This window comes from Delphinus delphis, chromosome 20, assembly GCF_949987515.2.
Source record: "Delphinus delphis chromosome 20, mDelDel1.2, whole genome shotgun sequence".
NCBI classification, from domain to species: Eukaryota; Metazoa; Chordata; class Mammalia; order Artiodactyla; family Delphinidae; genus Delphinus; species Delphinus delphis.
Window position 1 is genome coordinate 54,708,773 of NC_082702.1, and position 131,109 is coordinate 54,839,881.

Below are 131,109 nucleotides of genomic sequence, written 5' to 3' on the forward strand. Positions count from 1 at the left end.
CCACACAGCCCCACCCTCACCCCCAAAGTGTCCTGCATGAATGGATAAACAAAATGTGTTATATCCATACACTGGGATATTCCTGGGCCATAAGAAGGAATGAAGTATTGGGGGAAGGCATAAACTAGGAGTTTAGGATTATCAGATACACTCTACTATATATAAAATAGATAAACAAGGACCCATTGTATAGCACAGGGAACTATATTCAATATCTTGGAATCACCTGTAGTGGAAAAGAATCTGAAAAAGAATATATATATGTATAAATGAATCACTCTGCTGTGCACCTGAAACTAATACAACATTGTAAATCAACTCTACTTCAGTTTAAAACAAAGGAATGACTTCCTGATACAGGGTACAATGTACATGAACTCTGAAAAGAGTACGCGAAACAAAAGAAGCCAGACACGATGGCCACATACGATCTCACCTGAATACACGAAATATTCAGAAAAGACAAATCTCAGGAGACAGGAAATAGATTAGTGGTTGCCTGGAGCTGGCGTAAGAAATAGGCAGTGACTGCAGATGGGCACCAGCCATCTTTGGGGGATGTCACCTTAAACTGGGTTATGGTGGTTGCAGAACTCTGCAAATTTACTAAAACAACAACTACCAACAAATACTGAATAAGTACACTTAAAGCAGCTGAATTTTATGGTATGTAACTTTACCTTAACAAAGCTCTCACGTTAAAAAATACATAAATAAAATGGGTGCTGCAGATTAAGGGTTGGGAAGAGTCACTGTTCTCCAAACCCCTCATTTTTATACTCAGGCAAACTGAGACCTCGAAGTGAGAGCGCTACTTACCAGCACAATAGAGACTAAAGGGCCATAGGAAACGAAATTCTCCAGTTCAACTCAAATCTTAAGCCACTCGCAAAGGACACTTGGAAGTGTCCTTCAGAATCTAAAGTAACTGTAAATATTTAACTTAATCTGCATAGGCAAACAGGCCATAAGTCTCAGGGGCTCTAACCCAAACAAGGGGTAAACATCTTAATGAACACATGTAGACGGTGTATAACCGTCTCACGCAGCACATTCAGGACAGGGCAAGGCAAGATTTTAAGATTCTACAGGTCTGAAAGGCATTCTTGTTCTGAGAGTCAACCAGAGCCTCCCGAACCCAACTTGCCGACGAGCTTCTTACCCCGCATTTTTGAAAAATCAGTGGAGCAATGCGTACAGACCGAGACGGGGAAGAGAACCGAGGTCCCTTAAGATCTGATACCAGCTCCCTCTGGGAACAGACCCGAAAACTGCGGTCTGTTCGGAGGCGGAGGGCCAGGGCCAGGCATATGGTTTGACTCCGTTAAAGTGTATTTCAGATAAAGAAAACGGTGAAATGGAGCAAGCTACCGAAGAGTGTCAACACGCAGAGAGGGCCAGGCGGGGACACCAGCCGGGAGCCGGGCCGGTCTGAGGCGAGTGGAGGGGACCGCGAGGCTCCCACGGGCAGGCATGCAGTGCACCGGCGCGTCAAGCCGCCCGTCCTCCCCGCTCCCCGCACCGTCGCCCCCGCACCGCCCAGTCGGCGCCCAGAGGTTCCCGGGGCGCAACGAGGCCCCGCCGCCGCCCGCCGCCCCCGCCAGCGCAGACCCCCGCCCTCGGGGCCTCGAGCACGCCGGAGAGCGCGGGCGGCCGCGCGGGTCCGGAGAGGCGGCGGCTCCGGGGAGCGGGCCGCCTGACGTACCTGCGGCGGCCTCAAGCTCGGGTCCGCCCGGCCCGGGATAACGGCGCCTCCGCGGCGAACACGCCTCGGATCCCCATGCGGGGTGTTTACTCCCAACGCTCGCGATACTGCGCGATCCGGGCGGAGAAACCGACGGCCTGGAGCGCCGGCCCCGGCGGCCGTGCGTGCCCTGCGTGCGCGCTCTGGACGCCGGGGGCCGCGGGGCCGGGCCGGGAGGACAGACGAAGGTCTCGCGAAGTTTGCGGCCCTGGGGCGGGACCGGGTCGGAGTCCGGGTAAAGGACTGTTAGAATGGGCCGGCGAGGGATGCGTAGGGATTTAAGGCAGGAGCTCATGGAACCTGCACTGGCCCGGGCCGGGCTCGGTCCTGCAGAGGACAGCCATGGCGAAACGGCCCCTGAAAGCTTCTTCTCCAGCGCTCTCCTCCTGGGGCCTTTTGGTGTCCGGAGCAAGAGCCGGGTTCAGCGCGCGCCCCCTGCAAACCGCTACCCGTTTTACCCGCGCGGCACCTGGGACGCGGGCGGGTGAAGTGCTTGCTCAGGGCGTGAGGATGCGAGTCCTCCCCTGACTCCCACCCTGACCGGCGAGACCCCTGCCCCAAGTCGGTCCGCTCCACTCCTAACCCCTCGCGGCCTCGCCTGGAGCACGGACGCCAAGCGGCTACCCCTTTTGAAGAAACAAGGATTAATGTGTTGAACTCTAGAAGTGCGCCCCCCCCCCCAAAATGTCCGGGTGATTGAGATCACGGGCTGTTTTGTGTCTAAATGTTGAGCCGGTCCACACTTGACGTTGGACACAACTGGGGGACTGAAAGCCTGTTTTACGTAATGCTGATGACAAATGATGTGCTATATAGTGAGACAAAACTGCTTGCATCTTGTTTGAACTTTCCACGGCACCATGAAGATACTGCATGGCCCCAATATTAGAAACCACAGCACTGCATCTTCCCTTTAAGAATATTTAACCAAACTCATTTGACATAAGTGGCTAAATACAGAATCCCCGACTGGCTTTGTGATCTTCGGCAAGTTGTACCTCAGCTCTTCTGTACCTCACCTTCCTCATCCAAAAAAGAGATATGAATACCTACCTAATAGGATGAGGGTTAAATGAAACATACACATACAGAGCTTGACACACATTCAATAAATGCGGTCGTTACACTAGATCAACCCACACCTGATTAAGTTCTCCCCCCACCCCCGCCCCGCCCCAGGTCGCATCAATGTTAGGAACTTTCAGAGAATTCTTGACCCTCGCACTTGCAGATCCTCAAAATTAAGCACTCCCTGCTGCCACCACATAAGGTACCTGATCTTAAACTTAACTGTGTTTGTTCTACTCAGGGTTCTTTTAACAGCCCTTTAGGTCACTATGCCATTGAATACAAAGCCCAACTGTTAGGAACAGAGGTAGGCTGATGAATTGCAAACATCCTTGTCACGTGATAGTGAAGTCGGAAGCGGGGGAAGAGAGACAGCTGCCAGCTCCTGAAAACCCTAGAAACTGCAGGGGGCCTGGGGCATGACAGGAGGCGGCCTGGAAATTGACCAAGGAAGGCTGAGAGCCCCAGAATCCTGGTCTACCGGTTTTCCACCACTCCAGGTTCTAACAACTTCCTAAACTAACCCTTCACGTATATAATAAAGAATTCACAATTCCATGGGAAGGTAAATCTTTATTAACACTGAGTGCTATTTTAAAGAGTAACAGCCTGAGCCGATACTGAGACAGAGACACACAGAGAGACTAGTTTCCCAGGGCAAACAATGTCAACACTGAGGACACCACTTAACCCTCTGGTTCCCAAATGTGCCAAGATTTTAAGTAACTGAGGGTAAAACAAAACAGACTCCTCCAAAGAGCTGTCTCTACTCACTGACTCCCTTTTTCTTCCCACTCTTTCTTGAACCCACTACTTTTCATCCCCACCACGACTTTCATCCCCACCACTCGATGAAAATGGATCATGACAAAAGCACCAGTGACCTCCACATCGCCAATGTCAGTGAGCAAAATCAGCCTTCATCTTATTCAACCTATCAGGAGAATGAGAGCAAGAAATCAACTCTGTAGTTTCACAAGATTTATGAGACACGTGGTTACACGCGCAATTTTCTTACTGAGTTACCAGCTTTTAATGAGTTACTATCACAGGTGTTTAGAGATTAATTTTTTGTAACTTTTAAATTAACTGTTCCTACGGGGAAAAAATGTGCCTCTCTTTCCAAACAACCAATTTACAAACATATGGAGCAAAACCTCTTCCAAAGGAAGCAGAAGCAACTGCTTTTATTGTTGTTTTCAGGTCACAGACTCTTTCAAAGGTTCTTACTTCCCACATTCTTAATAAGAAATCCCATCTACAGTGGTCCGATTATGACTCTCAAATGAGCTCTGGGAAAGGTAAAACCTAAGAAGAGTCTTGGTTTTGATCTTTCATGAACTTTGCACCAATCAGCATATTTACATATGTCCTGCCAAGGAGAGAATTTTAAAACATCACTGACATGGTTTACTTAGTCTCATCATATAACAATGATCAACACCTAATCTATAAATATAAGACACTGCTGTACCACATAACACCTTAGATATAAATACGGTATTTTTACATCAAGTTGCTGCTTCTTATTATATGTCAATTAAAGTTCAAGTCACTGTGGCATGAAGTCAAATTTTCGCTAGTCTTAATGACCATAAATGGTCGGGTAGGGAAATGCCAAATATGACAAAATAAAGGTTTCCAAGCCAACTTGGAAGCAAAACAGTTCTACGTAGTAGTATCGTAGAAAGGTCAGTTCTACGTAGTATCACTAGTGTGTAAATTTTCACACCTGAAGTTCCTCCCCTTATGTGATGAAGGCCTGATCTGTAAGTTGAAGAGCTCTGAACTGAACTTCTGATCTTGAGTCCAAGTCAGATCTGGAAATACTAAGGCAATGTCACTGGCAAAATTGTGGGCATAACATCAAAGCATGCTTTAGGCCTACTCGTAATGGAATATTATCTCAGGAGAAAGCAATTTCATAAAAGTCCTGATTTCAATTTACCGGTTTCTGCATCAATGTTGCAATATTAAACTGTGAATTTCAAATTTGCACATACGATCATATTCGTATAGTGATTTACAACTGTCAAAGCACTACGTATGTGATTCTCAAAAATGTTTGGCTTTACAGGACCTGAACCAAAAAGACTTCACAGTAGGTTTCAGTGCAAACCCGTATTGTGGTGGGTTGTGCGTAATTATCTTCATACCAATAGAAGTATTCACTGTAACGCATAAATCCATTACACGAACCAAGAATGAGCTTCTAACTTATTTCAACAGACACAATATGTCATATCACACACACATAATCTGTCCATATTTTAACTACTATTCTATAAATCTTTGATGTTTACACCAATAATGCCACTGGAATGGACTAATATTACATAGCAAAGTGTTTGACAAGGTAAAACAAGCTCTAAAGGGTTAAATTTGTTATAAAATGGGTCATAGGCTGAGAAGTCATTACTCATCCACAGTAATTATAAATCAGAGGATGACTGAGGGTCAATTACTACATGTCCAAATCTAGGAATGAATTAACTCCTTAGTAGATTAAAAAAAACAGAATGTCGTAAGTAATATTATACTTGGCAAATCTATAGCACAAAATTGGGTAGCCTTGTTTAGTATGAAAAGGAAAAATCTAGAATTTTAATACCCTTAAGATTCCACATTAAGCCATCTTGACGAGAAATCTTTCTTAAAGTAACTTACCCATACATAAAGTTGCCTAGATGCACACAACATACACACGTGTATGGTTCTCTAACGAAGCATCAGCTGAAGAGTAGCATTTCATACACAGAGAGCCGAGCAACTAGAGTTACACAATATAATACAGAGTTCCACTAATTATACCAGCAATCTGACCTAGAAAACAACACTTTTAAATAGTTTTTCCTGATGAACATTTGAAAACCAATACTATAATTCATCTACTGAAATAATTTCCCTTAAGAAACAACACGCGAAACTGTAAGAGCTGACAAGTCACATCATATTTCAATATCAGACTGCGAGTAGCTCTTAGAACAACATAAATCACACAGCTTTCGAACAGCTTAAAAAAAAAAAAAAAAAGCATCAAAATTTAGGTTGCCTCATGGTTCTTGTGTGGTGGTCGTTGTTTACCCTGTGCCTTCCAAGCGGCCCTTGAGGCTTTTCCACAGCATTCTTAAAAGTGTTATGTTTATTTTGCAAACGATGAGTCAACAGTATGCTAAATGATCGGTAGAAAGAAAATGCAGAAGATAAATTACATGTGTTCTTCCAAATGTAGAATGCTGCAGGTTCCCCGAGTTGGCAACACTTCCCAACCATCAGCCAGCTTCACGCTTTGCAGGATAAGGCCTCCTTACGTAGGGAACGATTGAGAATATTTGCTCCCCACACCCAGAGCCATTCAGGCATATACTGTGCAAAAAGAAACTAAAAATGAAAGAGAAAAAGACTGTAAGGTTAGAACCCGAAGTCATCGACAACGCACAGATCAGCAATCGTTTAAACCAACAGACATCACCAATCCCATTAAATACAAAAAAGGGAAAAACCTTAGCTGCTACTGCACTGAGCACCTACTTTTGTATAAGACCCTATGCTAGACTCTCTGGGGAACAGAAATGTGATCACCGCCCACCCGCCCCCTTTCTCTAATGAGGCGGGACAGACCTACACGCAGTGATACGATTTCATCTTTACTTAACGTGACATGAATAGTATGGAATGTGGATAAGAATTACAAATCAGCCCAGGAATAAAAGGCAGGTGAAAGAGAAAACTGCATACGTGCTTAGTACTGTGTGAGAAAACTGGGGACTGAGGGGCAGAGTGGTGCTAAGTTAAACAAACGCACTGAGTCAAAAACACCAGGACCCTGAGAGAGTGTCTTGAGGTGTGATGTGGAAGCCTCGGGGATACAGGGAGGATGTCCGCTGATGCTGCTCTGCTCCAGGGGGTCTCCAGGGCCACGTCCCCACAGGGGACATTCGGCAAGGTTCAGAAACAGTATTAGCTGTCACAAGTGGGGTGGTGGTGCTACCGGCATCTCGTGGGCAGAGGTCCAGGACGCTGTGAGCATCGTACAGCGCACAGGAAGGTCCCATAACAAGGAACGAACCAACCTCTACGCCACTAGTGCTCAGGTGGAGAAGCCCTGCGCAACACTGACGGATCTGTCCGAGACCGAGCAAAAGTTTAACACCTTGTGTGTGAAGGAGGGGAGATGATGGGCCCCTGGCAGGTGCTGATGTTCTAGCCTTGACCAGAGGTGTAATAATACAGGTCACTCCTTAAGAAACAGACCCAGGTCACTCTGCTATTCCAGGAACCACAGTGAACAAGGAGGGGGTCCCAGCACGATGAACTGTGGGGTGAGGGTCCCAGAGGTGCAGGTGTTCCCAGCAGGTTCCACAGAAGCTTCAGCTTAGCCACCTTGGAGACAAGGGTCCCGTGTTTGGCCTGGAGCCGTAAGTAACTACCTGTGAAAATGACCAAGGTCTCTTTGGACCTCTTTAAAGAGTCAGGATTTCATGGAAAAAAATACCCAAATACTCCTCCTTGGGGCCACTGTCCTAAAGCAAAAGGCTCTAAAATCCAAGGAGATGAAAGAAGGCAATATATGGTCCCTTAAGAGGACTCTGTAAGGAGGGTCACATTGAAACATGGGGGCGCCTGACACAGGCTAGGTAATCGGATGCCCCTCCAAAGGGCATTTTATTTTCAGTGTTTATTGAGTGGAGATTGAAGCAGCATCTAGAAATCTGTTTGTTTTAAATCTCCTCTCATGACCACTTGTCCACTATAGGGGGGACCAGCATCAAGATGGATTCTGCCCGTTTCCTAAGGACGGGCAGGCGGAGACTCATTGGCTTGTCCCAGGGAGGTTTCAGCACACTGGGCAGTGGGAGGGAAAGAGCTAATGGAAGAGGAGAGAATTTCATCCTCTGGGTACTGACGGATCAACTCCGGAGGCTGACTCATCGGCCTGTTGAGATAACAGCAGTAACAGGAAAGGGATGCCAAGTGTCCAGGCACCGGGAACTGCGGAAAAGCCGGGGTGGGGGGGGTCGGGTTCTGCAAGGCTCTGGGCGCCTTCGGGGATCCTGACCCGTGTGTCCAGGCCTGCTCCTGACCAATGTGATACAGAGTAGCCTCCCCGGGGACCCGGCTCAGTAGGACTTGGGAACAACGAGCTGAGGGGAGGACGTCCACAGCGAGGGTACACATCCAGCTCATCGGAAAAGTGCACAGTGCTGAAAACACAAATGCCATGCGCTCCCCAGAGACTGAGACAGGCGGGACTTAAAAAGGTAAGAAACAAACGGGAATGGAGAAGATGGAAAGGAACTCAAAGAACGTGAGCTGGATCCTTAAACCGGAGCACTCTAAGGTTGAGAATCAGAATTCACAATCCTCATCTTTCAGCATCATGCTCCAATCAGATTCCCAAGTGTCATTTTAAAAAGGTTTAGGATGCATTAACCTAATTACGAGAGCTGAGCGCACACTGTTACCTGGATGGAATGGGACCAGTATCCTGTGGTCCTTTTTGAAATGCCAAGGGTAGAAACAGCGTGATGTGCGTACACTTGTGGCGAAGGCACCAACCACGGGCACTTGTGCAGAAAGCTGCCAGGGGTGGACACGTTGGTAGCTACGTAGAACGGGATTAGACTCTGTACGAAAATTCCTTTGGAAGCATATTCATACTGCAATGCTCTGCTGAAGTGGTCTAAGTAAGCCTGTTGAAACAGGAGGGGAAAAGACCTCATTTTTCAGGAACTCGGAAGAAATTCAGGAGAAAAAAAAGACTTAATGGTCATTTCAGGGAAAAAAATACAGCACAAGCAAACACGAGCTGCTGACAAAGAGCTCAACAAACTGGCCCAAAGCATCGTGATAAACACTGTCCTGCATGGTGATTTCACTTTCCAACTGGGGACGCGTTACCTTAGACGCAGAAAACGCCGCCAGCTGCGGGGTTGGCTTGCAGCAGGAGCCGGAGGAGATGGTGACGATGGCCCCTTTCTTCCTCTCCACCATCCCGGGTAACACTATGTGCACCATCAGACTGGCGGCGGCAACGTTCACGTTGACGATGTCCCAGAGCGTGTCCTCCGAGACCTGTGTGAAGTACTGCGGGTAGGGGTAGAACACGCCCACGTTGTTCACCAGGATGCCAACGTCTCTGTCCTTCAGGGCTTCCCGAATCAGGCCGTAGATCTCGCGGCCATTGCTGAAGTCCGCGACAATGACGTCAGTCTCCACTTTGTAGGCGTCAGCTATGTCTTTAGCGACCGTCTGCAGCTTCTCTTGGTTCCGACTGATCAGGACGATGTTGAGCCCACGGCTGGCCAACTCCTCTGCGTAGGCCCTTCCGATCCCATCTGTTGCGCCTACAGTACAAGCGGGGACAAGAGAGCAAACTCGTTTCTCAGTGTGACCTTTAAAATGGACTTTAAATACACTGTGTCCGGGTTTAATCAGAGAAGGATTCACACTAGAAATAAACCGAGTTCTGTAAGTGATCAGTCAAGCACAAGGTCAAATCCATGACACAAGCTAGTCAAATACTCGCCCAGACACTCTGACAGGCAGAGGAAGAGCTGTTTTACATTCACCAAGTTGACTGTGAGACACAGTGGGAAACTGTTTTCAAACTCTCATCTGGCTTGAATGAGTGCCAGGGGGTACTTTCCTGGGAAACAATGGTAAATTAAGATGAAATTTAAAATAAGGGAAGTGTTTCTGAAAGTGGTACCAGTTTGTAAGGACACTTTGAAAACAGAGAGCAAAAAGGAAAAGCAAAGGCTAGGAAGGTGGGGCTGGAGCTGGACTGGGAACAGGAGGGGCAGAATGAGAAGCACAGAAATCACAGGGAAATTCTTCCAGGACGAGGGCGGTAAGAAATGCGCCCATAATCGTAACAGAGTAGTTTTATTTTTTTATCCCATGAAAACATTACATCAAATTCAGTAACTCCAGGAATGATGCATCCAACTTAAAACACAGATTAAACAGGAAAGATGATTTCATTTTTAGATTGGGCAAGAACTGAAAACTCATCTCTTACCACTCACGACTGCCCATCTTCCATACTGCTTGATCAGGTCTGCTCTGCTCACCAGGCGCGGGATGAAATGCAGCCTGATGAGGCTGTAGAAGTCACAGACGACGGTGATGCTCTTTCTGGCCGTGTACCAGGCTCCAACCAAGGCGAGGGCTTCCATGTAGCAGTTGCAGGACCTGGCGATTTCCCTGTACAAGAGGTAGAAGCTGTCGACGGCAGCCATGGCAGCCTGCAAGGGAGGGCAGCGAGAGAGAGGTGGCCTCTGCTTAGTAAGTTAAAGGAACATGCACAGTGCGCGGGAAGAAAGGAATCCGAGGACATCAGAGCTTAACAATTTTGCATTCAATAACAGTAACCGTTCAGATGCACATAGCCCATGGATCCAGACAATTTATGATCTCATTATTTAACATCTGTAGCTTATAAAGTTCTTTCCTTCCAAGAAGATTAGTCAACATAGTTATCAAGAGTTACCAAATTCCTACTAAAATCCAGGCACTGCGGCGCTAAATGTTGTGGCTACGGAGATAAACACAACATGCCCTATGCCAGAAAAAGCTTCTGGTCCAGCACAGCGACAGAAACAGAGCTTTTAATTCACGTAACAGCTGAGAGGTATGTTTCTTTCTTTTACTGAATTTGTATGTATTCAAAACCGGCAAGCGCAGAGGGCCTACTATCCCTGGAGAGACAGAGGAGAAGAAACAGAGGAAATATTAAGACAGGGCCTTGGCCTCAAAGACCTTACAACCCATTTGTGACAAAACTAAGCTCTAATAAACTTTAACATCAAATAAACATAAATTAGATTATGTATAAATAATATTCATAAATGTATATTTAAAAAGAGATACTCCCCAAACTTGAAGAATTGTTTTCTCAAACGATACTGCATAAGCACGCTCCACTGTGCTGATGTCACTGGCACACCACTACCCTTCCCTGGCCCCTTAACGTTTGGGGAAAGAAAAGCCCAATTCAATTCTTGTGAGTATTCACACAGCAAGCATCGCGACGCACCTATTATGTGCCATGTACCGTGACAGATGCTAAGGACTCAAAGATGAAGTAAATAACTACCTAGAAGAAGAGACGAACATTTAACAAAACAACTTTAAATGTCGTACGAACTGGTGTATGTACGCCTGTGCTCAGAAAGGAAGAGAAAGCCCGGGCACGACCAAGGCTGATGAACTTCATCCTGGACTAGACCCAGGAAGCCACTGAGGCCTGAGCCAACTGTGTGCTATCAAGTGAGGGTCAAACATCAAGAAGATCAGAACAGACCACAATTAAATTTCAGGGAGCTCTGATATGCACAAACACAAGGATACAGCATTTACTGTATATTAATAAAAGAAAATAGATTTAAGCCAAACAAACATTTATATAAAACTTCTGGAAGTGGCCCCTTTCATAGAAACTGCATTAGAATAGGAAAAAAATAAATCCTGAAACTAAGAAAAATCCCTGACAATAGCAGCAAAAGTTGGCATAAGCTTAAGGAGGAATAAGTGAATTCCTTCCCACTCGACCGCAATGCAATTTGAGCTCAACCAAGGTTTGCAGAGTGGAGAAAACAAATTAACCTCTGGAATGGAACACAATGTAAGAATGATATCACACTGTGGTAACAGGCACATAAAATAACGAAAAAACTACTGAATATAAATATGTATATATCGATATCTATCTGTGTGCTGAGTGTGCACCTGAGTGTGCAGTCCAAATTACAAACCAACAAAACACACAAAAGAAATATGACAGAAAACTGAAAGAAACAGGCAGCAGGATTCCTAAATGCCTCACAATGAGGATATAACCCCTCAAACGTTAAAATTTCCACTCCTACTGTAACTCTAAATGGGTGTGGCATTAAGTAAGTTAAAGAAACGTCCTTCTCAAATAGCAATACAGGAAATGACTGAAGGGGCCACCTTATTTCCAGTAAGTAAAGTGCTGTACACTTTGGGGTTCTGTTCAGAGAAACTTACCTCCTACGACAAGGATGCCAAGATTGGTCAAGAAAAGAAAACATTATAAACTTTATTAAGCACACAAACCAATTACTTAATAAGATAAAAACAATTACATGCTCCTCTGGGGTAATGCTTCTCCATGGACCACACTGGCTGAGATCCCCTAAAACATGAACTATCAAGATCAATGCAGTCTGGGCTGACGATGCTTTTCTTTTTCTGGTCCGTCCGCCCCACTAAGGCCGTACGCTCCGGGCACTGCTCCAAATCCTCTGAAAGACACTCACAGTCACGGTCATCCACCTTAAACGTGTTCACCCCTTTTCTGCTGTGCATGAGCGCCTCTCAAAGCTTCCGGATGCTAGCGATGAGGTAGTGACGTGTCACCCCCTCCAAGGGTCCCCGCTGCTGCACCATCTCAACACACAGCCCCCTCCTGAGGAGGCAGGCGCCGGCTGCAGAGGCCCCTGCCGGGCACTGAGCACACTCACACTGGCTGCCGTCCCCGAATGGCGCTAATTCGATTCCCAGAGCAACAGCCAAAACATTAGCTTCTTACCAGGAAGAACTTTATAAAAACTGAGAATCCAAACCCAACCACCCTAAGTTAGGAGTTCCTGAGATAACTTTTTAAAGTGGACACGTGCCTTTTGTCATAATTAATCAAATACTAGGCCATGAAGAAAGCAAATGTGACACATAATACTTGTATGCACCAGTACTTTTCAAACAAAATGTGATACAATTCGAAATAACAAAACTATGACCAAGAAACTAGATACTTGGAACATTAAATCTATTCTTCAAAATAACAGGTGGGCATACAACTAAAATGTTAAAACAGTGTTTTCAATGAAAAATTGAAAACCACATATCAAGGACTAATGGATCGTAGCCAAAGAAATACTTGTGAGAAAATGAATTGCAGGAGTGTCTGTAATAGGGTTCCAGCTAAAAAGGTCAGGTATGCCTCAGAGAATGACTCACCCCAAGGGGAAGCTGTGTAAAGGGAACTTCGACCCTCTCAAACACCATTTTTTTCAAGAATTGAACATCTCAGAAGGAAAAACTTCAGCAAAAGAAGCCTGACTGCGACCGAGTTCCCCGATTTTTCTGCTCAAGTCATTAAGTACCCGTGGTTTCCTCTTACCTCCTCTGCCAGCCCTGGGCCTTCAGGAATACACTGCTCTGTCTTCTCTTCAGGACAAGCTGTGAACAAAAACCAACAGGAAACAAATGCCTCTCCTTCACAGCTCAGCTGGGATAAGTTTATATAAAACTACGACCAAAGCGTTTTAAAAGTTAAGGAAACGGAACAACTCTCATGCCGTGATTCCCTGCACAGGCAGCGACGCATCCCCTGGTCTGGGAAAAAGGCAGGCGCCGCCAGTGCCCGTCTGGTGGAAGGCTGGGCGGGGAGGCATCCCGGCTCCTGCACCTTGTTCCTTAAGGAACATTTCGTCACACAGGACAAAATCTGTCCGGACCGCTTGGAGGGAGACCCAGGACGGCGAGCAGACACCCTGCCCCCGACCTGTCCCGGGCATCTGCTGGGCTTCCCCGGGCCTCATCCTCCTCTCTGCAAACACTGTGCTCGCTCCAGCCACAGAGCACTAGACCCTCCGCTCGGCCGCAGCACCTGTTCCACACTCCCGGCAGATCCCGGCTGCCCACCTGAGCACGTGGGTCCTGGGCTGGCGGCAACGGCAGGGAGGAATGGCCCCTTCCAGCCTGCCTGGGGCCGGGGGCTTACGGATAAGGAGACGGAAGGAAACGCCAGTGCCACCTCTCCCTTCTCCCTCCGCCCTAGACACCGCCTGGTGCCTGTTTCGGTTTTGAAACCCCCCACCCAAGGCTGCGTTCCCTGGGGGGCCGCATCTCCCCACACACCCCTCCAGCACCTCACACAACCCCTGGCGCGGACGGACAGGAGGGCCCAGACCAGCTGCTGCGTGAAATCACACCACCCAGCCTAGCTCAGCTCAGTCCCGTCCCGCGGGGAGGGGACCACCAACACCTGCGATCCTTTACAAAGAGAAACCCCTCGTGGGCAAGGCCCCCAGGGCCGTCCTGCGCAGGCCCAGCAGGAGCTGTACAGGCATCGGAGGGGAGCAGAGACCAGTGGTGCCAGGGCCTCCAACCCCGCTTCTCAACTCCACCCACTGGATACCCTGCACCACCAGTCAGGGGGGACCGTCACGGTATTTTAAATTGCAATTCCGTCACAGACAGCTACCTTACATGTTGATTATCATTGCTGGATTTTTTTTTTTAATCGCGGATCATCAGAGGGCTGACGGCATTCTAGGTCTGAGATGCATCTCATCGTTCCCCAGAGGCAGCTCAACGTGGACAGACCTGACTCACGCCAACCAAACTCACAAAAGACTGATAAATTCAAAAGCCAATTTAGTTATGAATAATAAACGATGCAGCCAAGAAGCCTAAACACGCACGGTCACTAGGCTGTAGGAAAGTCTACAAACTACTAGAACAGCAATGAAGAAAGCAGTAAGTGTCGGACGCCGAGGACCCGTGCTCGGTCTCTCAACAGAGCGATTCCCCAGGGAGGAGGGCAGGGGCGAGACGTGCCCAGGAACAGCCCAGCCTGCCGGGAAATGGTGACAACAGCAACGAGCTCACAGCACGGGATGCGCACCCAGGGGTGGAAACAGGGCCGGGAGGGGAGCCCAGGCTGTGCGATGCCTTTATGCCACACAGAAACGTTGGGCCAAAGGCAGGAGCTCATCAAGTTTAGCGCAAAAGGCAGCTGGTGGCGGTGCAGGGGCAGTGGCCTTGCAGGCAGGAAGTCAGGCGGCCTGGGCCCTGGTCCATCCAGACGGGGACGAAGCAAAGCTAGACGGAGAGCACGCAGCTTTGTGACCGACTCCCTGCCGCTCCTCAGACACGCCAGACATTTTCACCCATTTGCTCACACCTCGATGGACCATAAATGGCAAAGGATTGGAAATTCTACATGCCCGACATCCTCTTAATCCTCTCCCCATCGGTAAGTAGCTGATGGAAAATAATGTCTTTCTAATGGAGGAAGAAATCAGGACTCCCCCCCAAAGCCATTCAGTTCTAGGAAAGCTCGTGGAAGCAGTTTTAAAGGGGTTTCCTACACACTTAGGTCGAGAAGCCTACCAAGGTACGCACAGATAGCAGGCTGCTCTTCACTTGCTTTGGGGCTTTGACTAGTTCATTGTTCTGTGGATAGGTACTAGTCTAAAACCTAGAGAAATCCATTACTTAGAAAGCAACACTGCAACACAGTAAAATCCTGGTCCCTGTACACCCTACCTGGACAAGTTATTATAAAGCTTTGTTTTCTTGCCTCTACGAAAACTAAGACATCAGTGAACAACAGAGGCAAACAGTCAGAACTGTCCCCGAAATAGGAAACGCAGTGCAATTCCCTACTGTCTTCTAGGCATTTTCTACTTCTCCAGGGCAATACTCATCAGGGCTAAAGGACCCTTAGGTAAGCTACGGAGTCTGAGTGATTATGACGTGTCAGGGTAGACGCATGCTCGGCAGAAATGGCACCACTGGCCAGTGACGCTGATACAGGGGAGGCTCTGCACGTGCCGGAGTAGGGGGCACATGGGGTCTCCGTACCTTCCTATCGATTTTATTATAAATCCAAAACTGCTCCAAAAGAGCCTAAAAAACCCCTTTGAGGTAACATCACGACTATGAAGGCATCATGGGAAAACTATGGTCGAGACTCCAGGAGCAAAGTCACGTCTTCAAAGCGCGGCTGCTGTGCCTGTAACATTATCCTGACCTACAGTTTAGCTGACTCGACATCACCGTGAAAAAGGCGATCAGACCTAATACAAAACCCTTCGGGAATCAAAGAGCTCTGGGAGCAGTGTCTTGGCTGAAACACAGGCATCCCCAGGCTATCCAAATGAATGCTACCTGGGGGTGATGCTACAAGAACATAAGACAGATTGTCCAAAATGTTTTCAAAGAAAATAAAGCAAGTATGATGGAAAAAAGACAATTAAAACACCACCAAACAAAAGGTAGTGGGGTGGGTAGATAATAGCCCTCCCATATGCCCACACCCTAATCCTCAAAACTCGTAAACATGTCACCTCGTGTAGCAAGGGGACTTTGAAGATTAAGGATCTTGAGATGGGGAGAAGCTCCTGCATTATCCAGGTGGGTCCAACGTGATCACACGTGTCCTTATTAGATGGAGGCAGAAGGGTCAGAATCAGAGAAGGAGTTGTGACCAAGAAGCAGAGGTCAGAGAGCGCCAGGGAGATCTGAAGACCAGAGGCTGCTGGACTGAAGATGCAGAGAGGGGTCACAGGTGAAGGAAGGCAGGCACCTCCAGATTCTGACAAAGGCCAGGATACGGACTCTCCCCAGAGCCTCCCCGAGCGACACAACCGTGCTGACACCCTGGCTTTAGTCCAGTGGGACTGACTTGAGACTTCTGACCTCCAGAACTGTAAGAGAGTAACTATGCCTTGTTTTAAGGCACTGAGCTTGTAGCGCTTTGTTACAGCAGTCATAGGAAATTACGATGGAGGGACGGACAGACTGCCAGTCTAGTTTTTAAGACAGTATAGAGACAAGTTGCAAATCCTGAAACATCCCTCAAACCAAAACCTTCCAGTGTATTCAGGAAGCAGAAAGTATCTTCAGAGGCTCCTCAGATCTTCGACTGGCTGAGGCCGTCCTCACCACCCCCGTCAACAGCCGGCACTTTCCAGTAAGGCTGCAGGGTTAGGACTTTAAACCTTTTTTTAATAGAAATCTCACTTCACTCAGACCCTTGCTCTCAGCACTCCCATCCTGTCTCTCCTCGCAAGCCCAGCTCAAGTCCCATCCCTTCTCCCCAGCTCAGTCCCAGGACCCGCAGACAAGCACCACGACACGCCAGCCCTGGGGATGGACCCATGGACGGGAGGCCCACGCCCCTCTTCCTTTCCCTTCCCAGGTCTCCACACCCACCAGCATGAGTTCCCCTCCGTCTCTCTCCCCCACGTGACACTTAAACACTTAAACAGAATGCGGAGCAGTGCAGTAACTGGACTCTATCTTGGTTCCTCAACTAGAACACAGGCCTCTCGAGGGCAGGAAATATATCTAAAACTAATTTTTCTGTAATTTAAGAAAACTGGAAAATGTACACAAAAGTTGTAAAACCTATTATGCACAGTTCAAAGAGTAATGAAGAAAACACCCGCACAGACACCCTACTTCACAAATCAAAGCAGTCTTGGAAGCCCCGATGCTTCCTCCCTGGTCACATCCCCTTCTGCCACCTGGGGTCGGGGGGGGGTAATCAATCTCCTAAATTCTGATGTAATATTCCCTTTTTTTTTTTTTTTAATAGTTGTACTATTACTGCAGCGTGGATTCTGAAATATTCCGTTTTCCCTGGTTCTGACCTTTACATAAAGGAATCAAACCCCTTCGGTATGCTTTGGTGCCTTCTTTCACTCAGCGCTGTCTTTGAGACTCACCCACGCCTCCGTAGCTGTAGGCCATATACGCTCACTGCCGCGCTACCTCACAGTACAGACGCACAATGCATATAACCATTCTACTGCTGATGGGTTGTTCTCGTTGGTTTCCACTTTACAATTATGAACCGCACTGCCATGAACCTTCTCGTGCATGTCTCCTAGGCACGTGTACAAGAGTTCCTCAAAGGGATAGGCCTATGAGTCGAACTGCTGGGCCACAGGGCATCCAGGCATCCAGCGAGATGTTGCCAAAGCGGCTGCACCGATTTACACGCCCACCAGCAGCAAGTGTGAGCGCATGCTGTCTCCTCTCGATGGCTGGCAACGTCCACCAGTTCACTTCCTGCCAAAGGCTGGCTGTGAAATGGGATCTCACCATGGTTTTCACTGGCATTTCCTGACTACTAATAAGGCTGACTGGCACTCCTTTGATGTTTATGAGCTGTTTGTGTTTTCTCATCTATGAAATGCCTGTTCCTAGCTTTTGACGTGTTGTCTTCTTTTTCTTTCAGAGTTATAAGAATTCTTTCCATATTGTAGATACTAGTTCTCTGTATGCTTTGTCTCTTTATAGTGCCTTTGATGAACTGAATGTCTTAATATTAATGTAGTCAAATTTATCTATCTTTTCCCTGCATCGTTTGTGCTTGTCATGTTTTATTTCAGAAATCCCATCCTAGTCCCAAGTCATAAAGATATTTTCCCATATTATTTTCCAAAATTTTTTTTACAGTTTTGTTTTTCAGATTTAACTCTTTAGTCCTCCCACGGCCTTGCGATGGTGTGAGGCTGGGATCGCATCCATCTTTACTATTCCGCCTCAGCACCTGGCATGCTGCCAGGTAGATGACATTTATTTAACAAACAGAAGCAAATAATGCTTTGTGTTCAAAGTTCAAACCTCCCTCTCGGGGACAGAAAACTGGAGAAGCTTCTCAAACTTTGCATCAGCACTTTGACGAAGTTATTATTGGTGTATCATGACTTTCTGGAATTTCCTTACCTTCCTTTGCCAAGTTTCAGTATACCACTACCATGAATTGCATGGAAAGAGCAGAACACGGGAGTTCTCATCCAAGATCCGATAACCCTCAGGTTCAGGTCTCCCTTTGTGCAGTGGGAATTAAAATAATAATAGCATCTTCTCCTAGATATAGACCCAAGATAACCGAAGACTTAGGCTCACACAAAAACTTGTACAGCTGTGTTCATGGCAGCATTATTCACGAGCTAAAAAGTGGAAACAACCCAAATGTCCAACAACAGAGGAATGGATAAACAAATGTGGTCTATCCACATAATGGAATACTATTCAGCAATAAAAAGAATGAAGTATGGATACATGCTATGCCATGGACAAACCTTGAGAACAGTATGCTGAGCAAAAGAAGCCAGACAAAAGGAGACACATCATGGGATTCTACGTATATGAAATGTCCAGAAAAGGCAAATCCAGAGACAGAAAGTAGATTAGGGCTGCCACAGGGGGAGTGGGAAATGGGGAGCGACTGCTAATGGGGTGGGATTTCTTTGGGGGATGATAAGAATGTTCTGGAATTAAATAGTGGTGAGGACTGTACACCATGAATATGCTGCTATGAGCAGTACATGTTTAAATGGCTAAAATGGTGAATTTTATGTTATGTGAATTTTATCTCAAAAAGAAAAAATCTGCTAAAAAAAATACCAATTTGTTGAACTCTATGCCCCTGGAACATTACTGTAGTGATTACAACCACAGACTTTGAATATAGACATCCTGGATTCGAATCCACGCTCCCCATATAAGAGCTGTGTGTCTTGGGTGAAGGTGACATTACTTCACCTGAGCTTTCCTTACATCACCTGTAAACACGGGGCTAATAGTTCCTGCCTAAGATTATAATGAGAATTAAAGTAGATCATATGTAAAAAGCACTCAGAACAGAGCCCAGAACATAACTGCTCCATAAACCTTGGCTATTAGCCACTATAATTCAGTGTTCAACGTCAGCTCTTGTCTATTTGTAGTGCTCAGGGTTAAAACTGAGAGCTGGCTTTATGCAAAAGACTCCACTAAGTGCTTTATTCCCACCATCGTACTTGCCCTCTCATCAACCTTACGAGGCAGAGTTTTAATCGTTCCCAGTTTACAGACGGGGAAACTGAGGCTTGCCGAGGTAAAGAGAAGAATTGGGCTGTGGGAATTCAGATCAAGGTCTACCAAAGTCCTGAGCCCTGGCTGGCGACGCCCACTGTAAGACCCCCAGGCAGGCATCTTGCTAGCATCACCGAGAGGGCCGCTGAGTTTGGCTTCAAGCGCCGGTCTGTGTCTGGGCTGCACGTTCATTTGGAACAGCGACAGCCTCACTGGTCTCCAGAACCCTTCCCCTCCAGCACCGGGCAGGGCCGAACAAATGACCGCCGCTGGGGAACTGGTGGGGCCCTTTCTCCAAGAGCTCCCTTATTCTGAATTACTTCTACTTCAGAACAAAGACGACGACAACGAATCCCACTCAGACCAAGTCCTTTGGAAACGACAATAAAGAAGCACAAAGGGGTGATCTTCAGAGCCTCGTGCGGAGCACCTGGGTCAGGTCTGGGAAAGAGTGGGACCCGCGCTCGGGGTGGCTGGGGCCCCAGGTCGGCCGGGTCCTGGGGGAGGGGCGGGCCCAGAAAAGGGAGTCCTGTGTGGGTGCAACGCCGGGATGGAGCTGTGGAAGGGGCGCTCTTGGGGGACACTCTGGAAGGAGGGAAGCTGGGGGCGGGGTCCGAGGGAAGGGAGGGACGAAAGGGTCCGAGAGGCCTGGGTGTCTCGGCGCTGAGGGCACTAGTCCAGGGGGGCGTGGTGGGGCGCAGAAGGAGGCGCCGGGCCGAAGTCCCAGTGGGCGCCGAGGGAAACCAGGAGGGTCTGGGGCCCAGGGCCTGGCGTGGGGGGCGCGGTACCTGCAGAGGCGACGCAGTCTCGGAGCCGGTCCCACCAAAGACGCTCGGCCACCACCCCGTCGCCGCCGCCGCAGCTACAACGAGCCGCGCCCCCACGTGACCCGCGCACGCGCTGTGGGCGGGACCGTTGCGGGACCCGCCCCCCGGCGTCCCGAGTGCGCGTGCGCAGTGGTTGCCGTGGGGACCAGGGAAGCGTATGCCTGCCAACGACGCACACGCAGACGCAGAGTGCCCTGGCGGGCTGGGTCACGTAGTGATCCCACACAACCGGGCTTCCCCACTGCTACGGGGTGTTCAGTGTTTCAGGAATAAACATGAACCGCGACGCCTCGGAGCCCGTGGCGGACGGGGGAGCGGAACAGGACTGCGCGCGGGAGCCGGGCTTGGAGCCAGCCGTGGAGGAGTCGGCGGGTGACCACGGGAACGCAGGCCAAGGGGGCCGCAAGGAAGGTGCAGACAGCCGCCCCAGGGAGGCGAGGGGGGCGACGGCCTGCGCCCAGCACCACACCCCTAGTCTTCACAGCCAGCAGTAATAGTAATAATAATAATGGCGGCCGACACTTACTAAACGATGCGTGCCGTGCGCTCACTGCATTCGAACCATACACCCTCCCTCTGCGGTAGGCACTCCTCTCCCCGTTTCATACAGATGAGGAACCTGGAACTTAAAGAGGTTATAGAACTTTCTCCAAACAGATTACCCTCAGCCAGTCAATGACAGAACAGACTCACGCCTGGACAGTCTGACTCCAGAGCCCAAGCTCTCACTGAACACACCATTCTCCCCACCGCCCAACTTTTTAATGTTTTGAATGTTTCCCTTTATTGCCGTCACCATGCAAGATCAAAGGCTCTCTCCCCCTCTAGATGGCAAGCTATGTCAGGGCAGGACATCCTGATTGAACTGGCAGTGTCCGGTCCAGTGTCTGATCTGTGGTAGACAGAGTGAATGACGAGCTGGTTCTTCTGAGGTGACTCCTCACCAAAGTTTTCCGGAATGGGCTTAGAAAACAGCCTCCCCTCCTGCTTGGCTTGGACTGTAAGGGAAACTTTTTAGGAGCTGGTAAAGAAACTACTTGATTTGTGTCTCATGTTTTGAACCCAGCCAACAAATATATCGTGAGCATTGACTGTCCAGGCAAGCCCTGTAAGAGTTGCTGTAGGGAAGCCATGTTGCTCTGTGCACAGACACAGGTTTGAAGCCACTCCTGCTGGGTTCACGCTACCGTTCTGCAACTTGCCGGTTTTATGGCTGTTTGCCCAGAGCTTAAGCTCTCTATAGGGCAGTCTCCTCTTTTGCAAGCGAGATAGTTATAATTAGAGTGTCTGGCATACATTGGGCCAGTAATAAATAGCAGTTCTTGTTATTAATAAAACCAATCAATTATTATGTATATTGAGCACCTAGTCTTTATTCCGCAAACCTTTATCTGGTGCCTGTTGTGGCTAGGCAGTATATGCAGTGGGAAATAGGAAATTATAAGATACAGTCCCATACACGGAGTGTTTAATCTCATTCGGTAGTCCACAGGGACACCCAGAGAACAGCAGCAAACAGCCCTTAAGATGAAGTGCATTTGAATCAGCCAATTTTAATTGACCTTTAAAAAAAAATAAGTGCATTTGAGCGTGTTCATTTTCTTTCTACCAAAGATATTCCCATAATTTTTGTTTCTTCTTGTGTGTTTTTTGAGAGCTTTTTTTAAATTGAAGTATAGTTGACTTATAATATTAGTTTAGGTGTACAACGTAATGAGTCAAAATTTTTATAGATTATATTCCATTTACAGTTACTATAAAATATTGGCTGTATTCCCTTTGCTGTACAATACACCCTTGTAGCTTATTTATTTTATAGATGGTAGTTTATATTTCTTAATCCCCTACCTCTATCTTGCTCCTCCCTCCTGTTTGGAGAACTTTTTTAAAAGAACAGAGAACATTATAACAAACACCCATGTATCACCACCAAGAATTGAAAATGATTAGCATGTTAATCATATGTACTTCAAGTCTTTTTTTTTTTTTTTTTTTTTTGCGGTACGCGGGCCTCTCACTGCTGCGGCCTCTCCCGTTGCGGAGCACAGGCTCCGGATGCGCAGGCTCAGCGGCCATGGCTCACGGGCCCAGCCGCTCCGTGGCATGTGGGATCTTCCCGGACCGGGGCACGAACCCGTGTCCCCTGCATCGGCAGGCGGACTCTCAACCACTGCGCCACCAGGGAAGCCCCCTCAAGTCTTTTTTTAAAGAAATAAAGCATTTCAGATAAATTTGATGTTTTTTGCCTTACCCCACCTCTACTCCTAGCCCCATTCCCTTCTCCCCACCTCCAGAATTTTGTGTGGGTTCTTTCAATCTCATCTGCCTCTCTCTCTTCCTATCCTATCTATCTACCTATCTACCTGTCTATCTAAAATGTGTCCTTAAACAATGCACTGCATAGGTTTGTGTGGGTTTGATTTATGTAAATGATATCCTGTGCTCATTACGAAACTTGCTTTTTTCACTCCGTATGTGTTTCTGAGAATTATCCATATTGATTGACATAGCTCCAGTGCATTCTATTCCAAGGCAGAATAATAATCTGTTGCTTTATTGAACCAGTCCCTATGGATGGACATTTGCATTAATAGGTTTTGGCTGTTACAAGTAATGCAGAAGTGAATATCTTCGCACACGTCTCCGTGTCCAGCTGTACAAGAGGTTTCATCAAAGATATGCCTAGAAGTGAAATTTTCATAGTCCTTATCAGTGCTTTAAAAATCACCGTGATACATTTAAAGAGTACCAGTTCCATGCTAAAAGCAGACAGTTATTCATCAAGTTGAAATTGGGGGACATTTTTTATACATTTCTCGATCTCTATAGAACCAATCTCTTTATTTTACAGAAATTAATGACCCTAAGGAAACATGCGTAGGTCCTTCGGACACTTCCTACCTCAGCGAGCAGAAACACAGTGGTGATAGCTGGTCAGAGGGTCACTTAGCACAGCAAAGAGATGACAAAGAGGATCGTGGCCCCAGGTACGTGGGTGTGCTCTTGCCACTCAGCACGACGCGTTTACCCACTAAGGTGGATGTTACAATCACCCCTTTGTCCAGATAAGGAAGTTGAGGCTCACAGAGATTAAATAGTCGGCCCCACGTCTGAGGATTAATGGCAGAGGCAGGAGGGCGTCGCTCTGTGGCTTCACTAACCACAATCTATACAACTTGAATGCTGGACCTGGAGAGAGAGAAACATTAGTAGTTCTTGATGACACAAAGGTATTTCTATTAGCACACACTTTGCAGTTTTTGAGAAGGCCGAAAGTCACAATACTGGACGAGGCCCTGAAAGCTATAAACAAAGTCATCGGGCATATAGAATATTCTGGAATTTGTGGACGGAATGGGTGTGGCAAAGAATTTATGGGATATATTTTACAGCTGACAAATTGAAATAACTGTCTTGTTCATGTTTTTCATTCCACAGAATGACTAAAAATTTTCTGCGAAAACTATGCAAGCAGCATAAGCTTTATATCACCCCAGCGCTGAACGATACGCTGTACCTACACTATAAAGGTAAGCGCCACCCCAGCGCTGAACGATGCGCTGTACCTACACTATAAAGGTAAGCGCCACCCCAGCGCTGAACGATGCGCTGTACCTACACTATAAAGGTAAGCGCCACCCCAGCGCTGAACGATGCGCTGTACCTACACTATAAAGGTAAGCGTCTGGTGGAGGCGCGACCTCATGTCAGGTGGAAAGACTCCAGTGGTGTTAAGAATTACTTGCAGGGATCATCTGGTGTTCTTAACTTATATTTAAGTAGAAATTTCAGAGTTTAGTGGAGATGCATGGAAAAGCAATAATATTTCTTTGAAGAAAAAGTCTTACGTGACTGGAGTTAATACGGGTTCAAGGGAAACACATTGGTATCTTTTATTTATATTTGCTAAAGGACTCATACTTTTTCGAGCCAGTAGCTACTTGTAAATACTTTGGGCCTGGGAGGGTTACGCTGTGAAGGACTGTGTCGGTGTCCCGTATCACACATAAACTTAAGTTCAGGTTCATAGACAGGGCTATTCTAGCAATGAGGAACCAGAGTGAGAACTCCCAACCTCGTGCTGAACTTGGGATGGCCACCCTGCTTCATCAGACCATCTTTATGTTCATTTGTTCAGTAAATGTTTACTGAGAGCCTTCTGTGTGCCGGGCAAGTGCTGAAGATACAGAGACGGATACGGTAAAGATGCTTTGGTGTCTTGGGGGACAGGGCGGCCACTGTGAGAAGGTTCACGCTGTGCCTGGGAGATTCACGGAGGGCTCCAGCAGCACAACTACTCTAAAGGTGTGGAACGACCCCTAACTGGTCTCCTCACCTCCACATTGCCCCCCCAAAATCCTCCACCCAATATCTTGGTGTAACAGTGATGAGATGACTTACGGGGGCAGACCCCAGAGGACCAATATTTAAGAGGTGGGAAGAAGAAGAAGACCCAGTGGGTTAGACCAAGTAGAAAGAATCAGAGAGGTAGAAGAATTAGGAGAGAGATATGCCTATATTATCTACTGCTGCCTAACAAATTACCCCCAAACTTACCAACTTAAAAAATTATCATTATTTGATACTGTTTCTGAGGGTCAGGAATCTGGGAATGACTTAGCTGGGTGATTCTGCCTCATCGTTGCTATTACCCTTTTTTAATAAAAACTTTTGGTTAAAACTTTTCAGGCAACAAAACAAATGACTTTGAAAAAGTTTTGGTAATAGCAGGTGCACTGTGAATTACAAATCTATAATGAGTCACTCAAGGAAACAAAAATGTTTGTTCTCCTCACCTTACATGTGGCTCATAAAACTGAAAAATACCGTCAAACCAGACCCGAAGTTTGGACTGGCTTCAGGCACAGCTGGATCCATCCTGGTGCTCACCGCATCTCTTCACGAGGCTGTTTCTCCCCTTTCCTTGGCCCTGCTTTCCCTTGTGCTCATTCATTTCAGGCAGGTCGCCCCTCACTTCTCCCCACTCCCAGGCGAGAAGGGAAGGTGGCTCCTTCAGTGTTAGGCTCCACCCTTCCAGGCTGGCAATTCTAGCAGAAAGTTACCTCTTTCCAATGGAGCCAGCAAAGTTCCCCGGGATTCATGAAGGTTGGCTCCACTCGGCTAAGCGTGACCAGCTCCCTGCAGAGAGCCATGGGGTAGTATCAGGACAGGGATGTCCCTCCAAAGAGGCAGTGGTGTAACTGAGGAAGGACATGTGGATGCTGGGCAGATAGGCAGAAAAGAGGGTGACCCCTGTGCCTCTGAGTGTGTAGAAGCTTAACCGACTCCCCCTTCCTCCCCACTAGGCTTTGACCGCATCGAGAACTTGGAAGAGTACACAGGGCTGCGTTGTCTCTGGCTGGAGTGCAACGGAATACAGAAAATCGAGAACCTAGAGGCCCAAACGGAACTGCGATGCCTCTTCTTGCAAGTGAACTTGCTCCATAAGATCGAGAACCTAGAACCTCTGCAGAAACTGGATGCTCTCAACATCAGCAACAATTACATCAAGACCATTGAAAACCTCTGTAAGAAGGCCCTGACGTGGCGGGGCGGGATGGGGTGGGGCGTCCACTAGGCACCCACATCCACCACCGTTTCCTAGCGGAGGTTCTTAACATTCTTTTCCACCTGTGTCGCTTACTTCTGCCCACCTCCCCTTCCAGCCTGCCTGCCGGTCCTCAACACACTCCAGATGGCCCACAACCACTTAGAGACCGTGGAAGACGTTCAGCATCTCAAGGAATGTTTGAAACTCTGTGTCCTTGACCTTTCCCACAACCAGCTGAGTGACCCAGAGATCCTGAGCATTCTCGAGAGCATGCCCAACCTGGTAAAACACACACACGCACACAACTTGCGTTATCTTGTGTTCTGTAGACAGCAGATCTCTTTTCTCTTTCCCCTCCCTCCCTTCCCCCTTCCTTTCTCCCTGCTTTCTTCACACCCATCACACTTTTTTTTCTTCTCTGTATTTTTAGCTGGAGTGTTTTCAATGCCAGATGCTGTATCGTTTCACCCACAAATATTTCAGTGCGTATTCTTGACAGATAAGGACTTTTTAAAAGCATCATGACAATACTATTATTATATCTAAAATATTATCAGAAGGACGGTTAATAACCAGTCCATATTCAGTGTTCCCCATTTGTCTCAAAAATGTGCTTTGACTGTTGGGTTTTGCAAATCCAAACCAGATCCACACATCACGTTTGGATTACGCATCTCTCAAATCTCTTGATCTATCACAGTCTCCCCTTGGCTGTTCACACACACACACACACACACACACACACACACGCACACACACACCATAAATCTGTCGAAGAAACCGGGTCCCTCCTCTGGTTGTCAGCCACATCCTGGATTCAGCTGACTGCATCCTCATGGTGTGGTTTAACGTGTTCTGCTGTCCCCAGTATCTCTTGTAAAATGATGGTGGAGCCAGAGACCTGATCAGATATGGGCTCAGAATCTAACTTTGAGGTTTGCTGTTGCATCAGTCAGGGCACCTGTAAGTCTGGTCGCCTCTCGTTTTGTAACTTTCAGCTTGATTCGTGGGTTTGGCTGCTGGCAACCAGATCCAGCCTTCATGAAGTCCCTCACCCCCTTCCCCTGATCGTTTCTGCAGCTCCCGAAGCATGTTGCCTCCATGTGTGATTTCATTAGGAGTCACACAGTGACCGTATTCTAAGTCTCTTATTCCTTCTGCACCTATTAGCTGGAATGCTTCCACAAAGAGCAGTTTTGCTCATCCATTCATGCCTCCCTAATATAAAGTCCATATAGAAAAGGCTGGGATAGGGACTTCCCTGGTGGCGCAGTGGGTAAGACTCCGTGCTCCCAATGCAGGGGGCCTGGGTTCGATCCCTGGTCAGGGAACTGGATCCCACATGCATGCCGCAACTAAGAGTTCACATGCCACAGCCAGTGAGCTGCAACTAAGGAGCCCGTGAGCCACAGCCACCTGCCACAACTAAGACCCAGTGCAACCGAATAAATAAATATTTTTAAAAAAAGAAAGAAAAAGCTAGGATAAATGCTTGTTTTTTTTTTTCTTTTTATGTATTCCTTTTCAGAGAAATGTGTCAAGAACGTAGGAACCTGTAAAGGTGACAATGAGGTTGAACCTCTAAAGGTTCACGTTATCATCGTGAACACAAAGATTTATAGATACAGTATTTGATATGACTTAACCCTTGCTGTCATTTTAATTTGGGGTGATTGAATGGTCCCATCTTCTGGCCTGTGGCAACCCCTCCAGGCAGCTCCTGTGTCCATTGGACTCCACTCCAGCAGCCTTTGATGACTTCCTTGCTTTTTAGTGTATATGTGTTGTCATGTGAACTAGGAAAAAATATTCCAAATAGCACACAACAAACTTGAGTTCACTGTTTACTGCTTAGGGTATGGATAAGAAGGAAAAAATAAGTCCATTTAAAGAAAAACAGTGAGCAAACCATAGTTCAGGAACAATCTGTAGGGCTTCCCTGGTGGCGCAATGGTTGGGAGTCCGCCTGCCGATGCAGGGGACACGGGTTCGCGCCCCAGTCCGGGAAGATCCCACATGCCGCGGAGCGGCTGGGCCCGTGAGCCATGGCCGCTGAGCCTGCGCGTCCGGAGCCTGTGCTCCGCAACGGGAGAGGCCACAGCAGTGAGAGGCCCACGTACCGCAAAAAAAAAACAACAAAAAAACCCCAAAAAACCAATCTGTAGAGCAGACTGTCACCAAAGACGACTTTAGAATCTATGTCGTCACCAGTACATGGTGATGATATAAAGCTGTATTATGATACCATTGTTTGGCCTGGCTGCCGTAACAAAGTACCAGACTGAGTGACTTAAACAACAGAAATTTATTTTCTCATGATTCTGGAGGCTAGAAGTCCGAGATCAAGGTGTCAGCAGGGTTGGTTTCTCCTGAGGCCTCTCTCCTTGGCATGTAGGTGGCCATATTCTCCCTGGGTCCTCATATGGCCTTCTCGGTGTGTGTGTCTGTGTCCTAATCTCCTCTTCTTACAAGGACCTATTGGATCATGCCCCACCCTAATGACATCATTTAATCTTAATCACCTCTTCAAAGACTCTGTCTCCAAATACAGTCACATTCTGAGGCGCTGGGGGTTAGGACTTTAGCATATAAGTTTGCTGGGGGGAAGCAATTCAACCCATAACAAGAACAGTCAGCCTCGTGGTGGTTTTGTGATGGCTTTTACATTCTCCATACACACGCAGCCCTTTAGTCCCTGCCCCTGGGGCACATTGCTCCCCCCACTCAGCCCCACAGAACAGGTCACTTGAACCAGTATATTTATTTTCCTGAACAAGAAAAATCACTTTGGATATGAAAAACATTTCACCAGTTCAGGCAAACTGATGTTAAATGTTTCACCCACATGTCACCTTGACCATTCACCTTCTTGAGTTTCATCGGCAGGAGGGGAGGTGACAGTATTTAAAGAGGGGTGGGGACGGCGCACTGGCACTGCTGTGTCGCTTTCCCTTTCCTGGTCCCGACTTGACATCCAGAAGACCTATAAGCTTGGCAGTAGATAAGCAGGCACTTTGCATCCTATGCCCTCAGTCACCACTTCTTATCTGTCTAGCTGCTGTGTACATTTTCTTAAAATGGGTCCTGGCTGGGAAGGACAGAAAATGATCAATTGGAGATTAATTTCAGTAAAAGAGATTGGGCCAGCAAAACTAATGCAATCACTGCCCTCGGGTAAAGGCCTCAGGAAGTGTTTTCCAGTATTGTTCTGGAAGGACAATGAGATTTAGGATCTGAAGTTCAAGTGTAATAGAGGAAAGGGCTGCCCAGTTCTCGGGACAGTTCTGATGGCACAGAAACAACGAAAGCCTCTGCCTTCTCTGATATCGTCTTCGTGATTTGATGTAAACACTCCCTGTTTATTTATTTTCAGAGCACTGCACATATTAAATGTTTTAATCGCATCCATTTTTCAGTGATTAATGTGGTTCTGCCTGTGTGCTTCCAGCGTGTACTGAATTTGATGGGAAACCCAGTGATTAGGAACATCCCGAATTATCGACGGACACTCACTGTACGACTAAAACATTTAACATACCTGGATGACAGACCAGTTTTTCCAAAGGACAGGTAAGGAGACAAAAAGCCTTTTGATCATACTTAATAGTTGAGCATACTCAATATTAAACTTTTAAAATTTTCTGATTTTTGAGCATTTCCACACATCATTAAATATTTCAGTTAAATAGGTTTAATGGCTTACATGATTGTTTTTAATAGGAAATTCCCTGTTTTTGAGCACTTATTCATAGATTTTTCATAATCCTTTGATAATTATCCTTCTATATAAGCCTCTGATCTCATGGCCGGTTATTTCCTTAGGATGGAACCCTGAGTTGTATTATTGGATTAAAGATAAAGACTGTGGTTTGAGACTTTTAAAAGGTGTTTTTAAATATTTTCTAATTGTTTTCTAGAATGTTTGTATCAACTTATAACTTCCCTAGACACAGCCATGTAAAAAAACAAAACAAAACCTTTGCCAGGCCAATTGATGAGTGAAGGTGGTACCTCGCTTTATTTATTTATTTAATTTTTATTCATTTATTTATTTATTTTTTGGCTGCATTGGGTCTTTGTTGCTGCGTGCGGGCTTTCTCTAGTTGCGGTGAGCAGGGGCTACTCTTCATTGCGGTGTGTGGGCTTCTCATTGCAGTGTCTTCTCTTGTTGCAGAGCACAGGTAGTGCTCTTTGGGTATACTTTGGGTAGTATAGTCATTTTCACAATATTGATCCTTCCAATCCAAGAACATGGTATATGTCTCCATCTGTTGGTATCATCTTTAATGTCTTCCATCAGTGTCTTACGGTTTTCTGCATACAGGGCTTTTGTCTCCCTAGGTAGGTTTATTCCTAGTCATTTTATTCTTTTTGTTGCAATGGTAAATGGGACTGTTTCCTTAATTTCTCTTTCAGATTTTTCATCATTAATATATAGGAATTCAAGAGATTTCTGTGCATTAATTTTGTATCCTGCTACTTTACCAAATTCATCGATTAGCTCCAGTAGTTTTCTGGTGGCATCTTTAGGATTTTCTATGTATAGTAACATGTCATCTGCAAAGAGTGACAGTTTTACTTCTTCTTTTCCAATTTGTATTCCTTTTATTTCTTTTTCTTCTCTGATTGCCGTGGCTAGGACTTCCAAAACTATGTTGAATAATAGTGGTGAGAGTGGACATCCTTGTCTTGTTCCTGATCTTAGAGGAAATGGTTTCAGTTTTTCACCATCGAGAATGTTTGCTGTGGGTTTGTCGTATATGGCCTTTATTATGTTGAGGTATGTTCCCTCTATGCCCACTTTCTGGAGAGTTTTTATCATAAATGGGTGTTGAATTTTGTCAAAAGCTTTTTCTGCATCTATTGAGATGATCATAGTTTTTCTTCTTCAATTTGTTAATATGGTGTATCACATTGATTGATTTGCATATATTGAAGAATCCTTGCATCCCTGGGATAAATCCCACTTGATCATGGTGTATGATCCTTTTAATGTGCTGTTGGATTCTGTTTGCTAGTATTTTGTTGAGGACTTTTGCCTCTATATTCATCAGTGATACTGGTCTGCAATTTTCTTTTTTTGTAGTATCTTTGTCTGGTTTTGGTATCAGGGTGATGGTGGCCTCATAGAATGAGTTTGGGAGTGTTCCTTCCTCTGCAATTTTTTGGAAGAGTTTCAGAAGGATGGGTGTTAGCTCTTCTCTAAATATTTGATAGAATTCACCAGTGAAACGATGTGGTCCTGGAGTTTTGTTTGTTGGAAGATTTTGAATCACAGTTTCAATTTCATTACTTGTGACTGGTCTGTTCATATTTTCTATTTCTTCCTGGTTCAGTCTTGGAAGGTTATAGCTTTCTAAGAGTTTGTCCATTTCTTCCAGGTTGTGCATTTTATTGGCATACAGTTGCTTGCTGTAGTCTCTTAGGATGCTTTGTGTTTCTGCGGTGTCTGTTGTAACTTCTCCTTTTTCATTTCTAATTTTATTGATTTGAGTCCTCTCCCTCTTTTTCTTGATGAGTCTTGGCTAATGGTTTATCAATTTTGTTTATCTTCTCAAAGAGCCAGCTTTTAGTTTTATTGATCTTTGCTATTGTTTTCTTTGTTTCTATTTCATTTGTTTCTGTTCTGATCTTTATGATTTCTTTCCTTCTAGTAACTTTGGGTTTTGTTTGTTCTTCCTTCTCTAGTTCCTTTAGGTGTAAGGTTAGATTGTTTATTTGAGATTTTTCTTGTTTCTTGAGGTAGGCATGTATTGGTATAAACTTCCCTCTTAGAACTGCTTTTGCTGCATCCCATAGGTTTCGGATCACGTATTTTCATTGTCATTTGTCTCTCGGTATTTTTTTTTTTTTTTTTGTGCGGTACGCGGGCCTCTCACTGTTGTGGCCTCCCCCATTGCGGAGCACAGGCTCCGGACGCGCAGGCTCAGCGGGCATGGCTCACGGGCCCAGCCGCTCCGCGGCATGTGGGATCTTCCCAGAACGGGGGCACGAACCCGCGTCCCCTGCATCGGCAGGCTGACTCCCAACCACTGCGCCACCAGGGAAGCCCCCGTCTCTCGGTATTTTTTGATTTCCTCTTTGATTTCTTCAGTGATCTCTTGGGTATTTAGTAACGTATAGTTTAGCCTCCATGTGTTTGTATTTTTTACATTTTTCCCCTGTGATTCATTTCTAATCTCATAGCATTGTGGTCAGAAAAGATCCTTGACATGATTTCAATTTTCTTAATTCTACTGAGGCTTGATTTGTGACCCAAGATGTGATCTATCCTGGAGAATGTCCTGCGTGCACTTGAGAAGAAAGTGTAATCTGCTGTTTTCCGATGGAATGTCCTGTAAATGTCAATTAAACCTATCTGGTCTATTGTGTCTTTTAAAGCTTGTGTTTCCTTATTAATTTTCTGTCAGGATGATCTGTCCATTGGTGTAAGTGAGGTGTTAAAGTCCCCCACTATTAGTGTGTTACTGTCGATTTCCTCTCTAAAGCTGTTAGCAGTTGCCTTATGTATTGAGGTGCTCCTATGTTGGGTGCATATATATTTATAATTGTTATATCTTCTTCTTGGGCTGATCCCTTGATCATTATATAGTGTCCTTCCTTGTCTCCTGTAACATTCTTTATTTTAAAGTCTATCTTATCTGAAATGAGTATTGCTACTCCAGCCTTCTTTTGATTTCCATTTGCATGGAATATCTTTTTCCATCCCCTCATTTTCAGTCTGTATGTGTCCCTAGGTCTGAAAGTGGGTTTCTTGTAAACAGCATATATATGGGTCTTGTTTTTGTATCATTCAGCAAGCCTGTGTCTTTTGGTTGAAGTATTTAATCCATTCACATTTAAGGTAATTTTTGATATGTAGGTTCCTATTACCATTTTCTTAATTGTTTTGGGGTTGTTTTTGTAGGTTCTTCTGTTGTGTTTCCCACTTAGAGAAGTTCCTGTAGCATTTGTTGTAGAGCTGGTTTGGTGGGGCTGAATTCTCTTAGCTTTTTCTTGTCTGTAGAGTTTTTGATTTCTCCATCAAATCTGAATGAGATGCTTGCCGGGTAGAGTAATCTTGATTGTAGGTTCTTCCCTTTCATCACTTTAAATATATCATGCCACTCCCTTCTGGCTCGTAGAGTTTCTGCTGAGAAATCAGCTGTTAACCTTGTGGGAGTTCCCTTGTATGTTAAATGTCATTTTTCCCTTGTTGCTTTTAATAATTTTTCTTTGTTTTTAATTTTTGTCAGTTTGATTACTGTGTGTCTCAGTATGTTTCTCCTTGGGTTTATCCTGCCTGGGACTCTCTGCACTTCCTGGACTTGGGTGGCTATTTCCTTTCCCATGTTAGGGCCGTTTTCGACTATAATCTCTTCAGGTATTTTCTTGGGTCCTTTCTCTCTCTCTCGTCTCCTTCTGGGACCCCTATAATGTGAATGTTGGCGCGTTTAATGTTGTCCCAGAGGTCTCTTAGGCTGTCTTCATTTATTTCCATTCTTTTTTCTTTATTGTGTTCTGTGACAGTGAATTCCACCATTCTGTCTTCCAGGTCACTTAACCATTCTCCTGCCTCAGTTATTCTGCTCTTCATTCCTTCTACTGTATTTTTCATTTCAGTTATTGTATTGTTCATCTCTGTTTGTTCTTTAATTATTCTAGGTATTTGTTCTTTAATTCTTCTAGGTCTTTGTTAAACATTTCTCGCATCTTCTCGATCTTTGCCTCCATTCTTTTTCTGAGGTCCTGGATCATCTTCACTATCATTTTTCTGAATTCTTTTTCTGGAAGGTTGCCTATCTCCACTTCATTTAGTTGTTTTTCTGGGGTTTTATCTTGTTCCTTCATCTGGTACATAGCCCTCTGCCTTTTCATCTTGTCTTTCTGTGAATGTGGTTTGCATTCCACAGTCTGCAGAATTGTAGTTCTTGATTCTGCTGTCCGCCCTCTGGTGGATGAGGCTATCTCAGCCCACATTTTCTTTATCTATCAGTTGATGGACATTTGGGTTGCTTCCACTTTTTGGCTGTTGTGAACAGTGCTGCTATCAATGTTCGTGTGCAGGGTTTTGTGTGTGGACATTTGTTTTCAACTCATTTGGGTAAATACTTAGGAGCACGATTGCTGGATTATATGTAAGATTGTTTGCTTTGTAATTGCCAAGCTGTCTTCCATGGGGCTGCGCCATTTTGCATTCCCACCAGCAATGAAGGAGCATTCCTGTCGCTGCACATCCTTCCCGGCAGTTGGTGTTGTCAGTGTTCTGGATTTTAGCCGTTCTGTTGAGTGCCAAGTGGCATCTCATTGGTTTAATTTGCACTTTCCTGATGTCCTATGATGATGAGCTTACTTGCCACCTGCCTATCTTCTTTGGTGAGGTGTCCAGTTCTTTTGCCCACTTTTTAAAATGTGTGTTTTTTCATTTTTGAGTTTTAATAGTTCTTTGTATGTTTTGGATACAAGCCACGTTTCAGTTATCTTTCTTGCAGATATCTTCTCCCACTACGTTTGCCTTCTCATTCTTTTAACCTCTTCCCGTTTTTAAGTCATCTTTGTATTAATGAGTTGCAATAGGTCTTTATATATTCGAGATACAACCCCCTGATCAGGTATATGATTTGCATACCCATTCTGTGGGTTGCCTTTCATTTATGGTATTCTTTGCATGACACACATTTTTAACTTTGGTGGAGTCCAATTTCTCTATTTTTTTCTTTGTCACTTGTGCTCTTGGCCTCGTATCTAGCTGGCTTTGCAAACCATTAGACTTTACAGATTAAAAATGTGCACATGTTAATACGTATCCTTGCAGTCGTATGTCCTGTGCCTTTAGTTTGATTTTGGGGAAGATGCGCAAGTTTGGTCAGATAGTGTATGTTTTGGATTTACTTCGAACCTGTGACAATTCAAACCTCCCCGATTTCTGGGGTGTTCTTGTTTCTTTGTTTTTTGTTTTTAATACTCCTAAACAGAGCTTGTGCAGAGGCCTGGGCACAAGGAGGGTACAAAGCTGAGCAGGAGGAGAGACAGCAGTGGGAGAGCAGAGAGCGGAAGAAGATCACAGACAGCATTGAGGCCTTAGCCGCAATCAAGCGCCAGGCCGAGGAGAGGAAACAGCAGAAAGCAAGCCAGGAGCAAGGTGCGTGCTTGAGACGCAAGGAGGACCCCGAGCTCTGTTCAGATTAAAGAGCTGGGCTGTGGAACTCAGCCTTTCATCTCAGGGATTGGGGGTGGGGGGTGGGGACCATTCGTTCACGTACCTGCAGATCCATCTGCCCTTGACCTCAAGGACGGTGCTCAGGGCACCTTATTAAGTGGGAACCCCCTTCCTCCTCTTACACCCAGTAGAAGAGCCAGAGTCTCTATGTGTGCTTTTAAATGACATTTAGTGTTTTTCACCTAATTACAAAATGTAAATACGCTACACATAGAAAACATAGAAAGGCAAGAGTAATAACAGTATCATAGCAAGAACCACTCAGTATTCAGTGTGGGTATTTCCTGGCTTTTCCCCACGCATGTAAAACATATGTATTTTTTTAATAGAAAAAAATGGCATAGCTCTATGGCTTTCTTTTTTATATATATAAATTTATTTATTTAACGTATTTATTTTGGCCACATTGGGTCTTCGTTGCTGCACGCAGGCTTTCTCTAGTTGTTGGTGAGCGGGGGCTACTCTTCTTTGCAGTGCACTGACTTCTCATTGCGGTGGCTTCTCTTGTTGCAGAGCACGAGCTCTAGGCGCGCGGGCTCAATAGTTGTGGTGCATGGGCTCAGTAGTTGTGGCTCACAGGCTCTAGAGTGCAGTAGCTGTGGCACATGGGCTTTGTTGCTCTGCGGCATGTGGGATCTTCCCGGACCAGGGCTTGAACCCATGTCCCCTGCATTGGCAGGTGGATTGTTAACCACTGCGCCACCAGGGAAGCCCCTGGCATAGCTATATTGCTTTTTGCCTACTCTTTTGAATCAGCATAATAGTACAGTCCCATAAAATCGATGTTCCCCTGTAGCATGGTTTTATTTCCCTTTTCCCAACTTTTAATTCTGATATTTTTCAAGTTTTAAGAAAAGCTTAAAGAATAGTTAAAATGAACAGCTGAATTGTCTGTCTAGATCGGATGGTTGTTAATATTTTGGCACACACACACACAGTCTTTCCTGTTCCGCTGACCCATTTGAAAGCAAAGGCAGACATCGTGGCCCTTAACCCCAAATACCTCAGCCTGCGTCTCCTAAGAGCCCCCTGCACAGTTTTCTAGTGGCTGTGTCCTGTGCCGGCAGTGCACGCGCTAGGCATCCCCCTGGTGGACTTTCAGCCCGTGTATTTAGCACCTAAACAGCACTCTGATGACCATCCTGGCAGTTCACTGCAGGTCCCCCTTGTCCTCCCAGGACGTTCCCAGCTCACTGTGGACTTCTGCTCAGGGGAGATGCTCGCGCCAGACAGTGCCAGGGACTTGGGTGCCACTGTGGAAGGGGAGGAAGCGCCTGAAGAGGACAGAGAAAGGTGGCAGAAGACGGAGCTGTTTGTCAAGGAGAGCTTCGAGGCCAAGGACGAGCTATTCCCAGAAAAGTCAGAAGAGTCGAGTCTCCCAGAGGAGCTGCCTGTGGATGCTGACGGGGAGCCAGGGGCGGCGCTCCCTGCCAAGGCCCCGCCACCGAGCCCCGGAGCTGCCTGGGAAGGTAGGTGGTTGAGAACAACAGGGGTGTAGATGGGCCAGCACCCGTCTGCGGGCCTCGGGTTTCCACTTCTGACTGCTGAGTCTGCGAGTTATCTAGAACCACAAGGGGAGCCCGGACTGCATTTCTAGTATCAGCTTCAACAAGGTGCAAAGAAATGGGTGAGACGCTAACTGTATTTTATCTAACCCAGTACATCTAAAATATAACTGATATAATAACTGACATCATCATAAAATTATTCATGAGACACTTGCCCTCTCTTGACACCAAGTCTTCAAAATCCAGCCTGTATATGCCACTTACAGCACTTCTCAGTTCACACGCTCACTTTTGAATGGTTAAGGTGAAATGCAGCTCTATGAAAAGAAGCAAGTTGTTTTGGGCTGCTTCATTTTTTCAATTGAAATGAATTAAAAGTAGATACAATTAAATAAAATGTAAAATCCAGCCCTTCAGGAGTACTGGCCACACTGCCGGCACATGGCCACAGCTACCACAGTGAATGATGGTGATCTAGAACGGAAGCCCACTAGCAGGTTCTCGCCAAGTTCCTGGGGTTCTGCTGACTAACAGATAAACCGAGGACTCGGCCCTGGACACTGCCCATTACTGCTGTGTCTGTGCAGCCCTGGGGGACCCGAACCTTCTGTTCCCAGCCTGAGCAGGATTTGAGGTCCATCTGGGGAGGTCAGCTGGTCTGGCCCCCACTGTCTGGGAGAGACCTCGAAGTAAGCCTAGCCTCTAGACTGCCGAGGGGGCAAAGGCCACACCCCAGGGCACCAGAGATGGGTGAATTATCTTTCCAGCTGAAGATAATGGCAGGGCAGACTGTCCTCAAAGCTTAACTCAACTGAGCTCTATTTTAATTATTCTTTTCAAAACCTTACTGGCCACTCCATAGCCCCAAACAATCAGTGCTCCATTATTCACTGGGATTTACTACTCACCCCGCTTTTGTTCAGTAACATCTGAAAAATGTATCGTGTAGCCTACAGTCTTTAACAAGACGTCTGTGGGAAATAGAAACGCACCTTAGGAAGGAGGGGTGGTGTAGGGAGTGAGGTGACCTGTGACTGTGCTGACATCCATGGCCCTGGCCCCCATCTGGGATGCTGGAGCTCATGAAGTCCCCAGGGGTTCCAGCAGGTGAGGCAGGAGCAGTGGGCGGAGAGCAGGGAAGGAGCAGGAAAGTGCGTGGGATCTAAACAGCCACCGCTGCGGGGAGAATAGGCTCCCGCCCCACCCCGCCCGTCCCTCTGACGCCCTCCTCACACTTGTCGGGTGGCTGTGCCACTCCTCTTCTGACTTTGCCATGAGACTGCGGCTGGAAGGCATCTGTGAGAAGCGTGACTTGTCTTGATTTAACTTCCCCTGGGAGGCACTGAAGCCCTGCTTTCTGTGGCTCCTGGCTCCACTTTGCTGGATGGGATTGTAGACCCTCCAAGACCTGGTCACTCCTTGGTTTCTGGGAGAGAATTTCTACTAGACAAGGGTCACGTTTTCCCTCAAGCTTCCCACAGACGGCGATGTTATAGGTTTTGTTATTTAAAAGGGGCACTAATCATGTATTAAACACACGGGGAAAAGAGCATCCTCTGAACTACTGATGTAGGTGTTGGCACGTGTATTCTGAGACCCAGATACAAGGTTTTGCCTGCATCCTCACTCCCCCTCCTGTAAGTTTTTTGCCTTGAAACTGCACCTAGCCTAGAAGCAGAGTTTTCTATGAGTGAAACCATCAATTGCCTTCCTGAACGAAGGGCACATTTAACGAGGAGCTGGCAACCTGCGGCAGGTCGGAAGAGGGAGGCGCAGCCAGATGTTTATCTAACGTGTCAGCCAAGGCCATGACTTCCAGCTTAGCCTCCCCAAAATCCCACGATCAGGTGCTCTCACTAGTAACCCATGTTACTGAGTTGGCAACTGGGGCTCAGAGAGGTGAAGTAACCTGCTTCACGTCACAGAGTGAGTGATAGTGGGGCAGAACTGAAGCCAGATCTGCCCGCACAGACCAAGCTGGTCTCCACCTCGATTCACTGCCATCCTCCCTGCTTTTAAGCCCCCACGGCCTTTGCAGCCCACCCCTCCCCCATAGTCCCCTCCCTACTGAGCTAAACCCTCTGGGTGTCCTGAGTCCCAAGAGGGGAGCTGGGCTGTCAGAACAAGGAGGTCCCTCTTCCACGAAGTTACTCAACCCCAAGAAAAGCAAATCTAAATATAAAAGCCATCTGTTTTTAAAAAATCACTTTTCCATTTACCTTTCTTGCATGGCACACAGTCTTCCCTTACAAGTCACGAGGCCTAGTGAAGGAGCAGGAAATTAGGAGATAAACGGTACGAGCAGCTTTGCTGCGTTCCCTGGGCTCATCCTCTCTCATCATGGAGTCAGGAGCCAGGGAAGGCGGCCTGGGGACCGAGTCAGGGCTCGGAGGCTTGAATAGCTCCCCATCCCGACGTTGAGTCTAAACAGGACCAGGGGAGACGTGATGTGAGCGCATACCGTCACGGAGACACACGTTTCCCACCTCTAACTGATGACACTCGGTCTAGGGGAGCCTTAGCTTCCTTCCAGTGGTCACCAAAACGGCACAGAGGATGACTCACGCATTTCACTAAAACACTCTGTGAACAGGCGAGGCAGCGAATTTTCTAGACAGACACCCTGAGGTCAAACCCAAGTCCAGCCCCTTGACCAGCTGGGACACCTCAGGCAAGCCACAAAACCTCTCGGAGCCCGTTCTAGCCCCTGCGAAGTGGGAACAGTCTCTGCCGTGGATCGCATGAGGCAACGTGAGGAACACACCCAACAACTACTCTTCCCTGCCTCGCCTTTTCCCGGCACACAAAGCCTAGGCAGGTAGGTTTTAGGAAACAAAGGGTCCCGGCAGCTGCCTGGACTAGAAGCTTCTGCTGGCTGGGAAGCTGGATGCCACGGCGCCACGAGCAGGACACAGGGGTCCGGGGGAAGGGCTGGTTGGAGGGGAAGCAGACTACTGTCATAATTAGAAGCTGCAAAGCCACGGGCACAGCCAAGTGGAAGAGACCACGACAAACCGGGCCTGGGAGGTGGGCCTGGGATCGTCCACAGCAGCCCCGAAAGCCCCTGCCCACTTCCTTATATCATTCTTTTTTTAAACGTCTATTTATCTACTTTGCCTATTTTATTTTATTTATTTTCGGCTGCTTTGGGTCTTCATTGCTGCACGCGGGCTTTCTCCAGTTGTGGCGAGCGGGGGCTACTCTTCGTTGCAGTGCGCGGGCTTCTCATTGCGGTGGCTTCTCTTGTCACGGAGCACGGGCTCTAGGTGCACGGGCTTCAGTAGTTGTGGCATGCGGGTTCAGTAGCTGAGGCTTGCGGGCTCTAGAGAGCAGGGTCAGTAGTTGTGGTGCATGGGCTTAGATGCTCTGCAACACGTGGGATCTTCCTGGACCAGGGACAGAACCTGTGTCCCCTGCACTGGCAGGTGGATTCTTAACCAATGCACCACCAGGGAAGTCCCCCTTGTTTCATTCTAAACGGGTGCCCCAATGCAGCTCTCGAGTCAAACTAGGCATGGCCAGTCCTCAGGGTGGACAGCGGACCAGCATGTTGTGAGCAGAGCGGGGCCATTCATCTTTAATCACGGAGACTGGAGAGGAAGCAGAGGGCAGGATAGGAGGGCCCTGGGGGAGGAAGACAAGCCCTGTCTGGACTCCACGTTCCACAGGCAACCCTGCGGTGACTTCACAGGTCTCCCTGACGCTCGTGCGGCAGGAGGGGCTGTGAAAGTTGGCCTTTGGCACCACGGCCTTTCTTTCTTCATCTCCTGGCCCATCAATCATGCCTTTTCCAAGGTTCCTGCGTATTCTTCACAGATTCCTGGCTGGTGCTTCCATCTCCAGGCTCCAGAAAGGGGGCGGCTGTCTCCCTTTCCTTTCAGACATAATCTTGTCCTAGCCTGGGATTCTTGCAGCTTCTGTCACAGGGGCTGGAGGCTTTCGGACCTGAGGGCTTTGTCCTTCCTCTTGGAATCGCCTTAACCTCAGGTTTACCCGTCTGTCCACCGTGTATGAAACTAACTCCAAGATTAATATAACTCTTTGTTGTTCCTTAGAATCAGCTCCCCAGACAGTGGCCACTGAAAGTGCATCAGGTACAGAGCTCTGTGGAGCTGAAGATTTGGAAGCCATCAGACTGGAGACGAAGGAGAAGCTCTTCATCGATGTACGTAATTGGTGCATCTGCAGAGAAGTATCTGTGGTACAGCCGGTATCAGATCAGGCACAAAACTTCCAAATCCTTGCTGCCCAGAGTGTGGCCCTTGGGCCAGCAGGCATGGTCTCCCCTGAGGGCTGCTCAGAAGGCAGAACCCCGGGCCCCACCCCAGACCCACTGCTCAGGACCTGCAGTTAATAAGCCCTCCCCCAGAGGCGTCCGTGCCTGTGCCCCTTCAAGACTGAGAAGTGATGGCCCAGGCTGAGTCCCCTTGAACTACATCTACAAAGCTCTTGCCGTGTTTTCCCCGAGGAAGCTACACTGAGCGCAGCTCCGTCTGGCGAGCCTCTCCCTCTGTGGACAGCTGCCCGTCTTCCTGGCCTGACTGTCCAGCGGCCCGCCCCCTGGGGCTTGTTCAGTGAGGGGCCGCCTGACCTTGGGACTGATCACGGCCCGGAGCACGGCCCTCCTCCCTGAAGCCCTTCCGCTCTGATAACAGTCTGACATGCTGTGCCCACAGGAATGGGTCTCTGGGGACGTACACACTTTGCCATGACCCCCGGGAACGGTGCTTTGGTGGGGCGAGGGGTGGGGGCCGGCGCCCCACCCTGTAGCCTCACACCCTGCCCGCCCGGAGGACGGCCCGCCTCTCCGCCCACGAGTGAGCTCCTTCTGTTCAAGACTGTGCGCAGCTTCGCCTGCCCCGCCCGCTTCTTCTATAAACTCCTACACGGGTGTTTCATTCCCAACCTCACAATTTCACGTGGCTCAACAAGTGTTCAACTGAGTACAGCCAATATTCAGAGTGGGTTTCTGGTTTTCTGGGCCTGCATATACAAATGACAAAAACAAAAGTGGGCAATTCGTCCCTAACATTTGATAACTGACTGTATACAGGACCCCAACACTAAGCTGGCACTGACCTTCCTCTTTGTCCGGCACTATTTTAAACACATCTTGTTATCGATTCATTTAACCCTTCCAATAACTCTAAGACATAGGTACCATTGTCATCCCCATTTTACAGATGAGGAAACTGAGAAACACAGAGGTTAAGCAACTTGCCCGAGGCTCCACAGCCAGGCAGCGTGGCTCCAGAGCCCACACAGCTAACACAGCCCGCGCCTGCCTCACACGGTGGACGGGGTGCTCTAGATGAAGACACCCCGATACACAACACAAAACAGAAGACCCCCCCTAGTTTGGGGGAGGTCCAAAATAGACTCGTTTTATGCCACAGAGTCCTAAGACAAATTTGTGTGTAGGAGGTACGTCTCCCCACAGATGAACGGGGTGAGTAACACCAAAGTGAAGTGGAGAAAGAGGTGGAAATTTCTGACACGTCACACCTTGCAAATCTCTTTCACTGATCAGATCCAGGTACCTGATGTTGCCTCGTGCGTGTGTTTCGAGCGTGCATGTGGCCTGAGTGGTCTGGGTCACTCCGCGGGCCCCTCCACACTCCGAGCACGTAGTGCAGGCTTGGTTGGCTGTGCGGCCACGTCTGTCCCGTGGACTGGGCGTTGGGAGCGTGCCCTCCTGCTGACAGGGATGGTTTTCTCTTCCAGGACCTGCCTGACTTGGAAGACGTGGATGCAGGCGGATCTCCGGGAGACCAGCACAAGGTGACCTCTCACACATCCCCCCAGTCCCACCTTCCCTTCCAGCCCTGTCACTGACCAGGTGTCTGGGAAAGCTGCATGCCCTTTGTGCCTGAAGCCTCCTCACCTCACCTAAGGAAAGGCGGCTGTTTACTGCTGCTCCCCTCTCTGAGGTTTCACAACTACCCACTTCGGGTTTTTTGAACGGATCTTTTATCACTGATTTTTAATAATCATGTTCTGTATGTAATTATCTGAACATTTTTTCTATCCTTTTGATGTATCCGTATGTTCATCTAGTGAATGTCTGTACCACAGCGACACATGGGCAGGGGGGAAGAGAGGGAGGAGAGCATAGAAGGCCCTATGGGGACCTCTCCCAAGGTGACCCGACCCTCCTCCCTCTGGCCGTACTGAGAGCCAGTGTGGGCCAGCCCCGGGAGCCCCAAGGAGAGGGAAGCCTAAGGTGTAATCTCAGGGCAGGAGCTCGTCATCGAAGGAGGGACACAGACAGGGCACCACAGTTCCATGGGGGCCTGACCTCCAAAGCATGACTAGGTGGCCGGGTGAAGGTGGAGCCCGTCAGAAGCCAAGGCTCACAGATGAACCATTCAGGGACCCAGGAGGGTGCTGGTGCAGCAGGAACAGAGTGGGCGAGGGCCGTGCCACACGGAGACCTGACGAGGACCGGAGGGAGTGGAGACCTGGCTGCAGAGCTCACCATGGCCTCCAGGGCTCACAGACGGCTGCCAAGGAGTGTCCATCCTGAGGCCCGACTTTCAAGCAGCGAGTGCTGTGCTCCGTCGGGCCCACAGTGTGATAGATTAAAAAAGCCGAGTTAGCATTGCGCATTTTAGAGACTATTGTGGAAACAGAAATGTTCAAATACATTTTTTCTTTTAACAGAAGATGTGCTTTCCAAAGATTACAGCCATCTCGAGCCTCGGTGACGACAGTGACCCTGAACTAGACTACACCTCACTCCCAGTGCTGGAAAATGCATCCACAGACCCCCTTTCCAGTATATTTGCAGTCTCCAAGGACACCTCCAGGAAGGCCGAGACGGAGACGCCCTTTACAGGCATATTCAAAGCAGCAGCAGAGAGGGACTTGGCAACCCACAGGAGAGACACCAAGGCCCCTCGCCCACTGATTCAGGAGCTGGACGATGACGAGCCTTCAGGGCAACCACCCTGGCCCCCAGCCTGCAAAAGGGAAGCCGCGCCAGCCCCATGCAGTGAGGACAGGCATGGGGACCTGCTTCTGGCCTCCCCTCCAGGTACTGTCACCCAACTTTCAAGGCTACAGGGGCCAAAAGCTTCTCAGGGGGAAATGGACTGTGGACCACCCAAACCCAGAGCAGGTGGCCACCTGGGCCTTTGCCCTAGGAATCCCGTGTTCTCAGAGCGGGTCACTCACGACCTCTCCAGAGACCACGGAGATCGCTAGAGCATGTTCGTAAGTCGCCGGCCGGGGCCAAGGAGCTGCCAGACTGACCCCCTCCCCAACCTTCCCCATCCTTGGCCCTTCCAGACCAAGGCTGCTGAGGGAAGGAGGGGACTGGTGATACCGCAGCTGGGAATATGGGACAAAATGAGGGTGACAGCTGGCCGGAGGGTGTGGGTCGTCCACATGCAGGCCCAGGACCGGGATGAATGACTGTGAGATGCTGCTGGCCGGGAAGCAGGCGGGGACGGCGCCCACAGTGCCCGGCTGGGGGGGACCGGTAAAGCCACACCCTGACGTGCCCGCCGGCCTGGCGCTGGGGCCTGTGCCCATGACCAGGGAGAGGCACTTTGGGGGAAGCTGGCTAGTGCTTGCTGGTCACAAGCGCAAGTGCACCGGGGGTAGCTCTGTGTTCAGCTTTGTGCCTCCGGGTATCCAACTCGGGGAGCCTGTTGAACACAGACGACTCCCGCTGAAGTCCACGCTGGGTGGCAGCCAGGCTTCTTGCTGAACACCAGCTCGCGTGGCCGCCCCGAGGCCTGCACGCGGGAAGGGGTGAGGGCTGGCCGCACTTCCCGAGGACACCGACTTACCCATTTCCTGGCTCTTTAGGAAACAGCCCCGAAAAGGGTGAAGCCCAGTCTGAGGTGGAGGCTGAGGAGCGCCCGGAGCCCAGGGCCAGAGAAGACTGGGACTCAGCCACAAAGGCAGCCCCTCTGCTCTTGGACTAACAGGGACAGGCCCTGGCCTGACCCCCCAGCAGGGGCACGTCACCCCCTTGGCTGGGCTCCCCTTCCCTTCAAAGAGCTGCAGTTACTGCGGGCGTGCAGGGCCCTGGACATGGATGGCACTGTGCTCCCTGCTCTCAAAGCCTAACACAACCCCCGGTTATTTGCAGTATAAACCATGTAACTGTAAATGTCTCCCCTGAGCACTGTAAACATTTTAGCACCCACGCAAGTCCCTATGTTATTGGATTATTCGATGTCCAGTGAGTCACACGTGATTCACTTCATCAGGTACCCGAGACAAGGACCATTCCTCTCTTCACGTGTGATCCGAAACCTAGGTCCCGCCCCAGGGCCCTGTGTCATTCCCAGGGGGTGTGTTCCCCACAAGACTCTTCACTGGAGCCACAGAGCTGCGAAGAAAGCGAACCTGACGCACTATGTCAAAAGCCAAGTAAGGGGACGCAGCCCGGCCTGAGAAACTTGATCGTTCAAAACCAGGCTCAGCTGACAGTTTATTCAACCCCTAAACGTGGGTCCAAAGTGCCTCCCTCTATAAAACATTAGATGGTGCTAGAAACCGCTTCACACACACACACCTAACCACCAGCAGCGAGCTGCCGACACCCAGCAGCGGAGCACCGGCAGGCTGGGCAGCTCACTTCACCATCACCTGCCACGTCCCCAGGGGCCCGTGCGTGGCGGAGCCCTCGGCCGCCTGGAGCCCCTGCTTTCCGGCACAACACTGTCGGCTGGAGGGGATCCCGGCGACACTGACCTTCAGGACGGGGCTCCCAGGACTTCTCAACGTGCCCCTGGGAGCACGAGCTGCAGGAGAAATGACTACCTTGTCCTTCTTCCTCCAACGTGGATTCAAATCGCTTCTGAATGTCTCCCGCAGTCACGAAGGCCTTCGGAAAGCAGGAAGGTCTGCACCCTGGCGACTGTTCTGTTTCCCGTTTCAACCACAAAAAGCACAGCTTATCCAGGACAAAGGGCTCCCCGGAGGTGGGGGGCAGCTTCCCCGGGTCTCAGAAGCCCATGCGGGGCTTCTTGCAGTGTGGCTGCGAGCCGGAGCGGACGGCTGCCCGCTGCCGGGAGGGGGTGGCCCGGACACTGGAGGTCTGGGAGGAAGGCACAGAGGCACCCCCCGGGGCATCCCCCCGGAGCGGCAGCTCAGCCATGTAGTCCCGGAGGGTCTGCTGCCGCTCCGAGGGGACGGCCCGGGCCCACAGCTCCTGGGTGGACTCCTGGGAGGGCGGGGTCACTGGAGGCTGAGGCCTGGCCGCAGGGAGTGTCCGCTCTGGGCTGGGAGGGGGGCTGGCGGCGTCTGAGAGGTCTAAGCGGCCGCTGAGCGAGGAGAAGGTGTTGGACAGCTGAGTCCGGCGCTTGTGCCGCTTGGGCTGTTTGCCGGGCCCCAGGCTGCTGCCCCGCCGCCTCTCCCACCAGGCCGCCGCCTGGCCCTCCCAGGCTGCCTCCAAACGCTCGCTGAGCTCGTCCTCGGGGCCTGGCTCGGGGGCTGGGGCCCGCTCTTCCGTGGGGAGCAAGCCCAGGTCCCTCAGCTGCAGGAGACGCCCTTTGGCCATGGCCGTGCGGAGACCCTCTGGCGCTTTGCCCTCTGCCTTCTGGGGCTCAAAGCAGCCCAGCAGGCGGCGGTGGGAGAAGGTGGGTGCAGCCCACACGGGGGGAGCCGGGGGCACCTCCAGCAGGGCCTTCAGCCACCGGCTGCAGGAGGCAGTGGCCTGGGGGGTCCAGGAAGCCGTGGGGGCAGAAGAGTCAGGCCCGGGGTCTGCCTGGAGGTGGAGGCCCTGGTGGAAGACGTCTCCAGCCGCCGAAAGTTGGAAGAGCGACAGCACCGGTGTGTTAGCGGAGGGTGGGATGGCGGCGGCCAGACCTGGAGGTGGAAGGACCATGACCCTACGGCCTGGTGCGGGTGCGGCTCCTCAAACCCACTCCCCTGCCCCAGCGCACCTATGGCTGGTGCTGTCAGACGTTCCTGCAGCCGCCACTGACTCTTGGGCTCCAGTGGGGGGAAGGCAGAGAGGGAGTCGCTCCTGGAAGGGAGAGACTGGGGGGGCCCTGCCAGCCGGGGTGTGGAGGCCCCCTCTCCTGGAGGAGGGACAGACAGCTGAGGCCCTGCCCAGGCCCGGCCCCGCCCGCCCTCCTGCCCGCCCCCCGCCTGCGCCGCCCCTCACCTGCGATGTGCAGCAGCTGCAGCTCCCCACCCTGGCCTGCCAGGAGCAGCGGCCGCGGGAGGCCTGTGCGGGGCGGGGGCAGCAGCCGGGCCAACAGGGGCGCGGAGGGGAGGCCGTGGTTCCACTTCAGCAGGGGCACCAAGGGGAGGCGCTCATCCACCAGGTAGAGCGAGAACTGGAGGCCCAGGAAGAAGACAGAGGGGCCGTGACTGAGGAGTGGGAGAGAGGGACGGGACAGGTCCCCCTGGGTGGCCCCCTCTGGGGCCCCATGTGGCTCTCAGGCTAAGTCTCAGCACTCCAGGACCGGCCCTGACCACCTCTGCAGCGTCAGCTGCCCAGCCCCGCACAGGAGGCACCCCCGAGCAGGTGGCACTGTCCCCTGTCCTGATGGCCTTGCTGGGAGAAGGGTTCTCAAGAGAGGCTTTCACCCAGCCTCCCCCAACCTCACCTGACCCTGGCACATACGCCTGAGACACACCCACTAACACCCAGGGTCCTGAGGGGGCGGGGTGGAGCCAGACCTCCTCTCCCCTTCCGGACACGGGGGGACTGTCCAGCTCTGGCCATTGCCCCCATGCCCACGCCCTTCCCCCTTCCCCAGCAGCTGTCCAGGACCGTCTCCAGTGACCGCCTGCGATGGTGCAGGACGGAGAGAAGGGGAAGGTGTCGCTCACCTGGGTGCAGATGAGGTGGAGCGTGGGGTGCAGACACTCGGGGCCGCACTCCCCCAGGTACTGGGTGAGCAGGACCCGTTCCCCTTTCTGGCATGACGCTTCTGCCCCTCCACGAAAAAGCAGCAGACCACAGCCTTGCGGGCCCTGGGGGACACGGCCAGGTCAGCCAGCCCACAGTCCACCATCTCTGGTGCCACCTGCTGCAGCTGGCCCGGGGCTCGCTGGCCCTGCAGCTCATCACGACCTCAAGGGGGAAGCCCCCCCACCCCCACCAAGGACCTGCTTTGTCCCCTCACCTGAGTGTCCACCATCTTCACTCCGGTGCGATCACCCACAGTCAGCACTCGAGGGTGGGCGGTGAAGTCTGCCCAACGCCAGGGAGAGGGGTCCCGGAACACAAGGGTCTCGGGGTCCTTGTAGATTTGCTGCAGCCTTGGGGAGACAGGCCAGCCATGGTGGGGAGACCGGCTGATGGGGGGAGGCTGGGGTGACCTGGCCTGGTGTCCAGGACATGGGCCGGGTTCTGCGGGAGCCGTTGGTTGGGGTGGAGGGTTTTTATGGGGAAGGGGCGTTACCCGTCCTGGGGAGTCCACAGACAGATGGCTCCGGAACGGCTGCAGATGGCCAGCTCTCCAGGCAGGTGAGGGCTACAGGGCACACACGTGATGAATGCCGGGCCACGCCCTTCTCCCACGCCCATCTCCACAGAGACCAGCCTCAGTGAGCCCCTCACCTGAGGCTGATCCCTGTGGCCCCCTTCTCGACCTGCAACACCTGGAGAGGGGCCGGCTGCCCCTGCTTACTGACCTTCCACAGGGCACAGTGGTAGTCAGAGCGGACAGCCAGCAGAGCTGAGGGATGGAGAGGGTCAGGGTCAGGGTAGAGTCAGGCAACAGGTCAGTGAGTGGACGGGGGAGGTGTCTATGGGCCTTACCTTCTCCCTGCACGGTGCGGGTCACCACCTGCCGGACAGGTCCCCGGAGCCGGATATGGCCAGGGTCTCCGAGAACCCGGGGCTCACTGCCTGGGGTCAGGTTGACCTTCTGGAAGTCTGGGCATCTCGCTAAGGATATGTTCATGCGTTATGGCCACTCAAGGCTCCCAACTTCCCACCTGTCCCTAGAGCATGCCCAGCGAGGGAGGATACACAGCCTGTCCAGGGCGCCTCCTGCAGGATAGACCAGCTGCCCAGCCCCGGGCGTCCTGCCGGGCACCCAGGCCAGCGCGCCCCCAGTGCAGGCGTCGTCCAGGAGCAGCTGCTCCCACCGCAGGGCCAGCTCCTCATGCAGCAGCTCCCCCAGGAGGCTCGCCACCGACGTGCTGAGGATCGGGCCCCCAAGGATGGAGAACCGGCGCTGGCGGTGGCTGAGGTAAGCCCAGGGACAGCTGGGGGCGAGAGGAGGAGGGTCAGGCTGTGGGTGATGGGGAAGAGGGCGGGTACCATCCCGAGGGAGGCCAGGTGTAGCAGACGCATTCTCGGTCACCCTAGAACTTCTTCCTCTGGGAAACCAGCCCGCCCGATTCCTGTGCTGCAGTCACACGATCCAGGCCCGGCCACAGGGATCGGCTCACGGCGGGCATGACACCCAAGCCGAGGCAAGCCGACCGCACCGTTCCCGGGACTTCTGCTGGTGCCTCAGGAAGGACACTAGCCCTTTCCCTGGAATCGTAAACCATCCTGCTGCCGCTTGCAAACAGTCTGTCTAGGAATTGAGCCAAGCAGAGGCAGGAGGATGAGGAAATAAAGAGGCAGAGCCCTGTTAGCATCTGAGCACCTGGATGCAGCCGTGCCTGCAGCGCGTGAACTTCCATTCTTTTTCCCTTACGTGGCTGCTGCAGCTGGGAGTTCTGTATGGGGCGGCGTGGCTCATGACTGCACGGGGGGTGTGGAAGCAGTTTGATGGAAACCAGCATCCAGGCCCTGGTTCCCTCCATAGCCCCACCACCAGCTAGGCACACCCATCCCATCCTTTCTCACTAGCCACTTGCCCCCAGGGCTGGTGTCCACCGAGGTCCTGGAGTAGCCTCTTCACGCTGACCACTGTCTTCTTCTTAGAGCGGCTCTGTGTGGAAAGGCCTCGTCAAGCTCACATGCCCTAGGGCTTACCCCGACGGGAAGTGGGGAGCCCCCTCTCCTGGCTGGCCAGGGGTTACTCACCCGTGCTCCCTCCAGTTTGAAATTCTCCAGCATCAGCTTCCCCAGGGGTGCAAAGGCTATGTCCCCATGGTCCCACAAGAACCGGCTGAGCTGCAGGAGGAAAGGAGGCCAGGTCACTAGGCACAGCCCTGGCCGCGTGGCACTGTCCGCCGTGGGGCCGCTTACCTGCTCAGTAACGTCCAGCACGGCTTGGGGCTGTCTACGGAACTGGTAACCTCCCCGGAAAAGCAGATCCTGGGCAGTCACACCGGGGTCCCAGGGATCTGAGGGGAGAGTGAGGCTGCGGAAGGGCCCGGAAATGGAACCAGGTGCCCTAGGTGCCTAGAGGTGCCAAGGGCCCTGTAGGGCAGAATTAGCAGGGAGAGGAAAGGCCTCGCGCGGGAGTTGGGGGAGAGGGGCAGCGGGGAGCAGCTTGGGAGGGGGCCCCAAGGCCGAGATTCTTACCGGCACCAGGAGGCAGCAAGGGCAGCGGCCCAGGGGTGTCCGGCTCCCAGAGCAGGCCCTTGGCCACGTGCGGCGCCGTGTTCTGAGGAAACACAACCGTGGCCACGAGAGAACAGTGAGTGTGTGCCGGGCCAGGCGCCGTCACCCACTCTTGTCTTTTATTAACTCATTTAATCCCCCCAAGGCACCGGCCAAACTGGTACTCCCCTGCATCGGCAGGCGGACTCTCAACCACTGCGCCACAGGGAAGCCCCATCGTCACTTTAATGGTGAAGACAATGGAGGCACAGCGAGGCCGTCCCTTGTCCCAGGCAGCAGCCACTAAAGAGAAGGCCTGGGATTTGAACCCAGGCAGTCTGACTTCAGTCTGTGCTCTCGACCTCCAGGCTGCACAGGCTCTCGCAGGCGCCCCTGGCCTTTGAGTCTCACTTACACTCAGGAGACCTTGTGGTCACTTACTTGGGACGCCCACAGGCTGCTCCATCCCACTGCGGGGCTGGCCTGAGACAGCTCAGCTCCACACCTGGGGACGGAAGAGCAGCAGGCAGGCGAGCAAGGCTCCCGCAGGGGCGGATCTGACGTAAGCCCTTCCTTGTCAAGGGAGCCCCTCCCGCCCAATGCCAGCGTCTCTTTTAAATTTCTCGCCCACTTGCCTCTGCCGGGCGTAATCCTTAACCAGCCTGTCTCCAAGTGGCAGCCGGATGGCTTAGGCTTCCGGGGAAAGAGCTGGCGTCCTTCGTGTCCCAGATCTCCCCTCCCCTCCCCACCTCACCCCTACCGTACGGTTTCGGCACCCTTCTGGTTTCGCTCAGAGCTGTTCTCACTTTGTAATGATTTTATCCATTTGTCTATTCTCACTCAACCTAACTCTGTTCCATGGGGCTGGGAGCGCATCTGACTTACTCATTCTGGATTCCCAGGGCCTGGTAAGGCACCTGGCACATAGTAAGGGCTGTTCAGTGAGTATCTGTTGGACAAATAGAGGAAAAAAAGATGGGGGCCAACAGCTCCCGCTCAGTAAACCCTCTGCGGATGGCAGGGCATCCCAGGTCCCCAAAGGACGGGATTCTGGCTCAGCCTGTGTCTTAGCAGATTTGTGCCAATGCCACCCCACTCTGCACTCCTGCCAACTGGTGTGAATGCTAGGATGGGGGGCCAAGGGACGGCACCCACCCTGCAGCCACCAAGGCTCTCCCCGCCAACCTCACCTCAGAACCTTGGGGCAGGGACTCCGGCAGGGTCAGCGCGTCTCTCCAGCTGCACATGAAGGACACGTCAGGGACATCGCTCAGACCAAGGGGGCCAGTCGTAAACAACGAGGGCGGGAGGGAGCTGGGGAAGTCCATCCTGGAAAACAGGAACCACCCTGGCCTTCCTCGGAGACCTGAACCTGACAGCCACTTCCGGGGTTCCTGGAGGGCGAAGAGCACCCTAAGAGGAGTACAATTTCTCTGGGGAAGCAGATAACAAAGAACAAATGACTATGTCGCCTAACGCCTGATAGTAATAAGCGCTACGTTAAAACCAACCAACCAGCCAGGAGGGAGGGGATGGCGGTGGCCGAGGGGTGTGGTCTTAGCATCGTAAGAAGGTGGCGCTCGGCATACCCTGAGCTAATGACAAGGCCGCTGGGAAGAGGGTACAGCAAGTGCAGAAGTTCTGGGGCAGGAAGCGTGTGAGAAACAACTGGGCAGCCATGGACCGAACTAGGAGGTGAGTGACAGGCCGAAGTCAGACAGGTGGCGAGGGGTCCGCTTCCAGCATGCTCGTATGTATTAATTATAATTACACGTTCATAGACTACACACCCCACACTCTACGCTACGCTCCCAAGACAAACTCAAGTTCCCCAAAGCCAGAGACGAGTCTTATCTGTCTGCCTTCCCACTGTCAAGTACAGTACCTTCCAGAAAAAGGAACTGACTGTGTGTTGAATAATAATAAACTTATGTCAAAGGGCTTTGGTCAGTACAAAGTGCTCCAGAAGGATAAACAGCCATCATCCCTCTTTTTTATTACCTGCAAAAATAAGAGCAGAGCTCACTCACTGAGCGCCAGCACCTGCCAGACACGGCACTACGGGTTGTACTCTTCTGCCCCGATTATGGAGTTCAGGAAACTGAGGCTCGGGAAAGAGCAACTTGCCCGAGGCCAGCAGCCTGATCCCCGCCCTGATTCCAAATCCAAGTTCTGCACCACCACTCTCCCACGCACCAGAAGCAAACACCAGTCTTAGACTCTCAGAAGCAAAAACTGTTCCCCTCGGAACTGCAGCTGCATCGTACTGTAACCTCCGGACATCCATGTACCCTCAGCACCTGGCAAAGTGCCCACCACACAGTACATGCCAGGAAATACTTGCCAACTGAATGAATGTGTGTTTCTTAGGGCATGTGTCAGCCTCATTCTAATTGTGGTTTATAGGTACAGCCTTATTTCTTCTTCGAGACTGCTCTCCAGGGGCAGGAACTGTATCTGATTCATTTCTGAGTTCCTGGCATCTGGCTGTTGCGGCCATTCTCCTCCGCAGCAGGAGAGGACAGTGGCGGGAATGCGTCTTTTCACTGCAGGACCCTTTCACGCTATCTCTCCGCTTAAAAGGAACACCATTGCCCTTCCTACCCACCTACAAAATCCTCCTCATCCTTCAGATTTTCAGTCAGGAAGCCTCTCCCAGTTCTCCCAATACTATCCCACAACACCCTGCATCCCTTCTCCAGAGCACACATCGCAATGTGGGATTAGATATTTAAAGGTAAAGCCGTTTAATTCCAAACTGCTCTGAGTCCCCATGGGGAAGAGCCTTTATCCCCAGTGCCTTGGTACTTACTACATGGTAACAATCAGTACATAAAAACTGAAGGAACAGGGCTTCCCTGGTGGTGCAGTGGTTAAGGGTCTGCCTGCCAATGCAGGCGACACACATTCGAGCCCTGGTCCGGGAAGATCCCACATGCCATGGAGCAGCTAAGCCCGTGGGCCGCAACTACTGAGCCCGTGCTCTAGAGCCCGTGAGCCACAACTACTGAAGCCCGTGCACCACAAGTACTGAAACCCGCGCGCCTAGAGCCCGTGCTCCGCAACAGAGAAGCCACCGCAATGAGCAGCCCCCGCTCGCCACAACTAGAGAAAAACCCGTGCGCAGCAACGAAGACCCAACGCAGCCAAAAATTAAATAAATTAAAAATGAAAAAATTTAAATTAAATTAAAATTTAAATAAATAAATTAAAAAAAATTTTAAACAAATGTTACTCATTGTTCTTTTTTTAAAATTTTATTTATTTTATTTATTTATTTTTGGCTGCATTGGGTCTTCGTTGCTGCGCGCGGGCTTTCTCTAGTTGTGGCGAGCGGGGGCTACTCTTCGTGGCGATGCGCGGGCTTCTCATTGCAGTGGCTTCTCTTGTTGCAGAGCACGGGCTCTAGGCACGCGGGCTTCAGTAGTTGTGGCTCGCGGGCTCTAGAGCGCAGGCTCAGTAGTTGTGGAGCACTGACTTACTTGTTCCACGGCATGTGGGATCTTCCCGGACCAGGACTTGAACCTGTGTCCCGTGCATTGGCAGGTGGATTCTTAACCACTGCGCCACCAGGTAAGCCCTAAAATTTTTTTTAAAAAACAAAAAAAACCAAAAACCGAAGGAACAAATCCAGGAATGAATGAAGGAGAGGAAAAAGGAGCCAAACAAACGCAGGCAGGCTGAAGGCGCTGGTGGAGCCCACGACCTCAGAGAAGCCCCGAGACAAGACAGCCTCGACTTCCCGCCCTCGCCCTGGGCTCTCTCGGCCCGTTTAGACCGCCAAGGCTGCAAAGTCAGTCGGGTCTGCATTCATGCCAGGCCGGGCACGACAAAAAGTGCGCCTGCAATGGGATGGGAGAGGGGATCCGGGCGGCTCTTCCCCTCAGACATCTACTCGCCCACTCCCTCCCTATCCACCTCTTCCCACTCCACCTCCAGGCCCCAGAATTTCAACGCAACAACAATAACAGAGGTCTTGCATCAAGCGCCGTGCGCCAGACAGCTGTTGCTACCACGCTTTACATCGGTGGGATGTTCCCCACCCCATGAGCCAGCGGCTGCTAATACCCCACTTTGTAAACCCTGGGCGACTTGTCCCAAAGCCACAAAGCTTGGCGCCCGTGGACTTGAGCAGAGCGACCTGCCTCTCCGTCCCGTCCGGGCGGCGCGCGTACTTACGTGGCCCCGGCCGTTCCGTGCTCGTCTGGGAAACGAACCTCCGCGTGACGCTCGCCTGACCCTCGAGCCACGAGGGAGCCCGAGAGTACCAACCTCGCTCCGGCGCCCTCGACAGGACCGCCCGACAACGGCGTTTACCCGTCGCTTGGGCTGGGCCGGAAGTGCTCCCTGAAAGGCAGGAAGTCCCGCCTCCCAGCCTGGCCTCACGGGCGCTCCAGAGCGCCACCTCCCGGGCGGAGGGGGAATGCGAGTGCAGGCGACGCTGTGGGCCGTAGAAATCAAATGCCTTCAAATCCCAATAGTGAAGTCCAGGTTGACGGGCGTGCGAAACTCACCTCTGCTTAACTAACTTCCTACTTTACAGAATTGTTGCATTAATTCACTCAACAAACACTGAGCACCTACTATAAGCCAGGCACTTTATTGGTCAGTAGGAATCCTACTGACTGTCTTTATATCCTGTGAAGCAGGCTTTCCAAATAGGAGTACAGGTACTGCTGGGAATGCATGAGGCTTTCCCAGTAGTCAGGCAAATACAGCTTTAGGCACTGGTTCCCAGATTCTAGCATGCATCAGCATCAACTGGAGGGTGTGTTAAAACAGAGTTTCTGGGCTTCCCTGGTGGCGCAGTGGTTGAGAGTCCACCTGCCGATGCAGGGGACACGGGTTCGTGCCCCGGTCCGCGAAGATCTCCCTATGCCGCGGAGCGGCTGGGCCCGTGAGCCATGGCCGCTGAGCCGGCGCGTCCGGAGCACAGGCTCCGCAACGGGAGAGGCCACAACAGTGAGAGGCCTGCTTACCGCAAAAAAACAAACAAACAACAACAACAGAGTTTCTGATTCACTGAGCCCGGGGTGGGGCCTGATAATTTGTATTCCTGAGTTCCCAGGTGACGCTGATACTGGTTGTCTGGGGGCCAAGCTTTAAGAGCTACTGTGCGATCATAAATATTACCCTTATCCAGCCCAGTAGTTTTCAGACCTGAGCATGCATCAGAATCCCCTGGAGGGCTTGTTATAACCTTTTGCTGGGCCACACCCCCAGCGTTTTCTGGTTCAGTAGGTCTGGGATGTGATCCAGGAATTTGCATTTCTTTTTTTTTTTATTCAACTTTTTTTTCATTTAAATGAATTCCTCTTAGAATTTAGTCCCAGAAAAAAACTTTCTTCTTACAAACTTTTTGCTACTTCTTTTTTTTTAAGAATTCCACATATTACTTATTTTAAATTTAATTCCATTTTTTTTTAATTGGAGTAAAATTGCTTTACAATGTTGTGTTAGTTTCTTCTGTACAATGAAGTGAATCAGCTGTCTGTGTACCTATATCCTCTCCCTCTTGGACCTCCCTCCCACCCCCACCCCCAACCCACCCATCTAAGTCGTCACAGAGCACCGACCTGCACTCCCTGTGCTATACAGCAGGTTCCCACTAGCTATCTATTTTACACATGGTAGTGTATTTATGTCAAACCTAATCTCCCAATTCGTCCCACCCTCCCCTTCCCCCCCAAAATTTGCATTTCTAATGAGTTTCCAGTGATGCTGATGCTGCTGGTCTGGGCACTACACTTTGAGAACCATTACTTTCAAGAGTCAATTTCCAAATTCTTGGCTTCCATCTATATAGATTTTATCTGGGAGGTGCTTGGCTTCGGAAGCTTCGAGCTTTTTTCTCCTCCGTGGAGTGTTGCCTGAGATGAGCGCAGAACAAGGGGGCTATTCCAAAAAGCAGAGTCCCTGCAGGAGAAAGTTCACATAAGACTAAGAAAAGCAGGCTCAGTAAGAAGTAGTGATGGAAGGGTTCAGGAGAGGGTCTGTTTATATATTATATTTTTTCAATTCTTTATTATTTTTATTATTGTTATTATTATTTTTGGCTGCAGCATGCGGGATCTCAGTTCCCCAACCAGGGATCGAACCCATGACCCCTGTAGTGGAAGCAGAGTCTTCACAACTGGACCGCCGGGGAAGTCCCAGGGGCTCACAGTGTTATGTTCGTTCATCTGAGTCCTGGTTACATGGCTCTGTGCCGTGTGTGAAAATTCATTGAATGATCCGTGCACTTTTCTGCGTGTATGTTATACTTCAGTAAAGAATCTTTTTTAAAAAGAAAAGGAAAAAGGAAGAAAACTGCTGGCTGTGACACTTGATATTACTGAGACTTCAACCTCTAGGTCAGCCTTCTCAGCTACCTTAGAAATAGAGTCCAGAAGTCCCTCTACGAGGGCAGGGATTCTTCTGTCTGTGTTGGTCCCTGACATATCCCAAACAGCTAGAAGATGCTTCATGCATGTTTGAATCAACGGAAGAGGGCATGAATGAGATGGCTCTTCTGAGAAAGTATCAACACATTTACTTCAATTGAAAAAGCTAAGTCAGACTATTTCTGATGAGAAGTAATTCCATTTTAGCTGAGTGCTTTGTCTATGAGAGTAAGCTTTGATGATTAAATCATTTGGAGGGTGTTTTTCCTAAATGGAATAAGCTAAGTCTGCATCTCCGTGGTTTTGGTGAAAACATATTGGAAAGATGATTACAATATACAATAAACTAGAAATTGCACCTTTCATAACTCCGTGTGACTAAATAATTGGGGGATACATAGTCTTTCAAAATTATTTTAGGGGTATATATGCCAAAAATATTGAAGGCCTTTTATACTAGTTTCCTATTGCTGTTGTAACAAATTACCACAAACTTAGTGGCTTTAGACAACAAAACATCATACAGTTCTGGAGGTCAGAAGCCTGAAATGGGTCTCACTGGGTTAAAATCAGGATGTCAGTAGGGCTGTGTTCCTTTCCGAAGGCTGTGGGGAGACTTATCTTTTTTTTTTTTTTTTTCGCCTTTTTCAGCTCTGAAAGCTGCCTACACACCTGGGCTCATGGTCCCCTTCCGTCTTCAAAGGCAGCAATGACCAGTTGAATCTTTCTCACAGGCCATCTCTGATTTTGACTCTTCGGTCTCTTTCTGGTTTAAGGACCCTTGTGATTACATTGGGCCCACCCAGCTAATCTCCCTCTCTTAAACTCAGCTGATTAGAAGCCTTAATTCCATGTGCAATCGTAATTTCCCCTTGCCATATGATGTAACAGAGTCATAGGCTGAGGCGATCATGATGTGGACATCTTGGGGGTACCATTATTTTGCCTACCACATCATTATTCACATCACCCATCCAGCTTCTGCTCGGGGAGGCCAATTCCATTTCCTCCTTCCTTCTTCCCTTTCTATAAACAAGCTGTTAGATTTCCTCCTGTTACTGATATATACTTAACATGCAGTAAAGTGTACAAGTCTTAAGTGTACACTCATCAAGTTCTTACATACATATAAACCCACATAACTACCACCCAGATCAAGACAGAGAACATTTCCATCACTGCAGAAAATTCCCTGGTGCCTCTTGCCAGTCAATACCTCCTTGAAGAAGTTACCACGATTCTGACTCATCACCACAGATGAATTTTGGCAGCTCCAGAACTTTATATAAATAGCATCATGTGGAAGATAGTCTTTTTAGTCTGGCTTCTTTCACTCAACACGCATATGTGATTGTTAGCACAAAGTTAGCTTGTTTATTTTTTTAAAAAATTATTACTGAGTAATAGTCCATTGTCTGAATATATCACCATTTGTTTGTGTAGTTTCCTGCTGGTGACGTTTCTGGGTTTGGTGACTCTGGTGAAGTCTTTGTGGATTTGTGTAGTCCTCATTCCACTACTGAACACCTGCTATGCTGCTCCTCTACTAGGTATAATTCTGCTCTCTGGGCTACACACGAAAGAAAAACCATAATTCCTGATGCCAATCCTTGAAACGTTTGGGAGTTTGCATCTATGCCGCTCCCCGCAGCTGCTCTTCCCGAGTCAAATGTTACTGGTTCTACCAACTGCTCCTCCTATGCCTCTGTATCCACACTGCCCCAATCCTGGCTAGTGTTCTCAGACCCGAAGGTAGCAATCAGCAGCCGCGGCAACAGTGACAAAGCTTACAGACGGTAAACTGAATCATTGGTCACGTTTTCCCATTCACTGCCTCGAAGACTGTTAAAATTTCCAACCCCTTCGAGTAACTGCGTTGCATCGTAGCAGGCCATATGTAAATTGTCTTCATCCCTAACTTCATTTTATTTTTGTTTTATCTCCTTCATCCCTAGTCCCTCATCTTAAAGCACTGCTGTCTTGCGATATTTTTAGGAACCAACCCAAAATCCCTTCTGGAAAAAAAAAAAAAAAATCGGGGGGTGGATGGGTGGACAGGGTACCAGATGAGTAATTTTAGCTAGAGCACACATCGAGCATTTACAGTTGGTTTCAGGAAGGCCTACGGTGAACAGTTTTTAAATGTAGGTCCTAAAGATTCTGTGGGGCTGCTGCAATTGAAAACACCTTCATTTATCAAAAGAGGCCTGACTTTCCACCTCCCCCCGCCCCTCCGCCCCCGCCAGGTTCAATCAAGCAGCTGGGGGCAGGCTGGCATGATATGGCGTGATTTGGGAGGCATCCTAGGATGGGAGCAGGGGTGAGGTGCTGGACTTGTGTCCCCAGACCCTTCCCCTGGTCTTTGCCTCCCCAATACCAGGCAACGGCAGAGAAGAAGCTAATGGGAGTGCCCAGTGCCCCATCCCCACCTCACACCTGAAGCCCCGCCCCCCGGATGTAGGATGTTGGTCAGGTGGCCGCTCAGTCCACATCCAACGGTTTGGGAGACTGGCCTTTCCATTGGCTGGGCACACTGTCGGCCACAGCTTTATGGGCTCTCATTGGCTAGGAGAGAGGTAGGAGGCGGAGCTCTCCATGCGCTGTCTGTCGTGTCACGTGCTCCCCATGCGCGAGCTCGCTTTCGCGTGTAAAAGGGCCCGGGTGGCGTGAGAACGTGCGCACTGTCGTCTCGGGTCCTCGCGTCCGGCCATGGCTTCACAGGCCAGCGCAGCCCTGGGCGCGAACGCCGGTGCCCGCAGGAAGACCCGCCTGGCGGCGTCATTGCAGATCAGCCCTGGTCCCAGCCCCAGGAGGCCTTCAGCCAACCTGGGCCAAGACCCCTGGGAGATCGTGCCCACTCCGAACTCAGACGACGCCGAGCAGGGCGGGCAGCTCCAGGCCTCGGCGACGGGGCATGGTGGGCCCGGGGTGGGGGCCCGTGTCTGGGAACTGGGGGCAGCCAGGGCACAGGAAGACTCGAGGGGAAGGATGCGGAGGTCCCACAGGGTCTCCTTTCCGTCCGCCGGGCCCGCCGGAGAGTTCCCGACGGCGGCCAGACAGCTGGGCCTACAGATCAAAGACCCGCCACCGGGCCAGGCCGTGGCCTTGCTTACTCAGTGCGCGGCCACTCTGGGAGTCTCCCTGATCTTCCGAGAGAACCAAACAGCAGGTGAGGCCCAGGGGGCTGGGACGGCCGCGTGCCCTGGGCCGACCCCAGATGAAGGGAGGAGGACTGTGAGTTGGGCCTGAGCCTGGGGCCCGAGGGTAGGCCCTGCTGTGAGCAGCGTGGCGCCAGGAGCACCAGGTACGTCAGGTTTCTAACTGGCAGGTCATGGCCACATCTGAAGCTTGGGTTGCTTAAAGGACCTGCCTCAAGCTACCCCAGCCTTTCAGCAGGCTTTTCTGAGGGCCAGTTACATACAGTTAGAGTTGCCATGCCAGCACTGGAGAGGAGATACCTGAGCGAGGGCCAGCCCCAAAGTCAAAGACATTATCAAGCACAGCGTGATGATGGCAACACCGCAAAGAGATGTAATCATTACAGTCCTCCCCCTGCCCTCCCCAAGAGCAATACACCAGGTCCTAAATTCAGGTTCCCAACTTTAAGCCAGGACATTCCCTGCTTCTCATGAGGCAGCAAGAGAATCATCGCTTAAGCTTTTGGGAGCATTTGTAAAACCTCCTAGGAGAACCCCAACGGAACAGCTCAAAACGAGATAATGTGTTCAAAATCTATCCGGGATTTGTTTTAATCAGGTATGGCAAGAACAGCAGACGTGAGAATGATTGCCATGAAGGAAAAAGGAAATACAGATCCCTAGAAACAGGAAGCACAGCTTGCCATGCCAGACCATGTGGGAAAGGATGGGGGTGGTCCGGAGGTAGAGGAGAGGGCAGAGCCCAACCCACAGCCTTTATGGGGTTTTCTTGGGACAGAACGGTTGAGGCAGCGTAGGGACGCTGAGTAAGTTTAGGATTGAGGAAGGCAAGACAGTAAGTTTAGGGGTTAGGGGTTGGTTCCTAGTTGTCTAGTGCCTGGCCTGGGGGGGGGTGATTTAGGGTGTGGGGAGTGTTGGCTTGTGTGAGAGTTTGATGGTTGGGGCACGAGCTCTGGATTGGTTGGTTTCTATATGAAAGGGCGTGCTTGCAGGGGACTCATCTGCTATGTCCAGGAATTAGCTAGCCCTGGGAGGGTCGATCTCTCCAGGATCAAATCCCCAAATGCCAGAGCATCGGGAACACAGAAGTAAGGACCTCGATTCAACAGCAGTGATGCTAGCTAGCGTTCACGAGTTCTGGAGATGGGCCCGGTGTTGTTTGAAGGCCTTCAGACAGTAACTCCTGGAGTCCTCACAAGTATTCCTCGAGGGAGCACAATACCGTTACCACCACTTTACAGACTGAGGCCAGAGGGGCTGTAGCCCCAGAGGGGGCACTCTGCATTCAGAGCCTGTGCTGAACCACTGGGTAATATCGGCCCCTCCCTTCTGCCTAAGGTCCCCCTTTCCACTGTTCACATGCATGGGCATATTTTCAGTCATTTTTATTTTTTATTTTGGTAAAATTTCAAAGAAGAGTATAAAAGAGCTCCCACAAAGTCTTCATCCAGTGTCTGCAGTTCACATTTGCCACACTTACTTTGTGTATGTCTCTCTCCCTCCCTCCCTTCTATATAGTTATATATGAATATCCACATTAATTTGTCGTGCTCAATCTGAACACTGATTGACTGCTCCTTAAACACTTCAGGATGTATTTCCTAAGAACAAGGACATCGTCTTATAGAATGGCAGTCCAGTGATCGAATTCTGGAAGTTGGACATTGATATGATCCTATTAGCTAATTACCATTCACATTCAATTTTTCCCACTGGTCACAATAAGGGCCATTTTTTCCCAACCCAGCAGGACCTATCACATTAGCTCTTACACCTCTTTAATGTCCTTTCATCTGAAACAATTCCTCGGAGTGTCTCTGGCTTCAGGACGTTGATGTTTTTGCAAAGTAAGGGCCGGTTGTCCTGCAGAAATTCCGTTCACTTGGGTCTGTTTCCGCAGGATTGGGTTCAGGTGATGCATACCTGGCAGGAGCGCCTGTAGGAACCTCGTGGCCCTGGCTGTGCATCCCACCAGCAGACCCGAGACCTGTTTGTCCTACCCCTGGGATGTCAGCTGGGAGGGCCTCACTAGGGTGGCGTCTGCCAGGTGTCTTCACTTCCCCCTGGGTGCGTCATCAGTCATCCGAGGGGGGCATCTCCAGATGGCGTGACTATCCTGTTCCCCAGAACACCATCACCTCGTGGCTGTAGCAGCCTTTGATAATTGTTGCCAGATTTAATTGTCACCCCGCTGGCTGCCGTGGATTCCTGATGCTAGCCTTCCTTCTGCATCTACTAGTTGGCATTTTTTCTTTTTTTTTTTTTTTTTGCGGTACGCGGGCTTCTCACTGTTGTGGCCTCTCCCGCTGCAGAGCACAGGCTCCAGGCGCGCAGGCCCAGCGGCCATGGCTCACGGGCCCAGCCGCTCCGCAGCATGTGGGATCCTCCCGGACTGGGGCACGAACCCATGTCCTCCGCATCGGCAGGCGGACTCTCAGCCACTGCGCCACCAGGGAAGCCCCTAGTTGGCATTTTTGATGCCCTTTTAAAGTAGGTGAATCTCTGTGCTAGGGTGGGGTACTGAAATGTGGGTTCTCTTCTAAAAGGGAGACCTTTGGGCAAGCAGTTTAGCAGCAGGTACCAGCAAATACCACGAACGGAACTAAATTTATGCCCTTTGACCAAGTGATCCCAGTTCTAGGATTTTTCATCTGTCTCTGTTGTGTCATAAGTAACACCTGAAGTGGTAGGGTTTGGAAGGTGACCCTTTCAAATGTAGAAAAGAAATAGAGCTGTGTGTTTGGGGGAAGACAGGGGACCTTCATCCTGGGAACAGTGCAGCCCTGGATGTGGGTCCTGGCACCACCTGGGCACGCTACCTGCCCCTTGTGTGCCCCCTCTGTAAAGTGGGGTCATAGGGTGCTGTTTCAGAAGGCCTAGTGAGGATTCTGAGTGGGCATGGCCTGGGTGGAGGTCCGCAGGCCTGTCACCTTGTCATTCTTGTCCTGCTCACTGGCAGGTGTCATGGCCCTCCTAGAAGGGGCCCATGATGCGGACAAGGTGCGTGGTGCTACTTCTCAGCTCCTCCTTCCCCAGACCCCTGCTTGCCCTTCTCCATGTCCGTGGAGCTGGATGGGGTGGTCTGCCCTGCGGGCACCGCCTACAGTAGGGCAGAGGCCGAGCAGCAGGCAGCGCTGGCTGCCCTCCACTACATCCAGCATCGGCTGGAGAGCCCAGGTACCGGGGGAGGGGACCCAGGGCCCTGAGCCCCGGCGGGGGGCAGATGCACGTGTGTGGGGAGGGGGGAGTCGCTGCGGAGACCATCTGGGCATCAGGACCCGGCCCGCAGGGAGCTGACCTGGCCCTAACGTCCTTTGAAGGATGTTAGCAGTTCCTGAGGACAGGGACTGCTGGGGGCAGCCCAGGAACTTTGGGCTTCTGGAGGATGAGCCCCCCACACACACACACACTGCTTGCCAGTGGGACTTCTGGGATTCCTGAAGGACACAGGACAGGAGGGCAGACCCCAGCACCTACGGCAGCCCGCCCCTTGTCTGTCTTCCAGAGACCCCAAAGACCCCCAGCTGGCCTCCACTCGCCCCCCTGAGCATTGGTAGGTGGGCCCCCATTGACCTGACCCCTGGCACGGGAGGGGCGTGGCCTGTGGGCCCCCCACCGCCGCCCTCTCCCTCACCCACAGAGAACATCCTGACCCACGAGCAGCGCTGCGCGGCCGTGGTCAGCGCCGGCTTTGACCGCCTGGTGGACGCGAGCTCGCAGTACTGGGCCTGCAAGGGGACTGTGGCCGCAGTCATCCTGGAGAGAGGTAGGGCTGGCCCTGCCCCTCACCTCGGAAGGCCTCTGGGCCTCTTGCCTCAGTCTAGTCATCTCGGCCCCCTTCCCCGCAGAGGTCCCGGGCGCCCAGGGCCACGCCAAGGAGATCTACCAGCTGGTGGCGCTGGGCACCGGCAGTGGCAGCTGTGCCGGGTGGCTGGACTTCTCGGGCCGACAGCTCCACGACGGCCACGGGCTGGTGGTGGCCCGCCGGGCCCTGCTGAGGTGAGGGGTCGGGGGACCCTCTGCGGCCGCTCCGGGTGGGCCGGGCCGCCCCAGCTGCTGCTCCCTCCGCCCCCAGGTTCCTGTTCCGGCAGCTCTTGCTGGCCACGCAGGGGGGCCCCAAGGGCAAGGAGCAGTCTGTGGTGGTCCCCCAGCCGGGGTCCGGGCCCCCCTTCGCCCTCAAGCCCCGGATCTTCCTGCACCTGTACGTCAGCAACACCCCCAAGGGAGCTGCCCACGACATCTAGTATGTGGCGCGCCCGGGGAGGGCCGTGTGGGCGGGGGTGGGGAGAGCGGCCCTGAGCCCCGCGTCCTCCTCCCGCACAGCTGCCACCTCCGCCTGCAGGCCCACATCCAGGGGCGGCTGATGCCCGTGTGCTACGTGGCCCCTGCGCTCCGCGACACCCACGTGGGCTGCCTCTCAGCCAGCGACAAGTTGGCACGCTGGGCCGTGCTGGGGCTGGGCGGTGCACTGCTGGCCCACTTCCTGCCCCCCGTCTATGCCAGCAGCCTGGTCCTGGGTGAGGCCCGAGGGCGGGAGGGCTGAGGCGGGCTGGGGCGGGCTGGGGGGTGGGGTGGGGGGATGCGGGTGCGGGGGAGCGTGGCGGAGACTCAGGTCTCGTCCTGGGCCTTCTGTCCCCCCAGCCGACCCCTGCCAGAACACCCCGGCCCTGGGCAGGGCCATCCACGCCCGGCCTGACCTCGACGGCGCCTTGGGGCCATGCCTGCCGCCCCCCTACACCCGGACCATGCTGCACCTGTTTGCGGGGCCCTCGGTGGCCCCCTCCGACCTCCCCTCCAACACCTGCCAGGGCCTGAGCCTCAACTGGAGCCTGGGGGACCCTGACGTCGAGGTGGTGGATGTGGCCACCGGGCGTGTGAAGGCCGAGTGAGCGGGGCCCGGGCTGGGTGGCAGCGGGAAGGGCGCCTGGTGGTGGGGGTCCCCGGCCCCCTGCCCATGGGGAAAGAGATCGCATCTAGCTGCCAGCCTCTTACCGGTAATGTGACCCACCCCGTGACCCACCCCCCGGATTGTCACGGCGTGGGTGGTGTGCGGGGCATGGAGTGGGCCTGTTAGTTTTGTCCTCCCTTGCCCTCCCCCGACGTTCGGTCCCTTTCTCTCCATCCCCAGCGCTGCCCTGGGGCCTCCATCCCGCCTCTGCAAGGCTGCCTTTCTCTGGGCCTTCCGCCAGGCTGCCCGTGCTCTGGGGAAGTCCCACCTCCTGGCCTTGAAGACCTACGAGGCAGCCAAGGTCAGCTGCTTCCCTGCCCGCAGCCCCCTTCCTCCTGCACCCCCAGCAGGCACCCTCTCTCCACCGTCTCATCTCCTGCCCTAGGCTGGGCCCTACCAGGAGGCTCGCCAGCAGCTGTCTCTCCTCCTGGACCAGCAGGGCCTGGGGGCCTGGCCCTCGAAACCACTGGTGGGCAAGTTCAGAAACTGAAACAGACGTCCGGCCCGAGGTCCCTGAGCCCAGGCGGAGCTTGCTGGAGGAGGGCCGTTTCTGGGCGGGGGCACGGGGCGGGGGAGGGTGGCGCACGGGGACACAGGGTGAAGCTGGGGGTGGAGGGAGGGCCTGGAGTGCTGGAGAGGTGGGGCGGCTGCATATTCGGGGTTTGCATAAAGAAGCTGTTTCTGGTAGTTCTGTGTGTTGTTGGCTTTCTGGCGGGGAAGAGGGGAGTCGTAGCCCCTCGGTTTGTGAAGGGAGAAGCCCCCGTGGTGGCCGGGGCTTGGCTGGAGCCTCCTCACAGAATCACTGCGTCGTCGCCCAGCCTTCGCGCCTGGGGGTGGCAGTGTGGTGTCTCGGGCGGCGGGTGTGGGAGCCTGTCCTCCCTGGTCTCCTTCCTTTCCCAGGACTCGCCCGGCAGGGTGGGGGGAGAAGGGTGGCACCTGGCCAGAGGAGGCAGCCACGAGGCCCGTAGAGCCAGCTGGGTCCGGCCAGCCGCTGCCGGGAAGGGTGGCTTTGGGAGAAGAGGCGGCCCCGGGCGGGCGGCAGCCCCAGTTCCTGCCCTCTGCGTCCTCTGGGTTCCCGCGAGTGGGTGGGGCAGCGCTGGGCGCCAGCAGGAGGCTCACGCAGAGCTGAGCCCAGGCTTTCTCCGGCCGCCCCAGCTGTCACAGCGGCTGAGGCTGTGACCGGCCCGAGCCCCTGTGCCCGCTGGATGGGGGCTGCCTAGCCGGCCTCTCAGGCCAGGTGGGCGGGTCTCCTTCCTTCTCCTCGGGGGCTGCAGTGAGTCTGTGGGGACTACCGGGCTCTCCAAGGACCTTGGGTGTGGAGGGAAATGCTGTACACTTCACATGTGCACACACGCACACGTGCACACACACCCACGCACAGGTCTGCAGGCCTGGGCGCCACCCCAGCCTGGGCAGGGCCTGTTGAGCGGGAGTAGAGGCAGCTTTGAGGTCTGGGGACCTGGGGCCAGGGGGGCTTGAGGACCACACCAGCCCGCAGCTCCACACCCTGTGGCCGGACGCTCCCTGCTCCCTCAGCAGTTCTAGGGTTTAGAACTACAGACTGCTCTCCCTGGTGGGCTGGGAAGCTGGGCCAGGCCGGAGCAGACGATGGAGCCCTGGAATCGCCTCCCCTCCCTCCAAGCCACCTCCCGGCCCCGGGTGTGTGTGGCCTCAGCTGCCGCTTAACCTCGGTGCACTTGGGTCGACTCATCTGGAGAAATAACTGGAAGGCCGGCCCAGGTGGCCTGTTCTCCTCCAGCCCATCCGGCCTCAGGCTGGGCTTTCCCTCTGCCTGTCCGCTGGGTCCGTGCTCCCTCCCTTTCAACCAGTGCCGCTGTCAACGAGGGGACCTGGGAGGGACGTGGGGGCAGAGGAAATAGCTGAGAGGCTAGAGGCTCTGGAGGCCCTGCACCCGAGGCTTTACAGATGCTGTCATATGGAAGAGGTAGATGCTATCGCTGCCCCATTTACTGGTGAGAAAACTCTCAAGGTGAAGTTGGGTAACCTCCACAAGAGCACGCGGGGTCAGGATGGAGCTGCGGTTCCTGTCCAGGCACCTGACTTCCAAGCCCCTCAATCCCACTCACCGCCTGGGCCGCCACTGGAGTTGCTTCTGTGACCTTGGACAGAACCCCCGACCTCTTTTATAACGTGACTGGACCGTATGGCTCCAGGAGCTTCCTCCTGGCTCCGACCATCGCTCCTCGGCTCTCCTAACGGCCACGAGGGTGGGAGACGCAGCCTTTGCCATTGAGAGAAAGAGCTGCGGGCTGTCAGGCTTGGGAGAGGGCGGGAAAGGGGCTGGGGGAGGTGGGAGTAGCCGCCAAAGGCAGGACAGGTGTCCAGGAACGCGCATGTGCAAAAGAAGGGCGGAGGGAAGTTTGGACCCGGTTGGAGGGTCTCCAAAGCCAGGTAAGCGCTGATTTTTTTTTCTTCTTCTTCTTTAACTGAGAAAACAGCGAGGTTATTTACCCGTGTTGTTATTTAAAAGAAAGCAAACTTAGGCCAGCTTTGAAATAATGATCTCTCATGGTTATTTTTTTCAGGGATGGAGAGGATTTTTAAAACAGCCAAGCCTATTAATTAGCACATTTACTACACATGTTTTTCCCCCGGAGAGCATTTAAATTGATTTCCTTTTTGTCCTGCGATGGTGACTACAACCAGATCCAGAAATATACCAGCCATTCCAAATGGCAGTTCTGTGCAGCGAGCCTTTTGATATTCATTAATCACATAATCAGTGGGTAAACAAGTTGTTCAGAATGACATTAACTCTGCAGCGTTCTGCCCAGTTAGTAATATTTGTCCCCATGTTGCATAAACCTGCCTGGCCAATCCTCCCCTCCCAAGACAGTCCTCATTACACAATATTCGCTCAGTTCCTTTGACTCAGCTTATGATTGCAGGGTGACGATGAAGGCTGCTTCTGAAACGGAGAGCCTGTTAATGTCTTCTTGGCCCGATCCCCTCTGAGTGAGGTTTTGCCAACAACAGCATATTTGAGCAGGGAGGTGACGTAACCCAGCCGGGCACAGCTCAAACACCGCTTCCTCCACGACGCCTTTGCCATCATGCCCACCTTCCCTTCCCTGCAGCTCCACGCTCCGGGGGTCTGCCCTGGACCCCAGCACTGCGCTGCCCCTCCCCGTGTGTGGTCTTCACCACTGAGCACAGGTGTGGACCCAGCGGCTGAGGGGCTGCTCCACCTTTCCAAGCCTCAGTTTCCCCACCTGGGAAATCGGTCACAAACGCGTGGCCTGCAGGGTCATGGTGGGATGAACTGAGAAGTGTGCCGAGCACTGTTCCCGATGTTAGCAGTCATCGTTGGTGGCTGTCATAGGGCCTGGCTGCTCCCAGCTCCCGGAGGTCAGCCTGTTGTCTGTTTCTCTCCATCCCTTCCTTGAGGTCTCCCACAAAGAACATGCCCAGCAAACAAGCGTTGAATGTAAAATGAATGAATGATAGTATCTTCTCTTTACAGGAGTGGGTTAGAGGGAAGGAACAAAATCCCTGTTCTAAAATACGGCTCTAGAAGACATTTTGAAAATTTCCATTTTATTGTGAGCTCTTTTTTGCTGAGCTGTAGAAGCATTCAGAAAGACCTAAAGAATGTGATTACACCACACCTGAACTCCTTGTGTCTTGTCAGTTATAAGAACCAATAAGTCTCCTTTAGTTTGTCTGCTTGTTAAATGAAGTCTGATTAGAGTTTCCTGTCCTTGGAAACAAAATATTTCTCACTGATATTTGTGGGTGTGTCCTAAAGATGTAAAGTGTTGGTTCAGTTCATCTCCCAAACTGCCTGCATGTAAATCCTGGCCGCGGGGTCGGCTTCCGGGGGGACCCAAACATCTGGGAGAACCAGGGCAGACCTCCTCAGGGCCCGTGCCACGTATGTAACGTTAGTCCCGTCACCACTCTGCCCTCTTCCCTTCTAGGGCTTATCACAGGCTCTGCTTGTCCTGTTTATTTCCTTCTTGACTTATCCTGGGTCTCCCTCTCTACCCCACTCTTCCCCTCTACCCAGGTCTACAGGAGCATCTGTCTTGCCGACAGAACAACGCCTGGCACGTGGCAGGCATTTAAGAAACACTGCCCCAGAAACTAACCATTGCCCTTCCAACTTCTGACTTGGCCACAGCCCAGGGGTTGGTGAGCCCTGACCCCTGCCACCCATCACCTGGGGGACCCTCCCACCTCCTCCGACATCCCTAGGTCAGCCCCAGCAGTCCCCGAGGCTAGACCTGCCCCAATACACCAGAGCAGCCACTTATCGCTTCTTAGTACAGTTTAATGTTTCTCTAGGAGTTGCAAGCAGGGGTGGGGTGGGGCGAGCCCCGGAAAGCTTAGTTAGGAAGGCGCCAGGTGAAATTGCTGAGTTTCCCAGGGGATCATATTTCCAGCCAGTCATTGACTGAGTACAATGGAAGCCTTTGGAACAGCAAGATTGGCTCATTTTAGCTCAGGGCGCCCAATTTCATGCTTTTTTCCCTTTGTTCCTCTCGCAGGAAAGGTGATTTATGAAAGTCATGTGCCTTCTCTGCGCGTCACCTGGAGCTGGCGGCCAGGGAGGCTGGGCTCCTGCGGCCTCAGCCGGGCTGCTCTGGACGGCCCCAGAGCCACAGGACTGGTGGGGACAGCAGCGTCCCTTTGTTTTAACTGACATTGTGTTCCCGGAGGTGCCCCTTGGTTAGATGTCAAATGGTGGATGAGCCCAGCGCTGGGCGAGGGTCCGGAGGCTCAGAGCTGCGGGCGCTGCCTGCTAGTCCTGGCTTTGCCGCCTCTGACCGTGTGACCTGCCCCATCACGTCCCCTTCCTGGGCCTCCGGGTCCACACCCATAAAAGGGCCGGGTTGGGCCCAGTGACCGTAAGGGACCGTTTAGCTCTGAGAATCTGTGAGGCAGGCGGTTGGTTCCCGGGCTGGCGGGGTCAGAAGGGCAAGGGACAGTCCCCTTCTCGTGGCAGCTGGAGAGTGAGGACCTACTCTGAGCCTCGGGGATGGGGTCACCTGCCAGGCGGACCCTCTCTCCTCCTCACCAAGGCGCCAATGGTCCATGCACTGCCGGCCATCTGGCATGTTCTATCCGGCCTGCATGGGAGCAGGGGTTAATTTTGTTTCTTATTTGAATGCCTTGGGCCCGACCACCACTCCCCTGCTCTCTTTCTCTTTCTCACTCTCCACTCCCTTGCCAGCATTTCCTGGGGTCACCTCGCAAATAAAGGGCTTTTACGTCACCGGTGATGGCACCCCCAGATGTGATACCCTGAGAGGGACACAACCTCACGGATATAGTGTGTGGCCAGGAAGGCACAGCCTCCATCTCAGCACAAGGAGATGGGATGGGCACAAAATGAGGCGTGTTTTACTAAATAAGGAGAGGTCCATACTCACCCCAAATTTCCATGTCATCTATGTCGAAGAAAGGCTGTGGAAAGATCCAGATCACGGGAGGCTAAAGAGATAGGACAAGGAAATGCAACACCCAAGCCTGTGCTGGACCCTGTCCCAGACGGAAAAGCCTATAAAGGATATTATTAGGGCAGCTGACAGAAGTGGACCAGGCAGTAGATTAGATTAAAATAGTGCATCCAAGTTGAATGTGCTGACGTTGGTAACTGCATTATGGCTTTGTGCGAGAATATCCTTATTCTTACGATCTACGTACCAAAGCGTTTCGGGTCTCCTTGGGCTCTCCATCTTAAAATGAAGGAGTTGGTTTACCTTAGAGCTTCTATCCTTTCACTTGGGGGAGGAGTCATAGGTTCCTTTGAGAACCTGATGAAATCATCGAACACTGCACTCTGAAATGCACATAACGTACACGTGCTTTGTTTCACGTCATCTCCAGAGATTCCCAAACCCCTTGTGGAAGCTCTTGGCTGGGAATCCTTGGACCCATGGTCTTCTGATACACTTTCCAGTTACTACCTTCTAAAGTTCTGAAAGCAGAGTGCCGTGATATAGTCATCTATTCTCAAATGGTCCAGAAAAGCATACTATATAGGGAATAAAAAAATAGAGCAAACGATAAAACAAATGGGGCCAAGTGTTTCTTAAAAGGTGTATTGGAGTTGTCTATGTACTGTTTTTGCTCTTTGCAACTTTTGGTCAGTTTGACGTGTTTCCCAAATAAAATGTTAAAAAATCAATTGCAGGGTGCCTAGTAATCATTCAACAAGTGATGCCCGTTATGAGCATTTCGACAAGAAGGAGAGGAGGGAGGGAGTTTAACGCCGCTGGAGGGAGGTGGGCAGGGGGCATGTAGAGCCGTGCAGCCAGGCACCGGGGCGAGGCACCCAGGTGGGTGGGTAGGCATGTGGCGGGCAGCTGGTGGACAGAGATCTTCATGAACTCCTATTCAAACTTGAACTACTTGCTGATTGTTGCTATGGGAGAAATTCTGCAGATAGTCAGGGACTGTGGTCAGCTTTTCTTTCTCACCTCTCTCCCTGTTTCTTACCTGCCCCTCTCTCTCCATCGTATAAGTTGTAGCAATGAACTTCCAGAATCCCAGACTGTCCACGCTGGAGAGAATTTAACAACTACCTCATCCACCTTCTCCACGGGATCAATGAGAAAAGGAAGGCCCAGTGAAATCAATTTCCATGCCTGTGTTATACAAAGGGTTAAGTGTTGGTACCCAGGGACCCCAAGACCACCCTCCTTACTCTGTTCAGGGTGGCATGGCGAAGTGTTAGAATCTTGTCTTGAATATTTTGTTTGAGGTCTTGGGCAGTGTTTCAGATGAACCTAAGAGCTGATATACTAGAAAGAGTGTCCTGCTGGGAATCAGGCTGCTCGGATCTAACTAAACGAACATGCTGTGTGGCCTTGGGTAGGTGGCTTTCCCTCTCTGAGCCTTGGTCTCTCCATCTTAAAATGCAGAAGTTGATTTACTTAACTTCTTGTCCTTTTTCAGGGATCATGGGTTCCCTGAGGGTTGATAAAATCATTGAACCCTTTCTCAAAGCTGTGTATTTTGAGACACACTTAATCACCAGACGTTCAGGGATACCTCATGGAAACCATCTGCTTAGGTTGTCTTCTGATGGGCCTTCCAGGTGTCAATTTCTCCAGTCCTAAAAGCTATGAAAATAGAGTCAGTGGGTCGAGCCCCACTTGCATTGCGTTGAAGAATTAACCCATCCATCCTCAATTCACTTGGGCTCAACTCTGGCTAGAGAGGTGTTGAACCAACACTTTAAAGTTGCCTCTGGGAGCCGCGTGAAAATAAGCTTGAAGTAAAGGGGCCTTTGCTCTTTTGCCTTCAGCTGGAAAATTTTGACTTTTGGCTGCAGTCATGCCCATTGGCCTCCGAGAAAAACAAGCCCTTCTGGGAATCGCAAGACTCCTTTCAGCCAATGGGGATGAAGAGACCGCCTAGCAACTCGCCGGTCATCCCCATCCCACTCAATCAGCATGAAGGAAAGGCTGCTCTGCCAGGCTAGACTAAACACAAGGAGACCAATCCCCCGGGACATTGCAGGGAAGGGAAAAAAATAGAGCCTTTAATTAAGCCCCACATGTAAGCGATCAATTCCAATTTTCCACTTCTAATTTAGTAAAGAATTTCCACCGGGCGTGTACTGAGACGTTATAGAGCCTTATAATGTTGGGGATGGGCTCCCCTAGTTTTCTTTTAGTCCTGGCACATTTTGTTCAGATGACTGGCATGGGAAACAGAGGAAAACGGAGAGGCCTGGGTGGGAGCCAGTCACAGGATGGGCTGAGCCAGAGTGGGGAGTGATTGCCTCAGGCAGGCAGCACAGAAAAGTCTCCAATGAGAAGAAGAAGGACCGATATGGGGCCTGATCTGGGGTGAGCTTGCCCCCAGTGGGGGCCATGACTGAAATGGGGGAAGGTATCTAGAAATGTGCACATTCTTTTAAAAATCATGATTTGCAAGTGCTGCACCTCCGGATTCAGTGCTCTCCACCCACACAGCCGCCCTGAGGGTCTTCGTGAGACCCCAGCTGGAAAACCACAGACCTAGCCCCATGCGTGAAACTGACAGAAAGGGGCTAAAGTCACAGGAGGCTTTTCCAGGGGGTAGGGCTTTTCCTTGTGAGACTGGCCACCTCGCCACTATGCAAAGCGCCTATTTGGTGGAATAGCATGGGAAGGACTGGGGGGTGCCCCGCTGACTTTGGGGGAGTTAGAGGGACGGGGACATGTGTGTCTGTCAGCTGGGAGTGCACCCGGAGAAGTCAAAGGGAACAAGGGCTCCCCGCGAGATCAAGGCCAGCTTGAAGCTAGATGTTGATGTGGGTGCCCCCTGTGCCAGAGGCCGAGGCCACACTGACCCTGGCGTTGAGGTCTGGGGAAGGCGTGTGCCCAGCACATAGTAGGCCTGCACTAAACACTAGTGGAACGAATAAACAGCACGTTAAGTTGTCCCCGCTGATGAAATGCTAACACGCTTACACATGAACTACATCAGATCCACAGGTCCACGATCTTCTCTCCACCATCCATTTGCAACCCCGTGCTCTTAGCGGATTTACAGCCGACGGTGCGCAGCTGTGCACGGCCGAATCACTGGTGGGAGGTGCTATCGAGGCCCCTCCCAGGTGTGCTCAGCTGGGGAACAAAAGATGAGACTCCAGGGGTGCCACCACCTTGTACGATTAATGACGTGGAGGAGGCAGGCCCTCATAGCTTGCCTGACCTGCTCGACTGTTCCCTGTTCCCAGCTGGTCCTCCTGCAACCCATCCCATCATCATCATCATTCACACCTGCAGTCCGTTCACATCACCCCTTTCTCCAGCATCTGCAATATCTCCTCTCCATCTACCGAAATGTCCAAGTCCGCTACACAGCATCTCATCCCAGCCCACCTTTCCAGCTCCATCTCCCCAAACAGCCCAAACAGCCCTCCGCATTCAACCCCTTCCTGTGTCTCTGTGAAGCCCTCCGGGAGCCAACTGCCCAGAATGCACTGCTCTTTCCCCTCTGCTCAGGGCGCACTGCTTTTATCTCTAAGGACCTGGTCCTACCTCTGCCTCCTACTCTGGATGCAAAGGGCCGGGTCTCTTAATGAATGAATGGATGAGCAAATGAATTCATTGAAATATCAGCCAAGGACGTCTATTCTCTGGCATCAAGGGGTCGGGGGAGCGGGGGAGCAGGCAAGGGGCAGATCCTAGGTCTGCCCTCGTTTCTGCGCTGCATCTGTGGTGGCTTAGCTGAGAGTGGAAGGCCGAGGTCCCCGCAGTGCTGGGGGAACCAGCAGCAGGAATGGTTCTCTCAAGCGACAATGCAGTGCCCTGTGAGAGTTAGCCTCTGTCAAGGCCAAGGACCGGATAATTGGACGATGTCTCACTAAGAGCCCAGGTGGCCAAGAAGGACCCGCTGTGCTGACAAGTGCCGCTCCTGTCCAGGTCCCAAGTGCGTCAGGAGGGGTGGCAGGCCACCATCCCCCACTGTGGGACTTAACGTGGAGGCCAGTTCTGCCTTCTCGGCTAAGAGCTTCCAGAGCTGGGGGAAGGCAGCTGCATTAGAAAAATGCCATTGGTGGTGTGAACAATAGCAAAACTGACCCCGGCTAGAACCCCCAGTAGAGCTGGGTGGAGAGATCTGATCAGAAGGGTTTGCAGTGACTGAACCCTCCAGGTCCTGGTGGTGGGTTGGCCCAGGAAAGAGGGTCTTCGGGGAGGAATAGAATTCTGTAGGCTTGGTTCTCTAGGTGTCTGGAAGCTAGCCTGGGTTGTTGAAGACTCTGCAGGAAAGGAAACGAGATTAAAGGGAGACAGACCTAACCCAGCAAGCGAACCTGCTTGTGCTCAGCGAGGAGCAGGGAGAGAGGAGACGGCAAGTGATGTAAACGTCGTGGCCAGGAGGGTCAAGAATCACCCAACCAAACATCTCTGGCCTCGAGCCCCTCCTAGCCCTGGGAGTGACCCCCAAGCTCTAGGAACACACCACTGGATGACGTAGGTGCTGGTGCTCTGCAGTTCATGTGAGCCGAGGGCGATGGGCTGAAGATCTGGAATATTCAGGGGGGATTTGGAGTTAAATGTATGCCATGGGCAAGGCAGGGCCCTCCAGGATCAGGTCTTTGACGTCGTTTAAGAGTTCACGTTCACTGGCCGGGGCCGCGCTCCGCAGGCGGCGGAAGCGAGCCTCCAGCTGCTCCTGCTGTTTCTTGAGCTCCAGGTACGAGAGCGAGAAAATGTGAAAGATGGACGTGGCCGGGAAGGCCATGATGAGGATCCCGCTCAGGATGCCGCTGAGGGCCACCATCTGGCCCGGCACGCTGCTCGGGACCATGTCTCCGTAGCCCACGGTCGTCATGGAGATGACGGCCCACCAATAGGAGGCCGGGATGCTGGTGAACTCCAGAACTCGCCCGGACTCGTTCTCGGCCACGTAGACCAGAGGAGAGAAGAGGGTGATGGCTACGCAGAGGAAGAGGAGGAGCAGGGCGAACTCGCGCGTGCAGCGGCGCACCGTGAGGCCCAGCGTCTGCAGCCCTAGCGAGTGGCGGGCGAGGCGCATCACGTAGAGGATGCGCAGTGCCCGCAGCACGCGCAGCGCCAGCCCCACCTTCTCCACGTACGAGCTCCGGCTCGGCCTCTCGCCGTCCCCCTGGGGCTCGTCGGACACCGCGAGGGACACGTAGTAGGGGGAGATGGCCAGGATGTCGATGATGTTGAGGGGCCCTTGGAAGAACTGGCACTTGTTCTGGGCCTGGACAAACCTCAAGCAGAACTCCAGGGAGAACCAGGCCACGCAGACGGTCTCCACGATGAAAATATAGTAGCACTTCTGCGAGCACTCGCCCTGGAGAGGCGACAAAACGCGGGGTAGAGAGGGGACGGAAATGGCGAACTAACCACGCTGAAAAGCAATTCCATAGATCTGTAATGACACCGATATCGATTCCGTATGCAGAGTCTCTATACTAAAGGTATATTCTCTCTATATTTTATATATTAATAATATATTAACACATACTAATATATTCTATAATATATTAATATTTATAATATACATAATATGTTACTGTAATATATATTATATAATACATATCACAATATACTGATATATTAAGTATAGCATATAGTAAACATTCTATATATATTCTTTGTATAGTATATGGTCTCTATATGCTATATATTATCTATCTATCTATCATTTAGCTGTACATCGATGGAGCCCTGTTGTAGACTCTTAGTCATCTACCAAAACCCCCTTTTTACATAGTTCTCAAGTTGTGGCTGTGCGCATGGCCAGTCAGCTAGATCAGAGACCACTTTTCCAGCCTCCCTTGCAGCTAAGCATGGCCACATAACTAAGCCCCCACCCACAGAATATAAACAGAGGGGATGCATGCCACCTCCAGTTCCAGGAGTTTAGTGTTGGCGCGAGTTCCTGCACACTCTTTCTCCCCTTCCTGTGAGCCAGGGCTCCCCAGCTTAGAACCAGCAGATTGGACCAACGCCCTGGGAAGGATGAGCATCATGGTGGGAAAAATCCAGGTGTCAGAATGAGAGCTGCCCACTCACCTCGGTCCCTGTGTATGAGAGAAACCAACTTCTACCGTGTTGAAAGCTGTTCTATCGTGAGGCCTCTTGGTTAGAGCAGCCAAGTTTCTCCTTTATGACATAAGCACCTCTTGTGTACCAGGCACTGCTCTGGTGCTGTCACTTAAGCCCCACAGTGATGCCGTGAGCAGGCAGCTGGCTTCAGTTATGGCCCAGGAAATGGTCCCAAGCGCAGAGATAAATTGTCTGAGCTCACGTTCATAGTAGATGGCCTCCCAGAGATTATGCGCTGTTTTGTAACTACTTAGCCCGCCATCCCTCATTCATTCATCCAACAAAATTGCACGGAGGACTCACCTTGCGCCAGGTCCCATGCTAGACTCCGGAGGTAAAGGACTAGAGAAGCAGACATGGTTTCTGGGGGCTTGGAGCCTGGGGCAGGCAGAGAGGACACCGGCAACCCTGTGAGGCGGATTGCAGCTATGTCCCTCCTGAGATCCCAGTCAGGTGGGGCTGCAGTGGGTTCCTCACTGTGTCATTCACACCCCTACCCCTGCCCCCAACAACGACTTCCGCTAGCCCCTCTGCTACTCCAAGTGTGCCCTGGAACCTAAAGCATCAGCCTCCCCTGGGAGCTTGTTAGAAACATGGAATCTTGGGCTCCACGGCATCCCTGCGGAGCTAGAATCTGCATTTCAACAATGATTTGTGTGCTCAATAAGGTTGGAGAAGCTCTGCTCTAGTGCAGTGGTTCTCAGCCTTGACTGCACGTGTTAGAATCACCTGGGGGGGCTTTGAAACAATCCTGATGTCCAGGTCGGGATGCCAGAGATTCTAATTTACTTGATCTAGGTTTTAGCCTGAGCGGTAGAATTTTCCAGAAGCCCCATCAATAATTCTCATGTGGAGCTAGAGTTGAGAACCTGACTCTAAATATTACATCTACATCTTCGTCTCTATCTGCATCTATCTCTATATTGTCTCCATCTGTATCTTATGATAGATGAGTGAACCAATGACCAAAGCCAGTTGATTGAGTGAAAAGCAAGATGTTGACAAGCACAGTTTTCTTTGGATTAAAAACCTCTGATGTGGAAAAAGAAATTATTTCCAGTGCCTGGGCTCACAGGAATACGAAACTGAAATAATCTTTTTGTCTGGCCTTTGAAGAAAAAAACAGGCTGGACCGTCCTGATCTCTATTCGCCGGTCCAGTGCTGGGTAGCTCTCTCTCCCGGTTCACTGCCTCGGGAGGGTTGAGACAAATGGAAATGACGCAGGTAAAGAAGTTAGCAGGCTGCTGCCTCCGAAGGTACATGAAACATTGTAGCTACCCGGATGAGATGATTCACTGGTTGCAGACATAGCCTGCCTGGTCTGTTTAAGGGGAACTATCCTTCTCCTATCCTGGATTTTACAGGAGGCTGAGGAAATTCTCCAACACACTAGAGGTCTTTGCCATGACTGCCTGGGGTTTGCTTCAGGACTCTGGAAGGCTCAGGAGTTTTGGGTCCTGATTCCCCAGTCCTGCTACAAACTTGCTGTGTGACTTTTCTGGGGTCACTGCCACTCTCTGTGCTTTAGTTTCTGATGGAGAGGGTGGAACAGAATCAGGATTTCTCAAAGCTGATTCATAAGCCCTGCATCAGAGTGCCCTAGAGTGCTTGTTACCAATGTGGATTCTGGGGGCCCCATCACAAAATCAAAGCCCTGGAGTGGGGCCCAGGAATCTGCATTTTGGTGAGGCCTCCTGTTGACTCAGAGGCACCTGGAAGTTTTTCAGCCTCTGGGCCAGATCCTCTCCATAAGGCCTCTTTCATCACTGACATTCTGGGAGTTTTTTTCTTTTGCGTAAGAGCCTTCTGTGGCCTGGGAATAGTCTTCCCAGACCAGCGACCCAATAGCTCAGGAAGGTGACTCCTGGGAGGCAGAGGAGGCCCTGTGGGTCCTTCCTCCCTTTGCCTCTGGTGCTGGCTTTTGGATGTTCCAAGCCTGCACCACCCACCTCCCACCGGCCACCTCCCTGCCCTGCAACAAGTGCTCTGCCGAGTCACCCCCTGCATGGCTGCTCCGCTCTGCAGCCTAAACCAACCTCCCAGCACTGGCCCTCAGACAAATGCCCTGTTAGCGGCCGGCATTGGAATGGCAGGGGTTTATGGGGTTCGAGCTGAGAAAATAATTCCCAGGCCAGGCAGTATTTGAAGAAAACTAGAATGGAAGGAGAGAAAAAAGTCACCCTCTCTCTGAGGAAGTTTCTGGTTGTATTCTGTAGGTAGGATGAACAACTCATCCTGGTTTGCCCAGAACTTTCCAGGTTGAGCGACAGTCCCAGGTCACCAGAACTTCCCCTCAGTCCTGGACAAACGGGGATGCTTGGTCACCCCCCTGAGGGGCTTGTCACCACGAATGAGGCGTGCTCTGATTCCTTCCTGCAATGAAGAGAAACATGACCAGCCCCAGGTAGGCCGGAGGGGTGAGCGGTGTGAGAGCATGGACGAATGTCACAGATGGATGTGGGGCTATGTTTCCATCCAGGTGAAGTCCAAGAGCGGGCAACACTCACCTGAGGTGGACAGAATCACCAAAAGAGTGGCTGCCTCTGGATGGGGTAGGGAAGACCACAAACGGACCTGAAAGAACACTCTGGGGTGATGGGAATATTCCATATTAAACAGGGCTGTGGGTGTGCCCCATTTGTTACATTGGACAGCTAAGATTTGTGCATTTCAGTGTACGTAAATGTCACCAGTAAAACTGTAAAATAAAAATAAAATGAATGATCGTGGTGCTAAATGATTGTGGGTGGGAGGGGGTGGAGAGAGAAGAGAACCAGAACGGCAGACTGTGGACAATCGTGAAAGCTGAGACATGGGTACTTACTGGGGGGTCATTAGATTATTCTGTTTACTTTGTAAATGCTCCAAATTTTCCATCCAGAAAGGTTTTTTTTTTTTTTTTAAATCAGAGTTGGAAATCAACACCACAATGACCTACCACTCCACACTCACTAAGATGGCTGTGATTATAAGGACAAAAAATAACAAGTTTTAGGAAAAGGGGATTAAGTGGTATAGACTACTAGGTATAGAATAAATAAGATACAAGGATGTGATGTACAGCACAGGGAGTACAGCCAGTATTTTATAATATCTTTAAATAGAGTATAAGATACAAAAATATCGAATCACTCTGTTGTATACCTGGAACTAATACGATATAGTAAACCAACAATAAGAAAAACAAGTGTTGGTGAGGATGTCGAGAAATTGGAACCTCCCAGTCATTGCTGGTGGGAATGTAAAGTGGTACAGCTGCTGTGGAAAACAGGTGGGTGGTCCCTCAGAAAACTTAAACATACATTTGCTATATGACCAAGCAATTCCGCTCCTAGGTATATACCCGAAGGAACTGAAAGCACACATCCACACAAAAACTTGTCCATGAAGGTCCGCAGCAGTGTGATTGATAACAGCCAACAAGTGGAAACAAGCTAAATGCCCGCCAACGGATGAATGAATAAAACAAAATATGATCTCTCTATATGTTGGAATATTATTCAGCCATAAAAAGGAAGTCCTGGGCTTCCCTGGTGGCACAGTGGTTGAGAGTCCGCCTGCCGATGCAGGAGACGTGGGTTCGTGCCCCGGTCCGGGAAGATCCCACATGCCGCGGAGCGGCTGGGCCCGTGAGCCATGGCCGCTGAGCCTGTGCGTCCGGAGCCTGTGCTCTGCAACGGGAGAGGCCACAACGGTGAGAGGCCCGCATACCGCAAAAAAAAAAAAAAAAGGAAGTCCCGACACGTGCTACAAAGCAGATGAGCCTTGAAAGCCTTATGCTCAGTGAAAGAAGCCAACATAAAGACCATATATTGTATGATTCCATATCTATAAAATTCCCAGAAAAGGCAAATTCATGAAGATAGAAAGTATGTTCGCAGTTGCCTGGGGCTGGTGGAATGGGGGCGGGGAGGGGATGGGGAATAATTGGAAGTGTGAGCAGTGTTGCTTTTTAGGGTGATGAAAACGTTATGGAATTAGTGGGGATGGTTGCATTACTGCATACTAAAAATCACTGATTTGTGCACTTGAATATTTGAGGGTATGAATTATATCTTAATAAAAAAGAACCTCGAGTTTGAGTCTGAGTGGCCAAGTCAGTCTGGGTGAGGCAGGGAGTGAGGTCCACAGCCTTGCCCCATCCTTTCCTGAAGCTCCGTAGCAGAGCTACTCTGAAGGGCTCTGGGGTCAGAGGGAGGCCAGGGCTTTCTGAGGACAAAGCCATTGTCCATGAGGGACCATCTGGACAGGCTGACCAGCAGATGGCTGCAGGTACAGCTAGGGCCAGTTCTAGAAGTTCCATCTGGGAGGGACTCGGGGCCAAAGTCTTGACCTTGGAGCCTCCCCTGCACCCTCTGTCTCTCTCACAGCAATGCCTGCCATCTCCTCTTTGGGAATGAGGCCAGAATCGGCCACGTCTTACCCGCTTAGCTCAGTGCTGGTCCCACTGGCCCATTCAGCAGTTCCACCCAGTTCCCTCCCTTTCCTTCCTCCTGGCTGTGAAATCCATCATTTGTGCCTCTGGTGCTGGCGTCGGTCCTCCCCGTCCCGGTACCCGGTGGTGCTGACTCATGCCTCTCCCCGAGAGCCAGGTCTCTCTGCCCTCCTCCCCTCATGCAGGCCCCTTCCACGATCCTCTCCCTTGGCGCCCTCGCCTTGAGCCGCCGTCCCTCCTCCCCAGCCCTGCCCCTACCCTTGGCTCCCTTGTCCTAGCCGCCCAGACTGCCCAACCCTGGCACATGGGGGCTCTGAGTGGGAGGGGCTAGGAATTGAATGCACAGAGACCAGGGGAGCGTGGTGAGGCAGGAGGGACAGCATGAAGTATGTATACTCAGGAAAGGGGGGCTCATACAGGAAATGGGGAATAGTGCTTGTTGGCTGGGATATAGGGAGACTCAGCAGGGGGCAGGGAACACCCCCCCACACACACACACAACTCCCAAAACAGGTTAAGAAGAATTCCGTAAAGCCATTACCAAATGTCACTGAACACAGAGAAGCTACAGAGCGGGCAGTTCTCTCTGGAGCTGATCCATGATCCAAGAAGGGGTCAGGTAGGAGGAGACACTGGCTCCGGCACGAGACTTTTTATCAAAGGCGGGGAGGAGGGGGAGGATATTGCAGCCCCGAAGGTGAGCTGCACCAGCGCCAGGAGGGAATTGTTCCATCAGGGCCCCCAGTGGTTCCACCTGGTCTTTAAAAAGCTCTCTGTAAAAAAAAAAACAAATCTCTCGGGCTTCCCTGGTAGCGCAGTGGTTAAGAATCCACCTGCCGGGCTTCCCTGGTAGCGCAGTGGTTGAGAGTCCACCTGCCGATGCAGGGGACACGGGTTCGTGCCCCGGTCCGGGAGGATCCCACGTGCCGCGGAGCGGCTGAGCCCGTGAGCCATGGCCGCTGAGCCTGCGCGTCCGTGAGCCTGTGCTCCGCAACGGGAGAGGCCACAACAGTGAGAGGACCGCGTTCCGCAAAAAAAAAAAAAAAAAAATCTGTCTGTGCCTTCCTTCCTTCCCCATCCCAGCGAGACGCAGAAAGCACAGCACAGGGCACAAGGGGGCGGGGGAAGCAGAGCCCCGCCATCCCACCCCCAGCCGCACCGAGGCTCTGCTCCCATCCAGTGCACTTTGCACAGATGCAATCCAGAGTGTGTCCCTTTGCAACATCCCCGAAGTCCCAAGCAAACCTCTGGGCAGAAGTAGAAGCTAGAACAGGAGGGGATGTGCGAGCATGTGCCTGTGCTTGTCCCCAGGGGTCCCACGGAGCTGGGAGAGAGTTTGAGGGACAAAGCAGATGCGCGGGCGGGAGGGGCATGAGCGAATCCCAAAGGTGGGTAAACATAGCCAGTGCTGGCTCTGTGCCGGCACATCGTGAATAGAACGTCGGTCCTGTTGCCTCCTTCTGAGCAGGTGCTGGCATTATCCTCATTTATGGGAGAGGAAATGGGGGCATAGAGAAACAGAGTGACTCGGCCGAGGGCAGAGCCAGGTAGCAGCAGTAAGGAGGAAGAAAAAGGTCAAGAGAAAAGGACCATGTGTTCAGCTGTAGCAGCCTGGTGACCTTCTGACTCCCCCAGAGGGCGGACAAGGTGCTCTGAGCAGCAGAGAGGCCAGGCAAGGGCTACAAGGAAAGGGCGCTAGGGCTAAATGGCAGGGGTGACAGCCCCGGTAGAGGACTTGGGCGGAGGGAAGCAAAGAACCTGAGGAATCCATCACTGGCTGGATGGATAAACACATTGTGGCATTTACAGACAGTGGACTATGACTCAGCCCTGAAAAGGAATGAAGTACTGACATAGGCTACAACACAGATGAACCTTGAACACGTTATGTGGAGTGAATGAAGCCAGAAACAGAAGGCCACATATTGTATGATTCCATTATGTGAAGTGTCTGGAATAGGGACACAGAGACGGAAAGCAGACTGCTGGTTGCCAGGGGCTGAGGGTGGGGGTGGGGAGCGGCTGCCTGATTGGTCCAGGGTTTTCTTTTAGAAATGTATTGGAACTTGATAGAGGTGTTGGCTGCACAACCTTAAGAATGTGCTAACTGCCACTGAATTGTTCACTTTAAGATGGTTAATTTTATGTTACGTGAATTTCACCTCAATTTAAAAACCGGAGCTGGGATGCTCAGGATATAAGCTCCAGGAAAGTGAGAAATTTGTCTTATCTGCAGCATCTAGAAGAATAGACTTAGTAGGTACTGCGTGACTGTTGATGAATGAATAAAAGGACAAATGTGGTGACTTCCTGTTAACTAGTACCTGATAAGTGAATAATGATGACGACTAACATTTTTTGAGCACTTCCCGTGTGTCGGCTTTGTTCCGATCACTTTACACAAATTACTCTTTTAATCCTCACCATAACCCCCTGAGGAAAGGGCTAATAGCATCCCCATTTTACAGATAAGGAAACTGAGGCTCAAAGAAGTTAAGTGACTTTTCTGAGATCATTGAGTTCATGAGGGGTGAGGCCAGATTCAAACCCAGGGCGTCGGCACTCAGAACCATTACCCTGGACAGAGAAGCACTTCACAAAGTCCAGATGCCTTAGCAATGCTAAGTGCCGTTGAGACTGAGGGTCTAGCCTACAGGTAGAGGGCCGAGCATTGGAAGAAGGGATGTAAGGGGTCAGGTTTTAGAGCCAGGCAGAGGTGAGCTCAAGTCTTGGCTCTGCCACTTACTAACTTTGAGCTTAGGAAAGTGATAAAAAGCTTCCCTGAGCCTCAGTTTCCTCATCTGTAAAATGGGGGTAGAGTGGTATTCACTTCCCAAAGCTGTTACAAGGATTAAGTCCATCCTATGAAATGCCAGCCTCCTGAAGGGCACTTAACAAGCATCAGTTCTCTCATCCCTTCTGGGCCGAGCTCCCCCAGGGAACCCAGCAGAGTCTGAATGCTCCTGGAGGTGCTTAGGCACTTGGCTTGGTCTTTCCCGTCCACAATGCCTCCTGCCTCCTCCATCTTACTTTGCAATCTCGGGCACAGACCTTGCACCCCAACTGCCAAGTTTACTCAAGGGATGTTGCTGTCAGAAGCTAGAAGAATTAAGGGCAAGGAAAATGCTTTCTTCACAGGTGTGCTGATTCTCCAACCCTGCGTGACACCTCTTCCGTGTCTGATGGAGGTGTTCTGCAAGTCACATCCCCTCAGGATGACTTGAACCCTCACACCTCTTGGGCACTTCCTGTCCCCAGAAGTAGCTGTCCAGCTTTGCAGTCGGTGCTGAATCGCTGCTTTCAGACTGATGTCCCAGAGGACAAATACGAAATACCAGGCACGTGTGGCCGGGAAAGGACATCATCTTTTTATGTGAATGTAAGGGCACAGTTTGAAAGAACGAAGCCCGCCTGGTCCTCAGCCTCCAGGCTCTCTGAATCACCATCGAAATAGACACACATTTTTTTGGAGGGCTGCATCTCCCAAGCCCTCTCTGGGCAGAACACCCAGGGGTGGCTTCACAGTTGCACAGAGGTTGCAACTGGACCGGGGCATCACCTCCCTTGACCCACGAGTAGAAATGGCTGCCTGATTCCCCGGTTCTGCGGGCCCCTTACCCACCTCTAATTTAATTTTCCAAGTCCCTGTTACACGAACTTGTGTTCGTACCCTGGGTAATTTTCAAAGCATTAGGCTTTGAAAAGAGCTTGTCCCTCTGCACAATCTAAATCCCGGCTCCCTGAAAATCCATCCCTAAGAGGAACAGGCTTGTGAAAAATCCAGGGGTCCTTCCTCAGCAATGGGGATCAAGGGCACCCTTAGGGGACAGGGGACGGAGGCCCCTTACTTTGTCCTAATCTTTTTACTACAGCGTCCACATGTAAATATTTCTGTGAACAACCAGGCTTTTAAATTACATGATTTCATTCTAAAGAATGAAAGAAATGCCTACAATCAGAGCTACAGTCCTCTCTATGGGGAAAAAAGCTGTTTGAAACTCAAAACGTTTTGGTTGGTTTCCTTTAGGACAAAATATTAATAGGTTGAACAAGATACATTTTATTCAGCAAAAATTTATTGACAGCCTACTCCGGGTGTGAAGCACTGTCTAGTTCTCCATCTAAGTCCTCTCTATCTGGAAAGTTCTCTGATCCTCCCTGGGATATATGGTTTTTTTTGTTTTTTTTTGTTTTTTTTGCGGTACGTGGGCCTCTCACTGTTGTGGGCGCTCCCATTGCGGAGCACAGGCTCCGGACGCGCAGGCTCAGCGGCCATGGCTCACGGGCCCAGCCGCTCCGTGGCATGTGGGATCCTCCCGGACCGGGGCACGAACCCGTGTCCCCTGCATCGGCAGGCGGACTCTCAACCACTGCGCCACCAGGGAAGCCCTGGGATATATGTTTAAGAGAAGGGAACTTAGGTCAACCGACACCAGTTATAAACCATATACAGCCTGCACTGCCGTATGTATACGTTTTCTTTATCGGCTCTCTCTCTGCTATAATGTAAGCTCCATAAGTTAGGTGCTGTGGAGCCATGAGGATTATAGAGCAACATTTTAACTTAGGAAACAATCCAGTTCTCAGTTTGAAGCTCTCCAATAACCTTCCCAACAAAATGTTAGATTCTTATCTCATTTCTCAGACCATCTGGCCCCCTGGGGGGTGTGGGCAGTCTCCCACAGCTTCCCAGAAAGACAGGGCAGGAGTGGGCAAGCAAACGTTTCTGCCCTGGCCTCCCGGGGCAGGGTCACTTCCAAATCAACTCAGCTGTGAGTTCCCCAACTGGTGGGACTGACTGGGAGGCTCAGGAATAAGGGCCGAGAGTCTCTGTCATCATCGGCATCTTCACTTGGTTACTCCTAGGAAGCTAAGTGGCCTGAGCCTCAGTTTACTCATCTGACAATGGAGCTGAGATGCCCACGAGAAGGTTGGCTTAAGGAGGTAGGGAATCCGGTTCTGGTCTAGTGCCTGGCACAGAGTAGCTGCTCAGTTAACATGCGATGGGTGCATGGACTGTGTGCACCTTCATAGTGATGTGAGCCGTCTTACAGAGGAGGAAACTGAGGCTCAGAGAGGCGGAGCAATTCGCCAGTGGTCACAGAGCCAGGAGAGGCTGGGCTGGGCCAGCTCAGCCCACTAAGACCACGGTGGCTTTGTCAATGCCTGGGGCTCTCTACCAGAGGCAGGGCCCCTCATGACTTTCATGGGTGCCCTTTATGTGCTTCCTTCTTCAAAAAAAAATGTATAAAATTATCTTTTACTACTGCATCGGTGTGAAAATGAATACAATTCACACTGGATCATATTCATTTCTTTCTTTCTTTTTTTTTTTTTGGCTGTGTGGCGTGTGGGATCTTAGTTCCCTGACCGGAGATCGAACCCACGCCCCCTGCATTGGAAGGGCAGAGTCTTAACCACTGGACCGCCAGGGAAGTCCCTCTTTCCTTCTTGTTTGCAACGATATTAAACGTTTTCGTGGGCCCTCAGTGCCGCGGGTCCCGGGCACCACGCCCGATAGAGAGACGGAACACTCACCTTGTCCTCCTCTGCCCTCAGGTCCGGCATGGTGCTAACGCACAGGCTGATGGCCATGGTGGCCACGAAGAGGATGGACAGACAAGCAAAGATCTTTCCGGGGAGCCCCGACTGCGGGTTCTCCACCATCTCCTGCAGCCGGTTCATGAAGAGCGCCCAGCGGGACGTGTGCACGGTAGGGTGGCCGGCTGCCTGACATTGCAGTGTCTCCTCCGTGCGCAGCTCGGCCACTTCGTCCAGCTTCCTCAGCAGTGTCTGCAGGCAGCACGTCTCCAGATTGGCTTCTTCGATCCCCCAGTAGGTCAGCTCCTCCTGGAAGGACAGCACGCACATCTCCTGGAGGAGGACAAGCTTGCCTGCCGCCAGGAAGCTTGCGATCACCCCGAAAGCGCTGGGGCTCCGGTCAAAGAAGAACTCTTGGTTATCCTCGTCGTAATCGTCGCAGAGCTGAGCGATCTCTTCGTGGCTCTGGCAGAAGCGGAGTTTGCTCAGGCGGCTCAGTGGAAACTCGTCCAGCGTGCTCCATGGAAGGAGGTACCGCTTGCCCCCCACGTTGACCAGCATCTCCTTCTTCAGGTCCGCCGTCCAGGTGGCGTCCTGCGCTCCCAGCTTCCGGGCCCTGCGGTAGTAAATGCCCTTGATGGACGGGGGCTCCACGGGCCGTGGCAAGAACTGACTCAAAGGGCCACAGGAGCTGAGGTGATGGTGTCTGGGATGCAGGCCCCTGTCTCTGGAAGGCATGGGTATCACCGAAGACGTCCTGGCATCCAAAAGGGACAAGAGCAAGAGAACAGGGAGACATCAGTCTCAGGGCAGAGTCCTAGACAGCATCTCCTCATGTCTGCTTCCCTGCAACTGCACCTGCATCATTTATTCTCTTAATCTTCCATCCAACACAGATTTACCGAGCACCTACCACTATGCGCTTGGGATCTATCAGTGAACAAAAAGAGATGATGATGACATCCCTTCCCTGAAGAGCATTTATTTATATCTCAGAAGAATCTCCCTGGAACAGCTGTGTCACTTTCAGGCTGTGTGGTCTTGGGTATGTAGCTTAACCTCTCTGATCTCAGCATCATTATGGCAATGACAAGACTCGTCCCAACTTTGCAAAGTACGGTTGTTGAAAATAGAGCTTAGGGTGTAAAACTTTGTCAAGTTCACTGCCAGGTGAACTGCGATCCCTTACGGACTGCCACCCCAGGTAGGTTTCTCAGCCTCTCTGAGCCCTTTGCTTCATCTGCACAGCTAGGGTAGTTTGAGTGCCCACCTCACTGGACACAGTGAGGGTTACGTGCAGTAACACACGTGAAGTGTATATTAAGAACACTTCTAGATGCTTCTGACGTGGCAGGCCCTGACCCACATGCCTCTCCTATATGAACTCATCTCAACAACCCCATGAGGTAGACATTAGTATACCCATTCTACAGATGAGGAAATTGAGGCCCAGAAAAGTTAAGTAACGAGGAACTGTATGTGGCACAGTGTCTGACTCCCAGGAGAAGCTCCACAACGATCACCTGAGCCCTCTTATTTGCTTTCCCACTTAGAGGACTTTGCTATCAATGAGAGCACTCCTCCGTGTTCATTGGGTGCTTTCCTCAGCCACCTTGCTGTGTGACCTTGAGTCAGTTACTCCCCCTCTCTGGGCCTCGGTCTTGTTATCTGTGAAATGAAGGGGCCTCTAATGCTTTCTTCATTTCAGACCTATTTGGGATGCTTGACTTACAGGGAAGGGTTTTAGATTTAGCCCATGCATTAAAAAAAAATCATCGCCACAATATTTCACATCCTCAGCCTCCCGCAACGGTTTCCTGTGCTATTCATTCTAGCCAGAGCTGTTTCCAAAGCGTCCATAACCTTACATTCCAAGATGCACTCCAATCACGAGAAAAACTCATCAGCTGAATGGAAATAAAAGTTCCTCTCAATTTCAGAGGCAGTTGGGTTCCAGCAGACAGCGAAGAGTTGCATCACAGCCGATGCATTTCACACTTGCTCGCCACACAATCGTCTGTTATTCTGCGTGCGTTACTTTGTTTACAATGTACGGCCAGAGAACGATGAGCAACCTGCAGAAAGAAGGGTATTTTGAGATCAGGGGAGTCGCTTCCCAAACGTTCTTGTTTTCCGAGTGAAAAGACGCAGAGCCAGAGAGCTGAAGTGACTCATCCAAGGTCACACAGCGAGTCCTAGTGCAACCAGGGACTCTGTCTCCCAGCCGGAGGCTCTTTCTAGAACCCCCCAAAGTGCTCTTTCTGAATTCACTGCACAAACCCAACTTTGTAACCCACTGCCCCCCAGAAGTAGCCAGCACACGAATGTCCTTCCAGAGCGTGGGAAAGGTGTTCACTCAACACGGTGCTTTGACAAAGGATGTTTAAGAGCACCGTGCGATCCGCAGCCCCCACCACTGCAGCAAACACTAACTTCTTCCCCCGAAGTTTAACTCACCCTCCTGTCTCAGGGAGCCTCTTTCCAGCTGTTTCTCTGCCGGGCAAGGGGAGCCCATGTCTCGATGCCCAGGGAAGAGACAGGTTTGTGGTGAGGATGAAGGAGGAGAAAAGAGAAAGCCCGAACACAGCAGTTTCTGGCCGAGTTAGTTTTCAACCTTCCTTTCCTCGCCTCCTTCAGAAACCAGAAGTCCGTTCATTCTGCAGCTCTCTCTCCAGCAGCTGCAGAAAAGCCCAGGAGGAGTGGGGTGGTTTTTTTTTTTTCCAATCCCCTTTCCCAGAATCCCTTTTCCCCATGAGAGGTGAGGGTCTGAGGGATTCGTGCTGGGAGGGAGCCGGGCCAGCTGTCCTGCTTCAGCGGTGGGCTCTGCACTCTGAGTCCCACCGGGAAAGCCAGTGTGGTCCTGCAAGAGAAGGGGGTGGGAGGATGGGAAGGGCTTAGAAATAATCTCTCCATCAGCCAGACAGCAGGCAGGAGCAGCCGCCGCTCTGCCAACCGCCTGGAAGGCAAGGACAGCTGTCCGCCCTCCCTTCCAAGGAGGAGCAAAACTCGGAAGGAGCGGAGGGCACCTTAGGGCTGGGGCATCTGTGGCTACCTGTCCCAGGCATCCCGGAAGCTCCTCGGGATGTGCTGATGATGGGGGGTGGGGGGTGCTCACGTTGAGGCTGCAGGAGGAACTGCTTTGAACTAGCCCAGGCCTGGGACAGGTGCAGAGAAACCCAGCATCCGAGCGCTGGGTGGGAGTCCCGGAGGCTCTGTGACGGACCCGGAAGTGGTGTGAGCTTGGAGTCGTACACACCTGGATCTCTGGTTCCCATGTAAGTGGCTGGGTGGCCTTGGACAGGTGACTTTGTGCCTCTGAGCCTCAGTTTCCTTGTTTGTAAAATATATGAGAAGGAGAGGGGGTTGGGGGAGAGTCACGCCGGAAGGCACAGGGCAGCCTCCTTCTGTGGGTTTGACAGCATGGTCGGGATAAAGAGGAAGAGGCCCAGTTCTAGGGCCTGCGTCCTGGCTTCAGCTCTGCACTGCCTTGCTGTGTGTCCTTGGGCAGTCACTTCACCTCTCTGGGCCTCAGTTTTCTCCCTGGTCAAATGAGTACAGTGAAAGCGGTGACGGCGAAAATTGCAGAAGCATCTTCTCAAGTAGGCGCTCAGTGTACGCTGGCTCTTCCAATTTTCTTAAGAGGTTCTGAGGCCCAATCTCTTGGCTTCCAGAATGGAGTTATTATTATCAGCTGCATTTTGCAGATGAGGCCTGGAGGTCTAGGGAAGAGGCTTGCTCAAGTCACCTTGCTGGTTGGAATGTGCAGGTAACAGAGACTCCGGGTTCTGGTGCAAGGATCTGTGAGGAAGTCCGAGCTTGAGTCTTCTGAAGCTACCTGGAGGCGGGTGGCAGGAGTGGGGGGACCTCTGTGGGCTTTCTGCAGCCCGGGCAGTGGGAGGAATCCAGGCAGGAGCAGAGGGGCTGATGGAATGGAGCCGGTCTAGGGTAGCACTTTGCAAAGGGTATTGCCTGAAACCTGAGGGCTCTGCATGAATGATTAAGGGGGCTGGAATTGGGGGGCGGGAGACAAAGAAGATGGCAGGGAGGGATGAGATTCTGCCTCACCATGGCAGCTTCAATCAGATCAGTTTCCCATAGTGCGTCTATAAGTGTAACCCAAATAATTGCTGTGGCCCCGCAAGGCCCAGTCACCACACTCCGCCCACTCCAAGAGACCCCAGGGCGCCTGCTAGTGATGGAGACCCTCTGCCCCCTTCACCTGACTCCCCAGCTCTCTCAGACCTCACAGCTGCTCCAGCACCTCTCATAGACGAGATACCAAAATCACCTTTCAAGCTCCTGCTGGCTTTTTCCCCTCCTCTCTCTCTCTGTCTCCCCACCTCCCCCAGCTCTTTATTACTTATCTCGATTTAACATCTCTGGCCAAATCTCCCCCAACCTGTTCCCCTACCTCTCAGCTCTCTTTGGATCTGGAGTGCATGGGTTCCAATCAAGAATTTACCACGTCCCTGCTGGGTGACCTTCAGCAAGCTTCTTAACCTCTCTGGGCCTCAATTCCCTCATCTGTGAAATAAAGATGATAGAACCTACCTATTGGTTTGTTATGGGTACTGAACATGTCAATTTACATTCATAAGGCAAGCAAGTCCCATTTAAGTGCTTGCTGTTATCATGATTATTATCTTAAGAAGTCACCCACAAGAGACCCAGAAAAGGGAGGAAAGAGTCTGAGCTCGCAGGGCCAGCCAATGGCAGGCCAGTGTGCTTTCCACAGCCTCAGTGCCTTCTATCAGCACTGTCACTTTGTCCAGGCATCCTGGCCCAGGGTATTCAAATGAGTCCTTCCACAGGGCTTGGTAAAGCCCTAATTCCCTTTTAACTTAATGCCACTGCCTTCCTGCCCACAATATTTCCCCCGTTGTGTACACTTGACCTCAGCTAATCAGAGAATATAGCCAGGCCCCCATCCCTTTCTAGCCTCTTCTAAGTCTGGGATACAGGACAGCCTAAGCCAGCCCATCCTCGTTCTCTTCTGAAAGACTGCCACCTGCCGTATTCTTCTGATAAAGGGATGACCTGTGACCATGAATGAGTCTCCTAGGGCTGCTGTAACAAAACACACAAATGTAGTGGCTGAAAAGAACACATGTATTATCTTGTAGTTCTGGAGGCCAGAAGTGCCAAGTGGATCTTAGGGGCTAAAAGCAATGCATTGTCAGGGCTGCACTCCTGCTGGAGACTCTTGGAGAGAGAATCTGTTTCCAGTCCCTAGGGGCTGCCCACACTCCTTGGCTGGTGGCTGCATTACTCTGACCTCTGCTTCTGTCCTCACATCTCCTTCCCTGACTCTCCTGCCTCCCTCTTATAAGGACCCTTGTGATTCCACTGAGCCTCCTGGGTAATCCAGGATACTCTTTGAATTTTAAGATCCTTAATCACATCTGCAGAGTTCCTTTTGCCCCATCAGTAACATATTTGCAGGTCCTGGGGATTAAGATGTGGATATCTTTAAGCCCGGTGAGACCCATGTTGGACTTTTGACCTCCAGAACTGTGAAATAATAAATGTGTGCCGTTCCAAGCTGTTAGTCTTGTGGCGTTTACTACAGTAGCGAGAGCGAACTAATAGAAACCCTGACTGGGGGAGGGGCAGGCAGGTCCCGAACCGGTCATCAGAGAGACTGGCAATTCGTCGAGGAGAAGGTCCTGCCTTGTCTGCACAGCCAGGCCTGCCAGCACCTGCTTCCAGAAGTTAAGATCCGTCGATCCATGCAACAAACACTCACTGAGATCTACTCTGCTGCAGCTGTCGCTCCCTGGCTGTGTGACTTTGGGCAAGTCACCTTTCCTCTCTGTGCCTCGGGAGAGATGGGGTAATGATAGTCCTTACCTCACAGGGTGAGTATAAGGCATGAATGAGTAAATGCACGGGAAGCACGACTTCAGAGCCTGGCACATAGTAAATGCTCCGTAAGAAATTATTATTTCCATCATCACCGTCGTGTATTATTACAGGAGCTCAAGCCTCCTGATAACAGAGCATGAGAAGAGCAGATGCCAGCGTGTTATGAGTGAGCAGACGAGGCAAATAAACGGTGGCGGGCTGTTCAATGGTAATAACTGGCTTTCTGGGGGGGAGAATGCTGATTTGTAGCATTTGCCAATTACTGTGGTGTAAATACTCCTATCACGAGACTTCGTGCTGACAACAAAACATCTCGGCTCTTGCAAGCCCGTGCCCCTCGGCTCTGTGTATCACAGCACATGCAGCTCACCAGGCGACCAGGGTAACACTCCCCAAGCAGGACCCCCCCACCCCCCCGTTAAGCCTCGATGGGCAGGCAGCGAGTACGTGATGCCAGAGAGCAGAGAGGCAGGTGGGAATCCAAAACGATGTGCTTCTCTACCTTGCCGAGGACTACAGACTTTACGCTGGCCTGGGGGAGCCTTTGGTGATGAAAGCTGCGGTTCTCCACCCTGGAACATTCTAGCATCACCCTGGGGAGCTTATAAAAAGCCCCAGAGACTGGGCCACATCCAGATCAGTGAAATCTGATCAATTATATGTGTTTTTCAGAGCCCACTGTAACTCACTCAGATACTGCTGGAAGCAGTGTAAATTGGCACGATCCGTTTTGGTTTTTTGTTTCGTTTTTTTTTTGGCTGCATGGCTCGCGGGATCTTAGCTCCCCGACCGGGGATCGAACCCATGCCCCCTGCCGTGGAAGCTCAGAGTCCTGACCACTGGACCACTCCCCTGGTACCACCCTTTTAAAGGGTAGTTTGGCACTATTGACCAAAACAAGAAATGTGGGTGCCCTCTGACCCACAATCACATGTCTAACGATTTATTCAGCAGATATGCTTGTATATGCATGCAAAGACAATTGTATAAAGATATTCATTGCAGCATAGTCTGGGATAACAGTGGATTGGAAATGACTGAAATATCCCTCAGTAGGGGGCTGGTCATTTATTTATGACTAAATAACTCGTAGTCATAAAGGCAAGAGAAAACTCTTGCTTTAACTCTGCTGTGAAAAAGAAACAGGAGAATCTGTATGTACTGACGTGGAAGGACCAGCACGATGCTTAAAGTTCAGGGTGCAGAACAGATCACCCTGAAGGCACTAGTTTGTTTGAAAATAGACAAGAGGGGTGTGTGTGTGTGTGTGTGTGTGTGTGTGTGTGTGTGTGTGTGTGTGCAGAGAACAGTTATTTCTGAAAATGGGTAAAATCTAGAAATTGGGGTTGCCTCTGGGGAGCGAAACCCAGGAGTTTGGGGAAGAGGTGGGAGGGAGAGGGAAATTTCCTTTTCTCTCTATCATTGTGTACTATTTTATTTTTAAAAACCATGGACATGTATTGATTGAAAAACTTCTTTTTAAAGTTAACTGAAAAGGCATCTTGGTGCCAGGGTGGGAGGAGGCACCATCCGGGAACAAGGAGATCATTTATCAGCACCCTCACTGCAGTGACCTGATCAAGGTCCTTGGGCCACTGGGGTCATTCAGCATGACCTCACGGGTGAAACTGAGGCAGCCCAGTAATCTTCATTATGGACTCGCAGTGAAAGCACACCGGCTCGTTTCCCACTGAGAGTCCCAAAGTCAAGGTGCCTCCAGGAGCCAGGAGGATGGCCTCAGGCAGGCTGGGCAGGGGTGGTGGGGGAACCCAAACCCCAGCTCATAGAGAGGGAATGTGGGTACCATATTGTGGGACCTTCACAGTTTGAAAGGAGAGCTGTGAGCCTGATTTGTATGCTACGTCTCTCAAATCCTAAATGTTGCCAACTAATAAGAAATGTATAAAGCGCCGTGGAGCTGAACATGGGCACATCTGCTGACCTAGCAATTCCTCTCCTAGGTGTACACCCACGAGAAACGCACACAGATGCTCGCCAGAGGCACGCGTTAGGAGGCTTGTCACCGCGCTGTCGTAACAGTGGAAAACTGGAACACCCACTAACAGGAGAGTGGGTAAGTAAATCACGTGTGTCCTCACGGCAGAATACCATACGGCAACGAGGATGCACACGCCACAACCATGTGCGACAACACAGAAGCATCTCATCGCCATCCTGGTAAGTGCGTGGAGCCGGACATAAAAGAGCAGCTACAGCGTGACTCCATCGATAGAACATTCAAAAACAGGCAACACGAATCCATGGTGATGAAAGCCTGGAGAGCGATTGCCTTTGTGGGGGCATAGAGGGTTCTGGAGGCTGAGTACACAGGGTTTTAAATCCGTGCAAGGGATGTGTGTACCTTAGTATGTATGTTGTGTTTAATCTTTGAAAGTGGGTTGGTTTTTTTAAACTACCACTGACGTGGAGGACCAAATAAGCCATGTCAGTGGGCTGGATTCAGTCTTGGGCTCCCCAGTTAGAACTAGATTGTCACAGTGAATGTCTTTGAAGCGGCTAGGCTTTCAAAGCTACTCCAGCCCCGGAACCTCTATTTTTTGTCAGTCACCCGTGAATCCTGCAGTTACACCCAGCTCTGTCTCTACATGGACCACGCCTGCCTTCCCTCCCTTGCATCCTCCTGGAATTCTGATGTCCTAGAGAAAACTCAGCAGTGGAGGTTTGCCCTCTCACCTCCTACCTCCCTTCTACCTTCCTTTTCTGGAAGGAAGGAGAGAGATGGCTGGACCAATGACAGCTGCTTCAGCTTTCTGTTTAAAAATATTGCTCAACGGGCTTCCCTGGTGGCGCAGTGGTTGAGAGTCCACCTGCTGATGCCGGGGATATGGGTTCGTGCCCTGGTCCGGGAAGATCCCCCATCCCGCGGAGAGGCTGAGCCCGTGAGCCATGGCCGCTGAGCCTGCGCGTCCGGAGCCTGTGCTCCGCGATGGGAGAGGCCGCAACAGTGAGAGGCCCGCGTACTGCAAAAAAAAAAAAAAATATATATATATATATATATATATATATATATATATATATATATATATTGCTCAAGATGTAATTATCCCCAGTGAAAGATGCAAGCGCTTCCCAAAAGCGAGGCTGTCCTCAGGCAGTTTGCAGAAGTTGTGGGTTGTCAGGGACAAGTCTCTGCTTCAAAGGAGGCATGTGCCACTGCTTCTGAATGCCAGGCAGCTGAGTCCTTTCTATTGGAGGACGAATCGCCCTCCAAGGAGATCAGATGTTCTATATTCTGGTTGGGGGATTACAGAGTGGAACACATGCTAGGGGCTCAGCTCCCGCCACCCTCCAGGTGCCTGTCGCTTTTTATTATGACATTTTTCAAGCAAGCAGAAAAATTGCAAGACTAGTACAATGAGCATTCCCTGCCTAGGCTCATAACTGCTAGCATTTTGTCATATTGACTTTATATATGACTATATGTATATTTTTTTCTGAGATATTTCAAGGTAAACTACAGGCACTGTACAGGCACTGAATTCTTCAACATGGACATCTGGAAAAATAATTTCTACATAACCAAAAAACCATTATCACACCAAACTCGATGAACAATAATTAATAAAAATTCCCTAACATCATCTAATAGTCTATAATCAAATTTCCGTGTCTCCAAAATGTCTTGTGTAGTTGTTTTTCAGACCAACATCCAGTTAAGCGTCACATATGATTCTCCCAATTAGATTAGATTCTCTCAATTAGATTGATGGATTATATTTCTTTACTCTTTTTTTTTTTTTTGCCTGCGTTGGGTCTTTGTTCACTTCGATCACTACTATGAATCGCTGAGCTCGTTCTGTGTACCACGCGCTGAACGAAATAAACATTTTAACCCTTACAACAGCCTGATGATTGGTGGTAGATTCAATTATTCTCTCAGTTTAGAGATGGAGACACCGAGGCTTAGAGAAGTTAAGGAATTTGTCCGCAGGCATCCAGGATTCAAAACCGGGTCTGTCTACTGCTAACTCTCTGCTACATTGCACCAACCCTTCAAATTCCAAGACCAAATTTCTGGGGCTGTGTCCCTGCCTCAGGAGGTAACGGAGGCTGGGAGAAGGGTTGAAGGTTGAGTAAGAAATGCGAGATGAGACCAGGTACAGATTAAGCTGCCATCGGTAACCTTAAGGTTACGAAGATCCTGAATTTTACTTTCCATTTAACCTATTTTGAACATGCATGTATCATTTTGAAACCTACGTATGATCATAATGACTTAATACAACAGATATTGGTAACTATCATAAAGTTATTATTATTCTATTAATTTTATTTTTTGATGTTCAAGACAGTTGGCTAGTTTATGGGGCCTGTTACAAAGGGGTCCACGCAGATCATGTTGAAAGTGCTTGGTTCCCGCTGGAGTTACACTCCCTGCCGGGTTCTGCCACAGACAGAGCTTAAGGGTGGAGCCTGCGGGGTGATCAGGGGTGAGTAAGACCCAGCCCTGGACTTTAGGGCTGCATGTTGGGGAGATGGGCTCACAACTGCCTGCAGCCAAGATTTAGAGAAACGTTAATGGGACAAAACACTGCGTTTGGGGAGGACAGGGAAATCTGAGATTGGTTCTAACTGGGAGAATCCAAGGAAGATTTTTACAGGAAGGGCCATTTGAGCTGGGTGTGGAGGTATGAGTAGGAGTCTGAGCAGTGACACTGACAAAGGCCTTTGGGGCTAAGGGGAGTACAGGAGTGAGAGAAAGTGTGCAGAGTGAGGCATGTCTGGGAAGTGAGATTTGTGGCCAGCTTGGGAGGACAGTCAGAGATTAGGTCAGAAAGGGAAATAGGAGTCAGAGAGAACATGGCTTTGACTGTTGGATTGAACAGTTGGATTTTTTTTTTTTTTTTTTTTTTTTTTTAGGTACGCGGGCCTCTCGCTGTTGTGGCCTCTCCCGTTGCGGAGCACAGGCTCCGGATGCACAGGCTCGGGGGCCATGGCTCACGGGCCCAGCCGCTCCGCATGCGGGATCCTCCCGGACCGGGGCACGAACCCGTGCCCCTGCATCGGCAGGCGGACTCTCAACCACTGCTAGGAAAGCCCTTGGATCTTAATTTGAAAGGCATTACAGAGTCGTCAAAAGAACTCAGAAAGAATATGACCAGATCTGACCTACCTTAGGGAAGGTATGTCTAGGGGGGGATGCAAAGACCAGATGAAAAGACAAGACAGGGACCCCAGTTACGACACCATGAAAAGAGGGTGTGAGGCAGACAGCAGGGAGCAGAAGAGGCAGAGGCAGCAGGAGGGATGCAGACGAGATTCAGGACGAGTGTCGGCAGGATGCTCGTGGGGACTGGCGGACGGAGGGTGGAGGAGGCTACGTGACCCCGAGATCTCCAGTCTGTGTGGCAGAGTGGATGGGGGAGCCAGTAACCCACCTAGGAAGCAATGGAGGAGAAGAAGTTTAGGGGGGAAAAGATGTCAGCCTGGTGGAGCTCGTTAGGTTAAGGGCGCCCAGGTGCAAGTGTTTGGGCAATTGCGTTCAGAGCCCAGAGAAGACCTCCGGGCTGCAAGCTCAGGCGTGAGTCTCCTCAGACCCCCTTCCGGAAGCGGAATCACCCTCGGGGAGGTGCGGCTGAGGGGGCGGGGCGGAGAGAAGGGAGGCAAATGATGGGTGACCCGGAAGGGATCCTGTGCGGAATTTCCTCTGCGTCCCAGGAGGCGAGAGGGAGGCCGGAGCAGCTCCAGGTCCTGGGAGGCCTGGAGACCACTTGAGGGAAAGGATTTCCCCCCAGGCCAGGTCCCAGATGAGAGGCAGGAAGTGAGTGGGGATCTGGGCTTGAAGGGAGCGGAAACGGGCTGATCCGGGTGTGTCCTGGAACCGCGAACCCCCTGCCTGGTCACGGGGGGCCTGGCAGGATTCTCCTCGTGCCAAGAGAACCCCCCAGAGAGCCTTGAGGAGCCCCCTGAGGGCCTCAGGTGGGACAGAGGGCCTTTCAGAGTTTCCCAGGTATTCTGAACGACAGCCTGGCTGAGTCCATCTGGTCCGGCGAACTAAGCCGCCACGGGGGTCACCACACCTCGTCAGGCTGCAGATTAGTTCCTGTAAAGGGGTGAAAGAGGATCTTAGAGGGCCTCGCCTGTACGCGCTACCTCTCTAACTCCCCTCCCCCACCCCCAGGAAGCATTTGAACTTGCACGGCTGCCCCTGAAGACGCGTGCTCCAAGGCCCTCGAGGAGAAGGATGCTGTTCCAGGTGAGTTTGGGGCCAAGCGTTTTCCCCCCGGGGATCTGCTGACCAGCAACCTGACCAATCCGATGTGAGAAGTGCCTCTCCTAGACCAGGGGCTGGCTGGCTGTCGCCTGTGATCCCCCCGACTTCTTGCTCCCCAGGGTCCCCCTTTTCGACAGGCCGGCTCTCCACCCTCCGTTGTTGGGTAGCTCAGCCTGGTACCCACTGGGCTTGGCAGGATCCCTGGCAGGACAGCGAGGCAGCACCGCCGCGGGGGATGGGCTGGAGTTTCAGCAGGGTCCGTGATGGTGGACGGTTCTCTCCAGTGTCATTCTGCAGGGGCGGAGTCTCTGCAGGGGCGGAGTCTCTGCAGGGGTGGAGTCTCTGCAGGGGCGGAGTCTCTGCAGGGGCGGAGCTGGCAGGGGGCGAAAATGCCCAATGGCAGGAGATGTGAACTCTGGAGCCCAGGACACCCCTGTTGGCAGTTGGGAGCCTCCAGGTGGGTACAGGGAGGGAGAGAAGCAGGCCCACAGCCAGGTGTTCTTACCTTTGGAGGTCTCTCCTCACGGAACATCCAGCTTCTGAAATGTGCCCCGACCCCTCATCAAAGATGTGGGGACATGTTTCTTGAGTATCGTGCTTTTGCAGTCTTTTGGCTGCAAGGAGCTGGCTGAATTCAGGATCGGTCCAACTCCTCAGCGTGCTCTGTTCCTGTTTCAGATAAGCCTTTTCAAAATGAGACAAGAAAGCGACAGATTGGTTCGGATGTAATGAAATACTTTGGATGTCATTGGCCAGTGAACAGATACATAGGTTAACCATCAAAACCTACATTAATAGCACTTGTATTTTTTCTCATGATTTGGAAGCTTTGTTTTTAGAATCGTGCATCTTTTAGTCGGTCTCTGAGAAGCTTGAGGGTCCAGGGGTCTTGGCCAGAGGGGCCCTAATGGGGGCAAGGGAGGAGGGGGAAGGGGCGCTGGGGAGGGACCAGGGGCCTAGGAGAAGGGCTGGGTCTCCAGGAGGACAGTGGCCAAGCAGAGGCAAAGACTCATGTCCAAGTTCAGGAGGACAGGAGAGTTGTAAAGGAGGGGTCCCAAAGTCCCAAGGGCAGCTGGTGGTGTGAGGTCAACGTGGCAAGGTGCCACCAGGACTAAGCAGGAAGGTGACGAAAAACTTGAGAGTAAGGCAGATGGATGCCTCTCCGTCCTTTCAATGTCACACTGCAGCCTCAACTAACAGGCCAGCCCGGGAGTAATTTATGTTTAATTCTCCAAGGAACCGTGCCTTTGTTCGACTCACTGATTACTATTCATTAGGGTCCGGATTCTGAAGTGAACATGCTAAGTGGCAAATTTGTGTCTGGTAGAGATGAATATGATCTCTCTCTGTTAGCAAAGAAACCCCAAGGATATGGTTGCCTTGCCCTGCAGAAGTTCTCACTGGTTTTGAATCTCGCTCAGCAATCTCGTCCCGACACTGTCAGGTGCCTATAAACACTAGGTGCTCGTGTGCTTCTTGGACCAGCTTTGCCATCCCATCGGCCCCCTCGTTCGTGAGCAAAATAGATTTTCCGCACGTGTTCATCCTACAAGAGGCATTTTTTTTTTTAACTTTTTGAAAGTTATATTTTGATGCCTGTTAGAGGCCCAGGCAGGGCAGGCCCAGGGGGCTGTCGGGACCTTTTAGAGGATTTTTGGTCTTGTGGTGCCTAGATGCACGTGGAGTAGCACAGAGTTCGGCTCCGTTTGTTTAAGTCAGTCTGTGTTTCCAGGTACCAAATCTTGTTCCAGGAATCTGTTGCTGTAAAACAAACCATCGTGAACTTAGTGTCATAAAATAACGAGCACTTTATTATGCATAAAAAAGAATCGTGGATTCTGCGGGTCAGGAATTTGGTTGCAGTAAAAATAGGCTAGTGTCTCCTCTGTGATGTCGGCCGGGAGACTCGGCAGCCGGTGTGGCTTCAGCATCTGGGGCTGGCATCTTGGCAGGGGTGGCCGGAAGCTGGGCTCAGTTGGGACCGTTGGCCGGAGCATCTCCTGGTGGCCTCTCCAGCACGGTGGCCTCTGCAGGTGGTTGGACCTCTATCATGGCAGCTCAGTGCTCCTGTGGGCCAAAGGGGAGCTACATGGTCTTTTATGACTCAACCTAAAAAGTCATATGGTGTCACTTCTGCTGTCCTCTATTGGTCAAAGCTGTCACAAGCCTGCCTATACTCAAAGGAGGGGTCACAGCCCTGCCCCTCAATGGGAGGGGCGTCAAAGACTGTGGTCGTGTTAAAGCTGCTACTGCTTCTTTAAATTTCTTTCCTTTTTGGTCATTTGATGACTTGTAACCTCCCATGTATCATAATAAACCATGAGGCTTTGTCAGAGCCAAGGGAAGAGCAGACCTCCAGGTTTAATCTTTGTTCCCAGTTCTGACTTTTGTCCTTGGGGTTTTTATCCAGTCATGGTATCTCCTTTCTCTTGGTTTTCTGATCATGAGGGTGGAAAATATGCCTATTGACATAAGAGAATATTCATTGTACACTTGGTAAGTGAAAGAGGCAAAGGAAAAATAAAATGGAAGGCTGTCTACCAAGGTGCTAAGTGGTTATCTCCGAATGGAAGGTTTAGACATGATTTCTATTTTGTTGTCACGAATAGGTGTTTTTCTTTCTGTACAAATTTCAAGTATCATGTGGAGATCAAGCTTGCAGGCTCTGGAGTCAGATCATCTGGCTTCACATCTCAGTTCTTTCAATTTCTAGCTTGGGCAAATTGCTTTGATTCTCTGAAACTCAGTTTCCTCATCTGTAAAATGGGGCTATCAATAGGACAATAGCACCTACCTCAGAGGTAGGATGGTTGTAGGATTAAATAAGACAATGCATGTAAAGCACTTACCATAGTATCCAGCATAAAGTAAGCAGTCTAGGTTCGGGATTATTCTTAGTGGTATTATTACTAACAACTTTTTATAAAAGATAACCAAGCAAAGGTTGTACAATTATACAAAAAAAAAAGGCAAATTATAGAATTAGAGAGAACCCTTAAAAAAAATAACTGGGTCTTAACTGTTTCTAATGTCCTGACAACAGCATCTCATGTTAGTGTGTGTGTGTGTGTGTGTGTGTGTGTGTGTGTGTGTGTATGTGTGTTTTATCAGGAGCCTAAAGCCAGTTTTATTGCTGGAAAAATATCTCATAATTTGCTCTCACACCTTTTAAGAGCTGATTGCTCCAGATGTATTCCACCTTCCTGAAGACTTTGAAAATCTAGGGCAGTTATTTTCCTTAGAGGGGAGCGAGAAGGTCACAGAAAAGTGTGCTATCCGTGGATCCTCAATATTCTAGAGCAAGCCCTCAATCGGGCAAGGTTGAGAAGCTAAAAGCAATGAAATCATTGACCTTAATTTTTTTTTTAATGCAGAAGCTTTGTTCTTTCTCTGCTGGAACACAAAAACATTTGTTATCCTAAAAAGAAATGTTTCTTTGACTGCTTTTGCACCCAATACCCTTTCTAACTAAATAAATAGGAAGGACAGACAGATTATCAGTTGTGCATTTAGAGCAAGTCTGGAGGAGCAGGCAGTGGTGGGGAGGTGGCGTGATGGTCCCCTCATCCAGCCATGGTGGAAGACGGGTCCCCTGGCAGCACTGTGTCTCAGGAGCAGGGCCGGCCTGGGTCTGATGAGATGGGATCACATCTTACACTGTTGCAGAGGGTAAAGTTGGGCCAGAGCTGGAAGTCTGTCAGTTTTGCTCCTGGCATAACAGCTGGCATGGAATGGACATAGTTATTAGTAATAATATCACTAAGAATAATCCCGAACCTAGACTGCTTACTTAATCCTGGATACTATGGTAAGTGCTTTACATGCATTGTCTTATTTAATCCTACAACCATCCTACCTCTGAGGTCGGTGCTATTGTCCTATTGATAGCCCCATTTTACAGATGAGTAGCATTGGATGGGTGGATAAATAGAGGAATTAAGTGGAGTTGGAGACACTTTGCTGACCCCTGAGCGTCTGGGGACTCCCAAGCTCTGCTTGGGAGCTATGACCAGAATCCAAAGGAAAGGACACATTTTGGTCCTTTTTCTGCATTCCATGTGAGGTTTACCTGGCTAACGATAAGAATATTTATTAAAGCCCGACCATCTGTCCCTAAGGGATGTGGTGCTGGGGTTGCAGAAAACAAGATTTATTTTATTCCAAGTAATTTCCCACATTTTCTAGAATGAGCATGTGTTGTTTTCATATATTCATACAAAATTTATGACTATGTACAAAGAAGGCAGATGCACATTCTCCTCTTAACAAAGAATCACTGTTTCTATCTTGTTGTGCCTATTTCCGGGCCCTTTTCGACGCATTTTGTATTATATGCTTGAGGGCTTGCTGCACGCTCTTCTTCGTGGCCTCAGTTAGCCACCACCCCAACAGCAACTTTCAGATGAAGGCTTTTCATATTGTCTTTTTACAGATATGAAAACAGAAGCTCAGAGAGGTTAAGCAACTTGTCTGAGGTCACACAGCAATGAGGGGGGTGGAGGACCTGACATCTGAGTCCATGCCCTTAAACATCCTCCTGTACTGCTCTGTCCTTGCAAACATAATATAGCAAATTAATTTGCAAATGTATTTTTTTGTGATTTCAAAGGTAAATTCATTTTTTTAATGGGCAAAGGTGAGGATGACAGCTGGCTGATAAGTGCAGAGGACCTGATCATTTCTCTCCCAGACCTGGCTCAAGTGCGTTCAGAGTCCAGGCTCCAACAGCCCAGGGGTGCCGAGGAGGCTAAAGGGCAGCGGAGAGGCACTGCCTTAAGTCTTGAACCCCGGTGGCCAGCCTGTCCTCTCTGTCACTTGGAACTCCTTCCAGAGGGTCAGCAATCACTTTGATACCATCAGGTTCTGTTCTCCAGGCGGCGAGGGTAGAATTTCATTTCTCTGTGGTAGGAATTGAGTTGCTTTCGGTTGTACCGTCTTACACTGACTGCAGGTGTCGACAGGTTTGAAGATTAAAGTATGCAGAGAAATTAATTATTTAAGGAAAAGCATTTGAACTTGAGACAGGGTAAACCTAGATTAAAAAGCAGGAGGTCCAAACTGTCAAATATTGCCAGAATATTTTTCACGCTCGACAAACATGAACAGTAGCCGACACCTGCATGAAGCCTTATAATTTACTAACTTGCACTATGTAGTTCAGTCTTAGGTGATCTGGGAGGTCTCTGATACGGGTGTATCACTCCACTCTCATGGATAAGGATGCCAAGGGCCAGAGAGGTCGAGTACCTGGCCCAGGGTCACACAGATTCAAAAGACCAGAGCAGGAATTGGAAGCCAAATTCAAAGTTTCTATGACTTTTACGTCCACTGTTCCTCCGCGGCTGGTTCAATACCAAGATATATGCATTGCTGCAGAAAGCATTCATTGAGGCTTCTGTGACTCTGGCTTTTCCTATTCTTGATATATTGATTTGAGGCTGAGAAACAACCATTTGCAAACGTATTTAGGAATAAAAATAAGTCCCATGGTGTCGCTGGGGACACTTAGGCCATCAGAAATTACACGGAAGACTCACTGTTGCTTTGGGTAGAACATGGACTCTTAGTTATGGAATCAATTGATGGTGACAACACTGTAATGAGGCCATCGAATGGGTTCCCACAGCCTCATTCTGATCCTTGTGTATGTGGAGAAGCCAGATGTTCCATCTGAGCTCAATATCATCAAGTCCCATTGTCTCCCCAGCTCAAAGTTATTAAACGCCTGGGGTTGATGTAATTTTTAGAGGGTGAGATGGTAACTGTTGCATTTAATGGGGTAGAATTTGCAGTTCTGGTTAAGCCTCGGGTAACTGGACAGACCCATGCGGAAACCCCAGCTCACCCTCCTCCAAGCAGCATTGCTCAGGGAGAATGCTTCACTTCGCCAACTAAGGCTCTATCCCCTTGTCATCTCAACGGGATAAGGGTAGTGTCTACAGCATAGCAGCACTGTGCAGGGAGGCCTGCCTGGTGGCTCCTGGGTTCGTAGCAAGCCATCAGTAAACATTCACCGCTGTTATTATTTTTGTTGCCAAAGGTAGTGGCCGTGTGCATGTGTGCATGCGTGGGTGCACATGCATGTCTTTTAAGGCCATGAGAATGGCTAGAGATTAGGAATGGGGTCTTGGGGACCTGAGTTCTCATTTCCTTGCAGCTCATTGATGATTCTAAAATCCTGGGCAAGTTATCTTCTTTGGGCTTCCCCTTCTATGAAACAAACTTAACCTAGATTATCTGTAAATTTCCTGTGTATATAAGACATTCTTAGAGTCTGTAATTCCTGTTCCAGTTCATGCAGATGGCAAAACCTCACCGGTGGGGAAGGAGCTGGTCACAAACACAGACAGGCTGGGAGGGGAGACAATAGGGAGTGGTGGGGATTGTGGTGAACTGGGGAGGGTGAGTCCCATTCGAAGGGGTCACTGCAACTTAGGAAAAGCTGCCTGCTGCCACATGGGAGAGTGGGCTCCTCGCAGCCAGGTTTCCCTGTTTGTTCAAGACAAGCCGGAACAGAGATTTTAATATAGAACTTCACAATTCTTAAATGCTGACAGCTACTTTAAAAGGAAATGCAAATACCCGACATCCCAAACAAAACTGTCTGAATGTCAGATTCAAACCTGGCCCACGTTTGTGGCCTCTGAACCAGCCATACCTCCAGGCCAGCATAATCCCCAGGCAAGATCACCCTGGGGACTGGGTGATCTTTTATTCTAACATTTTCTTTTACCATTAAGACCCATATTATAGTCTCGTTAGCACCAAGAAGGAGACAGAAAAGGTCCCTGTTCTGGAAATGGTTCATCTGTTTTTAGCCCTCTGGGCTCAACGTGGTTGATTACATCATCCTGCGGGACTGCTCTTCTGGCAAAGGGCTTCAGGGGAGCACCCTAAGTCTTCCTCAGCCACCTCGACTTCCACCATTAATGCTGGAGACTCTGACCTCCTCGGACCCACACAGAGTCTCCCAGTCTGTTACCAGACATTTTTTCATAGTACAGATGAGTTTGAGTTCTTTGGGGTGTTTTTTTTAATTTATATAAATAAAAATATAAATTATATAGATAAAAATATGCATATCCTAAAATTGACCATTTTCATCATTTTTAAGTGTCCAGTTCTATAGCATCAAGTGCATTCACGTTGTTGTGACTTTTTTTCACTCGCAAAACTGCAGTGAAATCTGCAGACTTTTTTTTTACTCGCAAAACTGAAACTCTCGTCACTATGAAATGATCTGTCTCTATGAATTTGACTACTTTAAGTACCTCATATGAGTGGAATCATGTGGTGTTTGTCTTCTGTGTCTGGCTTATTTCACTTAGCATGATGTCTTCAAGGTTCACCCATGCTGCAGCCTGTGTCAGAACTTCCTTCTTTTTAAAGGCTGTATAACATTCCATTATATGTACATATAGGCCACATTTTGCTTATTCATTCATCCGTTGGTGGACTCTTGGGTTCTTCTGGCTGTTGTGAATAACGTTGCTGTGCACAGGGGTGTGTAAATATCAGTTCATGTTCAGTACTTTTGGATACATACCCAGAAGTGGCATTGCTGGATCATGTAGTAATTCTTTTTTTTTTTTTTTTTTTTTGCGGTACGCAGGCCTCTCACTGTTGTGGCCTCTCCCATTGCGGAGCACAGGCTCCGGACGCGCAGACTCAGCGGCCACGGCTCACGGGCCCAGCCGCTCTGCGGCACGTGGGATCCTCCCGGACTGGGGCACGAACCCATGTCCCCTGCATCGGCAGGCGGACTCTCAACCACTGCGCCACCAGGGAAGCCCCATTTAGTAATTCTGTGTTTACTTTTTTGAGAAACCTTTATACTGTTTTTCCAAAGCAGTTGCAACATTTTGCATGATTCCCAGCAGTGCACAAGGGTTCCAGTTTCTCCACATCCTCGCCAACACTTATTATTTTCTGTTTTTCATCTTTAAAAAAATAATAGCCATGCTAATGGGTGCAATGGGTGGCTTTTTTAAGGGCTCAAGATAAGGGGAAGAGGATGATAGCACGAGGGGCCTGGGAGATAGAAAGTCCTTGAGAGGAAACAGTATAAACGGCTCCATCACATGCAGCAAGTGCTCCAGAGTTGTGCTCTCCAATAAACGCTACCAAAAGTCCAGTTTCTCTATTGTAGGTGCACGTTTCAAGTGCTCGGAAACACGTGTAGCGGCTGGTGGCTGCCATGTTGGACGGTGCAGATCTAGAGCACTCCATCATCACAGAAGGTTTTATTGGCTAGAGCTGCTACAAAGTTCACAAAACGCATGTTCACAAATATGTCTCATCTTGATGTTTGGGACTCCAGTACTGGCCCTGCTGGTGACTTGATCTATGTCATGCAGCCTCTGGGTGGCAGAATCAAAAGGGGAGTCCCTCAGATTCCTGATCCAGTGTCCCATGTTCCCTTCCTCTTACCCTAAGTTCACGCAGAGCATGGAGGGCAGGTAGGGGGGGCGGTGGGCAAGGGGGAGCGAGTTGATTATAAAGGATGCTGGTCCCACAGCATTTCCCAGGATTTGTTTTTAAAGATGAGTAGGCTGTGCTAATATTTCCTGTCTAGTGGTTTATTAAAAGTAATGTACCAGATGCTCCAAGGATTATATCACACTCATGGCCTGGTGGCTCTGACAGCCCTTAATCAGCTTCCTGACTGCAGCAGGCTCAGGAGATTCCATGCCCTTGTGTAGCCAATTCTCTCTTCTTCCACACTAATATCATGTCAGCTGAGCGCATGGCCACGCAGAGCAAAGACTACATTTCCCAGCCTCTCTTGCAGCTAGGTATGGTCATGTGACCAAGTTCTGCCAATGGCATGTCAGTAGAGGGTCAACCTGCCAGCATCTAGGGATCTTTTTTTTTTTTAAACAAGATGTTGGGGGTATGAGTTTATTAATTAATTAATTTATTTTTGCTGTGTTGGGTCTTCGTTTCTGTGCGAGGGCTTTCTCTAGTTGCGGCAAGCGGGGGCCACTCTTCATCGCGGTGCGCGGGCCTCTCACGATCACAGCCTCTCTTGTTGCGGAGCACAGGCTCCAGACGCACAGGCTCAGTAGTTGTGGCTCACGGGCCTAGTTGCTCCGTGGCATGTGGGATGCTCCCGGACCAGGGCTCGAACCCGTGTCCCCTGCATCAGCAGGCAGATTCTCAACCACTGTGCCACCAGGGAAGCCCCTGGGGATCTATTTTAAGAGATGGCTGGCAGGCATGTGCCCTCTGCCCCTCCCTTTCCCTCTTATCCCTTTTTCCATTCTGCTGTCTGCAGCTGTCACTGTGGTTCCTGAGGACAAGGCTGAGTGTTAGGGATGGAGAAGAGGAGCAGAGCCACCATACAGCCCTGAACTGCTAACGTTGGGCCGTTTATGTGAACGTGAACCAAGCTGCTGTCTGGGTTAAGTCACTGTTATTTTTGGTCAGTGCTACTTGCAGGCAAACCCAGTTTTAACTGATGAGCTGGGTGGTAACAGTGGCTAACTATAGGTCAGGCCCGCTCTATAAACCCTTAACCCTCAGAACAGCCTTAGGAAAGTAGGGATTCTCAACTGGGGAGGATTTTGTCCCGGAGGGGACCTTAGGCAATGTCTGGAGACATTTTTGATGGTCCTGACTGTGTGTGGGTGTGGAGCGCTACTGATATCTCCTGGGTCAAGGCCAGGAATGCCGCTTAACATCGTACAGTGCAGAGAACAGTCCGCCCCACAGGAATGATCCGGTTCCAGATGTCAATAGTACTGAGCGTGTAATGCTCTGCTTTATGTTTTGTTTTGTTACATATAGGAAAACTGAAGCCAAAGGGCATAAATTACTTGCCTATGGTGACAGAGCTTGTAAGTGGCAGAGTCAGGACTCAAACCCAGGCAGTTTCAGTGCAGAGGTGAGGGTTGGTACGTACCGTGGGGCGAGGTGTGGGATGCACCGCACACGCCCCCCCAAACACCCTGCACAGTCCCACCTTGTCTCCAGGAGTCTGGCAGCTCCTGGCTTTGCCACTCACTGAAAGAGTGACCTTGAGCTGGTCACCTCCCCTCTGGGTGCCCCAGTTTCCTCTACGGTAGGGGTGGGGGATGGTAAAGCCCAAGTGCCTGTTGCGTGTATTGGTGAGCCCAATGCAACACCTGTACAGCAGCTCTCTGACCAATCAGAATGGACTTAAGCCCAGTGCAGCACCTCTATAGCAGCCCCTGACCAATCAGAATGGACTTGAGCGTAGATCCCAGAGGCCCCAACTGTGCAGAGCCAGCCCTTTAGTTGCCAGACCATGGGGGGGAAGCCGAGGAGGGGGGTGGATCTTGGAGGCTGGAGTCGGGGGGAGGTACTTGAGCACGTGCTGTTTGTTAATTGGTATGGAAAGATTTCAACACTTCAACAACCTGTACAGTTAATTCTTGTACCATCCGCCACATGTCAGCATGAGTAGGAGATGTAGAAATCATTCAGGTCGGGAGGGAACCTGGCCTCGTTTGGAAGAATGAATCTGAAGAACTGGTCTCCTTTAACCTCCAAATTATCCCACCCATCTTGGGTTTAAAGAAATTAAAACATACCCACCATTCAAATGAAAGGTTAGGGGTGAGAGGGGACTGCCCGATGAGCTCTACCTAAGACCAGGAGCTTTGCTATCGTTTAATTCATTTCATTTCCACAGCTGTCCTGGGAAGCGGTGTGTTTATTATTTGCTCCCATTTTACAGATGAGAAAACTGAGGCCCAGAGAGAGTTAGTACCACTTCCAGGATTTTGTAGCTGGTAAGCAAACTCAGGAGTTTATTTATACAACCACCCAGTTAGAAGGCAAGGGGTGGGATTTGGGGGCCTGTGGCCATCTCTGATTTGTGCAGATGGGCAACTTTTAACACTCAGAAAGAAATAGGGAAAGGACTGGCCTCAAAGTGCATTTTGCTTGCTGAGTTTGCTCAGTTGGGCTCAGCACCTAAGTTCACCAGGGCAGAAACTGACGCATTCCATTTCTGTTTCCTGCCACCTGCCTCACCTTGACCCCCTAGGACCCACCTACCCCATTTGCACTCCCTGACTGGTGCCCTGTCAGCAGCAGCCCAGGATCTTCATGCCCCTCCTCCACACTCCCTGGAAGGTTTGAGCCACCTCTGGATTAAGGAGGCACAAATGATTTGATATCTCAGCCTGGGATTTAACTGACCTCTTAGCTCAGTTGGAAATATTTCCTCTCTCAGATAGCTGTTTTATCTTCCGCCCCTGCCACCACGTTAATTATAGTAACTCCTCATCAGATGCCTGAAATGAGAGGGGAAAAAAAAGGCAAGAAGACAAGACACTGGGACAGGCTGAGTCGCCTTTCTAGACCATTTGGAACACAATTGCTTGTTATCACCCTCTGAATCACCAGCTTTCACCTGGAGACTAAAAGGCATCCCTTGAGACCGCTTGGAATGAACAATAAGGCATACAGAAGCTTAATCTTCTCAATGGTCATGAAACCTGGGTTTTACGGGACATTGCCTCCCCCAGCCTCCAGTTTCCCATCTCAGGCCATCAGTTCCCTGGGCAAAAATGGGGCCCTGGGAAAATTCACACCTGCACAAAGTGGTTAATGGCACATGAGACCATTTCACAGTGTAACTAGAAATGACATGTTTCCAACCTTAAGTTAACCTTCAGTGGAAGGACACCACTGACTAGACTTGGAACTTTTGAGTCCCAGAAGCTCCCAGAATGCTTTGCTTTGCTCTTTTCCTCCCTCCCTCCCTTCCTCCCTCCCTTCCTTCCTCCCCTCCTTCCTTCCTTCCTTCCTCCCTCCCTTCCTTCTTTCCTCCCTTTCTTTCTTTCAACAAAATTGAAGACTTTTATTTAAACTTTTTTGTTTTAACATAAATTATAAATCTTAAACCTTTCATATCAACTTGTCTTTCACAAAATTGGAAAAACCCCAAGTTGAAACAACATATTGATACTAACACATAATTCAAGAACAGTTTCAAGAGAGAACACATTTTTAATACAGCTATTTTATAATCGGTGTGGTGTCACAGAACCCAGGCATCCGAACGCAGTTTCTTAGGGTTCAGAGGGATGTCATAGGGCTTGACCTTCTGAGGGTTGATACAACTTAGCTGTATCAGTTGTGGAGTAAGAAATGTCAGTGCTAATCAAATGTTTATCTTTAGCAGTCAGTATGTACCAGTGTGAATGGGTTTTGATGAAAGGTGATAGACCCAGGTTGAGAAAACCTGACAGTGGCCTCAGCAATTACAACTCACATCTGTGCAGCACCCGTAAACCAGGCACTGTGCTAACTGCTTTCCAGGCATTGTTTTACTCGATCCTCCCCACAACTCAGTGTGAGAGATGTTATTACTGCCCCACTTCACAGATGAGGACATTGAGGTTTGAGGGGCGGACAACTTGCCCACGAATATGCGTGCTGCTATCACGTTGCTCTGGGACCCTGGACCGTTCGTGAGTGGAGTTCTTACATGGCTCTAAAAATGTAGCTCAGATTTTGCCCTTGGCAGCTCGCAGCCAGGGTATAGCCTGCAGGAGTGTTTTGGGTCGGCCGTCACAGTGTTATTAAAACGATGTGAATGAAGTGGAATTTGGAACAAACACGTTGGGAAACCGGCAGTTTCTACTAAACTGAATTCATGCCTACCCTAGAACCCAGTAATCCCACTCCTAGCTCTTTCCTGAAGACGGTAAATACTCTTGCCAACCGAAAGACACAGACCAGAAGAGTGTCCACGGCAGCTCCATTTGGAGTAGCCCAAACGTAGAACCACTCAAATGCCCGTCAACAAGGATAAATGGATTACTCTGTTGTCGTACAATGGAAAACTCTACGCCAGAGAAGGTGACCGACCCGCCGCTGTGTGTCAACATGAATCTCACAAGTACCGTTGAGTGAAAGAAGCCAGGCATGAACGAAGGCACACTGAATAATTCCGTTCATAGAAAGGACTAGAAAGGCAAAACTAGTCTAGTCTAGTAGAAGTCAGAATCGTGGTTACCTTTTAAGACTGAGAGGAGGATGCAGTTGTGTAGTTAATGAGATAGGGCGTGGGAAGGGGTCTGGGATGCTGGCAGGGTTCCCCAACTCCTCTGAGTGGTGGTTACGTGAGTCCATCTGCTTTGTGGAAATTCATCAAGCTCGATACTCATGTTTTTTATATGCCTATCATTTTTTGGGAACAGTTTTATTTGAGATATAACTCACATATCTAAAACCCACCCATGGGGCTTCCCTGGTGGCGCAGTGGTTGAGAGTCCGCCTGCTGATGCAGGGGACACGGGTTCGTGCCCTGGTCCGGGAGGATCCCACATGCCGTGGAGCGGCTGGGTCCGTGAGCCATGGCCGCTGAGCCTGCGCGTCCGGAGCCTGTGCTCCGCAACGGGAGAGGCCACAGCAGTGAGAGGCCCGCGTACTGCAAAAAAAAAAAAACAAAAACAAACAAAAAAAAACCCCACCCACATAGCGTGTACAATTCAGTGGTTTTTAGTATACTCACGGAGTTGCGCAACAATCACCACATCTAGTTTTGGAACATTTTCATCTTCTCAAAGAGAAAACTGGTACCCGCTAGCAGTCATTCCCTCTGTACCCCCTTTCTCTTGGCCCGGGGCAACCACTAATCTACTGTATGAGTTAACATACTCTTTGTGTTTTTTTTGGCTATTATTATTATTTTTTAACTTGTCTTCCAATCTTTTTATTTTTTTTATGCAGCAGCTTCTCATTACTTATCTATTTTATACATATTAGTGTATATATGTCAATCCCAATCTTCCACTTCATCCCACTACCGCTCTTATTTTCTTTTAATTGAAGTATAGTTGATTTTTAATGTTGTGTTAGTTTCAGGTGTACAGAAAAATGATTCAGTTATATAGGTGTATATATAATATATATATATTCTTTTTCAGATTCTTTTCCTTTATAGGTTATTATAAGAGATTGAATATAGTTCCCTGTGTTATACAGTAGGTCCTTGTTGGTTATCTATTTTATACATGGTAGTGTGTATCTTTTTTTTTTTTTTTAAAGAAGATGTAGGGGGTAGGAGTTTATTAATTAATTAATTTATTTTTGGCTGTGTTGGGTCTTCGTTTCTGTGCGAGGGCTTTCTCTAGTTGTGGCAAGCGGGGCTACTCTTCATCGCGGTGCGCGGGCCTCCCACTATGGCGGCCTCTCTTGTTGCGGAGCACAGGCTCCAGACGCGCAGGCTCAGTAGTTGTGGCTCACGGGCCTAGTTGCTCCGCGGCATGTAGGATCCTCCCAGACCAGGGCTCGAACCCGTGTCCCCTGCATTAGCAGGCAGATTCTCAACCACTGCGCCACCAGGGAAGCCCCAGTGTGTATCTATTAATCCCAAACTTCTGATTTATCCCCCCCCTTTCCCCTTTGGTAACCATAAGTTTGTTTTCTGTGTCTGTGAGTCTGTTTCTGTTTTGTAAATAAGTTCATCTGTATCATATTTTAGATTCCACATGTAAGTGATATCATATGGTATTTGTCTTTGTCTGAGTGACTTCGCTTAATATGATAATCTCTGGGTCCATCCATGTTGCTGAAATGGCATTATTTCATTGTTTTTATGGCTGAGGAGTATTCCATTGCATGTACGTATCACATCTTTATCCATTCATATGTCAGTGGACATTTAGGTGGTTTCCATGTCTTGGCTATTGTGAATAGTGCTGCTATGAACATTCGGGTACATGTATCTTTTCAAATTAGAGTTTTTGTCTTTTCTGGATATATGCCCAAGAGTTGGGTTGCTGGATCATATGGTAGCTCTGTTTTTAGTTTTTTAAGGAACCTCCGTACTGTTCTCCGTAGTGGCTGTATCAATTTACATTCCCACCAACAGTGCAGGAGGTTTCCCTTTTCTCCACACCCTCTCCAGCATTTATTATTTGTAGAGAGTTATACACTCTTAAGTGTGTATGTAGTTATATTTAAATGAAAAAGTTACTGAAGAGCCAGTGTGCCTGGTAGGAATTGCCCTGAGCTCCTAATTCCTGTGGTCTTACACTTGCTTGTCTTGTACATTTACATTAACTGCCTGGGTTCCCCAGGCGTTCAAATCTGTGACTTTGGGAATAAACAGTCTTGAGAGTGTTTTCCAACTGGAGTATCTCTTGTTTCTGGTTTCTTTCGCCTAGGAGCAGGTCTGGGTCAAATCATCCCTTAATTTAGACAACACAGTGGAGATGTATTTGACAGCCAGATGTTGAAGTGGGTCAGGTTCCTTCTGTACCCACGTCACAGCTCTCCCTGGAGAGCAGATACCCATCTGGAGGGAGTCATTTCTCTGACTCCTTCGCTGCCCCCGGGACCTGCTGCTCTGGGTGAGTGGGAGATGGCCCTGCCCGATGTGCCTGGCCAGTACGACTGGAGTCCAGCACCAGGCTGGTCTCAGAAGGACAAGGTAGGGGAGGGAGCAGAGAGTTGTATGTCTGGGCGACTTGAGGATATGAGAGTGGCCTGGCCTTGGGTCACAGTGGATGGGGGAGAAAAGTCGAAAGGAAGAGTTGTTCCCTTGGCTGGTCCAAAATTAAAAACTGGCAACCAATCACTGACCATCTTCCTTACTTTCTCACAACAAACATGGAAGGTAAAAATTGCTCTCCCCATTTTTCAGATGGGGAAACTGAGGCTGAAAGATGAGCCAGGCCAGGGACTTAAAACAGCAATGATTTGTGATTTTCCCACAATTCCATGCATTGGCTGGGGCTCTGCTGATGGTTCTGGCTGGTCTCCCCTGAGCCCAGTCCTGCAGCCGGGAGCTTGGCAGGGAGCTCAGCTGGGGCTGGAATGTCCAAGGTGGCCTCATTTGCTGGGGCATCTCTCCATAGAGCCCCTCCTTGGGAGGTAGTCCAGCCTGGACCTCTTCAGAGCATGGCAGCCGGGCTCCAAGAGATGTTAGGGGCTATGCTCGGGGTGCCAGCTGGGTGGGAGCTCAGATAGCAGGCAATAAACCTGGACTGGGGATAGACAGAGGGCTTTCTTGAGGACATGGGACCTCCTCTTGCGTGGCTCCTTAGGGAAACGGTTAAGAGGAGGACTCTGGAGTCAGACTGCCTGGGTTCAAATCCTGATTTCAATTGCCAAGAGCTTGGACCAGACACTTGAGCTCTCTGCCTCAATTTCCTCATCTATGAAATGGGCATAACAATCATCCTTGCTTCATAACCCAACAGGATGTTCCTGTAAAACACTTAGCACTGTGTCCAGCACATAGTAAGTTCTCAAATTTAGCTGCCGTTGCTATTATTGTGGTTAACATCATGATGATGATGTGATATTGACAATGCGGAGGATTATCCAGACTAAGGGGGATAGGAAAGAGGGTCCTAAGCAGAGGGAACAGCCTCTGCTCCAGCCGGAGCTGAGAGAACCTGATGCCCAGAAAGCATTGAAAGGAAGCCTATATAGCAGATGGGCAGAGTTTGGGGGCATGGTAGTCACAGGCTGGAGAGGTAGGCGGGGGTAAACCAGAAAGCCTTTGTGAGGTGAGGAGAGGATTGGGGATTTTATTCCAAGGGCAGCAGAGGCCCATAGGACCCGGGGGCCTGCTGGGGCCAGTTTAACAGTGGATTGTGGTCCTGCTGGCTGCAGTGGGAGTGGGTGGAGGGAGCAAGGATGGGGGTGGGGCAGTGAGTGCGGGGGCTTCTGCCTCATCCATGGCAGAGGGAAGGGGGCTGGGAGCTGGCGGCTGCAGGGAGGGTGATAGGCCAGGAGAGCTTGAAGGCTGCAGGAGAAGGAGTTGCTGACACTTGGCGTTCGATGGGATGAGAAGGATGGAGCAGAGGGCAGTGTCCAGGTGCCTCGTGAGTCTGTGGTCTGGGGTACGGGGCGGATCCTTGAAGCACCTGGACAATACAGAAGGACCAGCTTTGGCAGGAGATGATGATGGCTTCAGTTGTGAAGACGCTGTGTTTGAGGGACCAGCGCTTCCATTCCCTGACAAGTGAGCTTCTAGAAGGAAGGACATGCCATAGGTGGAGAGAAGGGAAGCCTATGTGCCGGGTCAATAGCATGTATGGGGCTTGGAGGCCTGAGGGAGAAGGATCTGTCCTCAGACCAGAGAGGAATTTCGTATGATGGCAGCACAGGGGGTTCAAGTGACAGGAGCAAGAGGGTGATGAGAAGCGAGACTGGAGGGCTATGCCAGGACCATGGCGTGAGGACTTTGAGTGCCCTGGAATTTGCACCTGTCCTGTGCGCCACACATTGCTTCCTGAGGTTTTTAAGCAGGGAAGTGATGTGAGCAAACATTGTTTTGTTTGGAAGGAGGCCAGAGCGCAGAGGGACCCCACTGGTGGCAGGAGAAGTTAACGCTAATGCTTTGAACCGGGATTATCAAGCCCTGTGATAAAGCTGCTACGTCAATAGCTGGGCGTGGGTGGGGAATTCATTCAATATAGATATTTGCGGATGAGTTAAGATGATTATGGAGTCTGCTTCCAAGGATTAGAGGTGCAAACAGCCTGTCGACTTCTGTCACTTGGCAACAAAAGTCCTCACAGCAAGGTGCAGAGCAGCCGGGCCCCCTTCAGACACAGATGGGAAGTATTTAGCCTCAGCGGCATCCAGCCAGCCTAGTCTGGCAGCCACGTCGTGGAGCTGTTACATCTCTCCTTCCTTCCATCCATCTTCTACTCACCCATCCATCATTCTGTCCATTCCTCCTCCTATCTTTCCTTCTATCTACATCCTTCCATTCACTTGTCGTCCCATCAGCCCATCCTTTCTTCTACCCACTCATCTCTCCATGCATCCACCCATCCTTCCAACCATCTATCCTTCCATTCATCAACCTTTCAAGTTTTCTTTTCCTTTACCAGTTTTCCACCCACCCATCCTTCCATCCAACCATCTACCCATGCTTCCATCTTTCTTTCCGTCTCTCCATCGATCCATTTTCACACTCACCATCCTTTTGTCTTTCTTTCATCCACCAGTCTTTAATCCATCCCTCCTTCCATCCACCCATCCATCCATCCATCCACGCATCCTTCCCTTTACCCATTTGTCATCCTATCCATTCATCCTTCCATCTTTCCTCCCATCCGCCTATCCTTCCCACCCAAATGGATTTTTTCATCCACCCACCAATCCTTCCATCTACCCATTCTTCCAACCACCTATCTTTCCGTTCATCAACCCTTCCATTTTTTTCTTGCCTTTACCAGTTTTCCACCCATCCATCCTTCCATCCAGCCATCTACCCATGCTTCCATCTTTCTTTCCATCTCTACATCCATCCATTTTCCCACCCACCATCCTTTTGTCTTTCTTTCATCCAACAGTCTTCAATCCATCCATCCATTTATCTCCATCCATAAATATTTGAATGCCTGCTTATCTCAGGTTCTGTTCTAGGCACTGGAGAGTGACCAGCACACAAGATAGACAAGGTCTCTTCTCTTGTGGAGCTGACCTTCTTAAGCAGGAGACAGGCAGTAAACAAAGTAAACAACAAAATAGAAGAGCAATGGATGCTGGAGAGACAATTGAAATAGGGCAATGAGATTGACTGGGTGGCTGCTTTTGCTAGAGTAGTAGGGAAGACCCCTCTCTCAGGAGGTGACATTTGAGCTGACACCTAAGTGGTAAGGATACAGACATACACACTTTTTTTGGTGGGGGGACAAGAGCATTCTAGATGGAGGGAATAGCAAGCGAAAAGGCTTGGTCCAGGAATGAGTTTGGTGTGTTTGAGGGACAGTACAGCCAGTGGGTCTGGGAAGGGAGAGGCGGGAAGAGAGCAGAGGGTGATGATCTGCGGGAGGGTGGAGCCAGGTCTGAGGACGCTATAAGTCCCACTAAGAAATACAGAGAGTGATCACCACTGGAGGAGTGTGACTCGATCTGACCGTATGAGTGTCTCCAACCCCATCTTTCCTGCCTTAGCCCTGTATTATTTTCTTATTGTTTCTCTAACATTTTGCTGCAAATTTAGTGCCTTAAAACAACACCAATTTAATATCTTACCGTTCTGGAGGTCATGAATCTGAAGAGGGTTTTACTGAGTTAAAACCAAGTTGTCGCAAGGCTGGTTCCTTCTGGAGCCTCTGAGGGAGAAGCAGTTTCTTTGTCTTTTCAGGTTTCCAGAGGCACCTGCATTCCTTAGCTCTTGGCCCCTTCCTCCTTCTTCAAGCCAACAGCACAGCATCTTGACATCTCTCTCTCTCTCTGCTTTCATTGTCACACCTTCTTCTCTGACACTGACCCCCACCCCTGCCTCCCTCTTATAAGGACCCATATGATTACTCTGGGCTCACCCAGATAATCCAGGGTAATCTCCCCATCTCAAGATACTTAGCTGACCTGAATCTGCAAAGTCCCTCTTGCCACGTGAGGTCACACACTCACAGGTTCTGGGGATCAGGATACAGATGTCTTTGGGGGGGGGGTCTTTGTTCTGTCAAGCACAGTTGGGGTCCCATCCTCACAGCCTTTTGCCATCACACTCTTGTCCATGCTCCACAGTTACCAGGAGTGCTTTTCTGGGAAATAGAATGGTATAGATGAACTTATTTGCGAAGCAGAAATAGAGACACAGACATAGAGAACAAATTGGACACCAAGGGGCGGGGGTAGGATGGATTGGGAGATTGGAATTGACATATTTACACTATTGATACTATGTATAAAATAGATAACTAGTGAGAACAGACTGTAGAGCACAGGGAACTCTACTCAATGCTCTGTGGTGACCTAAATGGGAAGGACATCCAAAAAAGAAGGGATGTAGGTAGTGATAGCTGATTCACTTTGCTATATAGCAGAAACACAAGAGTGTAAAGCAACTATGCTCCAATTAAATAAATCAATCAATAAAAAATAAATTCCTTTAAGGGCTTCCCCTTGACCTCAGGATAAGGTTCCAGCTCCTGAGCACATGCCCGAACCCAGAGTTCAAGTCCTTGCCCATTTTCCTGTTAGCTCCGTGACCCTGGTAAACTGATGGAAACTCCCCAAGCCGTGGTCTCTGTACTAGATGTCCTGCTGCCCAGAAGCCCCTCACGACTAAAGGACTTAGTCCCCCAGCTACAGGGAACACTGCTGGCAGCACACGGCACTCAGCTACCAGCCGTCTGGAAAAGGCCTTTGCTGACGTTATGGTTTGAATTGTGTCCTTTCTCCTCCCCCGCCCCCAGCAGCAACAACAAAATGATATGTTGAAGTTCTGACCTCCTGTACCTGTGAATGTGACCTTACTTAGAAATCGGGTTGTGGCAGATGTGATTAGTTAAGATGTGGTCATATTGGATGGAGTAGGGTGGACCCCACATCCAATATGCCTGATGTCTCATGAGAAGAGACAGACCCACAGGGAGGAGGCCACGTGAGGACAGAAGCAGAGATGGGAGTGATGTGTCTACAAGCCCAGGAACATCAAGGATGCCGGCCATTGCCAGGAGCTGGGAGAGATGCATGGAACAGATTCTCCCCCAGAGCCCTCAGAAGGAACCAACCCTACCGGCTCTTGATTACAGGCTTCTGGCCTCCACGACTATGAGAGAACAAAACAGCCTCTCTCCTGTGACTGGTCAGTGGGAAAGGGGTCCCCCTGCTCTACCCCAGGACACCTCTGAGGACCATCCCAGGTTCAGGGCTCCGGTGGGATGGGCTGAGGCTTTTGTGGGGACTGCACCTCCACCAGCGTGCCCCTCTGCCCAGCCGGGCTCCTACCTTCCCTTCATGGGAGTAGTTCCTCCCAGCTTTCCTGATGAACCTTGGGCTGCAAGGCTCCATCAGAGTCTGCTTCCTGGGAGCCTGACCCAGAACTGCTTCTTTCTAGGGACTTGACTACAGCTTTCCCAGTTTTTCTTTCTTTGTTCACAAAACAGAACTAACAGAACCTCCAGTGTCAGGGTTAAATGAGACACTGCATAAGCCCGCAAGATCCAATGCCCTTTACTCCACAAATGGCCTGTTAGTGGTAGGGCAGCGGTCAAACACTCCTGTAAATCTTGGTTACATGTCTCCTTCCCCTGCCACACCAGAATCCCCTTGGGGTCAGCAACCACTTCTTCCTTCATTCATTCATCCATCCATCCATCCAACCATCCATCCATCCATCCATCCCTCCCCTCTCTCATTCATTCATCCCATTCCGTCTCATTTGTTCATTTTGGTCCATGCACTGGATCCCATCATCCCCTTCCCCCATTCACACTAGCCCACTTTGCTTCATTGTGGACATCCCACTCCATTTCATTCATTCACTCCCCATATTCTGCTAGTTCTTTTCAGTTCTTACTATGCGACTGTGATGTGAACATTTGCCCTCTCCCCGTTCATCATGTTTTACGATGATACACAATGCAGTGATGGGCTCTCTTGAACACACATCTTTCCCAATTTGTCTTTATTGCTCTTTGCTTAGCAAATCAGGCAGAGGGAATAAAGTCAGACCAGTTACTCTTCCTTTTTTAAAATTTTAACGTCTCTATTGGAGTATGATTGCTTTACAATGTTGTGTTAGTTTCTGCTGTATAACAAAGTGAATCAGCTACACGTATACATATATCCCCATATCCCCTCCCTCTTGCGTCTCCCTCCCTCCCACCCTCCCTATCCCACCCCTCTGTGGTCACAAAGCACCGAGCTGATCTCCCTGTGCTATGCGGCTGCTTCCCACTAGCTATCTGTTTTACATTTGGTAGTGTATATATGTCCATGCTACTCTCTCATTTCGTCCCAGCTTACCCTTCCCCCTCCACTGTGTCCTCGAGTACATTCTCTACGTCTGCGTCTTTATTCCCATCCCGCCCCTAGGTTCATCAGAACCATTTTTTTTTTAGATTCCATATATATGCATTAGCACGGTATTTGTTTTTCTCTTTCTGACTTGCTTCACTCTGTATGACAGACTCTAGGTCCATCCACCTCACTACAAATAACTCAATTTCATTTCTTTTCATGGCTGAGTAATATTCTGTTGTATATATGTGCCACATCTTCTTTATCCATTCCTCTGTCGCTGGACACTTAGGTTGCTTCCATGTCCTGGCTATTGTAAATAGAGCTGCAATGAACATTGTGGTACATGTCTCTTTATGAATTATGGTTTTCTCAGGGTATATGCCCAGGACTGGGATTGCTGGGTCATATGGTAGCTCTATTTTTAGTTTTTTAAGGAACCTCCATACTGTTCTCCATAATGGCTGTATCAATTTACATTCCCACCAGCAGTGCAAGTGGGCTCCCTTTTCTCCTTTCTCCAGCAGCGTCGGGCTGCTTCCAGCAGGGGGTGTTGTGACCCAGTCCTACATCCATCCTTGACACCTGGTACCCGCTTCATAATTAATGGTAGGTTTCAGTCCCCGCTGAATATTGCCTGGGGCCCTCCCTAGCTTTCTCAGAGTTTGTTGGCAATTCTGAAATCTGTTGTAGATTTCATATAAGTCTCCCTCCGTCCCTCCCTTCCTTCCATCTCTTTCTTTCTCTTATTCTTTCTGAAGATTCAATTGTGCTCACTTCCTCTACCCATCTTGGACCAGTTTTCCTAGCCTTCTGTTAGACACATTTATCAAGAATCGGAGATGTCACTCCTTGATCACTAGAGGGATAGGACAAACTAGAAAAGTACATAGGGGGCTGGGTTTTTGTTACTAAGAGTGACCCAAAAAAGTTTTGAAATTTTTATCAGTTTTATCTAGGGGTGGGAAGGAGAAACTGAGATGCAAGTATGAAGGGGCATCGCTGGAAGCAAATTGCTTGCTACCTGCTGCCTTAGGGTCCTCGCTCAGTGAGCAGACGACCTGGGAGGTGGGGAGTAGCAAAGATTCTCTGGTTGAAGAAAGCGGGGGTTCATGGCTCCCAGTGGGGCTGAGAGCCTCATCCATTTGTTCTCCAAGGAGCTGCCACCTCCTCCTTTCCCCAACCCCGAGAGGTTTGGGTTCTGGCACTGAGTAGTAGGATTTAGCTAGAAGCAGGGAAGGACATTTGGGGAGGAGGGAAGGGCACCAGCGAAGGCGCGTTGCCGTGCGTGTACCTGGGCCGCTTGGGCATCGGACACACAGCACACTGAGGCTTCACCACTGAGGAGATGCTCAGGGAGGGTCCAAATTCCTGTGCAATTCCCGGGGAGCCGAGCAGGGTGTGTGGACATTTCTGCCAGTTCTCAGCTGGGCCAGGCTGGGCCAGGCTGACCCCAGAGTGCAGGAGCTGGGTATTGTGTCAAAGTGGAATCCTTGGGTCAGGGAAGCTGGGGCCCCTGTAACTGCAGGTACTTGTGTGTGGAGGGGGCGGTGAGGGGAGTTCATGTCTTGGGCCATCAGGTAACTTGAGACTCATCTCCATGGTGACATGTCAGGGCAGCAAATGGCAGAGCCCCGGGCGACAGTGTTCCGATTATAATGCAGCCATCCCAGCCCTTGATGGGCTCGGTGACCCTGGATAAGCTACCTGTGAGCCTCAGCTTCCCCATCAGTGACATAAGGCTTATGACAGTACCTGCCCCATAGAGTTATCATATGCATTGAGCATGTGAAGTTCACAGCTTAGAGTAAGACTATTTAAGTGTGATTATTGTTCTTTTTATTATTAGGATTAGTTATTATTATAGCTATCATTGTCCTATGCCCTGCCCCAGACCATGTACACAAAATTCACATGTTCCGCATGCAAGGGGGTGAAACTGCTAGAATAAGGGGTGTGGGCAGCAGTGGGTGGGGTTTCCACAGGTTCTCTGTCACGTCTGGAAGCCTACAGGATCCCAGCTGCTGCCTACACCCCCCAGCTGGGGTGGGTGTCAGGCACCCTCTGAGCAGCCCGCTTCACGTCAGAAGCTTTCAGCTTTGGTCGAGTGCGGCTGGTCCCTTTGACACTGACACATGACTTTGTGTCCCAGACATGCTCATCATTCATTCACTCCCGTCTGATTTCCAGTCCTTCTGGCTGATCCAGGGGCATGAGATCATTCCCCAGCTTTTTTTTTTTTCCAGTGCCTTTTGCAATGTCACTTTGTGGTGACCCCAGATCACAAGCACCATGAAAGTTAGTTATTTAGAGTGACTTTGCAATTTTCTATAATGAGATCACCATGATAAACATGTAAAGAAGCACTGACTATGTTATGTTCTATACAAAGTTTTTTTTTTTTTTTTTAATTTGCACAATAGTCCTATGGGCCAGGTGCCATTATTGTGCCTTTTTTTTTTAAAGATTTAATTTTTTTTAATTTTTATTTTTGGCCGCGTTAGGTCTTCGTTGCTGTGCCCGGGCTTTCTCTCGTGGCGAGCAGGGGCTACTCTTTGTTGCAGTACGCTTCTCATTGCGGTGGCTTCTCTTGTTGTGGAGCACGGGCTCTGGGCACGCGGGCTTCAGTAGTTGTGGTGCGTGGGCTTCGGTAGTTGTGGCTCGCGGGCTCTAGTCACGTGGGCTTAGTTGCTCCACGGCATGTGGGATCTTCCCGGACCAGGGCTTGAACCTGTGTCCCCTGCATTGGGGGGACACTGTGCCAACAGGGAAGTCCCTATTGGGCCATTTTTGATGGGGCAGCATGTGAAGCTCAGAGAACATATGCATTTCTGCCCCAGGGGACATTTCTGGGAAGTGGCAGAGCTGGGATTTGAACCCAGGGCCATGCTCTGAGTAATAGACGATCATTGTAGGCAAATTGGAAACTATATATTAGTAACAATGGAGGTAAAATTAAACCCACTGAAATTCTACCATCCAGAGAAAGCCACCATGAGTTGTTTTTTTTTTTTTTTTTTTTGCGGTACGCGGGTCTCTCACTGTTGTGGCCTCTCCCGTTGCGGAGCACAGGCTCAGGGCGCGCAGGCTCAGTGGCCGTGGCTCACGGGCCCAGCCGCTCCGCGGCATGTGGGATCTTCCCGGACCGGGGCACGAACCCGCGTCCCCTGCATCGGCAGCATCGGCAGGTGGACTCTCAACCACTGCGCCACCAGGGCAGCCCACATGAGCATTTTTGATGGGAGATGCAAGGCTATGAATGGTGTTCGCTGTTCATCCTGGCTTGGGGCTTTCTTCCTGCCCACTAATGTGTCACAGGTCACTGTGGCCGGTAGAGTTGGGTGCCCCCAACACCACAACTCTCCAACCCACCCTCTACCTATTTGCATTTGTTAATATGCTTGGGAAGGCTTTGGTATTTAGGTTCAAAGAAGAGGAACAAGAGTCTTTGGGGGCTTCCCTGGTGGCGCAGTGGTTGAGAGTCTGCCTGCCGAAGATCCCACATGCCGCGGAGCGGCTGCGCCCGTGAGCCATGGCCGCTGAGCCTGCGCGTCCGGAACCTGTGCTCCGCAACGGGAGGGGCCCCAGTAGTGAGAGGCCCGCCTAACGCCAAAAAAAAAAAAAAAAGAGTCTTTGGGAGGAAGAGCTGCCCCAGAGGACAAAGAGCCTGAGGTGCCTGGGGGGATCAAGGAGGGACAAGCCTGGTGTGTGGTCCCCTGGAGCCTCCAACTGGCCTCCTCTCCAAGAGAACTCAGAACTAGATATGAGCTTGGAGTTTGCATAGCTGGCCAAGATTTCATAACAAAGTGTCCTGATGTGCAGGGTGGAGCCAGGAGATCCCAGATAGCACAGTCGAGAAGCTGTTGCTTGGTTTTGCACCGCTGATTCGAGACCCTTTGGCATGTCGATTATATTACGATTCTTACAGCAAGCCAAGCTGGTGCTCACCTCAGGGCCTTTGCACCTGCTTTGCCCTTTGCCTGGAAAATGCCTTGACCTTCTCTCCATACAGGTGATTCCTTTTCATCACTCTAATCTTGGCTAGGATGTCACCTGTTCAGAGAGGCCTTCCCTGCCCACCACCCTACCCATCTCATTCTCCCTGCTCATGGCTGTGTTATTTTCTTCACAGTACCCATCACCCTGAGATTACTTTGTTCTTTCATTTGTTTCGTGTTCTGATACAGGGAGCAACTCTCCCCACTCCCCCTATTAGAATGCAGGCGCCCCAGGCCTACAGTGATACCCGGCACATAGTAGGTGCTCAGTAAATATGTTTAACAGATGAATGGGAAATTTCTGCCATTGTTGCTTGGGTTCTGTCAGCTTTTGATCCAGTTAGAGGAAGGACAAGAGGAGGAAGGGAAGGGAGAAAATGAAGCAGTCACCGTGTGTGTGTGTGTGTGTGTGTGTGTGTGTGTGTGTGTGTGTAAGGGGTGGGGGTTTTTTGCAGTGACTGCCTGTCTACCTGTGCTGGGCCTGGGCTCATTTGCTCCTAGATCCACCCTCCTCTCCTGCTCTGGGGGATTTTACAAGGGGACTGATTCCAGTGTGTAGCTTGTCCCCAGCTCTTGTGTCACTGGGTTCAGCCAATGGGAGACCCTGATGGAGGGTGGGAGGGCACGAGGCAGAAGCCAGGGGGTTCTCCCCATCTCTGCTCCTGGGGCAGGGCCCCGAGCAGTGGCCATGTCTCCTCTGTGGTTCCAGCATCACCAGGCATCATCTTCCCGTGGTTCAGCTTCTTCCAGGTGACCCCAGGTCCTGGGCCTGAGAAACACCACCCCATCTCTTCGTGCCCTGCCCTGGGGATGGGGCAGCCCTGAATTGCTGTTGTTTATCTCCGGGTCATTTCACTGTCCCATGCTTAGTTTCTCAGCCCTTCTGCAGCCTGTGTGACCAAGTCCCTGCGTTATCCCTGCGTTACTCTGTCTGCTTTAAATGCCCGTCATTATCTTCATTTTCCTGTGATACAAAATCTATGCCTCTATAATAAGAAAAAAAGATAAATAAAAGCCAGAAAAGTGGTTGGGGGCTGGTTTTTGAGGAATGGGCGAGGGGGAGGGTAGGACAGGGGCCCGAGAAGGGCTGCCACCTTTCCCGCCCGCCTGCCAGGGCCGGGACCCTGCACGCCCAGCCAGGCAGAAATCGCTTTCTGAATTTATGCGCCCATCACACCACGATTTACGATGGGACAGCTTGTGTTTGCCAAGTGATAGATTTATGTGCACCAGGCACACTACATAATAAGGGTCAAAGATTATTTCTTTCTCTCTTTTTTTTTTTTTTTTGCGGTACGCGGGCCTCTCACTGTTGTGGCCTCTCCCGTTGCAGAGCACAGGCTCCAGACGTGCAGGCTGAGCGGCCATGGCTCACGGGCCCAGCCGCTCGCAGCATATGGGATCTTCCCGGACCGGGGCACAAACCTGTGTCCCCTGCATCGACAGGTGGACTCTCAACCACTGCGCCACCAGGGAAGCCCCTCTCTTCTTTTTTTAAACTCATGTCAAGCTAAAGCATTCTTCAAGGTCTGTGCGGGGAAGGGGTGTCCTGCTGTACCTGTTGACCACTCCCAGTCAAGTGGCCCGAATCACTGACGCCCAGGAAGGGAGAAGGAAGAAGGAAGAAGGAAGGGTTTGTGTGGAATCATCATGTGGGTTTTGACAGTGGTGTCCCCGTGGTCAAATGGAGCCCAATCAGGCTCCCAGTCTCTCGCAGGTGGGCTCCTGGCTCTCGGGGGCTGCTGGCCACCGGGCAGATCAGCGTCCTTGGCTCTTGGGAGATGCTGGATGTCTGCAGAAAACCCTGGCTTAGCCCAAGCTGAGGCTCCTCCCCTGCCAGGGCAGCACCATCATGCCTCCAGGAAGCAGGCTGTGGCCAAGTGCCCAGGCAGACCTGGGTTCACATCCTGCTCCCACTGCTTGGAATCAGGCAAGTGTCTTCAGCTCACAGCCTCAGTTTCCTCGTCTGCTAAGTGGGGTAACGTTGTAGGAACCACCTCAAAGGGCTGGTCTGAGGATAAAGGAGAGGCCTATGTAAAGTGCCTAGTACAAAGTGCGGCATATAGTAGGTGCTCAAGAAATGTGAGTCCCTACTGTCTTTCTCCTTTAGCTTCTTTCTCCTTTAGCTTCTGCTTTCATAGATGCTCATCAGTCAGGTTGGACGCAACGCAAACTTGATTTGTATCAGTTGGGATGTATTTGGCGGTCAGTAAGAAAAAGCTCCAACTCTACCCGCTTAACCCTAAGGAAGATTAGTTTGTCCTTGTAATAACAAGCCCAGAGGTAGGACGGCTCCAAGGCTGACTAAATTCAACAGCTCAGCAATGTTCCCAAGAATTCAGATTTTTTGTTTTGTTTTGTTTCCCATGCGGCCATTTCAGCGTTGGCCTCACTGTCCGATCAGCTCCCCTCATTGTGGCAAAGTGGCTGCTGCAGATCCTGGCATTGCATCCTGACTGGGTAAAGTCCAGACACACAAAAGAACCACCACTTTCCTGCTAGTCTCTGGGGTGAGGACCACTTTCCCAGAAGCACCTCCCCTGATTTCCCCTCACACCTCATTGGCCCAGATCAGATGACAGACCCATTCCTGAGCCAATCACCAGTAGGTGGCGGGTGGGAATACATGACTGGCTTCAGCCAATCATCCAGGTGGTTAGGGCTATGGGGTGATCCGCCACCCTCATCACTAGGTGACTGCTCTTTGAAATCCTGCTCTCCACCCTTTTCTCCAATTCCTCCCTCATCTCTGGATACAGCTAGAGCCTTCTTCTTACCCCTTAAGACCCTCATGACTTTACAAGCCAGCAGAATTGGAGCCAGAGGCAGGTGGCCCCTGCCTGGAAGATTCTTCCCACCTCCCATCCCAGACGTGTTGCTCCTTACCATCTCTGGGTTTAGGCGTCACCCCCTGGACGCTGCCCCTCCCCACCCAATCTAAAGGGGGTTCCGCATCCCACACGGCACCCCAGAGTCACTTCCTCAGACTTTTGTGTCATTTCAGCACTTAGCGTAATTTACCTGCTTTCTTGGTCTGTGTCTCCCCGCTGGACCGCCCCCTTCGTGACAGAGGGGATCTCCCCCATTTTATCCGGGTCCTACTGTGTCACAGGACACAGAGATCCTGGATACCCCAGGAAAACACAAGATGAGGCTGGTGTGTATGAAGGTGGGAAGCATTTGCTTCCCTGGAAAGTTAAGCGTTTCCCGGGAAAGGATGGTGAACGCTCCAGCTCACCTCCCAGCCATGTATCAGCAGAGGGGAATGGTCTGACGTCCAACTTATCTGGAGTCAGAGGGTTTTTGTTTTCATTTTTAAAAAATGTCATCCTTGGCATTTAAACAACATCTTGGGTGGTTTCACCTAGCCTAGGTGTTGTGGAGCCCACATTAGCAGCATCCTGGATTGTCTGCCCTCGACCCCCACGAGGTTGACCCGGTCGAGCGATGGTCCGAAAGAAACAGCTACATCATGCTTGTCTTGGTGGTTGAGCTGAGTTCTTGGTGATATTGCTGAGCTGTTGAATTTAGCTACTCCCTTGCCCTGGTGTAGGATATGGGCACAGATAACTGGAATCTGTTTCTGCCCTAGTCCTTTTTTTTTTTTCCCTGGCCGTGCCACGTGGCTTGTGGGATCTTAGTTCCCATGCAGGGGCTCAAGTTTGTCCAACCAGGCCAGGGGACTCGGTGCCAGGCAGTCAGCGACTCGGATCGCTGGCTGGCATTAGGATGGCCCGTCAAAGCCATCTGGGCAGGAGCCCTGGGTGAGGAGTGTGGGAGCACCCATTTAGCCCATCAGTGAGTATTTGCTGAGACCCTACTACGTGCCAGGCGCACAGTACGTGAGAAAGAATAAACCAGAAACAATAAAGATGCTGTCCCTGCTCTTAGGGTGCTTTCTGTCTATCAGGAAAGTCGGGCATGGTAACAAAGAATGGTCACTTCCACCATCGGGTTGTGTGAGCCCTGTCCAGCAGAGGTACACGGGGCCGTGAAAGCCTGTTCTAGCGGAACTGAGCTACTCTGGAGATCAGGGAATGTTTCTGGGATGAAGGGACTAACTGTTTTGCCGAGAGCGGAGATATGAAGAGGCTTAACAAGTTTATTCAACAAAGAAAACAGGGAAGAGTGTTGGGAAGTGGGAACAGCATATGCAAAGGCACTGTGGCTAAGGCACATGGTGAGTGTGTGTAGGGGGCAGTCCAGCACGCGGCAGCAGGGAGAAGCAGGAGGGAGCGTGTAGGGACACGTGGCCCCCGAGGTCAGGGTGGGGGCCAGTGGAGGAGAGGCCAACTTTATCAGGGCTCCTGGCCCTGGTAGTTCATTAGAATCAGCTGGGGAGGGACTTCCCTGGTGGCGCAGTGGTTAAGAATCCTCCTGCCAATGTAGGGGACACGGGTTCGAGCCCTGGTCCGGGAAGATCCCACATGCCGTGGAGCAACTAAGCCCGTGCGCCACAACTACTGAGCCTGCACTCTAGAGCCCGTGAGCCACAAGTACTGAGCCCACGTGCAACAACTACTGAAGCCCACGTGCCTAGAGCCCGTGCTCTGCAACAAGAGAAACCACCGCAGTGAGAAGCCCACGCACCGCAACGAAGAGTAGCCCCTGCTCGCCGCAACTAGAGAAAGCCCGCGCACAGCAACGAAAACCCAGTGCAGCCAAAAATGAATGAATGAATAAATTTATTTATTTAAAAAAATAAAGAATCAGCTGGGGAACTTTGGAAACCACCAGTTCTGATTTCCTTGATCTGGGTCTGATTCACTTGGTCTGTGCTGGACCTGGGTATGGGTGTGATTGAAACCCCTTCCCATGGGTGATGCTCCCGCGTGGCCAGGTGGAGAAAGGCCGGGCCAGACCAGCAAGGCCCGTGGGGCATGCATTTTTATCCGTATCCCAGCAGGGCCCTGGCAAGGTCTTCAGCTTGGGAGGTGGGACGAGGAGGGGTTTCACGATCACATGTGCTTTGGGGGAGAAACAAAAGCGAGCAGCTGAGAAGTAAACCTTGCTTTGGGGGTGGGTCCAGGTCCTGCAGAAAAAACCAAGAGAAGCCTGTTAGCGATCTGGCCTGGCAGCTAGAGAGGGGCTGAGCCTGCTGATGGAATTGGTACCAGCCTCGGCTGCGGGAAGAAGGGGGTCGCGAGCCAGCCAGCCTGCCCGCCGGACCTTTCCATCCATGTCCATTGGCTTCATGGCTTCCTACTGCTTGAAAGGGGACCTTGTACTGCAGCAATCCCGAAAGGCAGAAGGAAGCGAGGGAGGTCCCATTGGCCAGAGAGGAGGGGTCAGTTCCAGGTGGTGGTGGGGTCTGGCCCTGGACCAGTCACTCTGGGGCGCTGGACGAGGGAAGCTGGGAGTTTCCCGGCTGGGAGGGCATCCGCTGTGAATTAAGTGGGGAGAGGGACAGTGAGTGGAGGTCAGGAACGGGGTGGCGGGGTGGCGTGAGGTCAGGGCCTGGCTGTCCAAGAATGGGCGGCCCAGGGGACATCTGCTTTCATTCATGGGCTGGAGCAGAGCTGGGCGGGGCTGTTCTGCAGGCTGATTGTGCAACTCCAGGGCCTTTCCCAGCGGTCCTCCCTGCTCTTGCAGAGGACGCTGCCGAGAACCAGGCACCTCCTATAGAGGCTTGACTACCCTCTCTATTTAATCTTGGCCCAGAGGGTGCGAAGGCTTACCCGATGTCACACAGCAGTATTTGGAACCAGGGCCATCTTCAGGCATACGTCCCAGGGCCCACAAGGCTTTTAGGGGCCCAGGAGAGTGTTTTAAATTCTCTTAAAATCAGAGGAAATAAAAAGAATATATTCCAGGTTGGATTATATTTGTCCTTTTATCAATGCCGTCATAATAGATCATTGTTAATTTTTTTTTTTTTCTGATAGAGGAAAGGGCCCAGGAAGGCAAAAGCACTAAGGGCTCGTGGAATAACATGGCTTTTTGGATGGTGACACCCCCTCGCCACTTAGGTAAGGCGAGGCTCTCCTCCTGGGCATCGGGCTGCATCTCCAGCCCGTTCTCTGTCCAGCCTCGTCCTTCACTTCCCAGATGCGTGGCCACTTCACCAGGGGACCTCTGCTGGCTTCTGTGACTAGGTCACTCCCCCTCCCCCCATACGCCCTTGTTGCAGCTTGGTCCTGTGGACACACGGTGCAATAGTTTTGAGCCCAGACTCTGAGAGTGAGTGTCTGGGTTGCAATCCCAGCTCTGCCAGTTATCGGCCATGCATAGCTGGGCAGGTTGTTCATTTCTCTGACCCTCAGTTCCCTGTCTGTAAAGTGGGGATAGTAAGAGTACCTAACTGACAGGGTTTTGATCGATTAGATGAGTGAATATTTTTAAAGCACTCCATTGTTAATCTGAGACTCAGTCTCATCTATAAAATGGGATGATGATAGTAACTAGCTAGTAGAGTTGTGATAGATTACATTAGTATTCTTGAAGCACTTGAAACCATGCCTGGAGCCAAAAAGTGTCATCTAAGTGTTTATTAAAAACACTGATTATTATCTGACTCCTCTACTTGTTAAGCTCCATAAAGGCAGGGACTGGGCCTGGTTTCTCCCCAGCATCCCCAGGCCTGGCACATAGTAGATATTCAAAGGTTTGAATGAATGAATGTTTTCTGCTCCTCCTTGTATGCCTGTATGTCTGTTTCTGCTGGAAGTCACTCACACTTTAGTATAAAGTATGAATGAATGCCACGCTGTCCCCTTTCCTAGAGCACTTATTTGCCTGACCTGATCACTGTGGAAGAAATGTTCTGCCTCTTTGGGGAAGGAATGTGGTACCTCAGTGATCAGGTGGGGGAGTTTCATGGGGGTTGGAAGGGCAGGATTTCTTCCTAGACCCTGGCACCACGAGCCATGTCCTCTGCTCCTTAGAGGGAGACCCTGAGCACTTGCACCCTTTGTATTTCCTTTTTTTGGCTGTATTACGTCTTCGTTGCTGCCCACGGGCTTTCTCTAGTTGTGGCGAGCGGGGGCTTCTCTTCGTTGCGGTGCATGGGCATCTCACTGCGGTGGCTTCTCTTGTTGAGGAGCACAGGCTCGAGGCACGCAGGCTTCAGTAGTTGTGGCACGCGGGCTCAGTAGTTGTGGGTCGTGGGCTCTACAGCGCGGGCTCAGTAGCTGTGGTGCAAGGGCTTCGTTGCTCCGCGGCATGTGGGATCTTCCCGGACCAGGGCTCGAACCGGTGTCCCCTGCATTGGGAGGCGAATTCTCAAGCACTGCGCGCCTAGGGAAGTCCCACCCTTTGTATTTTTAAAGGAGATATTTTCCTCCCTTTCTGGAGGGAGCAAAGCTGCCAGCAGGCAGCGGCTGTCAGACTCCTGTGGGCAGGCCTCGCCAGC

General features: G+C 50.7%; 5 protein-coding genes across 10 annotated transcripts; 2 read left to right on the top strand and 3 right to left on the bottom strand.

Moving 5' to 3' along the window:
• Positions 1-3,365: 3,365 nt before the first annotated feature.
• On the bottom strand, positions 3,366-20,308 carry HSDL1 (hydroxysteroid dehydrogenase like 1). 3 transcript variants are annotated; one of them, XM_059998879.1, is made up of 6 exons: positions 20,230-20,308; positions 12,963-13,021; positions 9,837-10,062; positions 8,714-9,159; positions 8,278-8,505; positions 3,366-6,193 (listed from the first exon to the last, which is right to left on the bottom strand). In XM_059998879.1, exons 3-6 carry the CDS (start codon positions 10,054-10,056, stop codon positions 6,095-6,097), a joined length of 993 nt encoding a protein of 330 aa, XP_059854862.1. In that variant the 5' UTR covers positions 10,057-10,062; positions 12,963-13,021; positions 20,230-20,308; the 3' UTR covers positions 3,366-6,094. The 3 variants fall into 3 exon arrangements, with proteins under 3 accessions (XP_059854862.1, XP_059854863.1, XP_059854861.1); XM_059998880.1 differs by lacking the exon at positions 12,963-13,021 and having other exon boundaries at positions 20,230-20,304; XM_059998878.1 differs by lacking the exons at positions 12,963-13,021; positions 20,230-20,308 and adding an exon at positions 12,100-12,119.
• Positions 20,309-20,543: 235 nt separating this feature from the next.
• Positions 20,544-44,635, top strand: DNAAF1 (dynein axonemal assembly factor 1). The gene is made up of 12 exons (XM_060000936.1): positions 20,544-20,679; positions 23,120-23,255; positions 23,707-23,798; positions 25,575-25,796; positions 25,935-26,101; positions 29,268-29,389; positions 34,774-34,940; positions 36,197-36,487; positions 40,582-40,691; positions 42,251-42,307; positions 43,190-43,562; positions 44,342-44,635. Exons 1-12 carry the CDS (start codon positions 20,544-20,546, stop codon positions 44,458-44,460), a joined length of 1,992 nt encoding a protein of 663 aa, XP_059856919.1. The 3' UTR covers positions 44,461-44,635.
• A 256-nt stretch (positions 44,636-44,891) lies between these two features.
• On the bottom strand, positions 44,892-54,259 carry TAF1C (TATA-box binding protein associated factor, RNA polymerase I subunit C). Of its 4 annotated transcripts, XM_059999025.1 has the most exons (15): positions 54,126-54,259; positions 51,137-51,379; positions 49,929-50,010; positions 49,650-49,747; positions 49,485-49,574; positions 49,316-49,389; positions 48,474-48,712; positions 48,261-48,377; positions 48,060-48,177; positions 47,902-47,973; positions 47,623-47,758; positions 47,327-47,470; positions 46,653-46,827; positions 46,429-46,566; positions 44,892-46,351 (listed from the first exon to the last, which is right to left on the bottom strand). In XM_059999025.1, exons 2-15 carry the CDS (start codon positions 51,272-51,274, stop codon positions 45,489-45,491), a joined length of 2,484 nt encoding a protein of 827 aa, XP_059855008.1. In that variant the 5' UTR covers positions 51,275-51,379; positions 54,126-54,259; the 3' UTR covers positions 44,892-45,488. The 4 variants fall into 4 exon arrangements, with proteins under 4 accessions (XP_059855008.1, XP_059855007.1, XP_059855006.1 ...); XM_059999024.1 differs by having other exon boundaries at positions 47,623-47,973; positions 48,134-48,177; positions 49,485-49,747; positions 51,137-51,340; XM_059999023.1 differs by having other exon boundaries at positions 47,623-47,973; positions 48,134-48,177; positions 49,485-49,747.
• A 4,779-nt stretch (positions 54,260-59,038) lies between these two features.
• Positions 59,039-64,973, top strand: ADAD2 (adenosine deaminase domain containing 2). Its single transcript, XM_059999305.1, has 10 exons — positions 59,039-59,498; positions 62,524-62,664; positions 62,993-63,040; positions 63,128-63,253; positions 63,336-63,486; positions 63,563-63,730; positions 63,778-64,004; positions 64,129-64,372; positions 64,616-64,736; positions 64,821-64,973. The coding sequence occupies exons 1-10, from the start codon at positions 59,039-59,041 to the stop codon at positions 64,923-64,925; spliced, it is 1,791 nt and encodes a 596-aa protein (XP_059855288.1). The 3' UTR covers positions 64,926-64,973.
• A 9,479-nt stretch (positions 64,974-74,452) lies between these two features.
• On the bottom strand, positions 74,453-88,473 carry KCNG4 (potassium voltage-gated channel modifier subfamily G member 4). The gene is made up of 4 exons (XM_059999306.1): positions 88,416-88,473; positions 86,861-86,888; positions 85,956-86,715; positions 74,453-75,223 (listed from the first exon to the last, which is right to left on the bottom strand). Exons 1-4 carry the CDS (start codon positions 88,471-88,473, stop codon positions 74,453-74,455), a joined length of 1,617 nt encoding a protein of 538 aa, XP_059855289.1.
• Positions 88,474-131,109: the final 42,636 nt, after the last annotated feature.

What these genes read in the sequence shown, in the direction of transcription:
- TAF1C (XM_059999024.1), bottom strand. Translation starts at nt 51,274, where the DNA reads ATGGACTTCCCCAGCTCCCTCCCGCCCTCGTTGTTTACGACTGGCCCC. An exon ending in TCAAACTGGAGGGAGCACGG is followed by an intron (nt 49,390 to 49,484) that starts GTGAGTAACCCC and finishes CTTTCCACACAG; the next exon opens with AGCCGCTCTAAGAAGAAGAC. An exon ending in TCTGACAGCACCAGCCATAG is followed by an intron (nt 46,352 to 46,428) that starts GTGCGCTGGGGC and finishes TTCCACCTCCAG; the next exon opens with GTCTGGCCGCCGCCATCCCA.
- KCNG4 (XM_059999306.1), bottom strand. Translation starts at nt 88,473, where the DNA reads ATGGGCTCCCCTTGCCCGGCAGAGAAACAGCTGGAAAGAGGCTCCCTG. An exon ending in AGGCTCCCTGAGACAGGAGG is followed by an intron (nt 86,889 to 88,415) that starts GTGAGTTAAACT and finishes GTTCACTGATAG; the next exon opens with ATCCCAAGCGCATAGTGGTA. An exon ending in CGCATAGTGGTAGGTGCTCG is followed by an intron (nt 86,716 to 86,860) that starts GTAAATCTGTGT and finishes TTTGGATGCCAG; the next exon opens with GACGTCTTCGGTGATACCCA.
- DNAAF1 (XM_060000936.1), top strand. Translation starts at nt 20,544, where the DNA reads ATGAACCGCGACGCCTCGGAGCCCGTGGCGGACGGGGGAGCGGAACAG. An exon ending in CAAGACCATTGAAAACCTCT is followed by an intron (nt 25,797 to 25,934) that starts GTAAGAAGGCCC and finishes CTCCCCTTCCAG; the next exon opens with CCTGCCTGCCGGTCCTCAAC. An exon ending in CTCCGGGAGACCAGCACAAG is followed by an intron (nt 42,308 to 43,189) that starts GTGACCTCTCAC and finishes TTCTTTTAACAG; the next exon opens with AAGATGTGCTTTCCAAAGAT.
- HSDL1 (XM_059998878.1), bottom strand. An exon ending in CGGCGTTTTCTGCGTCTAAG is followed by an intron (nt 8,506 to 8,713) that starts GTAACGCGTCCC and finishes CTGTTTCAACAG; the next exon opens with GCTTACTTAGACCACTTCAG. An exon ending in ACTGGTCCCATTCCATCCAG is followed by an intron (nt 6,194 to 8,277) that starts GTAACAGTGTGC and finishes TTTCATTTTTAG; the next exon opens with TTTCTTTTTGCACAGTATAT.
- ADAD2 (XM_059999305.1), top strand. Translation starts at nt 59,039, where the DNA reads ATGGCTTCACAGGCCAGCGCAGCCCTGGGCGCGAACGCCGGTGCCCGC. An exon ending in ACTCGCCCCCCTGAGCATTG is followed by an intron (nt 63,041 to 63,127) that starts GTAGGTGGGCCC and finishes CCTCACCCACAG; the next exon opens with AGAACATCCTGACCCACGAG. An exon ending in ACCGGGCGTGTGAAGGCCGA is followed by an intron (nt 64,373 to 64,615) that starts GTGAGCGGGGCC and finishes CTCCATCCCCAG; the next exon opens with CGCTGCCCTGGGGCCTCCAT.